This window comes from Oculina patagonica, chromosome 13, assembly GCF_052425735.1.
Source record: "Oculina patagonica isolate OP01 chromosome 13, crgOcupat, whole genome shotgun sequence".
Lineage (NCBI taxonomy): Eukaryota > Metazoa > Cnidaria > Anthozoa > Scleractinia > Oculinidae > Oculina > Oculina patagonica.
The window spans coordinates 14,907,777-15,025,634 of NC_135770.1; the positions used below are offsets into that span (position 1 = coordinate 14,907,777).

Genomic DNA, 117,858 nt, shown 5'->3' on the forward strand with positions numbered 1-117,858 from the left:
GTGGGAATTAATAAAAATGGAAATTAGGAATGCGACTATCTCGTATACGAAATACATACTAGTTATGCAACGCTTTCGAGTGGTATACTATGGAATATCCCACGAGTCACTTGTATTTTCTCGGTATACACACGAGCCTTTAGGCGAGTGTGTATACGAAGAAAATACAAGTGACAAGTGGGATATTCCATAGTATACCACGAGAAAGTGTTGTGTAACTATTTTATACCATGCCATAGAAAATACGCTTACTAAATTTCATCGAGAATAAGATCGCAGCGCACGATGGGAAGGTTGGGTTGAATACCGTCGAATATACAACGGCTTTCCTGTATTCTGATTGGCTGTATTTTCTATGGCATGGTATAAAAAGCAATAGTATTCAGAGATCGGGCAGAGGAAATTAGATACCAGCTCGAAGAGCTAGATGACACCATCTGTAATAACTTTTTCTCGCCGGACACTAATCAACTTCTGCTGCACTATGACAAACTTAAATCCGAACTTCAGTCTCTGTATGAAACGAAAGGGAAGCAAGCGATGTTCAGAGCGAAATGTCGTTGGGTGGAACAGGGTGAACGCCCAACAAAATACTTTTTCAACCTAGAAAAAAGAAACTATAATAAAAAGACCATTAGGGAACTACGCCTAGACGATGAATCAACAACAATCAATGATAAACAGATTCTCGACCAAATCGAAGCTCATTTTAGAGACCTGTATACATCAGTAAAAACTTTCTCTCATGATGAATACAACGAATTTACACAACATCTACAAATCCCAAAACTTTCAGATGAAGATCGGGATAGCTTGGAAGGTCCTCTGAGCTATGAAGAGTGTAAAAATGTACTAGAATCTTTTCAAAATGATAAGTCGCCAGGTGAAGACGGATTCACCGTAGAATTCTATAAATTTTTCTACGACCTATTAGGCGAAAATCTACTGGCATGTTAAAATGAGGCCTATGAGGTAAACGAACTTACCATCTCGCAAAGAAGGGGCATTATTACTTTATTACCAAAGGAAGACGGCTCTTTACTCGACCTGCACAACTGGAGGCCGATAACCCTACTAAATGTTGATTTCAAAATCGCTGCGAAAGCAATAGCTAAAAGATTAGAAAAGTTTTTGCCGAATCTAATACATCCAGATCACAGAGATCAGACAGGTTTTGTAAAAGGACGCTACATCGGGGAAAACATTAGACTTATCAGCGATGTTCTAGACTACACAAAAGAGAAAAAAAATTCCCGGCATTCTTTTGGCCCTCGACTTTCGCAAAGCTTTCGACTCTCTCGAATGGCCCTTTTTTCTCAGAATCTTAGATCGATGCCTTTAACTTTGGTAGCAGCATAAAAAGATGGATTATTACGTTCTACACGAATGTGGAGAGCGCAGTATTGAATAATGGGTATGCGACGAATTGGTTTAAACCGTCGAAAGGTGTGAGGCAAGAGTGTCCTCTCTCACCGTATTTGTTCATCCTCTCAGCTGAATTAATGTCTATAAAATTACGCCACGACCCGGGGGTCAAAGGCATTAATTTGTATGGCAACGAGCTCAAACTGTCGCAATTTGCGGATGACACAAATCTCTTTTGTGCAGATTTAATTTCAGTGGAAAAAGCTTTAAATATAGTCAATGACTTCGGTAGGATAGCTGGTCTACAGCTAAACATGAAAAAACAAAAGCGATTTGGCTTGGAAAATGGGCCAACAATAAAACCAACCCCTTGGACATGAAGTGGATGCATACTCCTGTGAAGATCCTAGGAATTCATTTCTCGTAGGACAAGAAAGGCAATGATGACCTTAACTTTAGCTTGAAATTAAGAAAGCTACAAACAAAACTGGATATGTGGAGTGCTAGAAGTCTCACGCTAATTGGGAGAGTATTAATAACCAAAATGCTGGGTATCTCACAGATCATTTATTCCGCGTCAATTATTGAAGTCCCAGATACAATTGCAGGGACGCTAAAAAAGAAATTGTTCAATTTTATATGGAGAAAAAAGAAGGATAAAATAAAACGAACCGTTCTCTACCAAAATTTAGAGAAAGGTGGGCTACGTATTACAGATGTAGATCTTATGTTTAAAGCCTTGAGACTAGCATGGATCCCCAGACTCTTGAACGCTGGAAATCAAACTGGTGTTCTGTGCCAAACCACTATCTCAGAAAACAAGGGGGCTTATACTTTCTTTAAAATGCAACTATGACACAAAGTACTTTCCTCAATTGCCAGCCTTTTACAAGAACATTCTCAATTTCTTTCAAGAATTAAAAACGCTTTACGGTTACGACCAAGCAAGTGATTTAGTATTATACAATAATAAAGAAATTCAAGTAGATCAGAAAACAATCTTTCTCAGCAACTGGATGGAGAAAGGAATTGTTTCTATAAAAGATGGTAGATACCTTTCATTCCAAGAATTTAAAGAAAAATTTTCATGCAACACAAACTTTCTTCAATATTTTCAGGTTATTAGTGCCATACCTGACCGGTTACGGTTGAAAGCGAGACAACTAGAGTCATTTAATAAACAGTTCTTCACAAGTAATGACCATCTCACAAATTTCACATTCAACCTTGATTAAGCCAAATCAAGAGACTTGTACAATCTCTTCATTGATAAAATTCACACCGGAGGTCCGACCGGTCCCAAAAGATGGAGTGAAACACTTTCTTTAAATGATGAACATTGGGCAAAGATATTTAAATTAACACGAAAACTTTGCAAGGAAACAAAACTAAAAGAATTTCAATTTAAATTGATTCATAGAATCGTAGTGACAAAGAAAGAACTATTCAAATACGGTATTAAAACAGACGATAGATGCTGCTTTTGTGGGAAAAAGGACTCAATAAACCACACTTTTATTCACTGCTCTTTTACGAAATCATTCATACAAAAAGTCATTCTGTGGTTTAATACAACGTACAATTCACAGATCTCTCCAACTATAGAGCAACTTTTATTCGGAATTACCTCTAAATTATATGAGAAAAGTATCACCAACAAATTCAACTACTTCACACTATTCATGCGCTATTATATCTATAATTGTAAATTAAATAATAAGGCTATTGTCCTCCATGACTTTATGAATGCTGCACAACAAAGAGAACTAATTGAAAACATTGTTGATAACTCAGAAACCAATAGAGGGTGAAATATCTCAACTCTCCTTAACGTGTAAGGAGTTATATTGTAAGTAACAAAAAAAGAGGAAGAAGATTGTCGCCGTAGCTGACTAAGTAACTAAGTAACTGTACATAGAGTAGTTAAGAAAAGTAGGGTAATTTGTAGTTTGTGTTTAAGTCTGCGTAGTATTGTAAGTAATTGCATTGTTGTGTGTTATTAATAAAAATTTAAAAAAAAAAACGGATGACGTAACAGTCACGCGAAACAAAAACGTGCTGCGAAACGAGCTGAAATGTTTATTAAATCACGTCACATGGCAAGCGAAACTTGATGTATCTCATACCTGATATCAGTAAGTTGCAATCTTACTTCAATTGCCCGTTTGAATGTTTTTTCTACATGGGAGTTGCGTGAGTGGGTCATTGATGGCTTGTGCTCTCAGGCTTCGTAAAGCCATTTTTTTACCACCAGAATAAAGTGTAATAACCCTTGTTCCTCTTTCGCATCTAAGAAATTTCTTTTGTAAATAATCAACCTCTTTGCCTGGAAGAGAGAGACGCTGGAAATGGGGTGGGTGAATAATTTGTCTTTGAAAGATATGTGCTGAATGGCACTTTAAAGAATCTTTTTGTCCACACGTTTATCGATAAATGCATAAATTAATTGCGGTTTAATATCAGAATCGAGCGAGTGAGTGAGTGAGTGTTCGAGTGAGTGAAACACGGCGTGACTTTGAGAATGATCACTACTACCTCATTACCATGAGGTAAAAATGGTATCACACATGTGTGAATAAAGATGATATCCACACTTAGTATAATTTCCAGAGGTAAATTCAATTCTGATTGGTCGAGAAGCTCGGACTATTTAAATCGTGCAATTTGATTGGCTGTTTAAGCTGATGGCTGATAAGCCATAATAAGTAAGAAAATTTGTTTTGATGGCGAACTTGCGGCAAAATTTATCAAATGTCAGGAAGTTGTTTTCGTAGAAAAGTCTTTGATTCTGGTTGGAATTTTTTCCAACCAGAATTTGATTCTGGTTGGAAAATATTTTCAAGAGATGGTTTTCAAGGCATTAGAATTGATCGTAAACATGGTGGTTTTGGAGATCGCACGCGGCCATGTACTCAGTCAGATCGACTGGCAAAACACTATTTAGTTCTCTTCTCACCGGAGCTAGTAATTTCGAGAGGGATTCACACAATTGCTCAGAAGTCACTAACGATGAAACAAAGGTACCATTCTCGTCCCCAGAGGCCGCGATCCTTCTGGTCAGCACTGGGGATAGGATCGCGGCCTCTGGGGACGAGAATGACAAACGTACCAGTTACCTATCTTTTTCGTAGTGTTTGGTTCCGTTTTATTGCTAAGACTTGAGTGTAAATTACGATTTCAATCGGTGAATTAAACTGGTTTACACGTATGCAAGCGAGCACTTGTGTCTGTTGTTCTCGTGTTTTCTATTGTTATTTTGCAGTTCTTGATATTCACCTCTGAAAATAATACTTAAACAATTATACGCCTCAGGCTCTGTGATTATTGTTGAATAATCTTCGTCTCGGGGATTATTCAACAATAATCACTTCGCTTTCGGCGAATAATTGTTAAATGTGTGATATCATTGTTAACCAATAAGCTCGATATTAAGTCGAAACATCTTCGGATTTTCCTTAACAATCTTCGGAAATTTTCGGAAAAATATTTTCGGAAAAGTTCTAAAAATGTTCGGAAACATTCGTACGACCTTCCGACAACATTTTGAAAATCTTCGGAAATCTTAATTAGTAGGTTTATTGTAATAAACATGTCTCGTGTTCAAATCGATATCTCACTCGTTCGCTGCGCTCACTCGTGACATATCGATTTGAACACTCGAAGATAAATTTCAGACCATTTCATATCTCCAAGCAACCATGTATTAGAGACCTTACGGAACCACGACGGCGAAACTGACGACAACGTCGACTAAAAAAATGAATTTATGGTACTTTAAAATCTCGCAACTACGCTAATTTATTTAGCGCATTCGTGGTGTCAGAACTAATCTCTAGCTGATTATGTAAGCGCGTCATAAAATTCAAACTAGAGACATGAACAATTTGCCGTCGTTGTTCACGTTCACTGGACTACGCAGAATTTGGTCATTTCACGTCGTTGTTTTGCAGAGGACGACTAAGAAATCGTCGCAATATCCTTTATACCATAACCGAGAGAATTCTTGCGCGCTGATTGGTCCAAAGTTATGGTCGATTAGAGTTTATATAATAACCTGAATTCTACGTGCATTTTGATTGGTTCTTACTTATGATCTATTAGAGTACAGACACATAGATGACGTCACGCGGTGGTGTGACTCGCGCGCGTGATCAGAGTTCATAGTCCAAATCAGAGTTGTCGGCAAAGTTTTACAAACTTGCGGGGCCACAACAAAGCAAAGAAGTTCAGCTTAATTAAAAATCTTCAGTGAGAAACAATACGCCAAGCTTCGTTCACCTTTCAAAGCATTTAACTGGGCGAAACAAGCTTGAAGAAGACAGTGAATTATTCGAGAAATTATCCGAAATCTGTATGAAAGTTTGACCGATGTTGTACAGTTGGACGACGCCACGGGAAACAAACGAATTGCGGTTGAATGCTTCGGTTAATGCTTTCAGATTTGAACAACTTTCCAAATCGAAATAAAGGTTAGTTTTTTCATTGACTTTCAATTGACCATTTTTCTGTTTATTCAATCAGATTAACAGTGCTTCGTGTTAACGAAAACTTAACAGTGAAATCAAAACAACTTTGCTCATCGGCACGGCGGCATTGCTCACACTGAAGTGTGCTGAAGTCTTGTGTTATTATATAAAACAAATAGATTCCATTTTGCCGTGGGTCTGTTCAGTTATAGATCACAGAAGACGTCAAAATGTGGTATGAACATCAGTGACCTACTCGGCTAGCGCCTCGTGGGCCACTTCTTTTGTTCATACCACATTTTGACGTCATCTGTGATCTATAACTGAACAGACGCACGGCAAAATGGAATCTATTTGTTAAATAGACCATGAAAGTGACATCAGATCACGCCACGCACACGCGCGGGCTAAAATAAATAATAATAATAATAAATAAATAACTTTTATTGCGCAATTATTAATTTAAAAAAAAATTAAATTTAAATTCACAAGCTAAAAAAGTTTAAAATGTATATAACTATAAAAAGAAATGTACAATTAAAAAGCTTTTGAAAATAAAAAGGTCTTGATGGCTTTCTTGAAACTTTGAACCGATGACATGTTTCTTATTTCACTTGGAAGCTCGTTCCATAATTTAGGGGCGGCCACATGAAAAGAGCGATCCCCAAGCGTAGCGAGCGATTTACATTGGAACGCAGGTAATGTCTTCCAGCAGTTTCTCTAACGGAAATAAGTTCACTTATGTAGGCTGGAGCAAGACCATGTACGGCTTTAAAATTAATCAACACAATTTTAAAAACTATACGATATCTAACAGGCAGCCAGTGCAATGACTTGAGCAGAGGTGTGATGTGGCAATATCTGCTCTCCTGGAGAATCAATCGCGCTGTTGCATTCTGAACCCTTTGCAATTTTTGAAGATGGCGTTCAGGCACTTCAAAAAGGAGACTGTTACAATAGTCAAGCCGGCTTGATAATGTGTAAAAAAAGAGAGAAAGAGATGTGTTCAGGGGGAAGAAGAAGAAGAAGGCAGCATTGCCGAAACGTCGGGAATAGTTTTTTGACTACAGCGTAATATTTACATTTTTTGTCATTTATACTAAAAGATGTGGAAGTTTGGTCTCCATGAATGAAAGCGAATTTCATCGTGTTTTGTTTGAATCAAGTACGCATTTGTTTTCGGAATTCAGGATTGGACTTCTACTTAGGTGATATGTCGAAAGAAAATTTACCGGGCTTTTGAATTTTTGGTCTAACTGGGAAGAACGGTGCTAGCGAACCGGTAGCGGACTGTCGATGTTCAGTGAACGAGAGCTAACAAGATCTTCAGAAAAAAAAAATAATCTTGCTCGCTTCAAGCGATAGGCCCCCAGTCAACGAGAGAGGAAAAGGTAATTCTTGTTCATCTTCTTTTTTATTATTGTCGTTTTTACGTGTCGGATCGGAATCTTTACGTCCCACCGGCAAAGTTTCTTCACTTTGATAAATACTTGTTCGAGTTTGTTATGGTAAAAAAACTAATCGACCACATTTTTCCATGGTATACACTTTTATAGACCATAGAAATGACGCCATAAAATATCCAAAACTTTGCAGTGAAACCACTCGCCTAACGGCTCGTGGTTCCACTTGAGTTTTGAACATTTTCTGACGTCATTTTTATGGTCTATTTAACAAATAGATTCCATTTTGCCGTGCGTCTGTTCAGTTATAGATCACAGATGACGTCAAAATGTGGTATGAACAAAAGAAGTGGCCCACGAGGCGCTAGCCGAGTAGGTCACTGATGTTCATACCACATTTTGACGTCTTCTGTGATCTATAACTGAACAGACCCACGGCAAAATGGAATCTATTTGTTTTATATAATAACACAAGACTTCAGCACACTTCAGTGTGAGCAATGCCGCCGTGCCGATGAGCAAAGTTGTTTTGATTTCACTGTTAAGTTTTCGTTAACACGAAGCACTGTTAATCTGATTGAATAAACAGAAAAATGGTCAATTGAAAGTCAATGAAAAAACTAACCTTTATTCCGATTTGGAAAGTTGTTCAAATCTGAAAGCATTAACCGAAGCATTCAACCGCAATTCGTTTGTTTCCCGTGGCGTCGTCCAACTGTACAACATCGGTCAAACTTTCATACAGATTTCGGATAATTTCTCGAATAATTCACTGTCTTCTTCAAGCTTGTTTCGCCCAGTTAAATGCTTGAAAGGTGAACGATGCTTGGCGTATTGTTTCTCACTGAAGATTTGTAATTAAGCTGAACTTTTTTGCTTTGTTGTGGCCCCGCAAGTTTGTAAAACTTTGCCGACAACTCTGATTTGGACTATGAACTCTGATCACGCGCGCGAGTCACACCACCGCGTGACGTCATCTATGTGTCTGTACTTTAATAGATCATAAGTAAGAACCGATCAAAATGCTCGTAGAATTCAGGTTATTATATAAAAGAGTGTAGACCAGGAAAAAATGTGGTCGATTTGTTAACTACCGGTATATCATGACTGTACGAGATAGCCCACAGGGCTCTTTGATTTCTTTTCCCTTTGGTACCCATACTAGTAACAGAGGACCTTTTATAGGACCAATCACACGAGCCAATCAATAAAAGGTGCCACCCCATACTGCACCAGTCACTCACACCAGGCACAACAATCGTGAACATCTTGCTGTTGCAGAAGAGAGAAGTTTTTCCTGTTGTACACAGTTGGTTATACTCCTAGTTCTCTACAGCAAGCAGCTTTTCTTTTACAAAACGATTAAACTAGAAGGTACGTAGTTATACGCTCGTTTCCTATTCTTGCATCCCTAACTTTATATAAGCTTAAGACTTGAATTTTTCACGCTACAAACGCTACATTGTGAATAAAGAAATTATAAATAGCTGGTAATTTTAACTCTGGCCAGAGTTTACATCCTATGTAAACAGCGGCAAAAGTAACAAAAGCTCTCGAGTTTTTATAACCGTACCCATTCAATCGGGACTGTAAGCATAAGTACTAGGTAAGTAAAGCTTAAAAGTTAAAAGTTTTTTTAATATTTAAGGGTGTACACAATCAGACATTTTTATCTTTAAGAATCTTTTAATGACTTCGCATTTAAATCCATGGGAAACCAGAAGCTCAAAAAGCTTGTGCTACGAGTTTAACAATCTTCTTCCAGGCCGAGGAAAGGTAGCCAAGCATATAAAAAACTGTAAATGTGAGGGGTGTCATGTAAATGAATTTTTCTGATTTATTTATCATTTTTCATTAAATCACCTCATAGATGTAAATTACACAAACGTAAGTAATAATGAGACTAAGTAAGCTTATACTTGTAAATGAAATGAGCATTACATGTTTTTATATTTTGTCATTCATGTTACATTTCAAATATTTCAGGAGGCTCAGTGTAATCTTTTTTTGGCCTCTGGGTGGTAGTTTTGAAAATGAAAATTCGCTCGGAAGCCAATCTTTGATACACCATAATCAGGTTTATGATTATCACCATAATCACCATAGGGTTAGCCTGCGAACAGGCTTTCTGGAGCACTCGGACAGCAGGGAAAAAATGAAAGGGAAAAGCCTGCACGCATCTCGGAGAGTCGCGAATTCTGCAATTAGCTTGTCAACTGTCACATCTTGCGATTCACGAGAATGAAGATGCACTTCTGAATATTGACGATATTATCGACCCTGATCTGCAATCAACCTGAGTGAAAATTCTGATCTTGTGGCCCAGTGAAAGAACAAGTGTTTGAACGCCAGATGCACGGGAGAATATCCTTTGCCTCGAAAAATTGGCAAGCAGTCCCTTATGCCGTTCTCAGTTGAAACCGGAAATACTTTGTTTTTACCGGAAATGAAAAACTGTGACTACGTCACGAATAATTAAAATCCACCAATCAGCACATTGCATCCAAAATTTTGACGTGAACACTTGATATTCTAAAGATGCGTGCAGGCTTTCCTTCTCAGTGCTTCGCACCTCGTTGCCGGCACTTTGCACCAAGGTCTTTACGCTTGCAAGGAGAGATGTATTTTGCGACCTTTTTTCGTGCTTCCGGCTTCTTTGCGGCTTTCACCTGAAGCAGTCATAGTCGCTTCACCCCAATGGAGAAATCTCTCGCCGGGGACGTCACAGGTTGCATTAGTCTGATGCTGGATAGCATCCATTACTGATGTAGTATCTAGCAATTATTTTTATGGGAAAGGGTTGCTGGTCCTCTGCCCAACCTGATTTTCCAGATCAGGAAACTGTTTGGACTGCTTTTGTCAGGACTCTCACCCAAGACCTCTCTGACATGGTTGGACCTGCCAGGGGTATGCGCCCCAGTCAGTACAGCCCTTGAGGTCATTGAGCCACGCAAGCTTCTACACCCCAACAAGAACCAACCCAAGGTAGAAGACAAGCCCCAGGCTAGCCAACACTAACTTCTTTGCATGCTGATAGTGATCACATATGACCATTGTTGTCGTGTCTTTGGTACATGCACGTGGGTGCTTTTGAAGTAAAATATCAAGAATTAAAATTATTTTGAGTGGAAAAAATAAACTATTTAATATTGACACTAAGTTCAGACAAATAATTAGTTTCTGAAATACTTTTATTTTCAACCAGACATGTAAAATGACCAATAAACTTAAAGAGCTTATCAGCCTTGACAAACCAATAAAAAGCCAAGAAAAATTAGTCCGGGCTGGCTAGCTCCCTAAAGACACCAGTTGTAGTGTGCCGTAACTCACCAGTAGAATGTATCTGAAGGATATAATTTCAAAGTATTGTTTACTAGCAAAAAGACACAAACTGATTCTGTCCCCAAAATTAAAACACTTTATTTTCTTTTTGTCTTTATACTCATGGAATACTCATTAAAATACTCCTGTTATTAGCTCAAAACAGCCTTGTTAACCTAATATGGCAAACTTATTGCACTCTCTCTATCAAAACATGTACTTAAGTGAACTTACTTTTAGGCCCCATCCACACTGACCCGGGTAAATTTGAAAACGCATCTTTTTTTCTCCGGTTAGGCCAACCGTCCACACTGAATCGGCGTTTTCGGTCACTGAAAACGGAGCTTTTAAAAAACGCTCACCAATGAGCGTTTGGACTTGGAGCGTAAAATACCGTAGTGTTTTTTTATATTTTATTGTAAATAATTTTAGAGGGCCACTGGTTTGTTAGTACATTTTTTATGTTATTTTAGTGCTACCCTCGTTAAAAAGAGACTTTACTTTTACTTAGTAATGAAGCATATCGTTTTCAAATTTACCCGGGTTAATGTGGACGGAAAACATTTTACGCGGCATTTTCAAATTTCTCCGTTTTCAAACTTACCAGGGTCAGTGTGGACGGGGCCTTAGTATAAAATAAAATTGACAAAGCATTATAGAAAACATTGAACCTGTGTCAGACCAAAGACATTTACACCCTCTAACATGAGCTCTCTGTGGCTGTCGATAACACATAAATCGTCTTTGTAGACCCCTCAGTAAACAGAAGTTGTTGTTGGGTTGTAATTGGCTGATTTTGGTCCTTTTTGTAAAAAAAAACTTTATTTAGCACAATAATATTATTTACAATGTCTTTCACCTCCCACAATTAGCCAAGCTAATTGAGGTGGGAGGTGAAGGAGAGAATGAAGAAGAAAATAAAATATATTATATAATTTACATTTTTTTTTTGTTATAAGGAGAATGATTGTGCTTGTTGTATTCTTACACTGGTTGTTCCCTTGTGGTAAGTAACTGTTAATATATATTCACAGTTTGTGCTTTAATTTTACATTCCTTCATGCATGTACCTGTAGATGCATCAGATCTATTAAAAATATTTTTTTTTGTTAATGCTTTTGCTATAAAATTTTTGATAGTCTTGTCCAAGAGCTCAGAAGGTGATCTCCGCCTAGTAGGTTCTCCAAGTAACTTCAGTGCTGAAGGTCGTGTAGAAATATACCATTTTAAAGAATGGGGAACAATCTGTGATGATTACTGGGGTGTGGAGGAGGCCAATGTTGTATGTTATCAGTTGGGATACACAAAAGGTGCTCAGTATTGGTACCGCAATGCCAAGTTTGGACAAGGTGATGGCAAGATCTGGATGGATGATGTGGCTTGTTATGGAAACGAAACTACTTTGACTCAGTGTCATAACATTGGTTGGAATGGACACAACTGTCGTCATTATGAAGATGTTGGCGTTGTTTGTCAACCTAAGGGTAAGTTACTCTGCATATGATTAGCAACCTTATTAGCCCTTTTACTCCCATGGAAAATACCACATTTTGTAAAAGGGTAACTATTGGACCACAAGACCACATACAATAATTATATTTATTAAAAAAAGGTATTGATGTCATAAAAAAGAAAAGAAAACATTGCAAAATATCCTTTTTCCTCTTATATCCCTAAGCTATAGCTTGTTTTGCAGCTCTTCATGTGTGGTTGTTGCCAAATTTGATCTCAACCTTAAGGTGGCTCGTAATAGTCTAGTCAGAATTAGATATGCCTGTCTTTGGTGTTCTATTGCAGCTATACTACGTAATAACGTTTAGGACAATATTTCAGTACAAACTTGTGCAAGTTTTACAAATAATTACAAATTGAGGTCATTGTGATGTCAAAATTAGTTGCCATGGTAACATCATTTGAGGTCAAACATGCCCTATTTTGGACCGTTTGAGGCTAATAACTCAAAAACTATTAGGAGAATTGGCATTGTTTGAGTGGTCATACCATTCAAAGACCAAGAGTCAGCAAATTATATCAGGGACAACTCAAGTAATCAAGTCTAAAGGTGCAGACAACTGTCCAAGCCATGTTCGTTATCCGTAAAATTGACCAAGATCCTAAAGTTCAAGAACCGATGCCACCGATCTTCGACCAACAACGCGTTGTGTATTGTTTTAAATGTGACTCTTGTGATGCGGGTTATGTAGGCTATATGAGTGGACACTTACACACACGTGTGGAAGGACATTAACAACAGTCATCTTCCAAATATAAACACTATCAAGACAAACATGGCAAGGTCCTTGAAGACCTACTGAGGTGTTTAAATGTTCTTTTAAAAAAAGAAAATGCAGAACTAAATTTGATTGCTTAGTGCACAAAATGTTATTCATCAGAGTACTCAAACTAACTCTCAACGTGCAATCAAATTCAATACGCGCAAAAGTGTTTCTGTAATAAATATTTGCCTTGCATGCCTTATTATGTAACTTGAGCTAACAACTTTTTCAACTTGCAGAATTTGTAATCTCTAATTCCTTGATGAGAACTTTGTGATCCATCATGTCGAACCCTTTAGAGAAATCCGCCATAAATAGCCTTGTGCCACTGTTCCTAGTGTCTGCCTTCCAGTAAATTCTGTTTCCTCCTCCTCCTTATACAGTCATGTTGTTTGTTTTAGTTTTGTGTCTATCCTATATAAAGAGAGAAAAGTTGTGGAACTGTTCTTGTTTCTCAACATGTAGGTGATGTTTCAGACCAAGGCAACTGTGACTTTGAAAAAGAGCATGGAATGTGTGGTTATGTAAATGACCAGGAAGATGATTTTGATTGGTTGTTTGGAAGCCGAAATATTCAGAGCTACAGCCAAGGACCAAGAACTGATCACACAACAGCTAATACAACTGGAGAAGGTAGTTAATTAAATAACACAATTAATCCATTTTTAATAAGTTTACCTAAGTGCCAAGTTTTTTAAATGAACTCTTTGTCTTAGTCTGGAGGATGTGTTGTTGTTGTAGCTTTACATTGACTCAATATATTGCCATTAATGTTGTAAACTAAATAAAGGAGTTTACCCTGTCTAAAAAGGTTTCTGTAAACTTGTAGTTGCATGTTTGTGTCACTTTTACAGTTCTCAAGTTTTTTAAAGGATAAATCATGTGATAATTATATAAAAACTCAGAGACTCAAAGGACAGTGCAGAATGCAATATGACCAATCAATTGACTGTCAGCATGATAATAATTTTCCAGGGTAATTTTGCTTGAGAATAAGTCAAATAAGTTCGACTTTTAGTCTAAAACGCTGTTTCATGTGTACAGGTACACGTAAGATGTTGAAAGACCAAACGTGACAACTTAATCACGCGACAACCTTCATCCGGGAGAAAGATTTTCCTTATTGAAAAGAAAGGAGTTTTAAATCATATGAACCATTGTGTTTCATGTTACCTTTTGTTAAGTTGAGACTTTTTAAGCAGCAGACGTGAAACGTTTACTTTTCGTGCAAACTTATGTAACATGATTCTTTTGTTTTTCTACTGAGTCTAATTTAATTAAGTAGCAAGAGTACAAGAATCCTACCGCATTAAAAATCATATGGCGTTAGGCTTAGATAACATTTAACTTTTGTTGGTTTGGTTTTCAGTTAGGTATGGGTCGCACTTGGGAAAAGTTTTCATCTTTGCCGGCTAAAAACAGAAAAAATTCTCAAACTTGATACTTTCCCCTTCTGTGTAAACAAATGTAACATGATACTTTTGTTTTTCTCCTTAACTTATGTAATGCAACACTTTTTATTTGTCAAAAACATATGTAAATTGTTACATTTCTTTTGCAAACAGAGCAACATCAATGGAAGTTGTTTTGCTTTAAGGTTACACAATACCTTCGCGGGTGCCCTTCGGAAAAAAATTTGTATGCGCGTTGTATTTAAGTAACCTACCACAATCTATATATCAATAGAAAGGTAAAGAGCTATTAAGAATTCGAAAAAAAATATTCGATGTTTGGCAGCGCCATTTTGGGGAAGAAATAAGCCGATAAAGTGAAAAACACCAAGTGTCATTCCGCCGAATTAATTGGGTATCAAACACAACTATTACTGCAAAAGAACTGCACAGTGTTAATCAGCAAGCACCAATCTCTCAAAGTGTGTCAGGCTTTTTCTTAATCCTTATTGGTTATCTTTTTATAGACCCGTAAAGTTTAAGTATCGAATAATTTGCTGACCCTGTTGCGTCCGCGGCTGTCACAAGAGAAATACCCCCAGGGGGGTACTCTGGGATCCAAGTGACGGGGATGTGCGAAGGATTTTTTTGGGGTGGAGAATTTGGCAGGTATTTTTTTGGGTGACTTGATTTAAATAGGGGATTTTTTTTGGGTATTAAAATCAAATTTAAGTGCCTTGGCGCGGCCTTGGCAATTTAGGGGTAATTTGACTAGGGATTTTTTTGGGCGTTTTTTTTGGTCCAGGGATTTTTTTGGGTAATGTCGGGAGACTTAGGGATTTTTTGGGTCCTGAGTTTTGCCTCCATTCGATCATCCCCGTCACTTTGATCCCGGAGTACCCCCCCTGGGGAAATACCCCGACACACTTTTGTTCTTCGATGCTTTGCGAATGTTCTGGCCAAATTTCGTTAGAATCCGCCAACTACATACCCTATTCATTCATGCAAAGAGACAGTATTCTCGCGAAAAGCGATTGCGAGTTTTCGCAATTTGAAGATTTGTAGACATGTTAAGCTCTTATGTCAACAGGATATGCCACCCACCAATGAAATGATGGCACCCCTACCGTTCACAGCAAGTGAAACGATCTTCGTGGGAATCTAAAGGCAATAATAGTGTGACAGTCACGTTTATTCTCCTTGTTGTGCTTTAGCGTGCGAGAGAAATGGAAAAAAAAAAAAAACAAGAAAAATATGCGGGGGAAGAGTACAGAAAATGAAGTAGCAACGGGAAGTTCGATATGTTCGAAGGATCTCCCGCCCTCGCACATCGACCAACATTCCGCTTTTGTCTTCTAGGGTTTTGGCTTCGATATTTTCACTATCTGGACAGGGAGTTATCTCTTTAAATGTCAACTTTTTCCACGACCTCAATAAAGTCAATAACGAGAAACGAAGAGGATGAACCAAATAGCGATATCTAGAATGTGAGAGAGGGAAAATAGCATGAAAACAAAAAATGCTAATGAGGTTCTCGTAATAAGAGCTCCGGGATGAGGCTCTTTCGCGCAAAAACATCGCCGGGATGTCAACGCTCTGAGGAGAACTTGTTATTAACTTTTATTTTAAAAACCTATTTTTCAAAATAACTCGCGTGCATTTTAAGATTTTACTGACATTTTTGGGGAAATGTTAGATTTATAGTAAATCTTGAGTTAAGTCCAAAAATTTTTTTTCGACAAAAGTAGCCCTCTGAAGGTATTGTGTAACCTTAAGTAATAAAACCAATTATAACACAGATATTATCGATAAATCCAAGAAATAGTTTTCAGATTGGGAGATATAAGGTCACCTTTTAAAGACTAGTAGGTGTGTTTTGGAGTTAAAATCGAATGAATGACGATCAATAGCGGCAACAGAATAAGAACGTGCCATTTCGTGACAATTTGATAATTAAATTAGTTTGTTTTTTAATTGAATGAACTGATTTTTGTTGTAGTTAACGAAACAAAATCTTTGTTGTAACAGTTCTGACCAAGGAAATGCACATTAAAATTATTTTGTTTTTGCTCTGAGCAAATGTTATGAGATATTTTTTGTTTATTTGCAAACAAAAGTTACTTGAGATATGTTTTTCACGTAGGAGTGTAGTTTCAATTAGAACTGTTTCTGCGAGAATAAACAAACAAGAAGCGAATTTAGTGGCATTCTCAGATATTTCAACTAAAATGTTCGGATACTTTTAACTTGTGTTCTTTCCCGGGAGTTCCTTACTAGTTCGAATCGGATCGGATTGGATCGCAGATTTTTTTATTTTTATTTTTATTTTTTTATTCATTTCAATAGAAAAAAAATGCACATATATAACATATAAATATACAAAGAAAATATACAATATACCGGTACATATAGAAGAAAAAAAAATTACAAGTATAATATAGTTATTACTAGATCGAAAATTACAATACATCTTTGGAATAATGACGCTATTACTCATCTTTCAGCACACTCTTATTTCACTATTCGCTTTTAACTACATTTAAATTTTTCGAAGATGTATTTGAATTTTACATTGGCTAAGAATTCATTTATGACAGCTTTCCATTCAATAATTTCTGATTGTATACATAATATTTTGCATATAAAAAGGTGAAGTTTAACTTTCTAATGATATCTATTTCTTTGTTTGTGTTATCCTTGTCCTTACCAAAAATTAATTTAGTTGGAGAGAGGGTGAGAGAGGCGGCATTTTCTTTATTAAACCGGATCGGATCGGATCACGGATCGGATCACGAAAAATAAAAAAAAATTGAAAATTAAAAAAAAATAAAAAAAAATAAAAAATAAATAAAATAAAACAAAATTAATAAACAAATAAATGGTTGTTACGGTAGTAATCGGTGGAACGCGGAACAACGTCATGGCGTAACGAGAATCGGCATATCCCATTTTGATTCATAAAAGTGTAAAGAAACATTAAACTCAGAAAATGGCTTTTAAAAGGTAATTCCAAGGTTATGATTAGTGGGTTAGTAGACAGGGGGATTTTCGTCCTTCGCTTTTCGTTAAGGATGTTCGCGCCAAAATTTTCTACTCAATACATTTCTTTAATTTTTTTGCTGTGGTCAGATAATGAGTTACTTGTGTCAGAAATGCAAAAAAATGTCAGGGTCACCAACTTCATTTCAGAGAAAAAAGGGTTTGGAAAACTACCCTGATTTTGAAAAATTGGCACACGTAATTCAGCATGGTTTACAGGGTTTATAGTTAAAAATATCAAACATTAGTAAACGGAGGCTAACAATCTAAGTCACATTTTGTAGAATGTGACTAAGATTCCTAAAATTTTCAAATTGCCAAATTGAATCGGAGTTAAGTCTCTGATTCTTTGCAGTAATATTCTGCTAGTTGTGTTTCACAATGTGAACTTAACACTTTGGTTACCGTGGCAACATGCTAGGTTGCAGATCCCCCTGAAGCTAAAGGCTTTTTTGGCCAACTCTGGTGTTATTTTTTGATATTTGATAATAATATTATGCTTTACATGTGTGATCTACCAAGCATGTGAATGGGTTAGACAGATGTCTTGTCTGGTTTTTATATTCCAAACTAAAAAAAAATATTTAAATTTTAAAACTAATTTTAAGTAACATAATTTTATTATAACTGTAGGTGTGTCACCTATAGAACTATAAGTCTGCTAAGTTTCATTGGTCTCTATAAAAAAAATAAACGAGGTAACTCATCTTTCCCTAATTTGCATATTTTGTGATTTTTTTGAAAGTTTTGCAAAAATAAACTGTAAAACACAGTTAATGGATCATAATGTACTACGTACATGTTACGGTCAGTCAAGGTCAACAATGCATGCATGCTGGCAATGTAATTCTACTGTGTTGCAACACTGTCTCAGTTTTATTTCTTTCGCTTAATGCGGTTGGCTAAGGCCTTCAATGTTTCACAACGTTATATTGTGATGCCTAGCTGCTTTACGGTACGTAGATTACTATTGGTTGTCCATTGTACCTCATGTGTCTGTTAAAGATTATTTGATGTAACACTTCATTCTCCTCGTGGTAGCATTGTAATAGTATCACAGTTATTTGGTTCCAATCGTTGTAAGTTTTTTTTACGTTCATCTAAATGCAATTTCTCCTGATGGCCCGTCCTAGAAAAGCTAATAGTTCTGCAAACCAACAACGCAAGGACAACCTTTCGTCCTTGTCAACGGAGGTCCTGAAAATTCGTTTACAAGCGCTTCACTTACCGGTTATGGGTCCGCGAGCAACCTTGATCACCGCCCTTTGAGTGGCCCAATCTGGCGGATCTGCCCGCTCAGCTCCAAAGAAGATAGCTGCAGGTCGCGTTTTAAACGCTCGACTACAGGACCTCGTTCTGTGTCGAATCGGTCCGTGTCTGGAGACAAAAATCGGTCTTCGCAGACCGGTCAGGCAGATATTGATGACGACATAGATGATCTCTCTTTACCGTCAGACCACGAGGATGCATTGTTGGGCGAGGACTCTGATCCTGACATACTCATCCAGCCACAGGGACCGTCAAAAAGCCTTCAACATGTTCAAAGCGGTTTCAGCGCGAACCAATGGCTGTAATCCGCAACACTGTCCAAGTTTCTGTACAAGCGGCCCTGGCCAACCAAAACGGAGCTCTGAGTCTCCCTACGCTGAGATTAACCACTAAGCGAGTCTTCCTACGCCTGGTTTGGCAACACCATTGGGCCTCAATCATCCTTTGGACAGAACACTAGAAGATCGGAGGGGTGAGTACATTGATTTTTCTGCTTCGCTCCCCGACTCGAGCCATCAGGCCCAGCTCCCCGACATTCAGTTTTGGTTGGCCGACTTGTCCCCAGGGCCCCAGGGGGGGTTCCCCTATCACCATGGTACGTAAACGAAAGCCTGTGATTGATAGCTTTCAAAGATGGATAGACGCCTTCACAACGTACATGGTTGTCATTGTGGCTGCGTACCCTCAGAGATCCCTCGAGTTGCTAAAATACCAGCAGATTATCAGCTTGGGTGCCACCAAATAAAAGGGTTTCGCTTGGCTGTCGTATGACGAACATTTCCGTCGCCGGGCAGCTCACCATTTGACACTGAGTTGGAATAAGATCGATTTGGACAGTGTTCTCCTTATCAGGCGGTAACCGGTAAAATTTACCGCTTGTAACACGACTCTTTACCGCCTAGAATCGCTAAGATATCTTGTAAATTCAACAGGTAAATAACAAAGTAACACCACTTGTTTCACCTTCGTAGTCATGATCGAAAATATAAAATAACAGATTGAAAATAAACAGCGACAAATGCAATATTCATTTACGAATTTGTGCCAGTATTCAATATTCTTTATTTCCCTTCGCTTTCCGAATCTCTGAGGGCTGGTATCGAACAAAGAGCAAGTTTTGCTGGTGTTTCTCACTTCGCGGCAAGTGCACATCTGTTGATGCACAGTTTCCACGATCAATTCCACATTGAAGCGGCAGCAATCCTTGCTGTCCTTTCACTTTGTCCATTGAAAATAAAAACAATCACAAAGGCAAAGAGGTAAAAATAATTTCAGAAGTGAGAAATATTACTTACATATAATAGTTCAGTTTTCAAAAACATGCAAAATGCAGATAATAGTTGATTGCTTAGTTGACCGTAGCTGACGCGTGGTGAAGGCAAAGGCAGCTTTCGATGTCAAATTCTTCTCATAAGTTCGTAAGTATTTAAAACAAAACCCAGACGACAGGTTAAAAGAAGCACTCAGAATACAACTTTGTAACAACGCCGTCATGAATGCTGAGTATTCGAAGCAAAGAAAAAAAAGAACTGCAGCAATTCGTAGTAAAGAGGAAACAGTACCGCCGATTTTTCAAGTAGTACGTCATGTAAGCGACAGTAAATGTATCTCCATACAACAACAGAAGATTTTATGCAATTTTTCTTAGGCTGTATAGCAGGCGAAAGAGGTCTGCAAGGCCATAATAAAGTTGTCATGAAATAAAATTCGACCAGCATTTGGACAACATTCTGTTCCATTTAGGTAAACTAGAAAACGGCTGGGATTTACCGAAATTTCTTTACCGGTTTAAAAAGTTTTCTTACCTGCTGTGCTGAAAACTAGGGAGAACACTGTTTGGAACTGTGGGCGATTACAGTTCTGGCCTGGCCAGGCCTCACTGCTCCCACTGCTCCAGTCCTCACCACCTCCAGGGAGACTGCCCTTTAGCTGACGCATCCCGTCGCCACTGCTATGACTTCAACAGGTCTTCAGGATGCTCACGCCGCTCCTGCCCATTCCGACACATCTGCAGCCGGTGCAGTTCCACCAGCCATTCCCTCTCCACCTGCACACAGAAGTCTGGAAGCAATGGAGCAAGGACCAGCCACAGCAAGCGGCCCAAGAAGTAACAGGCCTGCTGTATCCTCTCCTTGACATTGACCGCCTACAACATGAACTTTTATCTCATTTTAATCTTAATTTTGTTACATCTTTAATTCATAATTTACGGTTTGGGGCTCGAATTGGGTACACTGGCCCTCGTAAACCCCGGGTCTCCCGTAATTTGATTTCCGCTTCCCAACACCCTGAAGTGGTTTCATCTAATTTAGCTAAAGAGATTAAGATGGGCAGGGTAGCAGGCCCTTTTCTTTCGTCCCCTCTTACTGACATTCAATGTCACCCGGTGGGTGTGTTTCCTAAGAAACACTCCTCTGAATGGCGTACCATTTACCATCTTTCATACCCTCAAGGGTATAGCATCAATGACCACATACCAAAGAATCTCTATTCCCTCCAGTATGTCCGGGTGAACGATGCCATCCGCCTTCTCCAAACTCTGGGTCAGGGTTCCTTCATGGCTAAGACTGACCTAAAGTCAGCCTTTCGTCTGATCCCCATTCACCCAGATGACTGGAACCTCCTGGGTATTTATTGGCAATCAAAATTCTATGTGGACCTCTATCTCCCCTTTGGACTCCGCAGTGCTCCATACATCTTTAATCAACTGTCTGACGCCCTAGAATGGATCCTGAAGCACAATTGAAGGGCTCGGTGCAAAAAGGGCGGTAGTGATTTTCTCTTGAAATGAACATTATCGAAACAGCTCCAAATTTCGCATGCAAATTTGTTTACGTGTGCTTAACACTGTCCTGTGTTTCATTTCGTTGTTCTTTCCTTCGTTTTCGAAAAATAACGTATGCAAAAAGAAAAAGATTTTTAACTTACATTGTCCACAGTAATCCAGCACTAGACATTTTTCCACGCATCGCGTGTGCAAATCTTGCCTCGAGGCACTTTATTACAGTCGTCCGGGATGTAAAAACAGCTTTTCAGAAACCAACTTTGCTGACCGCCATGTTTTCTCATATTTAATTTGCTCCCAGGCGGTGGCAGCGAGAGACTGGGACTCGCTATTCTATTGTGACGTCTTAACTCACATGTTAGTGGCTCAAGAACAGAGAACAAAAATGGCACCTTTCTTGGGGAAATAAACTACTGGTTCGTTCGAGCGAGTGCGTCCGCTTGGCGGTTGAAGGACATCATTAAGTCTGAAAACCCGTAAGTCCCACAGCATTTCTCGAAGAAATGAGAGATGTTCGGCCTTTGTTTTGTACAATAGTGCTCTTTAGCGCTCGAGAGAGAAAGTTGTTTGACAAAGGCCGGCGGAGCCAAGCGGTAAGAAAGTCTAAAACACAGATCTCTTGTCGGGAACTATGTCAGCGTGAGTTTTGCAGTGTCCCCTTGGGTGCTGCCGCGACAAAGTTGCCGAGAAGTGACCTGGTTTTAGACTTTAAAAAATTCTTTATATGTTCCCCAGGGCACCTTCCCTTCGCAAAATATTTTCTGTGTCTCATTAAATATTCATCAATCAATCTATCGATTCGTGCGAACGAAAACCTCATAAGTTTATCTTGTTTTCGCGGGATTATGTAGATGTGTGATGATGTAAGGAGTGGAGATAGAAGTGAGAGCAAGCCGGCGGCACTCAACTGAAAGCAAAACTAGTATAATGTGACAACACGAGCAAGCGTATTCAATCAACAATCAGTCTTTATTTCACTTTCACCTCGGCAAATTGCAGCTAACGGTAACAGAGTAAAATAGTCTTGCCCGAAACAACAAAAACTAGATAAGTGCAAACAGACTGCAGAAAAAGCTAGCTGCAAGCAAACTGGCGTGAAAGCTTACTGCATTAAAAGCGCGATCTATAAAAGGTTGAGGCTGACTCTGATCCTTAACTTAACTTGAAACGGCTTAACTCCCTAATCCCTTGGGGTTAGTGTTAAACTTGTTTTTTTTTGTGTGTGTGTGTGTTAGGGCTAGGCTTTTGCGTTAGGGCTAAGTCTGTAACCCTAATCTGAAACTCTAATCCCGACCCTACGGCCTTGGGGTTACCTTTTGCGTTAGGGCTAGGACTGTAACCCTAAAAATTTAGCTGACTTCATCGTCTTGAGAAACAAAAGGTTTGTAAAAGAAAAGTCAAAAGACGCCGCGCAAGCAAAAACCTTGTCTTTTTGCATGTGTTATTTTTCGAAAACGAAGGAAAGACCAGCGAAATGAAATGCAGGACAATGTTTAGCACAGGTAAACAAACTCACATGTGAAATTTGGAGTCGTTTTGTCCATGTTCGTTTTCGGCCAAAATCACTACCGCCCTTTTTGCAGCGAGCCCTTCATATGATTGATATATGATTAATATGATTAATATTATGATTGATATATGATTAATATGATTAATAATTATTATGATTGATATATGATTAATATGATTAATAATTTTTATTACGGGGTTCACAACATTCTCCACATATTAGATGATTTTTTCATAGCTGAACCCTCAAAACTACACTGTCTACAGAGTTTCACTACCCTACTGAAGGTGTTCATGGCAGTCAAAGCCCCAGTTGTTGCCGCAAAGACCTTGGGCCCCTCCCAAGTCCTGGAATTTATGGGTATTGTTTTGGATAGCGTTCGTGAGGAAGCCCGCCTCCCAGATGACAAACTCTTCAGAATAAAGGACATGCTTCAGTCTTTTACTCAACGCCGCTCTGCACGGCTGGTGGAGCTTCAGTCCCTTATAGGCACTTTACAGTTTGCCTGTAAGGTAGTAGTCCCAGGGCCCGGGAGAACCTTTCTACAGCGGGTCATTGATCTCACCCGGGGTGTCTCTAGTCGTTTCCACCATGTCCGTCTCAACAAAGAATTTTTTAAAGACCTTGAAATGTGGAAAACATTCCTCTCCACCTGGAAAGGGCGCTCCTTTTTTCCTAGACACCGCTGTAACACCCTCCCCTGACCTGGAACTGTATACCGATGCTGTGGGTACAGTGGGGTTTGGGGGTTACTTCCAGGGCAAGTGGTTCCAAGGGAAATGGCCTCCTCATCTCCAGATAAATAAGGCTCAGGGCCGGGTTGTTCGAAAGACGATTAACGCTAACCCAGGATTAAAAGATGATCAAGATTTTAATTTCTCTTGTTTTAAAGGGTTTCCCAAAGCTAATATTTTGTTAAGTTTGAGATTGGTCCATGTCAAAACTGTGGGACAGAAAATATTAACAGAAAACCTCAGCGAAATTATATAAAATTAAAATCAAATTTCACGCTAATCCTGGATTAGCTTAATCATACTTTAAACAACCAGGCCCAGGGCATTAGCATAGAATGGCAGGAACTATTCCCAATTGTGGTTGCTTGTGCCATTTGGCATCTGTTTTTTACAGGCAAACGCCTACAGTTGTGGTGTGACAATGAATCAGTTGTAGCTATCATTAACTCTGGTCATTCAAGAGCCCTTCATATAATGGAGTTGGTTCGGATTTTAGTCCTTCTCTCCATGAAACACAATTTCTTTGTACGGGCAAAACATGTCCCTGGGGTTTGTAATGGCATTGCTGACTCCCTCTCCCGCTTTCAGGTCCAGCATTTCAGGGAATTGGCCCCCATGCCGACCCCCAGCCCTGTACCATCCTGCCTTACCTTCTGGCTCTCTGAGGGATGAAGTTCTAACTTATGATGCCAACTGGGGACTTGCGCCGAACACCAACCGCTCCTACAGCTCAAACGAAAAAAGGTTTATTCAGTTCTGTTTTATGAACTGCATAGTATCAGATCGGGGTGACATTCTACCTGCCTCAGAAGAGACACTTATATATTTTGCTTCATATTTAGCTAGGACAGTCCATCATGGTACAATTAAGCTGTACCTGGTTGCTGTGCACAACCTTCATATTTCCTGTGGGCATGGTGACCCTCTGTAGGGTAAATTACTTCTAAAAAAGATTTTACCTCTGCCTTGTTGTGCGCTGTTACTACCATGCAAAAGTTTTTTCCTGGCGGTCCAGCCACCACCTGGACCTCTTTTCTCCTTCCTGTCAGGACGGCTCCTGACCAGGTCCTCGATCTCAGCCCTTCTCCCGGATGCTGCCCGGCATGCAGGCCTCCCCTACAAAAGTTTTAAGGGTCATAGTTTTCGCATTGGTGCCGCGTCGGCAGCGGCTGCTGCTGGTTTGCCAGACTGGCTGATTAAAGTCTTAGGGAGGTGGTCTTCTGACTGCTATCAACTGTATATTCGTACACCTCCCTCAATACTACTGTCTGCAGCTCCCAGGATGGCATGTTCTCCTGGCTCAGCTAGTCTAGGTTAGCTTTCATTTTCAAAGTGCCTTTTTTATTTTTCCCTTTGCTTGGGGGGATACATGCCCTGCATGTATCTGTGGCGGTTAAGTCTTGGTAGCGACTTCCCCCAAGCCTTTTGGCTTTGTTTTTGCCTGCCAATACTCTTGTCCGATCCAGTACTAGGTTATGGTGCTGGGGAGATAAGTGAGGCTTTTGAAGGGCACACGATATGTATCGACCTGCCAATACTCTTGTTCTGCCTGTCAGAGTAGTCCTGGGGAGACAATTAAGTGAGGCTTTAAAAGGTCACGCAATTTTAGTCGCTTGTCACCCCAACTGTAGGGTATGTGTCCCCCATTACACCAAACTTTGTGTTGTGTGTTTTGATTTATTACATAAGATATTTTGATGCGGAACAGAGACATTAAAAGCTTGAATATCTCCAGAACTAAAGTAGATATTTGAAAACGTAAAACGCCATTTTGAATCTTTATGAAATGCCAAAAAAGCAATGCTAGGGGGGAAATTTGATCATAGTAGCAAATTGTTTGCAAAAAAATGAAGATGCTGTGGATGTGGATGTTTAAACACCGTAGTTTCAATTGATCAGCGCCTAACCATGAGTGCCTTTGCTCTTCTTTGAGTCTCTGAGTTTTGTAGTTGAATAAGGGAATAAAATGACTTTTTGAGAGAATTGTTTATTTGCCCCTGCATTGTGTCACTACAAGGGAGCAAATAAACAATATTCCCGAAAAAAAAGTCATTAATTTTTATTATCATTATTATCAATGTACAAGGCCAGATAACATAGAGATAGTCAACACATTTAATGATCATAATATTTTCAATAACACAAGTTCTTCGTCGCAATGAAAATTTTACATGATACTACTAAGGCCTTTGTCTTATTGTGTAGTTGTAGTGTGAAAGAGCTAGCTGCAGTTTCTCTGAAAATAATAATTAAGCAATGGGTTGATTCATGGATAACAAGAACTTCAAGCAGTTTGTAACCGTGCGGTTAATGTTTGATCACCTCTTTCAGTTCTTTGGCTAAAAAGGCACGGCGCTGAACAGTGAAAAATCTTTAGAAAAGCAGTCACTTGAGAAACACACAAGTCATGTTTGCGTGAGTCACGGAGTGTGCGTGACATGAATTTCCTTCACCGCGTCATCTCTTGCTTTAAACGACATGCCTGGCCGGATGAATTCCTGCTTACGCATGCAAATATTTATTTTGTTCCGAATGTTCAATAAAATAAACCCAAACCAGTTCATGAATGGCATTAAAAAGAAGTCCATTTCACGCCAAAATAAAGAGTAGACTAAGTCCATCCCGTCGTATTTCTCCGTTTAGCGTCGTCCGACGATCTTTTGCAAGTATAAATAGAGCAAACCTGACTGCGTGATTCAGAAGGTAATTCCCCTGGCGCGATTACGTGTATTCCGTGCCTTGACACATTCTTGCTAAGCTTGCAATTTTCGTTTCGATTCCCACTGAAAATAAACTCAAAACAAAAATTGGAATATTTTCCAATATTCAACATGTTCCGGGTAAATTGTACGACTTGTACTCGCTCCGAGCCAAACGTCTGAATAACACAAAAATAAATATTTGACACAAACAGAGCGCAGAGTATTCGTAAATATTTTTAAAATAGGTGAATGTTTATTTATAGCTACAGGCGAGCGATCGCGTGGCATAGGTCTGACGTAGTGCTAGTTTTAAATAGCTTGGACATGTCCAAGCGGTCTTTGGTTTCGCTATGTGATTATTCAGTCCTCTCTTCTGGTAGAACACTCGAATGACACAAAAACATACATTTCCGTCTAAATAGCAGAGTGTTCATGTTAAACGAGTGATCGCTAGTAAACATCAAACCTTGCGTGACCGTTATCAAGGTGCCGGCTGGGCCGCGGGGCTCTGGAACGATTTACCGACAAAAAAATAAAAACGAAAAAAAACGAAAAAAAAACGCCGGCCAGATTATGAACCGGCTTCGCACGGTTAATAATACTTTACAAAGGTACATTTTCCGATTGAACTTCGGCGTAAAATTCCTGCAACTGCTTTAGCTAAATTAGCTCGACCAGAGATACACAATTCAAGTGAACTAGAAAGATGTTTCGTTTCTCGCAAGACAACAAGAAGTTGCTCTCTTTGTCTCTTCGCCTTTACAACAAAAAGGCTTCGCTTCACGAGAAACTGTTCAAGGCTGCATTAACTTCAAAGCTTGCTGTATATGCGTACGCACCTGAATGGTTTCCCCCTGTCAGCGACGCTGATTGGTTAAAATTAATTGGATGATGAACCTAGAACCAATCAGCTGCAGGGCTGTTAATGCATTAACAGCCCACAAGAAGTCATTTGCGGCTCACAAAGCGCATGTCTTCAATAGGCCAGTTTTCAATTTGGCCACATATATTGATAATATAATAATAATTTACTAGCAGCAAAGTTAAAAAAAGCACATTAAGGTGACTCGATCAAAATAAATGACGTGCTGTATGCCTTTCAAAAATGTCTTATAACTTCACCATTTCTGACTCGATTTCCTTCAAACTTTCGCATTTTACTCAAAATGTATCGAAGAATAATACACACGTCAATATGTCGATGTAATTATCGTGAGTTTTGTGCGATGCTACTTTTATTGAACACACCTATTTGGATCAAACTGCTATTTACAGAAAACTGAGTGCTAGGATTTCGTTTAAACTAGAAATCGTCGGAACAGAAACCTTGATACAATTTGATCATCAAAATATTAATCTCGGGCAAACTTCAAGGCTTGGAACGCTCCAGCTCTTCCACATTTTGCCCAAAAGTACCATAACAGAAGACAAAGAAAGTTCAATGCATCAGTTTTGTTAGCTCCAAATCACATTCGGCTATTTACAACGATGAAAAAGTTTGAGCAATTATTATAAACTCACCAGTTGCGTCAAAATGTAGGAAGGTTGCCAAATTTACGTTTTTCTAAATTGCATGAAAACTAACCGTACAAATTGCTTAAAACAACCGGACCATTAATTTGAACATCTTACACAAACTTTGCACTGCTTTACGTTGCTGGAGCTGCCTTGATTTGGATGAAATAATGTTTTAAAGTGAAGCACTACTCCAACCCTATTGAGAACACGGCCATGTTCAGTTGTTTGAATTCTGCAGCTAACTCTATGCAAATTTCCTTGGAATTTACGAGAATTTGAAAAAATTTTGCACATGGATAAGGGGGGTGCATTGACAGTGTTCAGTTACTTCATGTTCTGATGTAAGAGGTGTCCTTAATTTATGCCACATGAAATTTGAAAAGGGTTGGTACTTAAGTTGAAATTAACACATTGTAGTCTGTTTATTGTTATTCAAATAACCGCTGTCTTATGGGGTAAAACGCACCCCCCTTATCCATGTGTAAATTCTTCAAATTCTAATCAAATCCAAGGAAATTTGCATAGCGTCAGCTGTAGAATTCAAACGACAACATGGCCGTGTTCAATTGAGAGTTGGAGTAGTGCTTCACTTTAAAAAAATAATTCATCCATATCAAGGCAGCTCCAGAAATGTAGAGTAGCACAAAGTTTGTGTAAGATGTTCAATTTAATGTTCCGGTTGTTTTAAGGAATTCGTACAGATAGTTTTCATGCAATTTAGAAAAACGTTAATTTGGCGACCTTCCTACATTTTGATGCAAATGGTGAGTTTATAGTATTTGCTCAAACTTTTTCATCGTTGCAAATAGCCGAATGTGATTTGAAGCTAACAAAACTGATGCATTGAACTTTCTTTGTCTTCGGTTATGGTACTTTTGGGCGAAATGTGGAAGAGCTGGAGCGTTCCTAGTCGCGAGGTTTGCCCGAGATTAACTTTTTGATGATCAAATTGTATCGAGGTTTCTGTTCCGACGATTTCTCGGAAACTTAGGGAGTCAAAATAAGATTTTAAAAAGAGCTAATTGCAGTAGTTTAAACGAAATCCTAGCGCTCAGTTTTCTGTAAATAGCAGTTTGATCCAAATAGGTGTGTTCAATAAAAGTAGCATCGCACAAAACTCGCAATCATTACATCGACATATTGGCGTGTGTATTAATCTTCGATAAATTTCGAGTAAAATGCGAAAGTCTGAGGGAAATCGAGTCAGTAATGGTGAAGTAATTAGTCATTTTTGACAGTCACCTAAAACATGACATGAACATCTTAATCAATTTTAGGCACTAAGGATTTACAATACCATCGAGTAAAAGTAATTCACTATTCTAATTCAGCACTTGCAAACTCTTTCTTGGTCAGCCAGAACCAAAATGGTGGAAAACCTGAGAGAAGTAAAAATTAATGTTATTTTGTCTGCCCATTAGTTGTCACAACAAACATGCTTGCTTTACTTGTCGTAAGTTCTTGTCCAAATGTACCATCATTATTTCCTGCATATAGGCCGGAGAAGTAAACCAACTGCTGCTCATTCTTCAAAATTGTGAAGGCTATATACCAATAATAATACCATTGCATTCACCTGATGCAAAACAGTAATATACCAATAATAATACCATTGCATTCACCTGATGCAAAACAGTAATATACCTACACCAGCAAAACATGTTAGTTAAGCCAGGTTTAACAAAATGAAACTCAGCAACAGAAAATTAAAAAAGTGAATTTTACATAGGGCTCAAGCAAACTTTAATTTGTGCTTCCATTGTGCTAAATTTAAAATCGAGAAACATCAGTTTGCTGCAACTTCTGTGAAAAAAATAAGATTAATTTTTAACTGTGCTTATCAAAAATCTTGTTTTAGCTTATAGTTGTGAATGTGGTTATAGTCTCAGTATTAAGTAACTTTTGTTTTAATGTCTTGGTCTTGACTATAATTTTTTCTCTGTCTTCATTTTTCCACAGGTTTCTATATGAATATTCCCTTTAAATTTATTGATATCACCCAAGGAGAAAAGGCACGTTTACTCAGTCCTGTTATTTCATCTGGATCTGCCCGTTGTCTTCAGTTTTACTATTTCATGGGTGGAACTTTTGTTGGAGAACTGATTGTTTACACGCAGAAAAATGGCAAACCTATATGGCAGCTGATTGGCGACCAAGGATCTGGTTGGAAGAAAGGAGTTATTCCTCTTCACATTAAAGAAAAAACGTTTCAGGTAAACCTCAAAAGTACGAATCTTTCTTTGTCTGAGATAACTTGATTGTCTAAAAAATGCTGTTTTTGTATTAAAGGTCAAAATATGAACCAAAATACTTACTTACGTACTTTTATATATAATGCAAGCGGGATTTTTATTCAATGAAATGAATAATGCAAGTAGTTGTGATATAAACTTGTCTAAATCTACATTTGTGGCTTTTCAGCTTTTATATGATTTGTGATACTTATTTCGTTGCGTGATTGTGTAAATTCAGCTAAATTAACTTTGGTTCTTCACCATTTGGGACATAAAGAATATCAAAAATATTACAAACGATTCTGTTTGTAGTCGCTTTTGTTATAGCTGGTCGTTTTTGGAGTTAAATTTGCTTTCAATGCCTGTTGTTGTTTTGCTTTTGGCTTCGATGGCATCCTGCAGTGCGTGAGACCGGAAAGGCGTGTACACGCAAAATTTCAAAATGGCGGCTCAAAATGGCGCCCGTAACAACGAACTTTAGCTTCGATCTCTCCTAAAAGAGAGGACAGCAAGCCCCTAATCTGTGAATATTGACATAACGACACATACCGGTAAACTTCAAAATAAGCAAGGCTGCGAGATAAAATTTTTTTTAGCTTCACTCGTACATAATACCTTAAAAAGATGGGCATCTCTAGCAACAACCAACAATCAACTGAATAACAACTGTATAAAGAATGAAATAACCACTTGAAATGTCAGTAAACACATTTATTTAAATTCTAAAGTGCAGTCTGGGAAAACAGTCTGCGATCTATTTTAAAACACCAATTATGATGTTTTTATTCCCGACAATTTTCGGACAAATTTTTCCAAGCACTCTACGATTATGAGCATTTTTCAACTGGCAATATCTCTGTGATGCAATGTCTGATTACTTTGAAACTTTGGGATATGTTTATTTGACTCTTAACTCTTAATAAACAGTACATGGGCAAAAAATAGAAATTTCGGTTTATCTGTGTGCTTGAGCCTTGCAGTTTCCACAGCATTAAGCAACTAGGAGTTTTTCTCCTTCCCCCAGCATGGCTTGAAAAAAGTGCCAGGGTAAGTAAGTGTAGATTTTCCCGTGGGCAAGTAAAATTTCAATCTCACTAACCTGCTGGCCTATGTAAGTCATCTGCAGTCATAATTGTAAAAAGGTAAACTACGGCAAGCTCGCATGTACACAGGGCAAGCAAAATTTGAGAGCTGGTTGTCCAAAGGGCAAGCTGGAATTCAATTTTTGTTTAGTCCTGCCCCTGGATGGGATGCTAGCCGATCACAGGGTTATCAATCGAAAAATAATATGATTTGATTGCAGATCATATTCGAAGGCATTGCCGGGACAGGATATCTTGGCAGTGATGTGTCTATCGATGATATATCTGTCACAAATGATGCAGGGTGTGTGTTCTCTCCAGAAACAGCTAAACCATCAGCTCCAACCACACCTACAAAAAGTAAGTTGAGTTTGAAATCAACCACTTATATATAATTATGTACTTATGTACTAACATATACTTTTTCCTTTTCTCCCTCCCTCCCTCTCTCCCAGTCCCTTCCTTCTTTCCTCCCTCCCTCCCTTCCTTCTTTCCTTCCTTCCTTCCTTTGTTTCTTCCTTCCTTCCTTTTTTTTCCTTCCTTCCTTCCTTCCTTCCTTCCTTCCTTCCTTCCTTCCTTCCTTCCTTCCTTCCTTCCTTCCTTCCTTCCTTCCTTCCTTCCTTCCTTCCTTCCTTCCTTCCTTCCTTCCTTCCTTCTTTCCTTCCATGCTTGCTTCCTACATACCTTTGCTTACTTGCTGTAAGTACATAATTTATACAACTGTTTATTGAAGAGTACAAAAAATGTTGACATTAATTGTATTTTTCCCAAAGCAATTAGATTGCGTGGATCAAATTTAAAGTCAGCAGGTCGTGTTGAAGTGTTCCATGGCACAGGAAGCCAAGGCAAGTGGGGAACTGTCTGTGAAGACCAATTTGACATAAAGGCTGCCCATGTAGTGTGCAAAGAACTGGGCTATGAGGGAGCAGAAATGGTTTTGCAATGTTGTGGAGTGTTTGGTAAAGGATCAGGACGCATCTGGATGGACAATGTGAAGTGCCTAGGGACAGAGCCATCCATCACCATGTGTCCTCACAGTGGCTGGGGAAAAACACACTGCAGTCATGAGGCAGACGTATCTGTTATCTGTAAAACAAAAGACACAGACAAAACTGGTATGGCCTCACAAGGAGTTTATTGTTATTTTTAAGTAAACGAGTGTCTGATTAAAGGTATTCCTTTGGGAGATTGGGGCAGTTGAAACAAATCTGCCCCTTCATTTATTTTCTAGGTCACTAAATTAAGAGGCTGTCTGTCTAAGAACCGAAAAGTCAATTTGGCTCAAGACACGGATTTCTTATAATTTATAAGTAAGTAACAAATATGAAATCAGGTTGGAGAAGGCCATTGGCGTGATCTTGAAATATAATAAAGTTAATCCTTTTGCTTGACTTATGAAAATGTGTCAGTTACATTGTTAAATTACTGATATTCCTAAACTGAAAGTCATGGTCTTTAAAAGTGAATGAACCACATTGAACAACTGATTATCAAGAAAGAGACAAGGATTCAAGGTTATTTTGAACATTTATCACCCCTCAACTCTATGTAGATGAAAACCAAAAGTGACTCGTACCCACAAATTACCCGTAAACTGCATATCAACAGAAAGCTCCATCCTTCTGTTCTCTGAATATGTAAAAACATTTGGCCACTTAAAATTCCACTTCTTGGTTTATTGACGAGGGACGAAACAAGTGCTACTTGACGAGTTTGGCCATGTCGTTATTGTAAATACTCTGAACCAATTTAAGAGAATTTTGTTAGGTCACTGGTAGATTTAACTCATCGTGAAAAAAGAAATCACTAAGCAATCTGATATAAACTGAAGGCAATAGAGTGTTTTCACCAAGTCAAGATCATTTTGCTTGCATCAAAAACATCAACAAACTCAGAGATTATGGAGTAGGTGGAAAGGAATATATTCCTCATATTCCTCACTGCAGCCAAGTTACTGGAATTAAAAATTCAGAAAATTACAGAGTGTTGTATGAGTCCACTATATTGGTGTTCCTCTTTGGTACACTTAAATACGGCGGCCAAAACTGTCTGCAAGAAAGAAAGAAGTTTTTGCTACCAAAGTCATGCGTTGCACTAAGGAATGCTTTGATTATCATTTTTCACTTATAAGCATATATGAAAAGCATTTTAAAAGTGCGGAAATACATTGTTTTCTGTAACATTTGAGACCAGGTTGAGTAAGGCTGTCTCAAATTTCAAAACGTTTTATCTCCAAAACAAAGCAGTCTCTTCTAGTACAAAAATTCCCCATGCAGTTAGTGTCACTGATGTCTAAAACATACTAAAAGAAAAACTTTGTAGGTTCAATAGTAATGAGTGAAAACGCTCCATTTGTCGAGTCATTAGAATGTCCTTTTAGCAGCTACAAATCAGTCTTCTACAGGAGACAACCACCTACCAGTTTAGTCGTCTGCTTATCATTTTACAGTCAACTCTCGCCTTGCGGACACCCCGCTATTGCGGACACTCGCTATTACGGACAAAATTCAGATCCCCGGCAAAAGAGGTTTGACTGGAAATGACTCCCGCTATTACGGATTCTCGCTATAACGGACACTAAACAACGCTCCGAGCGTGTCCGCTATAACGAGAGTTGACTGTATTGAACTTGTTGGAATCTTACTGACATTTATATTTCTAATGTTGCGGACCTGTCTCAATCCTTTATTTTTATTGTTAACTCTGTTTTTGGACAAATAAAGAGCACAACTAATCACTTCATGTTAAGGTGACCGCACAAATCCGTAGCTTCTGCAAGAAACATGCATAATAATTCCCCCACGGCCACGGCCACGGAATAAAATTTATTTATTGCCAGTTCACTTTCGTGATCGCTCGCGAGAAAGGTTGTTGGAAACCCCTTCAAACTTTGATTGATAGAAATCTTGGAAATGTTTCTTGCGGGTGTTTTGATTTCTGAAGTCGCGTATCAATGCAAACGGTGGTAAGCGAAAGAATAAAGGTCAATAAAGCTTCCAAAATGAATAAAACTCCTGGAGCGATCTGTGTTCATAGCTAAAACATAAAACGCTTAAAACGAATCTAAAAGGTCCTCTCGTCTAAATTCACTCAATATAATCCACCCGTGCGCAACAGTACAAAACAAAAACCATAAACACAACTTATTTGCTATTGTGTGCTCACTGGAGGCCGCACAGTTTATTATTGACTGCAGAAGTACAAGGAGTCAAATATCTTAAGAACCTACAAAAACAAACTAGGAAAGTACCAACGAGCGTCCATAGGATGAAAAAACCTCACCGCGCCCGTAGCGGTAACGCAGAGGAAAAACCCCAGCCCTATGGATGGTACTCTCCGACCTGCTGGGCTCGGTCTTTAAATACTTAATGATTTCGAACTGAGATCAAAGATTCAAAATTATCTTTAACGTATCCATCTTTAGCATTTTCACATTGCTAACGACCGTGTCTCTTAAAGAGTCTATCAAAAATCCCTGCATTGGCGGCAGTAGTGGCTCCTCCGGTCCTAAGACTGTGAAGACTTATGCAGGAAACGTCAGTGATGTCCTTAAAAGCGTCCTTAATGATCTCCCTGGCTCTAGTGTAGCTTAAGGACCTTAAGCCTTGGTGCCGAACTCGAAGTGGACGAGGAGGGAGGGCCTGAACAAGGGTAATCTTCACAAAGATCATTTGCGGCAGCGATTATTTCTCTAAGGCCTTCACAGGACAAGTTTTTCCGGTCTGATCTCGCGATTGTAATCCTAGCCCCTTCACGGAATTCGTCTGTCTTGGACGATTCTAGAAATATGGACACAAAAGTACGTGTCACAAGCTCAGGCGTAAAGCTCACTGAAACGAAAAAATTCAGCATAACCTATAAGACTTAGAGCTCCTGTTCTCAGATCCCACAAAGAAGGACACTTATCTGAAATCTTGGAATTAACAAGCGCCTTTATCATTTCCGGAGCGATGGGTTCCTTCTTCGTTTTCGGTTTCCCCAGGACTTTGGGAAGCGCTGACCAAAGAAGCAACTAGGGGATGTACGAGACGTCCGGCAAACTGGCCAACTGTAAACTGTATGAGAACTGGCGAAGGAGAATCGCATCGAGGATAAGGCATTGAAGGTAGACTGCAACATGGAAAGAGTTGGCTGGCATGTGGATAAAACTATTGACGAAGCCCAACGTTTCATGTTTGAAACCGGCCAGTAACGGGGCAGATAGTAAGTACCATCTGCTTCAGACGCCAGAGGACTGGACGCGGCTAGCCAACGGCTGCAGGTAATCAGGAATGAGAAATAGAATTCACGCCACATCTTCGACTTGAACACATCTAAAATGATAAAAGACTAACAACCAACCAAAAAAGAAACTAAAAAATGATCAAACACCACGCAAAAAGTAACCAGAATAACAACAAACTACGTTACAAAAGAACAAAAAACATAAACAGGCAAAATAACCCAACTTTCTGGGCGCAAAAAATATCATGCACAGATGGTCCAAAACTCATCAGACGCAAATATAACTTACGTCCCGGACGGAAAGAAGGTCCTATACCTCTGACCTCTTGGGCGCTAGAGGCCTCTTACCTTCAGGAAACATGATCATGGTCTTGAACTTCTTAGGCCCACCCTGTCGGGCACAGAAGGCCCCATTCTCCTCTGGGCAGAAAAAATGGCGCCATTTTTCTAAACATGAACAAAGATAGTCCCAAAATCCACGGGCGCACAAAAAACACCTAAAATATTTGGGCAAAGATGGTCTCATTCTTCACGGGCGCAAAAAGGCCCTGAAAGATTGGCACAGATGGTTCCATAATCCTCGGGCGCACAAAAAAGCCCCTGCAATATTTGGGCACAGAGGTCCCATTCATCTCGGGCGCAAAAAAGGCCCTAAATTTTGGGCACAGATGGTCCCATTCTTCTCGGGCACAAAAAAGCCCCTAACATATCGGGCACAGATGGTCCCACACTTCGCGGGCGCACAAAAAGGCCCCTAAATGGGCACAGGGTCCCATTCTTTACGGGCGCAAAAATGCCCCGAAAATAAATAAATTTGTCACAGACGAACAAACCTCCTAAAAAACCAAAAAACAAAGGCACACGTCAATCATAACGCACTGAAAAGGAAAGAAAAATTTAATCATAAGAAGATAAAAATAAAATTCAGTCGCCCCAGAGAAGAACACCAGAAATGCTACCTACTCCTTTATCTCTACCACCTAGACCGACGTTCAAAAACGCGGAAAATGCCTCCTCACAATAATCCACCCGGCGCAAAGTACAAAACAAAAAACCAACCTTTGCTATGTGTGCTCACTGGAGGCCGCACGGCCCAAGAGTACAAAGAAAGAAATGGATGGCAAAAAACCTGCCAAAAAAACAAAACAAAATACTAAATGAAAAGAACCTAGCAGGCAAATGATTCTCAAAGCAAGCATCTGAATTCAAATTCTCATAACCAACATACAATACATCTACCAGGAATCAAGGCTTCTTTATCGATTCTTAGCAGTTGGAAGGTCCATCCAGTCAACAACAAAATAGAAAATTCCCCACCGGCACTTCACGGCCAGAGGAGGGAGCCACAAAGGAAAAAGTGTCCCAGACGTGGCAGACGAAAGAGCACACTCGCGGAAAGAAATAGGGGGACACGAGTGTTCTCCCCGCCGAGATCAAAATGGATCTACCCTGAACCCAAAACTAGATAAAACAAAAGGGGGGCCCCAATAAGTAATTAATTCCGAAAAAACCCCAGTCACGGATAACAAATCAGCCAGAGACTTGGATCCACCATTGCACGCGAGAACAGCACATAAAATAGAACCGGAGCATGACCCTGCTGCCAGATCCTAGGCTATTCGTGAACCATTTTACAGTCAAGCCCGACAACTGTCGATAATGACCGCAGAGTAGCCACCACCAGTGACACGCACAGAACACGCCAACAGCGCTAGACTTAGTGCTACGCTTTCCATTAATAAAGTAATATTTTTTGCCAAAATAAAAGTTATGCGTCTCAGGGGACGTACAGTTGATCCCAGGAGGTTCTTGCTAATGGCGGCATAACATCTGTCACAATCTCGTATCTTACCAACAGCACACGACACGAAGAACTTGCCCTGTTATAGAAGCAAGACCTCTGGGATATAAGCACACATGGAAGATTATTTTGTATTCGCTCTTCAGGAATAAGAATCAAACCCGTTTTTTACCCGACAGTAACGGCCCCACATCAATAGTGTAAAACAGGATATTTTGCATGAAAAACATTTCCCCGATGCCATCGAGCAAGGCGCCCCCCATGTGAAAAAAAAAGCCAAAGGCAACCCCTCGAAGAACCCAAAAGAGACAGGAAAATTTTTTGACTTAAAAAAAATGAAGAATAAATAAGACGCACTTCCAGATAGAAACAAAAGATAACCGACTTCTTTATACAACCACGTTCAGAAGTTTGAAATGCTTCTCAACAAAGGTGTCCCGACGAAGGATATCTTTTCAAGAAGAAATTTAGAACAAATCAGAAGCCTGACTTCACGCCGAAATTGCCTTGTAAGGGATTTCACCGGATCTCGACGCCCTGATTGACTGCCATAAAGATGTAAGAGATTATTACACACTACCACGTTTACCGCAGAAACAAAAAAGTTAAGGAGTGAGAGACGAAAATAGAAGGAAGGAAAAGAGCCAGACACCGCCAATCTGGGAGCGCTAAAATTGAAGGCGAGTAAGGAATTGGGCGATTTTCTCTTTTTTTCAATGATTTAATCCTAACACCAGTCTTTTTCCTTTTTGGGCGGGCCTCGCCGTCAGCCAAATCATCCGTCGTTGACATGTTCTTGACTGTCGCCCAACCGAATTCAGGTTTATCCGCCATTTTTTCTTCTTCTATTACATGTTTAATCAAAGAAATACCTCTATTCAGCTCTTCCTTGGTATTAGGAACATTTCCACTTTCAAGGGCTTTCAAGGCTGAATTGCTTGTCTTGACAACTTTCCCTTTCTTCTTAAAGACGTAGTTGTCCGGTTGCAGATCCGACGCAACTGGGCCGCTAAATTGATGTGTTTAAGCAAATGTTGAAGACTTTGATTTGAGTGTTGACTGCCGTTAATATCGCATTTCCTGTGCATCTAAAATGGCACTTAGTTCCGGCGAAATAGAGGCACTAGCTCCTTCTTGTTCTCCCATACGATCAACGAAGACTAAAACTAACTACCAACGCGAATAAAATTCAGTCGCCTCCAGAGAAGAACACCAAGATGAAGAAATTAGCATACAACTACTCCTTTAATACTCTACCAAATCCCTAGATAGTTCATACCGACGGAGATATTTTTCCGCTAATTTTTCAAAAACGCGGAAAAATTCGATACTTCACAGTAAAACGATGACTTCCCAAGAGTTACAGAGTTCAAATATGCTGAAACGTTATGATTGTTTTGTTGCCTCCCTGGGGGCAACGAGCAATAATGTAATTACTTTTGTAGGTGAACATCAACAGTCCTTGTAGCTGTTAAATGGACGTCCTTCTTCTATTTTGTTCATGTTTCTAGACTAGTTGTAAAAACGTTAAAATACAAATATAAAAACTTGCTACAAATTTAAAAATCTGCATGTATATAATGTGTGAAAGTATACTTATCATGAAGAACTGTTATTTACTTTGCAGACTATGAGGTGAGATTAGCTAATGATGAAGGAGCAGATTTCAAAGGTCGTGTAGAAGTAAAGATTGGTGGCTTATGGGGCACTGTGTCTGACCTAGGCTGGGATATATATGATGCCAATGTAGTGTGCAAACAGAAACACTTTGGAGGTGCTGTTGGAGCTTATTCTGGAAGTAGCTATGGAAAAGGAAAGGGTCCTGTTTGGGTGTCTAATTTCAAGTGCAAAGGAAATGAGTCTTCGTTGGCCAAGTGTGCTCACAATACGACAGAGGTTCATCACAATTATGATCATTTCTGGGATGCCAGTGTAGAATGTTATGGTGAGTTTAGTTGTTAAGCTGTTATATTAAAAAGCTTTGCATAAAAATCTAATGAAACTCATCTGCAGCTGTAAAATATATTATCAATTAGACTACGAGCCCGAGTTTTTATGGAAATAGTCACGGGCGCGGTTTTTTTTGAATTTGGGGCGGGCGGTTTTTTTTAAAAGGGTTTTTTTTTTTTTTAAATTTTTAAAAAAAAAAATTTTCCCCGGTTTTTTATGAAATAAAAAATAACAGCAATTAAGCACTGCTTGAACAGTACATCTGTGGTCTGAATTTTAAGCTTCACAGAGACTACAGGGAATATTGACTTACCTGGATGACCTGGAACATACATCTTAACATGTTCTAGCATATGCAATGCAAAATTTTAATTTTCCTTATACAATAACATTGTTTTTTTCTCTGAGCCAAGGATTAAATAGATTTACCTGACTATCAACAACTTGTCTGGAGACACAGACAAACATGCTTGATAGTGATGAACAAAACTATGGTGGATGCCTGGTCTTAGAAAAACTGTATTTAACTCATGAAGTGCGTGAAAGAAAGTGGATGTCGTTTACTGTGTAATCTGAATGAATAAATACTTCTTACAAGTAACAAATATTCCTTGCTCGATCCTTGTTATGACAAATGATCTCGGTAAAGGGGACGATCGGAAATCATGCCAGAGCTGAACATAACATTCTTTTGTGTCATGTCAAACGGAGAGAAAATGTAATTTATTTGTCTACCAGCCTAGTGCATGATCAAGACTAAAAAATTAAATTGAGTTGAAGTTGAACAGTTCAGAACCAACCAAATTCACCAAAATGTAGGGCATAAGAAGCTGTCTATAACTACAGTGATTGATCGAGGGAGAAAGATTGATCTTAAAGATCATTTCACTGATGGTGTGGGTGGATTATACTATAACGAAGATTTTTTTTTCTTCCTGAATGAAATTGTCGTATTTCCGGACGGATCTTCTCATATATTGTTAATGCTGCTTTAATCTGGAATGAAAACGCTGGTTTGGCCTTGTTTCTGAGAAACATTTTTATTCGCAGAATTCCTTAAAATTCACCTTTGCATACAAAAAATTCATAGTAACTGTATAGACCTTTTAAATATATAACAAATGGTGACATGAGTACTATTTATTTTTAGCCATAAATCACTGATTTCAACCGCATCATTTTCATCCCTACCGTCACTAACCATAGCTATGTTTTATTTAATTTTTCACGGCCCGCCGGCAGTGACCTCTCGAGACGAGAGGAGGGGACCGGCGCACGTCGCGTGTGTGTGTGGTGGGCGGAGCGTGGGGCCCGGAGGGAGGGGAAAAGGAAAGGAGAGAGAGGAAGGGGGGGCGACCCGACACAGGGCGGGAGGGTGATGAGTTCCGTCGTCTCGTCTTCCCACTCGCCGGGGGGTGACTCATATCGAGCTGGGCTACCTGTGATTTTTACTGAGTTCACTGCTTTGTCTTCAGATTTACGGCTGGTTGGTGGTCAGTCCAAAATGAGTGGTCGAGTGGAAGTTCGTTATGAGGGTTTTTGGGGAACAGTGTGTGACCATGGCTGGGACATACATGCTGCTAATGTAGTTTGTCGCCAGCTTGGCTACAGACGAGCTGAGTCTGAAAGTTGCTGTGCTGGATTTGGTCCTGGGTCTGGCCAGATTTTCTTGGATAAAGTGCAGTGTAATGGAGATGAACCTTCCTTGTCGTTCTGTCGCCACTTGGGCTGGACAGCTCACAACTGTACCCACCAAAATGATGCAGGGGTCTTTTGCACCAATGGTAGGAATTCCCATTAAAACCTAGCTTGTTACTGTCAGGTATAAATGAATAGCCAACGGTTAGAATCACTTTGATTTTCAAACTTATGACTCAAGTAATCAGGATTATAACTATTTAAGGATTTCTAGACCATGAAAGCTTTTTTAATATTCTGCTACTAACAAAGGACCCCATTAGATTATTGGGAGAAGTATCGCAACCTATAATGAAGGTTAACACCCGGGCTGTGTGGTTTTGGAGCATTTGTAGTTTCGCCACAATTTTCCTTAACCTATAATGTGACACTACAATAATCAAATGCGGTTGTACTTAATACATAATTTGTTTTTTTGTTTATTTGTTTAGATAGTTAATTGATATTTTTACATGACAGTCTAAAACTGAATTGCATAAAAAATTTACAGAGATAAATTACTAAGAAAAATACATAGTACATAACATTGCCGTAGTTCTTTAATTGTTGTTTGCTGCGTGCGGGCGGGTGTATTAAGTATTTTTTATTTGGTGATTTGAAGCCATCTGCAGTAAATCCCGCCCGTGTACGAATGGTGGTACATGTGATGATTCATCAGGAACCTGCAAATGTCAAGCATCTTATGTTGGTGAAACCTGTGACATTCCTGTTGGTAAGCAACTAATACAGTTATTTTTGCATCTTTTCCTTGCATTCCTGTTCCACATCACCAAACACAGACTGTCTGGTAATAATAATTGTCAGCATTATCAAAAAGCTAAATAAGGTATTGTGATGGTGAACTACTAAAACTGAACGTAAAATATTGTGTTAACGGATTTGTATCTGTGTTGCATGCAAACTGGCTTTGTAAGCTGCCCAGCCTGGAGTGACAACATTTATTGTCAGTGATCGTCTGATAGTAATTTTCTGTGCCAATTTTATTGCAGCAAATAAAACTGTAGAAGTTGTATTTGATGGAAAACTGGAACAGGTATAAAGTAAATAGTTACATTTATGATATTTTGCATCTCAACGTCACTGTTACTATGATTCCATTCCACTACAAATTTTTACTTTCAGAGGACAATTTTGGGGATTTCTGTTGCTTAAAGTTTCTAAATATAGAGGAAACAAGGCGCTGTTACAAAATGTACTCGAGACTCACTTTGAAAATGCATAGAGCCTCTTAAAAGTGATTTATTTCAGCTCAGTAACAATCGGCAAAATACCAGTAATCAAACATCTGGGATCAAGAGCGTTCTGTATTGCTATTAAAATTTCTCAAACAGCAGAGAAATAACATGCAGCCTCCTCACATTTAACGAGATTAATTTCGGACTCGAGGAGGCGGCGGAAATCGAGCCTAAATATGATTTTGCCACCCAAAAATGTATCTGTTGCAAATCACCACCAAATATTGATGTCACCTATCGCATTAAAAGAAGTTATATACGAAGGACATACTTTATTCTCCTCATCGCTAAAATACGCTAAATTTGCTAATGACCATATGTTGAACGCCATGCAGCTTCCACGCGATCCACCAGTCCACGCAAATGTTTAACGGACTGACGTCAATGTTTTAAGAATCGCCTGGTGCTATAGTGTGGTACTCACAGGACACCTCATAGTCAAATGTGCAAGAATCGCGTTCCGATGTGTGTGCTTGATAAATCACTATACAGTGGACTGCGTGGTTTTTGATGAACACTTTTACGTTGGATAGCGATTCTATTAGATAGAGTTATCCACGGTTTCTTCCTTTATGTTTTTATTGGTCGCCGCTGCTCAGTGTTTTAGGGTTACCCAGTTGTTTTCTAGACAGAGTGGGGTTGGTATACTGGCTGGAAGGTTTTGATTGGTGGCTTTATCGTGAACACAGTAGTGTTTAGTCAATTTGTCACTCGATAAAACTATGTGGGAGAGACAAAGAATGCTTTGGAAGCGAAAAAAAGAGTAAGGGTCTTATAAATTTGGTTTAAGTTGGACTGTATTACCCACCATTTTTGTTGTAAGGAAATGCGACGACAACTTCCTGTCCACTCCAAAACGTTTATAATAAACACAGTAAGGGACCAAGAAACCTTTGGGCACCGCAGTACGAAATACATTACAAAACTTTATTTAAGTCCCAATGGCCTGCTAGAGTTTTGTGTTTATCAGTCCTCTATTCTGAAATGATCTAAGCAAAAACAGTTACTCTAAACAAAAAAGAATTTGGATCACCTCAGAAAACAAAAGGATGCGATGGTCTTATATTGTTACTTGATATTTTACATAATTTTAAATATTTTTTTATTGTCTTTTAGAATGTATTCATTTCGTGTCCCCAAATTAGTATGAGTTTTCCCGAGCTAAGTGATTATTTGACACGTTAATAAAGTTTCTATTCTATTCTGTGAGAGGCTCGCTCGGTATTATTACAACAAAAAGTGGTCTTTTCTTTCTTCTTAGAAGATGATGGAAGAGTACTAAAACTTTGCTCATTTTCAGAAAATCTCGAGAAAAGATGACCAACCTTGCCAAAATGTACTGTAATGTCTGTGTTGTAGTCGGTTCTACGTTCTCTACAGTAAGGGTCGAAACAAGAAGACAAAATATGAATAATTAAATGTTTCCAAACTATAATACTCTTCGATGATGGTACTACAAGACGATCTCGACACATATCTGGGACTCCAAGACATAGATATTCTGTGCTTTGTTTCTTTGGTGCAACACTGACTGCCAACCAAAAGTGAGCGATAAAAACGTTAAAATACTCTAACCGAGCAACAACAAAAGCAACTGAAGGAAGAATTGAAGCCTGTCAATTTCAGTCGCTTGCCACTTGTCGAGTAAAAAAATCGTCTGGCTTCCAATGTAAACTTTGAAGAACTGTCAGTGGATGTGGCGATTCCCCTCGTTCAATGACCCAAAATATCGTCGCCAGAATCATGGGAAACAGTTGACGAAACAAAAGGAGGGGATATTAAGCCAAAAGATATCAATGCAAACTGCATTCTTGACGGTTTCAAAAAACGCATATGGTTGGTTTCTAGTCATAAATAAAAAGTGTTCTAAATAACATTACTTTAGTTCACAGTGACACAGTTGACACTTCTGTGAAGCGAATCGAAGCACCAATCCTGAGTATCCATTCAACTTAGTCTTCCTTTCGTCTGCCTCCTGATTCCCGAACCGCACGTCACATAGTGAACAACCAAATTGAAATTTTAAGGGAAGCCCTCAGAATTTCCCGTTTCCTATGTTTATTTTGTACGTTCACGGTCTTAGAAAATTGTTAGTTAAAATAATAATTTTAAGCATTTTATTTGAAGAAGTAGCTTACTGTCACAGTTAGTATTTTTTCATAGCAAACTTAGTTACTTATATCTTTTGTATGATATGTGGTAATCTCTTAAACATCATTTTTAGTGGAATGAGACACTTTTCAAGCAGCGAATGGCGAAAGATCTTAATATGTACTGTGCAAAAGTAAACTGCTCTGCTGAATTAAGGTAAGTGGTGAGGTTAAGCAGCTCTATATCGAGCTTTAATTTAAACAAATATTGTTTAGCAGAGAACAGTTATACAAGGCTCAATTAGCTTTTGTTATTTGCAGCTAGTAGTGTTAGTAAGATATTGTATCTATTGAACCAAGCGTGATGGTCCCGAGCAAGCTTGGTTAATAAAAGAAGAACCCCAGAGTCTCTTCATTCCTTGCACTACTTGACATCTTGTTCTCTGGTGCAGCTGGTGTTGGTTTCTGTGACATGCTTCTTTTTACAGGGTAGGGTTGCTAACCCCACGCCCAACCCTCCTCCTTTCTTGCCTGGGCTTGGGACCAGCCATGGTGGAGTTGAGTGCTATCTTGAGGAGGGCCTAGTCACTACTTTTCAGAAATAAGCGATTAATGTTTCTATTGATATGTTCATCATCCTAACAGCAAAGGAAGCGATTAATGTTTCTATTGTTATGATATGTTCCTTTACTTTATCATCCTAACAGCAAAGGAAGAAAGACCAAGGTCACTTTTCAAGTGGAAGACGTGATCATTACAGAGCCTGCAAAGCAGCAAGATAATGGTGTCTTTGTGGGAATTGCTCTGTTGTTCACTGGTGAGACCACAGAGGTGTTTCCAAAAAAGTTTTTGCATGATTTTATACATACGAGTGAAGACAAGCTTGCTGGCTATAAGGTTATCATGGTTGATGGTATAGACGAAGGGGCTCCCGCCGGCCACCACTCAACTCAGGCCAAACACGATTCAAAAAACAAGTACATCTATATCGGAGTTGGTGTTGCAGTGGGTCTTATCGCTTTGCTGGTGTTGGTTTTCATAGTCAAAAGGTATGTTTCCTATTTTTACTTTCCTTTCAAAAAATGAATTTTAATTATATTCACTTATTAAGTGAGTAATAAGGTACAATAAATTGATAGCAGCATTTTCTATCGAAAAGTGTGCGCTCATTGCTTTTGGCTTGTAAGAGCATTTCATTGCCTAGATCCCTAAAACGTTTCATGGAATTGCGAGCATTTCTGTGCAAAAAAGGTTTTAATTTGATTTTGTGCTTGATTTCTTATTCATTAGCCACATCAACCCCATACTGACCTTGCCATAGTCACATCTCACATATTTTCTCTGGCATTTCATGTGGCTAAGTGACACAAGGCAATGTTACGTTTTTGGAAAACACAAAGATAAGAGCTCCGTTACATAAAATGGCTTAACGGACCTTTGATTTTGTCAGGTACGGAAGAGTACTAAGTGTTCGATCTAGTGGACGGATTCCCGGCGGCTACAGTGATCAGAGTTACGTGGCATTGAATACTGAAGCATATGACGACCCCCCTGATGACGCTGCTTTGCTTAGGCCAGAGCCTGGTGACGACAGAGACCTGATGTCTTAATCGCCTGTCGGTTTGTTTTGCTTGTATAACAAATGATGCAAACTCTCACAGGCTAGGCATTCTACCTTTTCATTATCTATCTTAATAGTATTAGTCGATAATTATGTAAATGCAATAATGTTTTGTAGTTTTCACTTTTGCCTGCTGTAAGCAGACATAAATGAAACGATAAATAATAGTACTGAGTCAAGGCTGTGAAAATGTTCCACAAAGTGGGCACAGCAAACTGTGCGGTTGTTGTTGTTTTTGTTTTCGTTGTTGTAGTTGGTGTCTGCACATTTTTTAATAAAAGTGACTTCTGCAATTATTGTCCTCGGACGGAATTACCCACTCACCGTACAAGTTCTCGTAGCCCCGTTTATAAAATGTTCCCCTCTAAAACTGTCACCTTTTATAACCCATTTTTCCACAGAAAGCACCCCCGCCCTTTTCTACTCTTGATGGATGCTCAGATCAATTTATAACTAAGAAATCATTTTTTTAGTTAACTGACGCTTTTTTTTTGCTTTCTTTTTTTTTGGGGGGGGAGGGGTGGGTGGAGGGGATATATCCAGTTCTTGTGAAAAAGATTGCTAAGGTGTCATTCTTGAAGTGTTGACGTGAGATTTTTCTAAATGCCCTCGGAAGAGGTAGTATAGGCTAAAACTCTCAATTCCTTGCAATATCAGCTTACAAAGACGTGTTCATTATTTTGAGTATTCAGTCAATGTTTTGGGAGGAACTTGAACTTGTCATAGCATGCCGTGTCTCGAGACCACAGTCGCATTTTCACGAGTACTGGGAAAGTTCACTATTGACCTTCCATTTTTTTCGTTTTTTTTTTTGCTATTTACTTTTTCTAACATGGAAGTTGGTCAGTATTCATTCTATAGAAAGGGTAATTCCTGGAGGTAAAATTGAGAAAAAATTAATAAGCAACCGTGCTTTACTAGGAAACGATCATTTATATCTCTGGTGAACTTAGCTGTAAGGAAAACCGCCGATGTTTTGTTCGTTTGTGCTTGTGTATAAGGGCACACTAAGTGCATTATGTAATCATGTTCGGTAAGGGATACGTATTGCAATACTTAGGAATCACTAAAGTAAATAAGCATTTAACTGTATTTACTTTATAAACACGGCCGGATTTATTTCCTGAGATATTTTACCATGATTTTGTAACCCTCTCCACTCTTGAAGAGAAGGGCTCCCGTGGCTTCTAGAGCTTTTACAGTGATATTTTTCTGCCACAAATCTAAGGAACATGGACGTGCGCCTTACAGGAGCTATTTGCTGATGAGTACAGTGGCAAAAGATGCAAATTTGCATTAGGGAGATTCCTAAACAGCAATGTCTAAGGTAAATTCTAATATGAATGATAAATTGAGGCCCCGTCCACACTGACCCGAGTAAATTTGAAAACGCGTAAAATGTTTTCCGTCCACATTAACCCGAGTAAATTTGAAAACGATACCCATTTTCGGTGACCAAAAACGCCGTTTCAGTGTGGACGGTTGGCCTATCCGGGTAAAAAAAGATGTGTTTTCAAATTTACCCGGGTCATTGTGGACGGGGCCTGAGTCATTTCTATGACTACATGTATTCTGCCTTTTTTTAGCAAGAGAAGTGTGACTACTTTCAACTAATTCACATTCCTTCGTGTTGTCAATATCCAATCAGAAGCCGAGGACAGCTTCCAGTTGACTTCTGGTTGGATTTAATCTACACTAAAGAATGTAAATAAATTAAAAGTGGTCACACTTTTGGGCTTCTTTCTGTAAAAGCCAACAGTAACTTTGTTACATAAACAATTTATGATATCCAGTAAGTTTTGTTCAAGCCTTAAGTTTTCGGAACACTATTTCTGCCAAGGTTAATTGATATCTAATAAGAACACTTTCATAGAAATTATAAACACTTTTCAAAGTTAAGGTCGTAGGGGAGACTTTGCCCTGTATAAATTCATAAGGTCAAATTTTGTTTGTCCCCAGTATGTCTTTTAAAACGCTTATGTGCCGGCTGTTTTAACTGAGATGTGACTAAGCTCAAATGTTACAGACATAAAGGAATGATGGATGTTTACAGATGTCTTATTTTGTTTAGTAGGTTGTGCTTTAGGGCGATGCTAGAACCCCAAAAGTGTTAAATTGAAGAACATGCTTTTGTTTCCTAGTTTGCGGATGGAAAAGAAGAGAGCAGTCTGTGATTTTTATAAAAAAATGATCAGTTAAAACCTCTAGTGTGTCAGACGCGGCTTTATTTGTTTTAAGTTTGCAATTGTTGTAATCGTTTTAATGTGCAAAATTTGTCATTCCTGAATTAAACGACTTCCTTCTTTTTCTAAAAGCGCTCTTTAAGAATTCTGCTTTTGTCATGATTGACACACTAAAGTATTCATTGTTTACCTCTCTACCGTGCTAGCCCATGAAGTTCTATATCTGCGCTGTATTCTTGGACACAAAATTGTCAAAATGTCCAAATTTTGAGATTTCTTTGAGGTGTATCGACTAAAACACAAGTGCCAAGAGAGGGTTATTACATTCCACGCTTTAATGTTGAGTTCGGAAAAAACAATGCTTGTTTTTTAAAAGAATGTTTACGAATTTTAATGCTTTTTACTGTTGTACGAAATAATTTACTTTACATTTTTGTTATAAGCCATTAAAAAAATGGGTATGAGAAAATCTCTTACTCAAAGAAAAAAGAATGAAGTTCAAATTTTTAAAGAGTTCCAACGTTCTTCTTTCTTTAATATATCACAAAAACAGGGATATCCATCTTTCAGAGCCCATTTATCACGTTACTCATAAGTAATCATTTTGTTCGCAGTGTCCGTGCTACGCGTGAACACTTAAAGTCACGTATACTTTTTATCCAGTCATGAATATCTCGCAAACTTGTCGATGCATAATGGTGTCCCCCACGACCTTAACTGTTAAACGTGTTACAAATACTTCCGAAAACGTAATTGCTGTATTGAAAGTGTGTACAGTATTGTGAAAACCAATTTTCAGTGCGTAAAGAAGCCTTAAGTTGCGGAAGGATGAATCGTTCGTAATACATAGTAACATTTTCTCATCTTGGGCCCTGTTTACAAGCAGGAGGGTGACCCTAGTGCTTGGGTTACCCTAGCAGGGGTTCGAACCCAGGTTTAAAGGCAAAGTGACAGGTATAGTTACCATGCAACCCGGGCTAGCATCGCAAACAGCACTCAAAGGATCTGGAAACTAGTAAAAACGTTGTTCGGGTGGGCGAGTTGTGCCTAGCGGAGCGTTTTAAGGCTAACCTGTCCCTAGCGGAGCGTTTTAAGGCTAACTCTAGCTGCCTTGCAAGTGCGGGTTACCCTTCCTGCTTGTAAACAGGACCCTAATTAGGTTTTTAAACGTTTTTTAAATATCAAACAAGAATAACACTGTCTTGAAGGCTTTGTTTGCATTTTCGCATGTAGCAGTTTTTTTTTAATTAAGGCTTGTTTAAATAGTGTTGGTCAGCGAAATTGTATGGTTCATTGGTAACAACTGAATTACTGTATTGGACCCAAGTACTGTCCCCTCAGTTGGCATGCTTCTAAGAGCTATGCAGTAGAGAGTTACGACCTTTCAGTTCATTCCTGCCAGTTTTCCCAGACTGTCGTACAAATGGGGGTCAAACATTCCCTTCTTGCTTTGAATCTAGTTTTGCTGAACATGGTGTGATCACTACCCCGAGAGGTACTCCCTATACTGGCCTATACGGGGAGGCTCCGACAGAAAGGGGTACCTTTTTCAGGCTTCAGGGATTTCACAAGAAGTTTAGGTACGGTCAACTCTCTCTAAACGGTCACCTTCGGGACCGGCGGCAGCTGTCCGTCTTAGAGAGGTGTCCGTCATGTAGAGAGTCGAGGTAACATGACACCAGTAATTTTGAGATAATAAAGCTAAACCTTTGCACAATGCAACAAACCTTTGCTAACTGCAACAAGACTAAAATAATAAAAGGACCGTATTTGCTTGTTAAAGAAAAGATTGCGAGCTTCTACAAACTAAAATACTATAAGTAGAAAACGACCTCTTTAGTGTCCATACATGAAAGCAGAGAAGTAATCCGTTAAAGCGTCAATTTTTTTTTATAAGTAAGCTTGGTAAACACGTATCCTTAAGGCGCAGAAAGTACTTTTACTAATAAATATGATAATAAAAAAAAACTAAAAAAACACTTCTCAAGTGTCCGTTCATGATTTCAAAGTGTACGTTGTCCGTCTTAGAGAGGTGTCCGTCTTATAGGGAGTTTGGTTACAGTAAAATGACTGAAAAACGGCAGGGACCATCACCATGTGTCCCCGTCTTATGGAGTTGTCCGTCTAATAGAGATTAAGAGAGAGTTGACTGTATAAGAAAGGGTATGGAAATCTGTCATTTAGATTTTTAAAAGGGCCTTTAATTAAAATATTTCGAACAGATGCAATTTCTGGCTGTATTATTTTAATTTGTTAAGCGCTACATGAAAATGACAAGAAAATATCGTGTTCTAAAATCGATGCCATGTCTTTCAGGTATTTCATAGGGGAATGATTATCTAACAAACTACATGTAGTAAAATACAGTCATCTTTTTAATGGATGGGAAATATTTTCTAGAGACATATTTCTGCTAAGGCAGAAACCCCTTTTTTTACTTCCGTTGAACTTTTTCTATTTGCAAGTTTGGTTCAAGGGCTTGTAAGTTATCACCAGATCTCTTTACTCTTCGCACTGTTTTAATGGCATGAGACTGGGAGAATACTTCACTTGCATAAGTCTGACTGAACTCATTGCAAGTGAAAGACCCATATGCCCCCCCGCTTTTGCCTACATTTTCCAAAAAACGAAGCACATTTGTAGTCTTATGTCCGCAGCACGTTTGCTAGGCGGCAGTCTTATGCACCAGTCAAAGTAAACCCCGACCCCCCCCCACCCCGGGATATGTGGGGCTTTGGTGGGGATTTATTACCTTATTGGCAGCTCTTTGAGTCCCAAGTAGGTGGGGGATTCGCGCGTTTTGTGGTTCCTGTCCGCAGGAATGTGGGGCATTGGTAGGGGATTCGTTTGAATCGTGCACACGTAAATCCAAGATGGCGGCCATTCTTCCTGCAAAGATCTCCGGGCAATCCAAGATGGCGGCCATTGTTCTTGCAAAGATCTCTGGGTATATTACTGCATGTGCAATCCAAGATGGCTGCGGAAAGCACGTGGTACGTATGGCGAAGGTGAACATGGGTTGATGATATCCTGTGATGGAGAAAATTGTCCAATTTTTTGGTTCCATGTCAATTGTGTTGGTCTATCTGAAGAAAGTGTTCCCGATGGTTCTTGGTACTGCCAACAATGCAAACATTAGGTATTGGTATAGCAGAAGAAAGCAGTTTTATACATTGTATGTGAAATGAACTGTGCCTGCCCTAGGCTATCATAACTGTAACAATATTATTGTGAATAGTGCTCTCAAGCTCACAGCAAACTGGCATATTAAATTGTGAATTCTGCTGCTTTGTGAAATTTTGCAAAGGAAAATTTATATAAAGCAAAATCTTTAGTTGCCCCAGGGGGTGGGGCATCTACTGCTATTTTCCACAAAATGTTTCTCCACATGGTGGGGCATTTGTCACTTTTTGTACGCTATTCAGAACCAATCCCCACCTATATCCTGGGGTGGGGGGGGTCGGGGTTTACTTTGACTGGTGCATTACGACTCTATTCAACTTAAAACTCCTCCTTATAATACAGCTGACAGCGTATAGTGTCCTTTCTAAACAAGTGAGAAGCAAAAGTAAATTGGCCGACCAAATCCGATACAGAACGGCAAATGTACAAATCGAAATGTCACGAACAAAGTATTCTGTGTTGGCCTGTCACCTGCTTTTTCTATGCTAAAAATGTCATCTCTTTTCAGCCCGTTTCAGGTATTCCCCTTATCCTGCGTCAGTTCTATCGTTCCTTATCCGCACCGCCATGTTGTTTAACTACTCCTTCCCAATGCATCATGGGCTATGGCACTCCTGGGCCGTGGCATTTTTTTAGGCGAGGACGTAGTCTCGAGCCTTATGCTAGGGCACGATCAAGGATTCTTGTGATAATGTGAAAATTACTCCATTAACAATCTCGTTCCCAGAGTCCGGCGATGTGATGATTCGAACCGAAGGGGATTGGTAACTAAAAACGATTTGTTGCGTCCGCCATCTTGGTTTTACAGTCGTGGATGTGAGAATTTTTCGCAGCCAGAAGCCTTGACTCGAGGAAGATTAGTAGCTGATATTTTTTGCGCTCACTTACAAACATATTGAGATATCATAGTACACAAAAACCTTATCGACGACCTTGTCGAGGGACAGTCCAGTCTGGAAAACATGTATGTTACGCCGAAGATCTTCGGCGTGGAGCTCGATAATTTACGCCAACTTCTGGCGTATTTCATAGGGATTTGGCGTAAAACTTCGGCGTACGACGTTTTGTACTTCATTGAATACCTTATTGATGAATAACATAAGCTTAATAGTCAAAGTGTTTATGGAATCGAAATAACAATTTTAAAAGATTAAATATCTGCTAGATGTTGTTATATAGATTTGCTGGAATTTATAGATCACTAAGCATTGAGAGAGCTTCATTCGCGATCCCTTCTATCAACAGAACGTTTTCATATAATACTAGGTGATTTTAACATTGATTTTAAAAATGGTGTACAAAGCAGCAGTAAATATAAACAAATGATTGTAAAATATGGATACAAACAAACGTATTTCAGGCATAACCACTGATAATCTGAGTGATAACAGAACTACAATTGATCACATTTATACAAATCTAAATAAATCAAGAGTCTAAACTGACCTTGTTGAAGGCACAAGTGTAATAACTGGTCACAAATGTAATAAAGTCACAAGTGTAATAACATTCGGTCACAAATGTAATAAAGTCACAAGTGTAATAAGGTTTGGTCACAAATGTAATAAATATTTTACACTTAGGCTCAAATGTGAACAGCACCTGTCGCTGAAATTATGTTGTCAATAACTATTACTTTGCATGTACACAACATTTATATTGGAGAGCTTGTCTAAATGGACATATTAATCATTGGTTCGGTTGAACCACGTCAGATAAAGCACTGCTCTCAACCAGTAACATATCAAATGGAATTGCATTCAACCATAAAGTAATTAGGCAATAAAATCCCCTAGATGGCACCAAGCCTAGACATATTGAAGTATGGTCGATTTGCCATAGCTGGGATTTATTCAAGAAATGGCCAGACAGCATAGACTGGCTTTCATTTAACCATGGCTAGAGTTTAGTTCGAGTATATCGTAAATACATCAACAGACGAAATGAATATCACTATACTGGCCAAGATTTGCTATCACGATATTAAAGTTAGTAAAGTCGCATTGTAACTTCTGCTGTTGAAGTTGGGTTTCATACTAAAATGACTGTCACTAGGTAAATAGACTTCTTAAAATTCCTCGAGATCGTTAAATGGTGATGAAGTATTTTTATTGGCAACTGTTCTTCTTATGAAACCACAGGCAAACCACCCTAAGTGTTCGTAGGCTATAACAATTGTTGACATAAGACGAACAAAAGAAATATATCAAAATATATGAGGCTTATGAATAAAGCACTAAAAATTACATATCTAAACGCATCTATGTGTGAATATCTCAATAAAGTAAAATGATATGTTAATTGATTCATATGTGGTGTTTTTTGGCATTCCTGGAACATTTGAAGCATCGTATTGTAAAAACGACCTTATAAATGACTAATTTGTCCATTTAGACAAGCTCTCCAATATAAGTGCTGTGTAAATGTAAAGCGACGGTGACTGGCAACATAAGTTTTAATGATATTTGCTGTTCACATTTGTGGCTGTGTGTGAAATATTTATTACATTTGTGACCAAATGTTATTACACTTGTGACTTTATTACATTTGTGACCAGTTATTACACTTGTGCCTTCAACAACCTTTATAAAGCTGTGTGGTTAGCAACCAACTAAGTAGGCTATAATAAGTAGTAAATGATTTAAGAAGCATAATGTACATGAAGAAAGATGTGTTTCAGAAAAAAGAAAAATTTAAGTGAATTCAGTAACTACTTATGTTGCATTAAGTTGTTGTAGTTAATCAGTCTTGGTGTCTAAACAAATATGTGTAAAACAATTATTAAATTTGTAACTATTGATTCTTTCTTTTATTATGTTTACAGAACAGAAACAAAAAACAACAGAAAACATCCAAAATACAGTTTTCAAAGAATCCACTGACTGCTGTGTTTTGTCCTAATTGCCTCAATATGTTTAATCTGCACTTTGTCAAGAAGCAGCATGAATGTGTGAATGTGGCTATTGCATTGGAACTGGTTATTGACCTCTATTCTGCCTCTATGCAATATGTACATAAAAAAGCCCAATCCTCACTATAAATGTCAGATATATTTAGACAAAACACAACGAAAACCATGTAGCAATAACACCAAAGTTAAAAAAAAAACTGTGTAAATCATCTCTGGATTTGCTACAGAAAGACCCTTCAATTCAAATTCATCACTGGCAAACCACTATACTAGCTACCACTGTATCAACTCTACGTCCTAGACTCCACATGTACTGTATCAAGGTTTTGGACTTAATGGACTTACTTGCATCACAAATTGTACAGATAGTGCAAACAACTTTCAGCCCCATTTAAATTTAACAAGAGTAAATCAAGATACTATATCAACTTCCTGGAAACTTGTACTTCCTTGCACTGCGTGTTTTACCTCTAAATGATATTAAGTTTTTGGACTTACTGGACAAAGCTTACGTTACAGATTGTACAGTCAGTGTTTCATAAACGTTTTTCATATATTTGATTCTAGCCGATAGTGGTAAATCACGAACAACCCTTTTACCAGCGATGGCCAGTTTTCTGGCCAAGCAGAAAATGTCCCATTCCATCACCAATGGCCAGAAAACCGGCCAAACAAAACAAACTATCTTTCTTTTGGAAAAACTGGGCAATTCTTGGAAAAGCACATGCTTTGAAAACAAAATGGTGGTCTGTTTCACGAACTGAAGGGTAATGAAAGCGTTGTGAAACAAAGAAGACATTTTAGGGTCTTTTTGCAAACCATGCGTTGTCCATGTTATGTTTGTTGCCACTATTTATGTTTTTTCTTGTTAAATAATTTTCCATGCCGAAACAAAGTGTAACCCTCCTCCTCCTGTTAAAAAAACAGGTTTGGCCCTCCCCAATTTGTAAAACATTTACTGATGACCCTCCCCTAACAAAAACGTACCTTCCCTTATAATTTGCTTTTTATTAATTAAAGAAACATTGGTTAGAAACTAACCTTACCTTGAAATCCACAACTAAAAACACCACCGGAAAACCATGTACTGTATTTTAGAATTGTATTTACCTAACAAACCCATTTTTCCCCCTGGATAGCAAATGACTCAGTGTCTCAAATTTTGACTTACATTGAGGAGTCCCAAAGGGTGACCACTTTAAATGTATTTACATTCTTCCTTGCAGATTTTATCCAATCAGGCTTTTCACAGCTTTTGATTTGAAAACGACTGCATGAAAGAATGTGTAAAAGTGGTTTCACATTTGGGCTCCTTGGTGTAAATTACACTGAAATCGACGATATCAATTTTGGTGTTCAATTACTTGGACTCACATTTTCGCTCAATTGACATTTTTGGCTTTGTCAGTGTAAATTGCCCATTTCAAAATCACATAATGTTCCCCAGAGAACTTGTTTTTAACTATCTGAATACCAAGAGAATTTTTCTGAATTTGAAAGAAGTGATTCTCAAGAGTGATGTCACAGTCTGAAATAGGACAACAAACAAACAAAGCCCCATAGGTCTATTCTTAGTTCTTTGTCTGGAATTTTTAACATACTGACTTGCTTTACTGCAACGTCCTCGCCTTAGTATGCATTGCATACCGGTTATTTTTTTTTGCTATGGCATGGCATGCACTGCTGGGCCACAGCCGTTTTTTATTTTTATTTTTATTTTTTTTAAATTAAATAAAATAAAATGAATAAAAATTAAATGAAAAAAGATAAGTAAAGTAAAATAAAATATTAAAATAAAAACAAAAATAAAAATAAAATAAATAAAATAAAAAAGAATAAAAAAATAGAAAAAATAAAAAATAAGTATAAAACAATAAAAAATATATATAAAAAAGGAAAAAAAATGTTAAAATACAGCGTAAAATACTATGGCACTAATGGGCCACCATACAGATTGTTACTTCAATGCCATCAAACAAAGCACCAGGATTAGATAAAGTTTCTGTACACGTCATTAAAGACTGCCTTCCAACGATTCTACCGTCGATCACTCACATCATTAACAGCTCTCTTGGTAACGGCATTTTCCCGAGCGTCTGGAAAAAAGCCGTGGTGACACCCATTCCAAAAGAAGGTGATCATGAGCAAGCTAATAACAACAGGCCTATTTCTTTGTTACCGATACTATCAAAAGTATGTGAAAGAGCAGCCTTGAATCAGATAATGACATATCTAGTAGAAAATGACCGACTTTCAACAAAACAAAATGGAAACAAATAACTATTCAAAGTGGCTATGAGCCACTAAACTCGGAAAATTTATTATGAAACAAGAATCGAAAACAACAAACTGACAAACAGAGATTTGCTAAAACAAATGATGTTAAACTTTCCACAATTCAGTTCACTTCACTTAGTTTCATTGTCATCTAGCTGCTCATCGAGAGCAGGCCGAAAGGGCAAGTGATAGAGTTCCCATCGGTTGCAAATTGTTTTCTTCCTTTTTATTTTTTCCTTTTTGTTTTTTGAAGGTTAGGCAAAATAATCATATCATTAGAAAAATTAAGTTTTGGTCTATTTCAGGAAAACTGACATTAAAACAATATTTCGGCTGGTAGTTAAGCATGCATGTACCGTATTTATTCGGCTATAAGCCGAGACCCTGGACTTTTAGTTTTTGGAACCAGTTAGACTCTGACAAAAAATAAACCTAAATCACTCGGTTATAAGCCGAGACCCAATTTTTCCTTCAAACTATAAAACAATCCACGTGCGGCGAATCAACATATTCGTTAAATCACAACTATGTAATTGAAAAACAACAAATCACTGATAAAGAATGAATTTATAGAACCGTACACAAGCGTGACAAAACTTTCACCTGAGTTCAGAATCCCATCTCAAACATTCACGATCACGCATTCTTCTGAAGAATCACAGGCAGCCCAGGCTCTCTCGTTAATTATTTGCAACGGTCGTTGTCGGTTCGACTCAAGCGATTGATATGCTTCATAAATTGACGAATTTGAGATTTTTCGTTCCTAAATTACAATAAACTGTAAGCCATATAAATAAAGATCACTTACCTATTGTTGATTGTCTGCTTTTGTGTGATTTTGAGGGGTTTTGGGACGTTTATTCCTCACTTGCCGCTGACGCCCCCTACTAATACCAAAGACATTCCCATGCGGACTCCCATGTGGGTCAAGTTTAGTTTAAAAACAATGTAATGGTAATTGTAAAAAAGTGTAGTAATGAAAGCATTAAAATTGAAATAAAAGTTCTTCATAATGATGGTATAAGCTTTTGTCGTTCCTCTTCTGGGAATGTCTTCAGTTTTACTATTTCACACAAAAGAAGACAATCAACAATAGGTAACTGATCTTTATTTATATGGCTTACAGTTTATTGTAATTTAGGAACGAAAGATCTCAAATTCGTCAATTTATGAAGCATATTTTTCGATCGCTTGAGTCGAACCGACAATGACCGTTGCAAATAATTAACGAGAGAGCCTGGGCCGCCTGTGGAAGAATTAAGCAGTTATCGATCATCATGCCAAAAGCTACTGGTTTTCAAACAACTAAACCTTCAAATTGAAAGTTGTTGCCGAGGTAGAGACAGTTCAGAACAACTGCAAAATCGCCAGAGAATACGGGATGATTCCTGATGATTCAGTGAATCTTCAGTTCGTCGCCGAATTCGCCAAGTTGCTAACGAAAAGATCAGGTGGGTGTCAAAACGAAACATAGACATAGACATAGACATAATTTATTTATACACGAAGAGCTTAGGAGCCGTAGCTCGTTAAAACGCTCTCGTGAAATGAAAAAGGTTTAAAAATTACAAATAAAAGACCTCGGACCTCTTATGGCCTCTTATGGCCAATACTTTCATGTGCGGCATCGAAGAGCAATTAGAAATCCAAAACAAGATGCCTGCATTTTACAAGCGTTACGTCGACGATACTCTCAGCAAAATGCCTGATGTTACAGCTGCCTCTGAATTCTTATCAACACTAAACGAAATCCATCCCTCTGTCAGTTTCACAATGGAACTGGAAGACAACAACAAACTACCGTTTCTAGGAATGGAGATTATCAAAAATGGATCCCAGCTGGACACGAAGGTCTACAAGAAACCGACAGATACTGGGCTTTTATTACACTACCAAAGCCATGTTGATGTAAAGTACAAGCACTCACTACTCAAAACAATGCTGAATCGCGCATTCAAGCTTTCCTCGAACTGGCAACTTTTCCATCAAGAATGCGAACGTCTTAAGGAGACCTTTGCCAATTTACAGTATCCAGAATCCCTCGTAGAAACCACCATCCGACAATTCGTCGAGGCGAAAGTTGTAACGGGAAATGCGTGTCCTCAACAACAGCAGGTCCCTAGTCAAGGAGAAGTTCCTATTAGAATCGTTTTGCCGTACAAGGATCAAAAAGCAGCAAACTCAGTACGCAGACTGACAACTGAGCGATCTCAGCCGAAAGATAAACACCGAGATCCGTCCAGTTTACACCAGCCGTAAGATCAAAGACACAATTAAAGTGAAGGAACAGAAACCGCCCATCGTAAACCAACAAAGCGCTGTTTATTATTATAAGTGTGATCTGTGTGATGCAGATTACGTCGGCTATTCTTGTCGACACTTGCACCAGCGCATCGAAGAACACAAAGGATCGTCTATCGGACATCACGTGAAAGAGCAACATGGAAAGGAGCCACACAACATCGAGAAGAATTTTAAGATTTTAAGGAAGTGCCAAAGCAAGCTTGACTGTTTGATTTTTGAAATGCTTTTTATTAGACTTCTGAAACCGAAACTTAACAAACAGAGTGACTCGCTCCGCGCGAAATTATTTGTTTAGATATTTTTAGGTATTTTAATGTTCTTATTCTCGTCGTCTTATTCGCTTGCTTTACGTTTTTAATTATATCTTTTACAACTATGCATGCCATTCGCACAAAGTTATTTTTTAGCCATTTTTAGCCTTTTTATTCTTATTGTCTATTGTTTGTATGTACATATTTTAGCGCTTTTACTATATTTACACATGTAATTTTATTCTAACACCTAACTTGAAAATGACCGTCGAACGGTCGAAACGTCGTTCCAATTTTTTAGCGTTTAATTTCATTATACAATCAACTTCCAAAAACTTGTTGATTCGAATAAAAAGTTCATTAAAAAATTACAATTTTAATTAAAAATGAAGCTAAAATTACAATTAAAAAGGTCTTTAAAAATTACAGTCAACAGAAAGAGCAACTGCAGCTTTCTTCTATAGGTAATTTGGATTCGGACAGTAATTTCTTAAAAGAGGCGAGATCTTCGGCCTGGCGGACTTCAATAGGTAAACCATTCCAAATGCGTCTAATCGAATTGCTAAATGAATGTTCAAGCCATGCTGTTGAGACGCTTTGTTGTTCCATTTTTGTGCCGTAGCCACGCAAGTTGTACTTAACACATGTCCGTATTTTAGAAAACGATTGCAGATATAAAGGGACGTTGTTTTTTAGGCATCTAAATAATAAAACTAGAGATAAAAAGATTCTACGATATTTCAAAGATTTCAAACCAACTACTTTTAAGGCATCGTCATAGCAAAACGTTTTCGGCAAGCTGTTACCAGTATTTGTCGAGTACAAGTATCGTCAATCCAATCAAACTCTTCTGAAGTGGTTTCTTTTAGCAGGGAAGTCGTCGTATTTTAAGTTTTCGCTTTTGAACAAAAATATTACATGCAGCCGATTTCTGTCAGATCGTGTTGAGTTTGTTCGTAGCGGGAGTCAAGTTCGAGCCCGAGTCAAGTTCGAGTCACGAGTCAAGTTCGAGTCAAAGACTTTTTTTCAACAATATCGTTTGACTATAATAAATATCAGCACTTAGGTTTGATATACGACGCAGTTTTCTTTATAATTACTGCACGGACGCGACCGGAAAGATTGCATATTGCATTTTGAAACAACATAAGCTTTAAACTACTGGTATTCCTCGCTCCGTCATTCAACTCTTTCTTTTTATAACTTTTTAATACGCTTTTCGACTTTCAATACACTTTTACAAGCAGTTTCTTAGCTTAATGGCTTGTCTGGGGAAACTGAGGAATATATATATTTTCCCTTCGCGTAAGATTTTAATCGCGTTCTTTTTTCGAATCGTCGATTCGAGAAGCGGAGAACGACTCGATTTTAATAATTGATTCATTTTGTCATTATATTTTTCGGCTCAAAATTATTTTCAACCGCTTAAGAATAACTTCGGGCAGATTTGAATTCAAAATCAGTCCTGACTTGAGAGAAATAGAGAATGTGCATTACCGTCGCCGTATGTCCCGCAGTCCCAGAAGGCGGGAAAACAACTTTATCAGTGAACTTGTTTTGTCTTGACTCCTTGACCCGTGTCACGATTGGTATCGGCGGCCGCTTGTGTTCGCTCTTGCAAGCGACGTTCAAGTTTCCTTGATAAGCGTTTTTAAATATGATTTTTGTGTCCTTGAGATGGAACCTCTACCTCAGTTGTGTGTAATTAATATAGGCATATATGTATAAGGAAAATAAATGGATGTCAAGGAATATTTTTTCTTTGAAAAACCGCAGCTGCGAACCAATGCAGGAATTAACTCTCACAATCGGCAGTAATAAGGAGTAAATCAAATCTTGCTGTTCTTCAGACTTGTGCCACTGATACATCATTTTCTCCAGCAATTAAAACCAAAAGACTAAAAGAAAAAAGAGAAAATAAACTTGACTCGAACTTGACTCGTGACTCAAACTTGACTCGGGCTCGAACTTGACTCGTGCTACGAACAAACTCGTTCAGCACAAAATTCCGTGTGCTTGGGTCTACGCCTGGAAGAATCCATACCACAAGGAGAACATTGGGTTTTCAGAAACAAATATATAGCCTTTGTGTACTTCAAATATAGTAACACAGATAAAGCTCGCATTTTAGCCAACCCCCTACCCGCTTCACAAGAGTAATTGATTAATTCAATTTGATATTAATTAATTATCCAATTAAAATGTCTAACAGGAAACGAGTGAAGGAGTGAAATTGGCCTCTTCACCAAAACTCGGAATTTTCCGAGTTAAAAATGGCACTCAACAGAAACGGCATTAATCCACTCTACCGATGCAATCTTGACTAGCATTGATAGAAAGGAATTGTCAGCCATGGTTCTGTTTGATAGAGCAGTTTTCAATTGAGTGTCGTAAAACCAAAACCAAAGTAATTACTCCGGCCAATCACAAAGGACACAGACAAACCAGTGAACCAATCAAAACTCCAAGCAAATACATGTAGCCGCACGAAGTGCGGGAAAACGTGCGCGAGCGAGTCACGATTGGTTTTGGTTTTAGTTCTGATTGGCTGAGAAAGTGGCGCGAGATTTTTAAGCCAATCACTAAGCGTAGCAATGCAAAACCAAAGCAAACGCAATTAACTTTCGACACTCAAGTGAAAACCGCTCTATGAGTAAGGCTTTTGACTGTTTAAATCATAACATCCTCCTCTTAAAACTACAAGATGTTGGCATCTCAAATTCGTCCCTCGCGTGGTTCCATAGCTATCTAGACAACAGATACCAGGTGGTACGCGTCCATTCAACTTTGTCAAATGCATTGCCACTAACTAGTGATGTCCCTCAAGGCAGTATACTGGGGCCGCTTCCTTTTAGTGTCTACGTCAACGACTTACCATCCGTCCCAAGAAAATGCACAACAGAATGTTACGTCGATGATACTAAATTACAGATCTCTTTTAAACTTCAGGATTGGTCCAATGCCGTTATTGACTTAAATGATGACCTTTTACTGATACGCAACTGGTGTTTCGATAACCTTCTTCTTCTTAATCCAGACAAAACAAAACTGATGGTTTTTGGAAGCAGACAGCTCACTTCCAAACTCCCTGACTTCAGAATAACTCTACTGGGGAAAGAACTTGTCCCTGTATCTTCTGCCAAGGACCTTGGCGTTATACTTGACCCGAATATTACTTTCGACGACCATATTTCGAAAACAGTTTCATCGTGTACGTCTAGTTTAGCTCATATTAGTCGTGTAAAACATGTGTTTAAGCGTGATATGCTTGTAACAATAATTAATGCGTTATTTTTTAGTAAACTATTCTATTGCTCATCCGTGTGGTCCAACAGCTCGGGAAAAAACATCTGCAAGTTGCAATTGGTCCAGAACTTTGTCGCCCGCATCATCACAGGTACGAGGAAATTCCACCACATCACGCCAGCATTGAAAGATCTACGCTGGCTTCCTATTAAACAACACCTCTACCTTCGTGACGCTGTGTTAGCCTTTAAATGTATGACTGGATGCGCGCCTCGCTATCTTAGTGATCAGTTCAACACCCGCAACAAAATCACCAAACGAGCGACCCGGAACTGCCAGCTTTTAAATATTCCCCTTTTTAAATCTGCCTCTGGTCAAAGAACATTTCATTATAGAACAGTGAACATTTGGAATAATCTCACATCGAACTTAAAAACTCTTAAAACTATTTCATCTTTTAAATTTCATTTAAAATCAAAATTAATGGGGAGTTTTTAACATAGATTAATTAGGAGTAATTCATTTTATCCAAATTTTTATCATTGTAATTTTTTATCATTGTAATTTTTATAATTTTTAAATTGTTATTTCTATTGTAATTTATTGTCAGTGAAAAGCCCCGTAAGGGGAGTGTCAAATTAGAGTATTGTATTGTATTGTATTGTTCGACGCACAGAAATGCGAACACCGATCCCAGCAAATAAAATCACCTGAGTGCTTTTCATTGAAGCAAAAGCGAAAACAATGTAAATACTCGACGACAGTCTTGCAGCCATACCCTGTCTAGGACAGGTTCAGGCCCTCTTTAGGACAGAGGAGCTTGAATTATATACCCTATTCAGGGCCGGAGGAGTCAAAAACCATACCCTATCCAGCGGCACCTCCCCGTATAGGCCATATAGGGGAGTGCCTCCCCGGGCGTTCGACCAACCCAACTTTTCGCTTCTTTTTTTTTCCAAAAAAAGTTGTGATATTAGAAATAGCAATGAATCGCTATTCGAGCGGTCGCTGGAAAGTCGTGGATGCTCGCAGATCGCAAGTGAGTGTTGGTGGTTCATCTATTTTCGCTTTTAATTCTCGGCTGAGTTTAACCACTACATCGATCTTTTATTTCTCCGTTGCCGCCATGTTGATTTTGTGACCACGTTTCGTTCTTTCCATCCTCGTTCCCAGGGTTTCTCTCTTCCCGCCCCCCGCCTGCAAAGCAGGCGTATTTAGCGAGAGTATTCAAACGAATTTTTGATCGGGCGAGCACCATCTTGGATTCTTAATCGGGAGAGGATAGGCCTTATTACGGTTTACGAGGTTGGGGGCGAGGAGAGAGAGACCCTGGGTGTTTGTATGGGAATCCGACGGCAAATATCTTTTACAAAAATTGAATCCTGGACAACTTATGAATTGTAAAGTTAAGATACTAGGCAATAGTTTTTATTTACCGAGTTTGAAGGATGTAGCTGGGCAAGAAAGCATTCAGTTACGTTTTTAATATCATAGGTGACAAATTACTCCTTAATTTTGGCGCGAAATTTTAGCGTTAATTTATAATTTCACATGTGAAATTATAAAATTGCCATGGCAACGTTGTTAGCGGCAAGATGGCGTCCGTAAAAAAAGATGTTTTAAAGCTTAAACTTTGTCATCTTAGCCAGCTAGCCTTGGCCATGTAATAAAACTTTTGATGATATTTTATATTTCAAAACGTCCAAACGACTTCTAGATTTAAAGTGCCTATAAAATGAAAACCAAGTTGAACTCATATGAAAGGCCTTTCAAAATAAAGAAAGATGGTGTTTTCCTTTTTCTGATATCTTTTCTCGTTCCAGAGATTTTGTATTATGCAAATTAGATAACTGGTGACGTCATAAGTTTGACAGTAATTGGTGTAAAAACACAAAATCAGTAGTATCTCTGTAAATACTAAAGCAAAGTAATTGAAACTTGGCACCAGTATTGTACCCTAAGAAATACACCACATGTTGCATATTTTGGTGTTGCTATGGCAACACTCTCGGTTCCAGATCTCTTTCATGCGGATATGGCAAACCCGAGTTTTGATCCATTGCAAACCTCATCTCCCACCTTTAGGGTAATTTGGGTATCTAGCCCAATGAGCACATTAGGTATGTTTGGAATGACACCACTTACTTCTCCCGTAAAGCCATAAATCGTGATATTTGATTCATAGAAGAAAAAGACTGGAACCAAAAGTGTTGCCATAGCAACATAAACATATGTACCATGTGGTGTCTTTCTTAGGGTACAATACTGGTGCCAAGTTTTAATTACTTTGCTTTAGTATTCACAGAGATATTACTGATTTTGTGTTTTTTCACCAATTACTGTCAAACTTATGACGTCATCAGTTATCTAATTTGCATAATACAAAATCGTTAATATCTCTGGAACGAGAAAAGGTATCAGGAAAAGGAAAACACCATCTTTCTTCATTTTGAAAGGCCTTCCATATGAGTTCAACTTGGTTTTCATTTCATAGGCACTTTAAGCCAATTACATAAATGGCATCGAGCGGATTTTTGAGCGTTTATACACGGGCACCGTTTTCAGTTCATTCAAGACGAACTGTTGTTCGTCCTTCGTATTCGAAGATGACCATAAGACATCTACATTCTTTGGTGAGTCCGCAGATGGCTGATAAGGCCAATCTGGGCAAGGAAGCCTCTCCCACATGTGGAGCAGAAGTGGATCGGGGCTGTGCTGTTTGTGCTGACGGCTCTTCCCTTGCGTGCTGCTCGCTTCTCCTCGGCTTGACGGGACCTGCGTTTCTCTGCTGCCTGGGCTCCTTTGGTGATGCATTGGCGCCAGGAGGGTCTGTCGGAGGCAAGAGACTCCCAGGACTCAGTGCTGATGTTAAAGTCTTTTAGGGAGACTTTCAGACTGTCCTTGTAGCGCTTTCGTTGCCCTCCAACTGTGCTGCTTTGGAATGCGATCGTCTGGCATGCGAGAGACGTGGCCTGCCCATCTCAGCTGGGCCTTGCGCATGATGGTTATGGCGCTGGGAAGGTCTGCCTGCTTCAGTACTTCCGTGTCCGGGACTTTATCCTGCCAGCGAATGTGGAGAATGTTTCGGAGGCACCTCAGATGGAAGTGGTTGATCAGCTTCTCATGCCGTCTGTACGCAGTCCAGGTTTCGCAACCGTACAGTAGGGTGGTGAGGACCACAGCACGGTAGACTTTAAGCTTGGTATTGAGGCTGATTCCTCTTCTCTCCCAGACTTTCTCCCGCAGTCTCCCAAACGCGCTGCATGCCTTGGAGATTCTGTTGTTGATCTCAGCGTCAATGTTTGCATTGCGAGAGAGTGTGCTGCCTAGGTATGTGAAAGACTCAACTGCCTGTAGTGTCTGACCATTCACCGTTATCTGCGGCTCGTGGTACTGCTTGTTCGGGGCTGGCTGGTACATTACTTCTGTCTTCTTGGTGCTGATTGTGAGGCCGAAGTTGTTGCAGGCTGTGGAAAAACTGTCCATCTCCGCTTGCATTTCTTGCTCGTTGCTGGCATTGAGGGCACAGTCGTCAGCAAAGAGAAAGTCTCTGAGAACAGTCTCCTTCACCTTCGTGACGGCCTGCAACCTCCTGGGGTTGAACAGTTTTCCGTCGTACCGGTACCTGATGTCAAGGCCAGGATCGCAGTCCCTGAAGGCGTCAGACAGCATTGCCGAGAACATCAAGCTGAACAGCGTCGGGGCCAGAACACAACCCTGTTTGACTCCGTTGGTCACTGGGAAGGCTTCGGATGGTTCACCATCGTCGAGAACTCTGGCCATCATGCCGTCATGGAATTGGCGGACGATTGTGATGAATGTGCTTGGGCAGCCGAATTTCTCCATGATCTTCCAGAGGCCTTCCCGGCTGACTGTATCAAAGGCCTTAGTTAGGTCAACGAAGGTCGTGTAGAGGTCGCGATGCTGCTCCATGCACTTCTCTTGGAGCTGACGGGCAGCAAAGATCATGTCAGTGGTCCCTCGACCCGCACGGAAGCCGCATTGGCTCTCAGGAAGGAGGCCTTGCTCCAGGTGTTCCAGCAGACGATTGAGCAGTACACGGGCCAGGATCTTGCCTGCTATGGACAGGAGGGATATTCCTCTGTGGTTATCGCAGGACTGGCGATTACCCTTCCGTTTATAGATGTGCACGATTGTGGCATCCCTGAATTCTTGTGGCAGGTGTATTTGGTACCAAATAGACTGGAACAGGCTTGTCAGCTGACTGCGAATGGTTTCACCACCTGTCTTGTATACCTCAGCAGGGATAGCGTCGGGGCCTGGAGCTTTCCCAGTGGTCATCTGCTTGATGGCTTTGTTGACCTCTTCGTATGTAGGTGGGGTGTCCAGCTCTGTGTTAATTGCCAATTGAGGAAGGCGTGCAATCGCTTGGTCATTGATCGCTGCAGGGCGGTTAAGCACACTGTTGAAGTGCTCATCTGTCTAGGATCTGCTTCTTTTCGGTCAGCAGGGTTAAGCCGTCTGCACTAAGTAGGGGAGAGGATCCAGAGGACTGTGGTCCATAGACAGCTTTCAGTGCATCAAAAAACCTCTTTGTGTCGTGCCTGTCGGCATATCCTTGGATCTCGTCGGCCTTGGCGCTGAGCCAAGAGTCCTGCATAGAGCGGAGCTTAGCTTGGACTGTACTGCGCATGTTGGCGAAGGTAGCTTTTTTTGCCATGCTGGTTGGGTCATTCTGGTGGGCACGCAGCATACGATGTTTTTCTTCAAGAAGAGAGTGTATCTCACTGTCGTTCTCGTCGAACCAGTCCTGGTGGTGTCTGGTAGCAGGGCCAAGAGTTTCCAGGGCAGCGGAGTGAACTGCATCCCTGAAGGATGCCCATTTCTCTGCAACACTTTCAAGATTTGGTTGGAGGTTCTCGAGTTTGTTGTCCAGGTTAAGCTGGAGTTTTTGGACAGTGTAAGGGCATTTGAGTTTGTTTACATTAAGTCTCCTGGGGACTTTCTTCCCCTGGGGCCTTCTCTTCGGCTGGATGGAAAAATTCAATTTTGAAATAATCAGGCGATGGTCCGTCCAGCAGTCGGCACCACACATGGCTTTGGTCACTCGTACGTCCCGCCTATCCTTGGCCCTGGTGATGACATAGTCAATGAGATGCCAGTGCCGTGAACGAGGATGCATCCACGTTGTCTTGTTGCGGGTTGGCAGGCGGAACATCGTGTTGGTGATAACCAGGTCGTGTGAGGCACATAGTCTAAGCAGGAGGAGACCATTGCTGTTGCATTTTCCAACTCCATGTTTTCCGCAGAAAGAGGGATCCCCGCCAGTTGCGGTATACTGGCCAGGGCAAGGTGAGGCAGGCTATGTTTAGGGCACCTTTTCTAGCCCCGTCCTCATGCTACGGAGGCGAGCAGAGCGATCCTAAAGAGGGCTGCTCGGTCACTCAGGAGGCTGCCGGACTCAACTGCTGCCTCGGTCCAGTGAAGGGCGACCACTTGTCCTGAGCCGCCTGTGTGCAGGTTCAAGACTACAGCTCCCAGTGTATCCTCACCTGCTGCTTCGCCGATCCCCCATCGCCACAGGACTTGAATAATAGGTGGTGGTGATTTCATGACTTGCGCGTGACTTGGATTAAAGTGAGGGAGACTTGCGCAGGATCAGCCTCACTCTCTCGTCCTGATGCGCCGTATCCAGTGGCAAGACAAGGTCGAGACGACTGGGAACGGACCAGGATGCAGGAGTTGCCGGAAGGTGACAAGTATGCCATGCAACCGCCTCACGGGACTCCACTCCGGTTTTTTCTTTCAGGGCTTACTCCCATAGCCTTTGGCTATCCCTAGCCACCACAAGGCAGTGGAACCGTAACCCTGGTCAAGGGAGGCTAAGGGTGTACTGACACTTGCCCAAGACGTCCACCCAGGCTAGTGGAGGGAAGGAGGCGCCTTACTGCTCCATTCTAGACCGGCTCCAAGCATACGAACTACGGTCATAATGTAAGAAATAAATGACAGTTGATTCATCTTTGAAACTTTTTGTCAAGAGCAAAAAGGAATCTTTAAAAGGTTTTCCTCAAAGACTAAAAAACTTGCGAACTTGAGCAAAATGTATGCTTTCAACTTTTCAAAGCTCAGAGTTTGCGATGCAATATACCAGTCAAAAACCTACGATTGCAAGCGTAATTTGTCACCTATGATATTAAAATGTAATTAAATGGTATACCCGTGAAATTAGGAAATAATTTCACTTGCATTTTGTCAAAATGCTAATAATTTCCCTCGCCTAAAGGCTCGGGAAATTACAAGCATTTTGACAAAACGCGCGTGAAATTATTGCCTAATTTCACTCGTCGCCATTTGATTACTAATACCAATTTTCCCATACATTTGTCTGTAATTTTTTCTGCATGATTATAAACGCTGTTTGCGGGAAATTACTATATTGGGGACATAATAGTTCCCTATACATAACGTACTTACCCACAACCTCGTCTCCAGGGTCTTCTCGGAGACGAGTTTTCAAAATGGCGGTCTCGTCAACGATGACTTCGGGCGAGAAAGTAGAGAAACGTTTGATCAGAGATGAGTTTGATTACGATGCTGTTTTACTTGATATCGAAGGGACAACAACTCCGATTTCTTTCGTCAAGGTACATAAGATTATATAGTTGTGGTCACCTGCCCAATATAAAATCAAGGGTATCCGGTCACTTTGTTCCATGTCAGGTTGTTCCACAAAATAGTCAGTTCGTTTCACACAATATAGTCAGATCATGTCAGAAAAAAATATTTAGTTAGAAATAGTTAGAGAAAAATGTCAAACTAGCGAGAATGCTCCACTTTACCTCGTTATTTTCCGTGCTGGAAATTTGTGCGCACGTTTCGTAGTGTGAAGTTTGTTTATGTTCGCGTTCGGTGAATTAGGTTTGACCCATCTACATCCGCAATTAAATGCTTCTATCTTCATCGATCAAAACAGAAAAACAAAAAAAATCAGACGTCTTTTCTTAAGTAAGGAAACATTTACGCTGGAACACTTTCAAACTTAGGTGAACTAAGTCATCAGCACAGGTAATTTGCCTGATGAATCAATCGATGTATTCCACAATTGATTCTACAGTTGTTTCAATATCCACTGTTGAATCAAACGCGTATGATTTCACAGAAATCAGCTGAAGAATCAAGCGCTTGAATGCGGCATATTCGAAGAATCAAATGTTCATTTGTGGAATTATTATTTTGTTCATGCGAGGAATCAAACGTTTTTGAGAAACAATGTGAAGAATCATGTGCGGAAAACATGAAATCTCGTGTAGAATCATACGGTGAATTCGAAGAACCAAATAGCCATTATTATTGAATCAAAACCCGAAATTTTGGAGAATATTGCATAAGTTTATGTTTATTTTAAAAAAAACACTTCGTGGCTTTTTTTGCTGAGTTATCAGTCACAAAGTAGGTAAGTATGTTATGTAAAAAGTTACCCCTGCTTTGAGCGAGCCACTGTTCCGCATAAGCTGCAGCAGTGGGCATAGGTCTCCTGAGTAGTGTACTCGTCTGGAACATCCATTAATCTTCGATGGTTAACAGTGAAGTTCCGGTGAGTTATAAGGACTACAAACCTGCAACACTTGTGGTACCATCTATGCTGTCCATGTCATCACTGAGCATGCGTGCATATAAACAAATCAGATATTTCCTCTGAGCATTAATAGGTGCGTAAAGGTACCCTTCTATCAGTTGCGTGAATGATATTGCGTACACAATTTGGCTGAATCAAATCCAAACAATTCTACGCATGGTTGTAAACTTAGGAAATAAATTGTGTGATTCCGCAAAGGATTGCCTCGAAGAATAATTGTATTAAATAGAGATATTTTAGCCTGTTGTTTGATTCTACATACCTGTGTAATAAGTCACTGATTTAGTTGAAGCCATCGCATTTTAATATTTCCCGGTCTCGGAGGCACGAATGAAAATTACCGCATTTTACGGATTACTGCAGTGCTGGCTCCATTTCCTGATGTAAGTATTGTGGACACGAAGTGCAGGTAGACAGTGAAGGTAACAGACTAAGGACCGGCGAAGGAGTTCTGATTATTTTATTGATATATGGGGGTAAAGTGCGACTAGTAATAAGAGGAGCTTTCCACTGCTGACTTTCGTCGCGCAAACGCTGCCGACAAGCAGCATTGGGCGGATTGTCTTCCTTTAATAGAATCAAACATTTATCTGTCGAATCGAGCATTGGAATAAATATTCATTTGACAAACCACCTGAAGAATCAGGCATATAATTCATTGGAAAGTCAAATGCATGCGGTAGGTTGAAAAAAATTAGAATGTATAGGCATGCAGCAGCTTTCGCTCTGTTTCGCGAAGTATTCCACACTTTATTTACATTACTGTTTGCATGTTTAGTAGCTACTGTAGTTTATATAAAGACTCAAACAACTGTGTAGCCGCACAGTCAAGTGGTAAGTGCCTCGCTTCTGTAGCCATGCGTTCTTGGGTAACATCTTTTAATTGTTTTGATGGCGAAATATATTCTCTGTAAAACTGCAGCTGGTCGATTTTGTCATCCCGCTTGATTCTACAGACAATTCAAGCCTTCAGAGGAAATCGAGAAGGTTGGAATTACCGGTATACGGAAGATAAAGTTATCGATGGTTAAACGTAGTAGGAAAATGACCTGGAGGGGAATTGAAAAGATTCGAGATAGCGGAAGGTTCGAATTATTGGGATACAACTGGATTTATTTTAACTATTTTACAGGATACACAATTATTATTTTCCGAATACAATGGCGATGTATTCTTCTTTTGCGGAGAATGATAAGTAATAATACGTGTGATTCCCGCTTGATTCCACAGACCTGTGAAATACACTAGATCGTTAGTGTTTGATTCTACACACAACAAAATTATTTCCGAATACAATGACATATTCTACTATTGTGGAGAATCATAAAGAATAATTCGTATGATTCTACAACTGTGCCGAACCAAACGCAAGAATTAAATGTGTGATTCGTCAGGCAAATTACCTGTGCAGCCGACGCATTTCAAGCCCCACCGTACACATTACAGAAAAAAAAAAAAACGAGCAGGGAGTTCTTCTTTACGTTTTCATCGAGCAAAAAGATTTTCTTATCATTTTCGTCATTTTAAAAGTAAAGCAATCTTACAATTCTTTGAAACATTTTGATGTGGAACGAAGTGACCGTAAATATCTGATCGATGGAAATGGACGATCAGAAAGCTAATCGATTAGTATTTGTCGATTAATTAGTTGATTAAGAGCCATACATCTTTCTCTTGAACTAAAAGTGGTGAAAACGGGAACGTCAAAACTTACAGCTTACATTCGAATCGACTTTGAAGACCAAAAGCCGCGTACCAGTGTGTGCGTTGTATCTTCAGCTATTTCAAACAGGGACGGCGGAGCAATTTTCCAAGTGGGGGGGGGGGGGGGTGACTAGTGACTTGAAGTGGGTGGGGGGGCTTAAAAGACTTTTCTCTTAGTAAGTCTTTATTTTTTCGGAAATTCTGAGGGGCTAAAGCCCCCCAGCCCCCGGCTCCGCCGTGCCTGTCAAAGACTAACCAGTTACCTCTACGAAGGTCTACAGGCAGCATTTTAACAAATTTGAATTCAGGACAAGTCCCTCGCTGTACATTGATTATTGGCAAGCGACGTACGACACAACAAAAACATATTTACATTCAAGAATCAAAGAAGTATCTGAGATATCTTATGTCCTAAGTCAGTGCTTAAATTCAACATGACAGAAAGCTGCTGAAATTGACAAAGTGTTGTTTTTGAACGAGAAAATTCTTTGGGGGAACTTGATAAGGTGCATTCATGGGAAAGCAGGGGTGACGCAGCTTAACACCAAGTGCTTATCTATATTTTTATATTTCAATAACCGTCGATCAACTTGATAGCCATTTACAAAAGTTGATCAAAATCGATAATAAAAAAAACCCGATCGATCAATTTCTATCAATTTCCGATATTAATCGTATCTATAACAAAATTCTCGATTTTGATTGGTTCTGCGCGCGCCTATTTGTGCGTAATTGGCGTGCGATCACGTGGGTGTCCAATTTGAGGTATCCAATTTGAGCAACTTAAATTGGATACCTGTAATTGGACACCTACGCCATCCGCGCGTCAATCATATGCATTTGAATGGGTTTTTTCTTCCTGTTTTCTTACTTTTTGTGCAGCCAACTGAATTTACCTTTGACTTTTCCTCACAGAAAAGGTTCCTAAAGACTTCCTAACCTCGAATTTTGTTATTGACACGATTAATTAGTAATTGGACCTCGTGTCGTACAATTCAGAGAGTAATCGTGCTCGTAATTTCAAATCGGCCGAGCGCGCAGCGCGAGGCCGATTTCGAAATGACTCACCCGATTACTCCCTGAATTGTACTCCACTCAGTCCAATTACTATTACTAATCTATTTGATTGGTATCTATTACGATCCATTTTTATGGAATATTGAAAATATCGATTAGATATGTCCTGATAAAATGCACAGATTTTGAGCTACAGTGGAACCCCGATATAACGATCTTCGATATAACGACATTCCCAATATAACAATGAGAATTAGGAACAATGTAAAATCCTCCCGATATAATGTTTGGTTAGCGAGGAGGCGGTTTTTTTTTTTTTTTTTTTTTTTTTTTTTTTTTTTGGAGGGCGGGGGCCCCCTTGGGGGGGGGGGGTTTTTTTTTTTTTTTTTTTTAAAAAATAAAAAAAAAAAAAAAAAAAAAAAAAAAAAAAAAAAAAAAAAAAAAAAAAAAAAAAAAAAAAAAGATAAAGTAGGTAAAATAAACTATAAAGTAACTAGGTCTCGAATCTTCTGTTTGTCTATCCCGAGCTTGTTTTTCAAAAACTTAAGAAAGGCAGTGAAACAGAAAGGGTCTTCATTTTTCGCGGCAAAATAGATGTACTGTCTGGCCACAAGCAAACAAAAATTAATACCCCAAAAAGACTGCTTTTCAGGATGAAGAGCAAATAGAATATCGCGTTGTTGGAGGTGAATCTGCGGATTATTTTTCGAATTCCACCAAGAAGTAAACTTAGTCCAAAAAACTTTACTTGAATCACATTCAACAAAGAGATGCGTCAGTGTTTGTCTGCCATTGCAAAGGTAACATTTGTCGTTTTCTGCTAACTTGTCTCTAAAAAGTCTACTTTTTTGTGTACAGAATGTTATGGTTGATCTTAAATTGAAAAACTGACATTCTGACGTCGAGAGTTAGCTTAAATGGAAGTTCATAAATATGTGCAATTTGCTCAGCAGAAAAACCTGCATTATCAAGCTTGCCCCGTGAGGTGGGTTTCTCAAAAACTTTTTTTGTTAGTATTTGTCTTAGCGTCTTGTTTGAAATACTTTGTATATTAGTAATCTTATCTTTGCAGTCGTTATTTTCGGTTTCCCCGTAGGTACCCTTGAGCAACTCTTTCCAGCTCAAGGGGATAGCATTTAAAAGCCCTAAATACTGCAAGAAGTGTGTTTTTATACCGAATATACACTTGAACTCGTTAAACGTCAATAAATTTCCGTTCTCAGAAATCAAATCTTTTATGTATTTAACTCCGGCTTCATACCACGGCCTAAAAAATACAGATTTTCCCGCAATTGTAATAAATCGGTTGTTCCAAATAACCTCATTTTCCACATCGTTTTTGCTTAAGGGAGTATGAGCCACAATCCTCTGCCATGCATCGAGTACGTCTTTGTAAAATAATGGTAAACAAGAAAGATGGCCTCGATTTTATGCAAAACAAGATGGCGTTGATGGCGTCCCAAGTGGAGCTTAGAAACATTATTATGTTGGAAAAAAAGGGTTAAAAATGTGTTTCCAAAATTGTAATTTTGCCCAAAAAGGCCATGGAGAACATTAGAAAGTTATCATCCAAGGTAGCAGAGTTGTCTTTAGCCACCGCACGTCATAAAAAGAGTGGAAATCGAGTAAGTCAATGCGTAGTTTCGTACGGAGTTCGTTCGCAGGTAAACCAGCGTATTTTCCTGCAATTATGTTGCACAAAACTACAAATTGTTAGAATTAAATGCACTGAGAGTGGGTATAAGACGGATCGAAATTGTTTTATCACTTCTTTGAATTTGTGATATACCGTTATTCCTAGAAACACTAGACGTTTTGACGAGGAAATCGTTGTGTGAATGTAATATGCGTGTAGTGGATTACTGTGTGAATTGTCTGTATTTTTAAGTACTTTGTGGAATTTTAAATCGAAGTAAAACTATTTCCAGAAGTTTGTAGAAGTTTAAATCTCGTTAGTGCCAAACAATAACAGGTCAAGTGAAATAAATAATTTTTTTTGCGTAAATAATATTTCGTTCATTCTATGTTCTTTTGGCTCGTCACACAGTCTTTCCACACTTATCCTCCTCGCGTTAAGTGAGGTATAAGCATGGAAACTAACTTTGACATAAGGCATACTACTTGTAGGCCGACCATGTCGGTTTTTTTGCCACTGCCTGATTACCTTGGGTCTATTTCACCTATAGGTCGAACGCACTCCCCTAATCTCTGATTACTACTAGTATTATTAGTACACCGTCACATTTTATATTTGCAAAACATCGAATTTAATGCAATAACATTACAGTAATCGAGTCATCTCTTATGTTTCTAAAAACAACTCTGTACATTGATATACGAAAATGATACTGTGTTCTAAGCCTTCTTATCAAAATTATTCTCTTTATCCTCCTCTTATATGCAGTAAAAAGTACTTGTTAGGTTTACCCTGATATAACGATATTTTCGTTTATTTTGCGGCCATATAGTTAAATATCCGGAGTTTCGATATAACGATTCTTCGATATAACGATATTATTTTACTGCTCCCTTGGCATATCGTTATATCGGGGTTCCACTGTATATGTATTTTTAAAACAGGCAAAATATCGCATTTTCCTATTTTGCGAAAAACCTGTCTTACTGACTCACAATTCTGAAATTTTTTAAGGTCATACAGGCAGATTAATTTTGTGATAAACGTCATTGAAACTACTAGTGCCCAGTCCCCCTTATCCTTTCGGTCATTCATCTTGACTATTTATTAGCATTGGTATATGATGGCTGCAAGCTGTAACATACAGTAATAAGAGAAAGAGAAAACATTTCCAGAGATTTTATGCAAGAAAGTCATAAAAAGTTGGGCTCATTTTATAGAAATATTCCATTTAAATAGAATTCCATTGTGTTATTACTCTCAAATTTTTCTAGCCATTACTTCAAAGCCGAAATAGTTAGAACCCAAAAATTGTCACGAACAAGTGTAGCTGGAATAACTGCAGAGTCATCTTAAATTTAGCTTGGACTGTTTACTATTTACTGCTAGCTAAATTGATTTGAATGGCAGTTGTCAACTCCAAAGTTAATTTTTTCTTAGGATGTACTATTTCCATATGCCAAGGACAATGTACAGGGATTTTTGGAAAGAACCTGGGAGACTGTTCAGTGTAAAGAGGATGTAATGGCTTTAAAAAGACAGGTACAATAGTAAGTAATGTATAATTGTGGATCCCAAATGACGGCTTTGTTCAGGAGACTTAATTGTGAACAGCTGAGAGATAACTACTGAGAATTTTTTATTAAATGATTTTTTTTTTAAAAAATTAAACTGAATTTTTTGAACATGTATTATTTCTCGCCTTTCATTTCTCATTACTGACCTTATTGAGGTTGCAAGGCTGTGCTCTAAGGAAATTTTCTGGGAGCCCTTCAGGCTCCCAACCCTGCCAGGTAGGGTGCCCAGCCCTTCAGGTTGGTCGCCCAAACTAATTAATTATTCAAATTATTAATTATTCAATTAATAATTAGTTTATTAATATTATCATGGTTTAATAAGTTAATAACTAATTAACCAATGAATTTAAATCATAAAACCAATTAAGATTTCTTGTTGATTATATTTAACAGCACACACTATTAAATATATATTTGTTGCTTCTTGTCAATGAACAACTTTGACTTTGTCAGTAACACAACATTACATCAATGTTAATACAGAGAGTTTGTAAGAGAAGGTTGTTTTAAAGCCACAATAAGTTTTATTTCCAACGATCACATTATGGTATAACCTTAAACAAGTGACAGGTTAATGCATTACTGCCCTCTTATCTTGCTTAGTCTCTCTTGCAAAAAAATAAACACAACATTTCGGATTCATAGAATAATTATTCCACTCAGCAAATATAGCAGCTTTGTGAGTCGAAAAAGTGCGAATTCCTGTATGCTGTCATACGGACACCCATTGAAAATTTTCGCACCAAAATGGGAAAATTTCGTCCTTTTCGCCAAAATTCCTTACTTTATCTACTTTCATAAAAGGACGCCAGAGAAGTTAAGGCTTAAACAATTAATTGCAAGCTTTTCTTGTTTCAGCGGTTAATTTGTCGAGAGCTCAAAAAAAGTTAAGAACGTCACAAGAATTTAAGAAAGAACATTTAATTAGGTTGAGTTTCTATTCTTTCGACGGTCAGGCTGAGAGAACCACCGTTTGAATGATAATCTATACTAATCCATTCGATTTGATTAAGAAACGGATTGATTTAAACTTGCAGAAATTCATGAAACTGCAAACAATCTTATATTTATTTATTTTTTGCAATTCACCAAAGGTAATAATTTCACACACGGCAGAGTTGTTTGTTACTATTTTTAACGGCCACTGCATTTTGACAAACTTGTGATACATCAAGAAAATCCTTTAAAAGTAACGTAAATATCTCCTAAATCCTAACGTCGTTAAGAATTATCGTTTGAGATTACCAGAACGAGTCTAAAAACAAATAAATTCGATTTAAGCTAAATGATAATTACATTTTATCAAGATTTAGAGTGCAACAAGTTGTCGCTATTCCTATGTATGTAAACATCTGCAGACGAAGCCGAAGAGGCAGAAATTTGCATATACGAAGAATTTCATTTTATGTTAACACCAACGCACTGCACTAACGAAAACTATTAATATACCAAAATAAATGAAAACTAAATCATCTCAAGGAAAAAACTCAAGATTTCAACACATATTTTTTTAATGTTCGTGCATTTTGTCACGTGCAAAGTCAAGCTTGTGTTAAATCATGTGGAACGAACTTGACAGCGCTGGCAAGCGTAAATTTGACTTTGTAATGTGCGGAAGCCTATTTTCCCACAAATAACATTATCAATCAGCCAAAAACATAATTTTACAATCAATCTCCTGCTATACTACAGTGTGGAACGGCGAACAAGAGGGCCGGGTGCCCGGCCGGGCGAGCAGTTTTATTTTTCGGTCGCCAGAGACCAAATGTTAGGGCCTGTTTACAAGCAGGCGGGTAACCCTAGCACATAGGGTTACCCTAGCGCTCCCACATTTCTTCTTTTTTTCATCGACGTGTTTACAAGGCGCTAGGGTTACCCTAGCTGAGTGCTACTTGGGTTACCCTAGCTGCTAGGGATCAACCCTCCAAGTGCCTTGTGAACGCTCTGGGACTAAAATTTTGGAGCTGGCGACTAAATTGGAAACAAAGTCGCCAGCCTGGCGACTAAAATTGAGAAGAAGGTTTAATTTTTTTTGGGAATAATTTTTTTTTGCCGCCCCATAGGGGGGGGGCAAAACGCCAAAAAAAAAAAAAAATAATGGGGGGAGGATAACTCACCTACCTGGGACAACTTTATTTTGGCTCCAAAAAGCTAAATATGTTTAAAAAATACCGACAAAAACAGCGAATTGTGACCAAGAAACATCGTGTTCATTCACAATTTGTCGTATTTTTGCACTGAAACGGAATCATTTTCGAGTAACAGTTTCTAACAACAAAATTTTACAAGGTTAACTGAAGCGTAATCGGTGTAAGTTGACCCGGGTAAGTAGGGTTACCCTACCTGCGAATTTTGCTTGTAAACCCGGGCTATCTTCTAACCCTCTTGCTAGGGTAACCCTAGCACCTAGGGACCCTACCTGCTTGTAAACAGGCCCTAGTCGCCTGGCAACCGGGCATCGCTAGAGCACAGCCTTGGGTTGTGAAACAAGTTACAAATATAGTACAAAGTCCGTGGACAGCAAAAAAAACCGAAGCCAGGACCTAAGAAGAAAACAAAGCTGAATGTTGGCCGACAGTGACAAGGGATCTTTCGAACAAATGAACCTACCCATTGCCACTAAATTTTCTGTACCCTTCCCCTGCATATTTGACTTGGTTTTACCATTTCTCTCGCACACTGAAACTAGAAAAGGGGAACGAACTTGACTGTCACACTCTTTTTTGCCTTTGAATTCCTGCAAAGATCATTTTGCTTGCTGTAAACGGTAGGGGTGCCGTCATTTCATTGGCTGGCGTCATATGATGTTTGACAAAAGAGCGTAACATGTTTACAAATCTTCAAAAAGTGAAAAACTTGTTATTGTTTCTCGCAAGAATACCATATCTTTGAATGAATTAATAGGGTATGTAGAGTTGGCGGATTGTAACGAAATTTGGCCAGAAGAGTCGCTAAGTATTAAAGAGCAAACCTTTGTCAGGGATTTCGAATTCCAATATTTTGAATATTTCTCTTGTGACAGCTGCGGACGGAACAGGGTCAAAAAATTATTCAATACTTAATGCTTAATGCAGGGCCCCACTGAAAACCACTAATTGTGATGTGGGCTCCCTGTCCCTTAATTGTTGTTATTATCTACTTATAATTTTTTTCTTGTCAAGCTTTTCCCCCTCCACTTGCTACTTTTAGAAAAAAAACATTTCAATGTTTTTGTATTTTTGTTTAGAACCTTTTCACCCAAATTGTAACTGGTCTTGATGACAGCTATTCTGGATGGCAAAATCAAGACTGTCGTCAATACTTCAGTAGTTCCCAGTCCATGTGAGACACAACCATATAATAATATATTATAATAAATATAGTCTGGAGTCTGTTTGCAGATGGCTTAAGGAATGCCAATGTTAATTTAAAATGTATGTTATGTAATGTCAATTAAACAAAAAATAACAAAGAAATAGTTTGGATTCTGCAAATAATTTGTTTGGCTTAAAAAGCTTTGTGTTATTAAAGTATAAAACATAGAAAACTGTGTTTTTTGTTTCATGTACATTGAGTTCATAAAGCTGATGATATATAATGAAGAGGTGAAAGCCAATCACTATTACTGCCTGGTATATTTATATGTCTAAGGACACTTGTACAAAACACTCCCTTGTGGTTGCAGGTGTGTTGCAAAAATGTTATGTGTTCTCAAAATTTGCAGTCATATTCTATGACTGTAAAATACAAACTGGCTTTGACATTTTTTTTATTCCTGTTAAAGGCAAATGAGGATAAAGATATGGAAGGTGTTGTATTGATTCCTGAAGAAGATAGTTTATCTCAAAACAATACTGAAGCCAGGTAGTTAAGTATACATTATATCGCCAGCTGAATTCAGTAGGGAACAAATAACTGACTGTAGAAAATAGTGGGCCCACATTGACTACAGTAAAACCCATGAGTAAGAATCTGATTTTTAAGAACCTGTTAGGCTAAAATTTGCCTGTAAGACACCCTCTTATAAGAACCTCTTAGCCTTTAGCCTAAACTTTAATTTGAAAATGCAGGTTCTTACTCGCAGGTTTTACTGTAAGTGCCCATTCTCAAGGTCAAAAAATTTAATAAGCACCCAGGGTGCTTAATCAAATAACTGCAAAATAACGACAGAAAACACACCAAGTGCTCACTTGCATATGTGTAAACCAGTTTATAGCAAATATTATTGTGAATCAGAATTTACACTTGTCTTTTTTTAACTTAGGCAATATAATGAACGGAAATTTCATTTAGCAAATGCTGCCATGTTTGCTTGCCTGCATGACCAAGTATTGAATGTCATAATCACCTCTTGTGGGGTGATTATAGTGTCATAAGCTGAGTCTCTCAACCAATCACAATACCTGATTGTTATATTCACCTCTGAAAATTATATCAGTGTTGGTGAATGTGGTAGATATTTTAAATATCCCCTACTATTCACCTCTACTTTGGTGAATAATTGTTTTTTAGTCTCAATCCTCTTTGTGCCCTGTGGTGCATAAGGCAAGGCTTTATTGAAGTAGCATAAGTTGACCAGAAGAATATCTTCTCCCACAGTTCCACCAGGGGTTCCCCTAACAGTTTACTTGCACCTGTTGTAATTGTATAAGTTGAATAAGTCCAGGCCAGGGCTTATACCTGGGATATTGTGGTTAGATATATATTATGTCAATTCTAGTTTTAGTCACTTAAGGTGTAAGAAACTGTAGTTTAGCACCACCGTTAAACGGTTAATGACCTGGCTCCTCTGATCCAGGCAAAATGAAAACATTTAGCTGTACAGTATTGTAAGATATTGGGGTGGTGTAGCTCACACAAAAAAATATATATTAACATTTGTTTTCTTTTTTAGTAAAGAGATTATCATTAATGCTGTTGTTGAAAATGTCATCTGGCAAATGAGCTCTGATCGTAAAACAACTGCCTTGAAACAACTTCAGGGTCACATTTGGAAAGAGGCATTTTGTGATGGAAAGATAAAGGGAGAGTAAGTAGTATACAGTAGAACCCGTTAACTCAAACTTGGATAACTCAACCCCCCCCCCCCTCCTCCTCTCTAACTCACACTCAGTCCCATTTCTCTTGGAATTAACCCCACTTTGACCCCACCTCAGTCATTTTTACTCAGTTAAATCATACTTGGATAACTCAAATTTCCAACTAACTCGAACTAATTTTGTTTCCCCTGATCAAAAATTTACCCCGATAACTCCACTTTTACTCTTGGAACTCAGGGCTCAAAATAACGGCCGGTCAACGGACAGTGTCCAGCCAAAATGACGATTTGTCCGGACAAAATTTTGGTTCGGCGGTCATTTTGACCGGTCACATACACGGCTTTCAAATAAATAACACAAAAAAAAATTCATTCGCAGTATTGCTAGAAATTTTACAGTAAAATCATGAAATATCATAGCAGCTTGCAGTCACAAATTTTAAAAGAGGGCATCTTATAGGAAGCTCGATGAACAACGAGTCTGTTACTTTGCAGTGACTCAAATCCAAATAGCACAAGCACCCAATCTTCAAAGTTTGAGTGAAGTCTGAAACGATTTCTTTCTTATAAAATGACACTTTTAGCGATCAAAACATTTAAGCTTAAGCCTTGTACTCTTTAACAGCGAGTGTTTTACCTTATGAGGTGAAAAGCCGAAATTTTTGGCAGAATAGGCTATTGCTTCAAAGTCAATACTCAATATTTTGACCGGTCAAAAACGAGACATGACCGAGAAAAAATTGATTTGGCCGGTCAACATGACCGGTTAGTATCCAAAAATTATTTTGAGCCCCGGGAACTCAACATAGATGCCTGGGGGGTACTCCCATATTAAAGGGATGGAGATGCTCTACGGAAATTTTGAAAAGAACCCCTAAAAGAGACCAATCTGGGCGAGGCTCAAGCTATTTTAGACCCTAAAAAGATACCAAAAATCTGAATGGAGAATTTATATAATTTTGTATATTTCTTCATGTGCAACCCTAGACGAGAACCTGACTGCTAAAAATATTGCCATTTTGCCCAGAACACCCTAAGCGAGACCCAAAGTCCGAAATTTATACCCCTAAGCGAGATGGCGAGCATCCCTGTCCCTTTCATATGGGAGTCCCCTTCCCCCCCCCGGGCATAGATGCCCATATTGGAATATCCCTTTGGGTCTTTTTGTTGTGTTCATGTACCACAGCAATTTGATTTTAATCCTGGTGTGATAACAATCAATGCCAATTAGAAATCAATGACCAATCAATGACACAAAAAATTAATTTGATGATCGATTTTCATCAATTGTTCTTTATTAAGTTTTGACTCTGTATTGTTTTATTACATCAACTTAGCAACTCTTAAAAGAGGTCAGTACCTTATTTATTCACTTGTGCTATAATGTAATGATTACACTGGCATACAAGACATTTAACAAATACAACCATAAAAGTTCTGAAAAATTACTTAACAACAATAAAAGAATTGTTTGGGAATGAGTGAATGTTACATTTCTTTTCTTCAGCCCGGTATTCAAACATCCTGAAAAACCACATGTGTACCTGTTGACTAAAAGCTGTAAATGGAAGTACCCTGCTCGCATAATTGTTTTTTTAGGATTGTGCAAGTATATAGGTCCTCCCCAAAATAATAAGCCCATCATGGTTCAAAGAGAATTAAGACCACACATGTGATCCACATACAGTGTATTGTTGTAACTCCATTTCTAACCAGAAGTAGGGTCCCTGGGGGGTTCCAAGCCACCCCTCCACCCAAGCCACCCCTCAAACACCCTTTCTAAGAGATCATAAATTAGTGTTATCATAGTGTCCTCTTTGTTCCCCTGGAACATAGGGCCTTGTGCCTTGCATTTCTACAGCAGCATGCAGCTATATAACTTGTTAAAAAATCTAACACTTATTTACCACACATCGCAGGGTGTTTGATGACATACTCCCAGCTTTGAAACAATGGGCTTCGGAAAAAATTAAAGTCTACATTTATTCATCTGGAAGTGTAGATGCTCAAAAGCTTCTGTTTGGTAATTCAACATTTGGAGATTTATTACAGGTTGGTTTAATCAAATTTAACTCTGTTGCTTCCCGTTCGAACTATGTGCAGTGAAAGTGTTTCAAGAAAATATTACAATTTGGACTTGGGAGTTAAGAAGAAGAATTATTTATTTATTTGTAAAAGAAACATGCCCAGAAGCATACATCTGGACTTACAATTTCTTATATTAACTTATTGCTATAAAAACTAATTCAATTTATTACAAAAATTATGGAAAACAATAACTAAAAATAAAATTGAAAAGGCATCTGTTCCCAAAACAGCATTTATGACATTCAGTTCTGACATGTGGCAGAATGTAAGGATGTCCCCTTTTCCTAAGGCTCCTTGATCTCTTGGGGTTAAAGCAGTGCAGTTCGTGAATGAGATGAGTACTATCAGTAGTTACCTTATCCCATAAAAGCTCATCTACTTCAGTTATGGGTGTATATTTTCTGGTACAGTCGAAGCTCTCTTAACGGACACTCTCATAAGCGGACAGCTCTACTTACGGCCACCTTGTTGGAAACCCCGTTTTTACTCCCATACAAACTCTGTATTTTTACATTCTCGTAAGCGGACATTCCCGTAAGCGGCCGCGGACACTACGAGATTACGACGTAGACTTTTTCTTTATTTTTAAGCTCCCGTAAGTGGACACCGCAAATAAAATCATATAAAAAACCTCTGTATCTTGTATTAATCAATCAACTTCACATCGCCGTTCGTCACAATGATTTTACTGTAATTACAGTACCATATTTCAGTGTTTGTTTTGTCGTCATCCACGTCCGGTTACATTTCGAAACACCACTAAGTTGCATACCATTATGTTAGCTGGGCAAGCTCCCGTAAGCGGCCATCTATCCCCTACACCTCTAGTGGCCGCTTACAAGAACCATTCTCGTAAGCGGCCAGCTCCAGTTGCGGACACTTTTTTCCCGTCCCGAGGGTGTCCGCTTATGAGAGCTTCGACTGTATAACCATAACATAGAGCCTGCTTGCAAAACCTATCGATTTGGGAGAGATATTTACCATATTAGGCACAAGCCCACACCTCAATCACATAGGTGAAAAGTGACATTATAAGGCTGTCAAACAGCAGTGTAAGCTCTTGTTGTGAGTAGCTGTAGTATTTACAAACTCTAAGGATGTACAGTCTGGAACTCGCTTTGCTTAGCATATTCTCAAATTGGGTGTCCCAATTACATGGATCTTCATTGACTGTAACTCCTAACAGCTTTAGTTCGCTCTTCCTAGCTATTCCATCCATGGGATCTGGGAGAGGCTTCATGGTTTTACCTTTAACAACCAAAAAAATATCACAAGCAGAACTGTAGAAGAACTAGATATGGTTGCTAATAGCTTTTTCTAGTCCCCTCTAACTTCACTGACCAGTGTTGCTACCGTAATGATTCGATTTAGCGCTTGGAGCGCTTATTTACCTTTAGCACCTCAAGGGAGGGCGCTTATTTACTTTTGGCACCTCAAGGGAGGGCGCTTATTTACTTTTGGAACCTCAAGGGAGGGCGCTTATTTACTTTTGGCACCTCAAGGGAGGGCGCTTATTTGAGACAGGGCGCTTATTCGGGACAGGGCGCTTATTTAATTTTTTGCGAAACAACCAAATGTTCAAAACAAAACTTTAATAAATATTAAAATAACTAACAATAACAAAAACTGTAACAGTAACAAATTGTTAAATGTTCAGTTACTTTTAAAGAATTGTTCATTTTAGCAGTAAATATATTCATGTAAGGTAAAGTGAATGTTCATGAGTTTATCTACGGTAACTAACAATAAGAGAACCTTATAACAATGGGGAGGCTTATTGGAATGGGGGCGCTTATTGGAATAGGGGCGCTTATCGACAAAAACACATTCAAAGGGGGCGCTTATTGGAAGAAGGACGCAAAATCGAATCATTACGGTAGTTTTCTGTATATAGAGAGACAAACTGTTTTTTGCTGACCTTAGAGAATAATGTTTCTCTAGAAACATAAACACCTCCATCCAATCAAAGCACATTATTTTGTTCTTTTTTGAGAATAAACACAGTTTGCACTTAGTAATAAAAAGACAGCTAAATGCAGACACCAATAAACATGATACCACTCCTGACATGTGCTGTGTTACAAAAAAAGTTATTGTTTCAAGTGTAATAACAAAATAATTGGGGTTTCCACTATTATTACAGAATGACAACACTCAGCCGTGGAGACACCAAAGGATAAAAACTCACTGAAACCCGGCCTGAAAAGTTACGGGCAAACATTAGAATTTATACGCAAACAAAACCATGAGGTGCCCATACAGATCATTTGAAATTGAATGATTTTAGCGGAGTAGTTATAATAAACAAGAGTGGTGTCCTCTTATACCCTCTCACATTGGGTAGCTAGACTGCAAATTTCTGGAAGTTAACTTTACCGTAAAAATTAATCAATCAGTCCTTTATTTAGGGTGGTCAGTGCTTTTAGCTTACGAGCTAGTTTCCAGCCGGGTTCGCCATGAAATAATAAAAATAAATTCTTATAAATTTGTGATAAGCTGCAATAATTAATGTCGATTACTAATTTAAATAGTTATTTAACTTAGCGTATTTACAAGTTGTATATTTATCCAAATGTAATATATAAAAAAATACAAAAATTGTCGCACAGCATTCATATAATCCCGTGAGATTGACTGTCTTTAAAAACATTTTTTAACTCTATTTTTAGTATATAAATGGACATTTTGACACCACAGTTGGAGCTAAAACTGAATCAGGAAGTTACAAGAAAATTGCAGAGGCTGTTGACGTGAAATCATCAAGAATTCTTTTTGTTACTGACGTCATTAGTGGTACGTCTCAAATGTGTCCCAAAATTGGATACGATATTTTGGTGGAGTTTTTTCTGCCTCGACTAACTCGACCGGCCAATCAAAGCCTATATAAAAGGGATATAGGAATACTAGTCTACAGAGAGAATTATAAGAATCTATTACCACCACTCATCTCCGCTACAATCTTCTTCGCTACATTCTTTACTTCACTACTCTACTCTATTCTACTCTTCTCTACTTTATACTGCTGTAGTCTACACCACTCTACTCTACTTCACCTCTACTCTACTCGACTCGATTCGACTCTACTCGACTCGACTCTACTCTATACAACTGTACACTACACCACTCTACTCCACCTCGACTCGACTCGACTCGACTCAACTACTACTATACTCCACCTCGACTCGACTCGACTCGACACAACTCGACTCCTCCTCCACTGGGCTGGGCTGGACTCGACTCTACTCTACTCCACTCTACGTTACACTACTGTACTCTACACCACTCTACTCTACTTCACCTCTACTCTACTCGACTCGATTCGACTCTACTCGACTCTACTCTACTCTATACAACTGTACACTACACCACTCTACTCCACCTCGACTCGACTCGACTCAACTACTACTCTACTCCACCTCGACTCGACTCGACTCGACTCTACTCGACCCTACTATACGCTACTCTTCTCGACTCTACTCTACTCGACACTACTCTATACTTCTGTACTCTACACCACTCTACTCTACTCCATCTCGACTCGACTCGACACGACTCGTAGGGCCGTAAAAGCGTAAAGTTTAGCAGGAAAACCGGCGTAGGGCCGTAGAAGTGTAAAGTGTAAAGTTAAGACTTAAAACGTAGGGCCATAGAAGTGTAGAGTTAAGAATGAAATGCACTAAAGTTTAGAATGAAAACGTAAAGCCGTAGAAGTGTAAAGTTTAGAATGAAAACGTAGAGCCGTAGAAGTGTAAAGTTTAGAATGAAAACGTAGGGCCGTAAAAGTGTAAAGTTTAGAACGAAAACGTAGAGCCGTAAAAAGTGTAAAGTTTAGAATGAAAACGTAGGGCCGCGGAAGTGTAAAGTTTAGAATGAAAACGTAGAGCCGTAGAAGTGTTAAGTCTAGAATAAAAACGTAGAGCCGTAAATGCGTATAGTTTAGAATGAAAACTTAGGGCTTTAAAAGTGTCAAGTCTAGAATGAAGACGTAGGGCCGTAGAAGTGTTAAGTTTAGAATGAAAACTTAGGGCCGTAGAGGTATAAAGTTTAGAATGAAAACGTAGAGCCGTAGAAGTGTTAAGTCTAGAATGAAGACGTAGGGCTTTAGAAGTGTCAAGTCTAGAATGAAGACGTAGGGCCGTAGAAGTGTAAAGTTAAGAATGAAAACGTAGGGCCGTAAAAGTGTAAAGTTTAGAATGAAAACGTAGAGCCGTAAAAGTGTAAAGTTTAGAATGAAAAAGTAGAGCCGTAGAAGTGTAAAGTTAAGAATGAAAACGTAGGGCCATAAATGCGTAAAGTTTAGATTGAAAACTTAGGGCTTTAGAAGTGTCAAGTTTAGAATGAAAACGTAGCGCCGTAGAAGTGTAAAGTTTAGAATGAAAACGCGTAGGGCCGTAAATGCGTAAAGTTTAGAATGAAAACTTAGGCCTTTAGAAGTGTCAAGTCTAGAATGAAGACGTAGGGCCGTAGAAGTGTAAAGTTTAGAATGATTGAAAACGTAGAGCCGTAGAAGTGTAAAGTCAAGAATGAAAACGTAGGGCCGTAGAAGTGTAAAGTTAAGAATGAAAAGGTAGAGCCGTAAAAGCGTAAAGTTTGGAATGAAAACGTAGGGCCCTAGAAGTGTACAGTTAAGAATTAAAACGTAGTGCTGTAAATCGTAAAGTTTAGAATGAAAACGTAGGGCCGTAGTTGAGTCGAGTCGAGTAGAGTACAGTCGAGAAGAGTAGAGTTAAGTCAAGTGGAGTAGAGTCGACTGAGTCGAGTCGAGTAGAGTATAGAGTAGAGTATAGAGTAGAGTAGAGTCGAGTAGAGGTGATTCAAGTCAGTCAAGTCCAGTAGAGTCGAGTCGAGTTTAGTTGAGTCGAGTAGCCTACAGTAGAGTAAACTCGAATCAAATATAGCAGAGTGGAGTTGAGTCGAGTAGAGCAGCGTCCAGAAGAGTAGACTCGAATAAAGTATATTATACTAGAGTAGATTAGAGTGGAGTAGAGTAGCGTAATAGTATAGTAGACTCGAATCAAGTATAGTAGAGTAGAGCAAAGTAGAGTACAGTACAGTAGAGTACAGTTGAGTCCAGTGGAATAGAGACGAGAACAGTCACATAAGCTTATATAAACGTACAGTAGCGTGGCGGAGACGAATAAAGAAGTGTTGAGAGTAGAGACCAGTCCAATCGACAATCGTAAAGTAGAGACGACTAGATTATTGTTAGTAGAGTAGAGTTGAACAGAGTGTAATCTAGTAGAGATGAGTTCAGTCAAGTAGCGTACATGTACGTAGATGCGGGAGTAGAGTACATAATAGTAAAGTAGATTCAAGTGGTGTCCAGCTGAGTAGGATACAACAGTTGGGTATTCACGTATTGCGTCGAGTTGAAAAAAGTTGTAATGGTGTAGTAGAGTTGAGTCGAGTTGAGAAAAGTTGTTATGTGGTATATTTGACTTGAGAGATAAGAGTAGAAAGTTTACTCGAGATGATAAGAGTAAAGATGTGATGTTAGTAGTTGCGTAGAGTTGAGAAAACCTTTTATCATGTGGTAGGGTTCAATCAAGATAATGAGAAGAGTTTTGATGGTCTAATAGACTTTATTGTGGTTGAGAGTGAATCGAGTATAGTTGAGTACTTACAGATCAACTGGAATGTTACTAAAAGAGGACTAATAACGTACAGAATAACTTAATGTAAAGGAAGTCGAGCTAGTCGAGATACAGAAAAAACTCCACCAAAATTTTCTATCCAATTTCGTGCCAGGTATAGTACGTCTTGTTACTTAGTCCAGTCCCTGAACTCTCTTTCCACGCGCCCTTTATAGGGGTTGAACCCAGGCGCGCGAAGAGAGAAACTCTCTCTTCGCGCGCCTGGGTTCAGCTCCTATAAAGGGCGCGTGGAAAGAGAGTTCAGGGACTGGACTACCTGTTACTACACTATGCAACATACTCTCATATCTAATGTCCGTCTTGGCGCATTGCACAGCTCAGGCAGCCTGTGGTCATTCATTCTTGACCCCAGAGCCACTTGTCCCTCTTAGCCGGCGAAGCCTGTGCACGAGAAACAAGTGGCTCCGGGGACACACGATTTGATTGGCTAGATTTTAAAAAAGGAGTTTTAAATCAAGCCAATCAAATCCACCGTTTTAAACTCTCGTTTGATATCTAGCCAATCAAATCATGTGCCCCCTAGTCTCCCTTGCAGCCGTTTTTAGTGTCGCCACGCAACGCTCCGACAGTAAAAGCGGCTGCGAGGGACACTGTCCCAAGAACCACTTGTTTCTCGTGCACAGGCTTCGTCGGCTAAGAGGGACAAGCGGTTCTGGGGAAGAGAATGGTGGTAATTTCGTTATGTTATTGGGCAAGACAATTCCCTCTCACAGTGCTTCTTTTCATCCAGGAGTATAAATGCATACCGGCGAACGTAAAAGTAAGCTGGCAAAATACTTGGAGTACCATGTCGTTTTAGGAGGGATCTTGGGGAGGAGTGCAAAAGGATCGCCCCTGAAGACGACTGCGCGTGAGGCTACCTATCTACCTAACCAGGCCCCGGCTGCACGTATCCGTTTTTGTTTCAAAATGATTTTCCCTCTGTTTCCAAAAAAACTCGCGTCCACACGTGGCGTCTTCGAATCGTTTTCGCCCGCCTACACGAAAAAAAAAAAAAACTAAAACAATTAGAAAATGCAAATACTGACCGCTGACAAAGCATGTGCATATACCAGAAAAGACCGCAAGTAGCGACATCGTTTTCGAGAAGTTCCGTTTTTACCGTCCACACGAAAAAGGACGTTTTCAAAAATCTCCCCTATAAAGAGTTTTTTTTTTCGCCGGACACGAGTGGACCAACCAACTTATCAGCAAAGAAAAAGTTCCGTTACGAAACAAAAACGGGTAGATGTGCAAGGGTCGTTAATAACTTATTGCCACTGAACTCATTTTGTTGGCTCCAATTGACTCCTTTCAACGACACAACAAGGCGAGTTAGTATATAGCGACAAACTAGAAACGACCGTTACAATGTTTTGACTGTCGGTATTTTTAGATGTTAACGCTCTGATTGGTTTGTTTTACACAGAAGCAAGAGCTGCATTTGAAGCAGGATATACAACTGCTGTTAGTGTACGACCTGGCAACGCAGCGCTAACAGATATGGATAAAAAGGACTTTACAACTATATCCACATTCAATGAGTTGTTTGAGGAAACTGAAGAGCGGCCTCATCGGACAAAGAAATCAAAAGAAGATGACTGTTAATATTATATCAACTGACGGTGATATCGGTCAAGAAACGTCGGCAAAAATCCCACTTTTGCCGGCTTTTATTTGTACATGTACATGTAGATTCACGTTCGTTCCGTTTTTCTGTGAATTTGGTTAATACTCGAAAAAAAGGGAACAGTATCACAGCAAGCTGAAGTTTACTGTTTGCCGGAAAATAATAGCGCTCAAAATAACAACGATACAACGACGAACGAACGGAACCTTTTAAATTCGTGACAAATGTGGAAAGCACAGTTTGTAGACGGTTGTTTTTGTTTTTTGTTTTTGTTCTTTCTAAATCTGGACTCGATTACCTGCCGCCAGGCCGCTGTTCGGGTTTGGTGTTTAACATTTATCGGCAAAGGCGCTGTTACCTCAAGATAACGAATCTTTTAAACAATGGTTTAATTGTTACACTGTACTGTCTTCATGGTCAAGTCTTGGAGTACATTAATATCAATTTTCAGTTTCTTAAAAAAAAAGGATTTAATGTTTCTTGCCGTACTTGATCAAAAACTACTGAATATGCATTCTATTAAATAACTCCTGACACTACATTTTTATGAGTAGGTTTAGTAAGGAGTTTTGAGGTCACGGATCAGATCTGCTAGTCGGTCAGAAGCTTGTACTGTCACCTTGTGTTTCGCTCCTAACTGAGATCTGTAAGCTGGAAAATAAAAACAAAAATCGTAAGCAACAAGTTCAATAGAAAAGCGGCAGAGTACCTCAAATGTCGCGCTTTCATTTAAATAATGGTTTGGCCTGATTATTTTCTGTAAGTTTTATCTTAAATAATTTCATTAGGTTTTTTCATACCTTGGGCTGTTCTTAGTATAATGGGATACGCTTCTTCCTGTATACTGACCAACAACGACCTTGGAAGCTAAAACGGGCAGAATGTACCAGTCAGTAAAGCTCACAACATGTAAAGTGTTGATCAGCGGTTCAGTTGTGCCAAAAATGTAAGCTTACAGCAAGCACTACACTAAGAATTTTACTAAAAGTGTGAACGTATATACCGTATCAGAAGCTTCTGACCGTATTTACTCGAATAAGCGCCGCGGCGCTTATTAAATTTCAGTTTTGCGCCTCAAGTGCGGCGCTTATTCAAGGGCGGCGCTTATTTAAAATTTGGACGCCACAAATAATTTTATCTTTTACAGTAATTGAAAATAGCATCTCTTGATTGTCATTATTCGTCTCATGCTGAAGAGCGAAGTAGCGCTAGCTGACCTGGAAAATTCACGGGCTCCACAACATTTAAAGAACTACGTATTGTAAGAATGTTGGACAGAAAAACTGATATGCAAGCGGGAAAACAATTACTTTGAACTGCAAAACATCGCTTTTAATAAAAAAAGAATTTCCAAGTCTGTTTAAGTGTTGCTTTGTAGTGCCTTATTTTAGTTTAACGGAATTCCTCGATTCCCTGCAGTCCAGATGCGGCGCTTATTAACTTTTTTGTCCCAAATGCGGCGCTTATTCGAGTAAATACGGTATAGAAACACTGCGCTCTTATACCTCAGTCTTGACTCGGTCAGCAGTTCTATCCATAAATTCCTGATGTTTAGCATCCTAGAATGTAAAACAATCTATGTAATGCAATCTTTGGATAATTTAGTAGCTGTAGTCGTGTGAGTGGATGGGCTGGTGGGTTTTATGAAGTAAGCGCTAGACCCCGAATATATACCGGAAGTAATATATCAAACACGAGTGTTTGGATAGCCGATGAAACACTATCGCTCTTGTTTGATTCTCAATCGAAACAAAAACTACGGAGTATAAAAATGGAAAAATAAAATCGTAAAAATCTGTGCTAATGTAACCTGCGATCAGGCGTTCTTTTTTCTTTTTACGAAAGCGAGAGGAAAAAAGAACGCCTGATACATTTATTTAACCGGCCGCCAGCCGCCCCCTAATTTAAATAAACTAGAAGTTGGCGGCAAATTCGAGACTCGGATTTCCACAAGGCGCGAAAAACGTCCGGAGAAAAATTGTACATATGTACAGCCTGTGTTTAAACTTCGCCGTGTTGAGATAAAAATGCTTTAAGTAGCAAGGTGAGATGGCGCTTGCGAACATATATTTATCAGTTGTACTGGATGCCGTCCCTTTATTTCAGCTTACACACACAAAAAAAGGAATTCACCGACAAGAGCTGTTTTACGGCAGATAGGATCGGTCGCTTTTGTAAACATTCCAACACCTCTGGAATATTGTTTTCGAAGAACAACAAAAACATCTTCATAGAACCAAAATTATTACGCATTGTCGCTCACTCTATTTGTTCTGCCTTCAGACAGTTACACTTGAAATCTGTTAGGGCTTCAGCTAACGTAGAAAAGAACTCGTCCTCGCAGTAAACGTGACTCTTCTTTGCCATTACCAGCTTCTGACCGGAAGTCTCGTTGAAATACGACAACCAATCAGTCCACACCGCTTTATTGAGTATTGTTTCTCGACCAATCAGACAAAAAACCAGAATCTGTTTTTTTTACATGACTTTCGACAAGCAAATGTATCATGCATGCCCTCCTTCCCCCGCAGCAGTAGTAGGGAGGGAGGGTATGATTTCAGGTTAGTGCTAATGAAGCCCGGGTATCCAAACCTCCTTCACGGTTATGATTTTCTTTGTTTTAACTTAGTAAATTATTAATGAGTTTGAGAAATCGATTTTAATACGCAACCACAAGCAAATAACAAACGCATAGTACTACAGTAGATTAAGAACTTTATAAAGGAGCAAAGACCGCATTAGTTCGGTAACTGGACAATTGGGAGGCCAAAAACCAAAATCTGCTGGCTCCTTTGTAACAAAGGCCATGGGTGAAAATTAAAGATTTACAATTCAAAATGATTTTATATTCGATGATATGGCATGTGAAGCACCACAAGGTAGGGTGCGCATGTGAAGCACCACAAGGTAGGGTGCGCATGTGAAGCACCACAAGGTAGGGTGCGCATGTGAAGCACCACAAGGTAGGGTGCGCATCCTCCCTCCTTACTGCCCATTAATTAACATACGATCAGCGTTCTTTTATGAACTAAAACTCAGTGAAATCGCGCTAAAGCGCTCCAAAAACCACATAGGAGACAAGTTAAATGATAGAGAAGTTCAGGTATGGGTTTTTTTTATTGAAAACTCATTCGCATTTTTGAACTAAAGTGAGAATCGTTTTTTCCATACAAATCCTTATAATTTCGACGTAACGCAAAGGTCGCCATGACGCTCAAATTACAACACGCACAAAGCTGAACAAAGCTCACGCGGTCTATTTCTCCCATAATAGAATGTCTATTTCTCCCATAGAGAAAACAACGATGAGTAGCCTGACTAATTTAGTAGACACTAAAGGATTGCAGTATGACATCTACATGTTTTCCCTTTTTACCGAATGGTAATGAGGTATTAAAAATGACGATTTATTTCACTCATGGACTCACTCACTCACTCCATTCCGATATAAAACCGCAATTAATTCATGCATTAAACGAGAAACGTGCTGACAGAAGGGTCCTTTAAACGCATTCAGCACATGTCAATCAGAAACAAATTATTCTTCAACCTCGTTCCAGGGTCTCTCTCTTTCAGGGAACTAAATTGAATTTCACAAAACAAATCGAAAGAGGATCACTTACACTTATCCTCTGGTGATAAAAGAGAATAGAATTCGCTCAACGAAGCCTCAGAGCATAGGCTATCAATGACCCATTCACGTAAGAAAACATTCAAAGAAGCGTTTTAGGGTGCGTTTCTTTGGGAAAAATCCAAATCCGGATTCTTGATCCAAAAACGGATTTTGCGTTTCTTTACCTATATCCGAAAATGGATTAATCTTGGATCAATGATCTGAAGAATCCACACTTCGAGTGGATACATCAGATCATATCTGAATCCGGATTTTTAGGATTCATGATCCGTGCGTTTCTTTGGGAAAGGATTCGAAAAAAGTACCTTGGCCCAGCGGTCTATGCTGTGAAAATACAGGTTCGCTCTTTGTAAACACTGCCATACAGAAAGTTTTAGGCGGTTATTTCGATCAAAATACAAAAATATTTCACGATAAAAGGAAACGGTAGCTTCAGATAGGTATGTAGTATCATTTTAAACGGGATACAGATTTTCTAGAACAGCCACTGTGTGCCTACGGAAGTTGTATCCTTTTGAAATTGTCACTAGTGAAATTTGCACTGATCATTTCGCAATCATTTTCGCTCTCAGATGCTTTCTCTCGCCACATTGTGCTTAACGCTCAAGAGATCTACTTCGACGTGTGGTTTTTGTAAAGATTTTGTATGCTTAAATTATTTTAGCTAGGATACATTCGACGAAAAATAAATTTGTGCTGATATTTTATGTTCTGTGCGAAATGTGTTTACGGGGTTGTCATGGCAAAAAATCCGTTTTCGGATTCTTCGTTTCTTTGGGAGCAAAGTATCCGTGTGATCTGAGATCAATGATCCAATTTTGGATTTTCCCAAAGAAACGCACCCTTAGTGAACACAACATTCATGCACGTTTTTGTTTCGCGTCACATCATCTTCGTGTCACGTCATCCGTTCTTGATCTATTTAAGTCGTGCAGAAACGCGCATCTTTCTCTCAAATTTTATTCGCTGCTAAAAAAAGTAAACATATTCACAAAACAAATTTACTTAATGCTAAAAAGATTCAAAGGTTACACTTAAATATTTTTGTGATAAAATACGGAATTGGCGCTATGAACTACATATAGTTACGCTTAAACTGTTATAAAAAATTATTACGCTCGCCTTGTGACGTGTTTTAGTCAACACAACATCCACGGCACGTTTTTGTTTCGCGTCACGTCACCTCGTGTCACGTCATCCGTTTTTTCGACTTTTTTGCTTGTTTACAAGCGAAAGTAGGAGAATAACAGTTATGTTAGGGAAAATTTCACATTCTTGTAAACTCTCAAAGGATTTTTTTAATTTCTCAAGGGACTGTTTTAATTTCTCAAGGGATTACTTTCAGCTGTTGGTGATCACTTGCGATCTCGTGGAAAAAAAACGTGACTTGTCACATTTACAAACGTTATATAACAATTTAAAAAGTGACATGTCAGCTTTTTATCTCAACGCACGTGTGTCTGAAAGGCGATTTATAAAAAGCGTCGCACAAACAATGGATTGCGTAACTAAAACACGAATAAATAATCACTAGCACTTACATCGTTTAAAAAGTTACAAACGTCAAAAATAAACCATACCAAAAAAACTCACTCTTTTCAAAGATATTTTTTAAGTTAAAACAAATGCAAGAGATGGGGGCTTCTTTTAGCTTAGGAGCGGTTAAAAATTAGGCCAAATTTGGTCGCTACAAGCGCCATTATATTTCGTCATCAGCCTAGGTCGTTAGGGGCGTGACCTCTCGTTGACAGCAATGTTGCATGAATCGGCTTTACAACATGCGATCGTATCGACGCAGTTCGAGTGGAATTTCAGTCAAAGGCAGCAAAATTTTTTCGTATTTCATCTTCAAATATAATTCGAAAGCATTCACTGTATATATGGCTTTTGTTTAATCCTTCTTAAGCCCACGAAGAAGCTGTCTTGATATCCGACCCTCGCAGAGCCTAGACAAAACGCAGCTTGAGTGTATCGATTTGTTTACGCCGCAATAATATGCGCAATGTTTTCTCCGACAGTAGTCGGAAATATCTGTATTTTTTTCGTGCTTTTTCGTCGCAAAAACAAAGCTTCGAACGCATATTTTGTTGTTTCATTTGCTAATTTCGCTGCCGTAATCGACTGCCTCGAAAGGTCCTTGCAATGTTTAAGTATAGAATTGTCAGATCTCGGTGAAATTTGCACTGTTTATTTGTGTAATGTTGAGGAATATGTGTATAAATACCCGGCGAGGACGAGCCATTTTTGACAAAATTATATGGCTGCATTTCCTCCGCGAAAATAGGAAATTGTTAAACTAAACTACAAAGCAACTGTAATGATAAGTTCGAAGAACGATGCACAGGATAAACCTTCGACTCATACTTCATGCAAAAAAGTCGGTATCTCGAAGAGACTTTGATTCATCTTTTTGAGTCGAGCAGATACACGAAGTGTTCGGGCGTATCTTTTCTCTCAATTTTTTTCCGCTGCTCAAAAATAACGCTATACGTGCTGACAGAAAAGTAAACATATTCACAAAACAAATTTACTTAATGCTTAAAAGGATCAAAAGTGAATAGCGCTACGACCCCTGCGAGCACGAGCCATCAATGACGCAACTCACGTGGAAAAATAAAGCAAAGTGAGATTGCTTTACCTTACTGGACACTTATTTGGAAAAAATGCGGAGGTCGGCACTTCATTCATCGAATTACCATGAGGTTGCTCGAAGAGCCTTTGATTTAAAGGATCAACGTGCGCCCTACTGTGGCTATCAGTGAATGGAGAACCAATCTTATAAATTCCGGTTATAAGCCCCCCCGGTTATAGGCCCATCAACCTGGAAACAAAAAAAATAAGCCCAGGGTATAGGCTACGGTATAGGCTGGTAATTTGTTGATTTAAAGTTAGCATAGCTAGGCTTTGGAAATTTTTATCAAAGTCATAGTCCCTGGACCAGCTGAACCGATAGTCCAACGATGATTACTTTACCTTAGCAATGGTCTCCTTAGCTTTTTTGGCTGCTCTTAAAGTATTAATTTTCCACTTAACAAGAGAAGAAGCCAAGGTACCAAATCCAATTGAACCTTTTTTACCATCACTCTGCACTGAATCTCGTCTCGATCGCGTTGCATTACTGGAACCCAACGCTGAAGCTGTTATTGAGGACCTTCTTCGCGAGTCTCGTCTCGCTGTTGCTGCAGGGATGTCAGAACTTCCCATAGAGGGTGAGGTCTCAGATTGTCCTGAGGTGCCAGGAGTAGGGAAGTTTGACACTCGCCTGGAGCCGGAAGTAACAAGCTCTCCTGGAGGGAACGGGCTGGTGAACTTTGGTAAAGTCGCTGTGGAAGAACTACGTCGCCTGTGGGTTTCAGACTGTCTGATTGAAAACGCTTCAAGAGGCTCTATTGTATCAGCGCGCTCCTGAAAGAAAAAATATATGTACGGCTCCAGTTAGCAACAAAAACAACAACAACAACAAACTTTTTTTTACTCTAAATATTTACAAAAGGAATATATATATATATATATATATATATATATATATATAACCAACAAATGGAGTGAAATTCTCATCTGCTACAAAGTGCTCAATAGCTGAACTAGAGCGGTGAATAACAGTAAAATCTCAAGAGTTAGTTTATATGGTCATTTATTCGCTACTCTGAGTTTCATGCCTCGTGCGAGGCAATCATCAGGCGACTGCCAGAAAAAACGGTTACATTCAAAGATATTTGAAAATTCAGAACAATACAATACATTGCGTGTCATATGTCACGTCACGCGAGGACTTTATCACTAGTTAAAAAACGTTTTTCAGTAAGAATTTCCTAGAGTGTCTGCAACACGATACAAGCTCGTTTCTGCTGTTCAGAGTTGACATTTCCGGTTTACATAAAATGAAAAATTTCTCCCACAAACACAAATTACATCTCTTGGTTACATTCGAATAAGACCTAGCCTGTTTAACTTTGCGCCACTTGATGTCATACTTTACTTTCTGATCTTTCAGGCTCCAGATATACTTACTTAGTTCAGTGGCGTGTTTATACCGCTCATTTCGAAAAGAACATACATGATTACGGTATCTTAATTTAAACGTAGTGTCACATAGCCCGATGTATGTTTCCTTCGTGGTTGGTGTGGTGACTTCGGCCTGGTAAATAATGCTTTCAATGTTACAATTTCCATCCATAGGACACGTGCTAGATTTCCGGCAATTGCAATTTTTCGTTTGGTCATTAGTACTGGTGGATTTGTTAATTTCAGCTTTGTGCTGAAATTAACAAATCCACCAGTACTAATGACCAAACGAAAAATTGCAATTGCCGGAAATCTAGCACGTGTCCTATGGATGGAAATTGTAACATTGAAAGCATTATTTACCAGGCCGAAGTCACCACACCAACCACGAAGGAAACATACATCGGGCTATGTGACACTACGTTTAAATTAAGATACCGTAATCATGTATGTTCTTTTCGAAATGAGCGGTATAAACACGCCACTGAACTAAGTAAGTATATCTGGAGCCTGAAAGATCAGAAAGTAAAGTATGACATCAAGTGGCGCAAAGTTAAACAGGCTAGGTCTTATTCGAATGTAACCAAGAGATGTAATTTGTGTTTGTGGGAGAAATTTTTCATTTTATGTAAACCGGAAATGTCAACTCTGAACAGCAGAAACGAGCTTGTATCGTGTTGCAGACACTCTAGGAAATTCTTACTGAAAAACGTTTTTTAACTAGTGATAAAGTCCTCGCGTGACGTGACATATGACACGCAATGTATTGTATTGTTCTGAATTTTCAAATATCTTTGAATGTAACCGTTTTTTCTGGCAGTCGCCTGATGATTGCCTCGCACGAGGCATGAAACTCAGAGTAGCGAATAAATGACCATATAAACTAACTCTTGAGATTTTACTGTTATTCACCGCTCTAGTTCAGCTATTGAGCACTTTGTAGCAGATGAGAATTTCACTCCATTTGTTGGTTATATATATATATATATATATATATATATATATATGACTTCAGGTGGGTTTCACACTGATAAATCCAGAATAGTGCTCAACAATGAAGGAGCGGTAATAACAGTGATTTTCTACTCAGTATCGTTTCATATGGGCTTTAATACAGGTCTGTTTCGTAGACCAACAAAGAGTTGATCCACTCATCAGTTAAATTCCATATACACTGTCGCATCGCTAGGGTTTATATACATCAATGGTGTGATCGTTACAAAATTCAAACTTAAAAAACAATAGTAATATACATTTGTAAGCTTATGATTGGTCCTTGAGGACGCGATTGAATTTAAGAAGAAATTTTCGCTTGTGCCTGCAAGTTGATACAAGCTCATTACGTTTGTTAAGAGTTGCCATGTCCGGTTTATATAAAATGTAGAATTTCTCGGTATTACATAGATTACATCGTTTGGAAAGATTAGAGTAAGATTTGGCCTTGGCTAGAATTTTCCACGTGATTTTAAAGTCTTTCTTTTGATCTTTCAGTTGCCATAGATGTTTGCTTAGTTCAGTGTCATTCTTTTTGTTTTCATGTTTAAATGACATTTGGTGATTTCGCCATCTCGTTTTGAACTCCGTGGCGGTGAGGCCTACGTACGTCTCAGTGCTTTCAGCTGTGGTGATTGTGGCTTGGTATACTACCTCCTTGACCAAGCATTCTCCTTCCAAAGGGCACTTTTCTGGCTGGCGGCAGTTACATGTTTTGGGTTGTGTTGTTTCCTCAGGAGGCGTGTTCTGTCTTAAAACGGTTTTGTTGTGTCCATCGATGATTTGTTTTACATTTGGTGAACAACTGTAACTCAGCTTAACATTATTTTTGTTGAAAAGTTTTCTTAATTTGTGGTTGGGTGGGAAGCAGTTCTCAATCAAATTTAGGAATTCTCTACCTATGTTAGTTTGTACATTTTTACTATATGGTGGGTTGAACCATATTGAAACAACACAACCCAAAACATGTAACTGCCGCCAGCCAGAAAAGTGCCCTTTGGAAGGAGAATGCTTGGTCAAGGAGGTAGTATACCAAGCCACAATCACCACAGCTGAAAGCACTGAGACGTACGTAGGCCTCACCGCCACGGAGTTCAAAACGAGATGGCGAAATCACCAAATGTCATTTAAACATGAAAACAAAAAGAATGACACTGAACTAAGCAAACATCTATGGCAACTGAAAGATCAAAAGAAAGACTTTAAAATCACGTGGAAAATTCTAGCCAAGGCCAAATCTTACTCTAATCTTTCCAAACGATGTAATCTATGTAATACCGAGAAATTCTACATTTTATATAAACCGGACATGGCAACTCTTAACAAACGTAATGAGCTTGTATCAACTTGCAGGCACAAGCGAAAATTTCTTCTTAAATTCAATCGCGTCCTCAAGGACCAATCATAAGCTTACAAATGTATATTACTATTGTTTTTTAAGTTTGAATTTTGTAACGATCACACCATTGATGTATATAAACCCTAGCGATGCGACAGTGTATATGGAATTTAACTGATGAGTGGATCAACTCTTTGTTGGTCTACGAAACAGACCTGTATTAAAGCCCATATGAAACGATACTGAGTAGAAAATCACTGTTATATATATATATATAGTATAAATAAATAATTAAGGGTCTGGCTACCTGAAATAACTGAAGAGTTAAAAAGGGCAGGCAGCCAGTGTTACAATTATGAAAATACAAATTAAGGTCGGTAAAACACACAACAACATGCACAGAACATTACAGTGAGCAAAATGAAAAAAGAGAAAAATATATATTAGAATATTGAAGATAAATAAAATAAGAGAAATATAAATAAGAGAACTTATCAATTACTGTTACTAAAAGGAGAAAACAATTGGAAAGTTAGCTTGCAGTAGAGGCTTACGCGGAGAATATTTTCAAATTCAAATCCCAAGCTCTCTTTAATTACATCTCCCTGCATTATTAGCCACCATTGCAAGGTAGTTCCAGTCCAATACCGAGAATGCGAATATAAAATATTGGACCTTATTCATGATTGGAGTTAGTCCAGTCCCTGAACTCTCCCTACCCCGCCCTACATAGAAGCTGAATCCAGGCGGGAGAAGAGAGAGTCCTTGTATGCGCATTCTCGAGACAAACCAATAAAAAATGATGAAGAATATGCGCTTAGGTTCAAACTGCGTATTCAAGGCTGGAACGTTATCCTGGACTCTCTATTCTCGCCTGGGTTCAACTCCTATATATACAGCACACGGAAGGGAAAGTCAAGGGACTGACTGACTGAACCTGAAGTTCGTAAGATAAACTTCTGTATACAATCAATTCTATTGCTGTTGTCAAACGTAAGATTGACCTTTCCATACCCTAGTATCTGCTTGGTTTGTGAGACCCTCCTGTGTTGTCTCTTTGTCAGTTTGAAGTTTGGTTCCTTTGCTCGTTATGTCATTGTTCTCGTCGTAGCTTGTCGGCTTTATTCCATCTCCTTCCATATTATTGTGCTTTGAATTGGTTTCCGCTGTAGTTTGGTGACTGTTGAGTGCCGTACTCTTTGTACCCTCTGTTCGTTGATAGCTTTTTTGAGTTGAAATAGCAAATGTTAGCAACCAGGTCGTGGTAACACTGTACAGCTTGGGCTTATTTGGAATTTTTTATCTTGTGTAACATAAGGAATCTTGTCCTCGGTGGGTAATTTTTTTCATACAACCCTAAGCATTAAAACGCTGCCGGATTGAGGCGAATAGTCAACTCAGAGAAAAAAGGTTCTCTCAATCAGGCTATAGGACCTAAAGTCAATCTGCATTCGTATTTCAGGTATTTAGCTCAGCCCAGTCTATTTCCAACTCTCCTCTGATTTTCTGTAATCCTTCCACTCGGTTTCGCGGGGTAAACGCGACCCCCGAAATGGATCTGGGACTAGTGGGGGTTTCTGAAATATAGGGAGAATGAAAAAGCAGGAACAGCAGCGCTGCTTTACAAACCTGGGTACTTTGAAAAAGAGGAGTGAATTTGGTTTCTCCGTGAAAGCGTGATAAGGTCTTTCTTTTCCAGGTGTCCTTGTCTTAAAGAGTAAGTTTTCCCCCGTAAAAACCACCTGAGATTGGTTACCGTCTTTGTTAATGGGACTGGTGATGGTTGCGGCATTCTTGCTGTTATCGTCCTTAATGGAAAACGCACTCAATAAGCAAAGACAAGAACAAATATATTGCCCTGTTTATTTTAGAGTAGAGGGTTATCATGGGTAGGGTAACCCAGGGCTATGTTTTGCCCTTGTAAACACTCCACAGACAAGAGAGGCAACTCCAAGAAAAGAAACATGATCAAAAATACTATCCTGAAATTTTTAGGATAAAGTTACGAATAGTCAGCTCGAAACATACTGATGTAGGTCTGAAATGATGTGAACTGACCAAAATATCGGACCGGAAGTAAAATCTTTGAAATAAATGAAATGAGGACAGCATGTCCTAGTGATTTCAAGGAGGCAGTGTAGCCTAGTGATTAACCTAGTGATTAGGGTGCTGGACTTGTAACCCTGCGGTCTCAGCTTTGAATTTTCCTTCCTGCCACTAGATGGATCTGTATTTGGTGGTCCGAATTCAGTTCCTTTACGACGTTACATAGCCAACTGGCCAGCTTCCTGCCAGTTTCTGTCTGATTATTTTACTTTACCCAAGATAAATTTATGCGAACGGACCAAGATCCGTGGAAAGCGACCACGTCCCGTAACCGGCCGTCCGCAGCAAGATTTTAAAACAATTAATGTTTGGGGTGGTCGCTTAGCGGGAACTTCGACTGTGCTGTCTTGTGCGACCTATGCGGGTAAATATACATCATATTCTACAACCTGGGGGAGGGGGTGGGGAGGGTGGGTGGGGGAAGGAGTGGATTGAAAGCCAATGATGGTATTTTGTACCTTTTTCTCACAGGTCGATGACGTCGTGTCAGTCGCATCCGTCACGTTGGTCACGTGGTCAGTAATACTGGGACTGGTCAGGAGACGGGCGGATTCGTCCTTGCTAAAGAAAGGAAGCAAGCAAGCAAACAACGATGGAGGGATGGATGGAAGGAAGGAAGGAACAAATAGTTGGTTTGTTAGCGAGCTAGTTGATAACCTGTATTCGTTGATACCAAAACATTTCTGATAAACAAGCTAAAATCTACGCTGTTAATCCTGTTATGGTATTCTGTTCATGTATTATACCAAGAGAAGATTTTATGTTGATTATATACAATTTTGGTATCCATCTGGGGCTTTATTTCGACCCTGAAAAAACAAAGAGAAAGATAAGGAGGTGTATGTGTTTAAAATGGGTTTAAATAAATTTTTTTTTTTTCACAAAAACAAAGCTCACAATTGACAGCCTCGTTCCCACGGTTTCTCTCTCTCCGCCCCCATGAGCGCTCTTGAGCGGCGGAGAGAGAGAGACCCTGGGAACGAGGTTGCACAATTTTCTGTAAAAATGGCAAGCGAATACAGATCAAGAAACTAACATAGAAATTTGGAGTAATTTGATATCTTTGTAGAGTTATCTGCCCGGCCACCACATAATAAGAAAAAAAAGTCGTTGGCATTTTCAATGAGCTAGTTGAGCGGGACAATTTTGGGAGTTTTTTTTTGACTCCTTCACAAATTCAGCTACCTTTGTTCATTACCACTTGTGTCGTTGACACGCAAACGAGGAGAATCTTCAAAAGCAGCTTTGGTTTCTGTGTGCAGGCTCAAGGTGAGGGGCGTGACACGGTAAGACCCACCATCGGCGCTGGAACTACGAGGTGTATCTTGAGCTGGATTCTGCATTAAGATTCTCACTGAAAGATTCTTGCTTCGGAGATCACCATCACTTCCCACAACTTTCAATGCAGGTGGAACGGCTTGTTTAAGAGTTTGTTCAGTGCTTTCCACTTCACCGCCAGAGGTTAAAATTTCACGGTCCGTTGCCATTGAAGAAAACTTGCACCTTATTATCCTAAAACAGACGACATTTTTGGGGGAAGCACATTTTGTGATAAAAATGTTTGTTACTGTTAACATTCGTACCACAGGAAAATATTCAGAATTATATGTACATGATGACGCATAAATGGTGATGCAGCGCGCGCGTCCGTGTTAGTTTTGTGTATTTTACTGGTTCAAGAATGCGTAACCAGGTAACGACGATACCTGGTATAAATAGAAACAAGAAATTCCGAGAGTGACAGCAATTATTTCGTTTACCAGTCTGCGCTATTAGACGGACGTACACCTGGCTATTTTTCAGTTATTTTACTGTATTAAACTTAACTCCCTATAAAACGAGCACCTCTGAAAGACGGACAGTTAGAGCCGGGTGTCTGTTAAAGAGAGTGTTGAGTGTAGCTAACATTATACACAATTGTTACACCTGTTTTACTTTTAAAATACATATTTTGGGGATCTAGGGAGATGGCTAGCCACCAATCAACCCCCCCCCCCCCCCTGTATCCCCCTCTGGCTACTCTCGGAATGTTATGTTATTGTACTGTATGCCTTTCGAGGACGAGCACTGCGGGGCTGCTTTACAGAGTCAAAGGATCCAGACGTAACTTTATCTTCTTCCTGTGACATTTTTGCCGCCACGCACGCGAACTTTCTGCATCGTGTTGCATCCACCAACAAAAACTGAACTGAGGATTAACCGTTTTAAATGACGGATACTGCTGGTTTTTGAAGCAATTTTCAGTCATTTTCTCCATGTCTTTTCTATGTACTAGCTCTGAATTCTGCGCCCTTTCATAGGATATACAAAGAAACTGGGTAAAAGTCAAAATTTATTACGGGTGTCATTGCAGGTCTCCCAGGAAGTGCTTCATTGAAGAAATGAAAACTGAAAATGAATTTTTTTTATTTACAGAACCTCAGAAATGCTATTGTCTTTCAGAATCTATTCATTTCGTGTCCCAAAATTAGTATGAGTTTTCCCGAGCTAAGTTAAGTGGTTATTTGACACGTTAATAAAGTTTCTTTTCTATTCTATTCTGAAGGACTAAGGTAAGGTTATTCTGTTGCACGAATTTTTTCAGGCACAACCACTTGCAGGATTTTTTTCTATAAGTTTCCCTTGCAGGATTTTTTTGGGTGAAAATTACCCTCCCCCCCCCCCCCCCGCCCTTCGGTTAATTCTAATGGTCCGTCCCTAAATACTGTAACATCCAACTGAACAAGTTCCAGCTGGTAAACTGCTGGAGTGTCAGGAATTGTGAAAAGACAATTTGAAAGAACTTAACATCATCATGACCGATCGTACCTTCAGGTTAAAAATATCCCCGTGGTGGAACTGTGCAAATCACGAGTTTTTACGCATTCCAATCAATTCACTTCCTTTCTTAGAAATTGCGCAGGGACACAAATGAGACATACGATATGACGGATAATTATGCAAAGTGGATTTTGTTGAGGAATGAAAAGAATTTTACACCTTCGAAAATCCACAGAAAATGTAGTCCCCAACAAACGAATGATTTGATATTTGCTTGCAATGTTTTAAGCAAATCGCATTTGCCCTGACTCTCAAAATGAACCTTGTTTGTCCTACGTGAAAATTACACTTAACAGCCGTAAATTGCACGAGCCTGTTTTTTACTTGTCACAAGACTGTCATGGAATTCCCGCCAAGACTGTCCAAGTTATATTTAGCTTGGGCAAAATAATATATTACTGGGAGGAGGTGGGAAAGATTTACTTTCTCTTGGAAAATTTTTTTATTATCAACACAAAACTAAAACTAAAACGAAGTGGAAACCATTGGAAAACATCCCCCGCACTAATTTCCCGAGATTTCTCTTTAATTTGCATTACTGCTTGTTCTAAAATGTTGTTTCGGCGATCGCAATACTGACCGTACCCCACAGAGAAAATCTGTTTGCTATGACGTAATGGCGTCGGTAAATGGTTGTTTTGGTACAAAGGTCGGTATAGTTACGCTTGAAAAGCAGACACAATTCAATAGCGCTTTCAGTTGGAGGCGGCATTTTGTCAAGCGGAAGGCGATGGCTCTTATTGCGAGATTGCTAGTTGTTTTTCTCTTCATTATTGGGGGCTGTTTTCCGATTGTGATCCGGAAAAAGAGGATGAAGTGCCAGAGGAAAGGAAAGTCGTGTTCGTGTACAGATTCTCAAACGTCCAGTCAAGAATCGATCGATTCAATCGACAGTATGTCCGTCGTAGAGCCGACCACATGGCAGATGCCTCCTAAAGGGAGAAAGCGAACTCGCACGATTTCTGGAGCTTCAAACTTCTCTGGTACATCCACGATGTCAACCCTGAGTGAGAAAGATAGAATGTGGCTACAAGCTTTTCGCTATGCTGGAAGATGAGAATCGGGACTTGACAGATTCCCGATGGAAACGCGGCATTGTTTACATCGCGCGCTTTGTGAAACGAAAGGAAACATTTGCGACAGTGAAACGATTTACCGGACTACTTTGACTTCGCTGGCGAACACAACACAAGAATCAGACTTGACCGTGATATTTCAAGAATTTTTAAAGCGTACGTTACATAGGAAGTTATAGTTTATGTATACATTTTGAAAATATATCGTTCGTTGTAAAATGGTCGAAAATGTGTAAATGTTGTAAACACGTTTTTACTTTATGAATTAATGAATATGGCCGCTCTTTTTCGGAGCGATTGTTTTGTTATTTAAAAAAGTTATTTTTTGGTGCATGTAAAGAAAAATCGATGATTTTGAACAATTTTAGAACACAGATATACAGAGCAAGGATATGAGTTCTTTCGTTGGAGAGACTTTGTTGTAGGTGGTGCCCACCATATTGTTAAATATTAATGATATAGCCGGTTAATCCATAGTAGCAAGTGTCACCTATCGAAGTAGCAAAATTCCTTGTAAGTATTTTAGGTGGTTGAATGCTGTTGTAAAAAATGTAAATGATATGTGTACATTAATGCCTTTGAGATATTCATTTTATTTGATGTGGAGTATTAAATGAAATTATTATAATTTAACTATTGTTATCACAATGTCAATACGCCAATACGCCGGGAATACGTATCTACATTGTACTTTAGTTTTGTAGTCGTACAACAGGACACCGATCAGCAGAAGGCTAATTGTGAACACCCCTTTGTTTATTTACAGACCATATTTAAAATTCCTTTCGTTTACTGGCAAGCAGCCGGAAAAATTATCCTTTCGAATTCCAGTTTCTGTTTGTATTTATACCGGTTACGCTATGATGATCCCGTGAGTATCATGTGACAAACAACATCATCATTTATTCATCAATGGAAAGTTTCCCGCGTTTCGATTTCATTTTCGTGTTCAGTCAAAAAAATACATTAAATATTCCATCAAATGTGTTCCATTTGGATGGGGAGCCTGGAACCAACTTTGACCAAAAGAAAACATGGCGACGAGTACTTGCTTTGCAGGAGACGTAAATCAAGTCAGAACCATGCTTTGTCGTGTCGCAAGTAGTGAAGCTGTTGTAAAAAGCCAACAAAGGAGTGAACCTAAACTGACTGTAGATAAAAAAGTCGATATTTTGCAAGAGATGTTCGAGAAAAAACCGACCTCTTTTCTTATGCGATTTGGAAGATATCTTGCTAGGGAGGACCTTCAAAATTTCGAACATGTACGGGGAGATTATGAGATAGACTTCCGCCTAAATGAAGTAAAGAATATAATCGATAGTAAAAAGACGAAAACTGGAATCCGAAACAGACGTTACGAGTGTCTACAGAGATTAATGAAAGACTCTGATTATTTTAGCGAGGAGAACATGCGAAAAAGATCTCCTTTACTTTATGAGGAGTATATAGGTCAGTATTTAACTGAGGAAGAGAAGCTTGACAGAGACAGGGCTGAAATGGGAGCTGATCCATGTCTATCAGAACTGATTATGAACAGGCAGGAGAAAGAAATGAACGACTGGCTACTTGATTATCAAAGAGATCAAGAGGCCTGTGTTCAGGAGGAGGAAGACGACTCAGACATGGAGAGTGACACCAACCAAGGTGATTTATACTTTGTTTTTGGTAAAATTGCAACCTTTGGTGAATTGTATATTAAGCTTTTTAATTCTCTCACAGCAAATTACTTTATTCTTTGTAAATATTATTGTATGCTCTATTTATTTATTAATTGCTGGGGAGCGTTAGCAAGACAACACACTATTCTTTTTAGTAGGGCAAAAAATCCAAAATTTTCTCGATGTAAGACTCGAAGCCTGTGCAGTAGAGTATTATCCGGGACAACTGAAACAACAATCACACGCACATCACATGGCTGTCATATCATCCGGGATCTACGCTTGAAATCACTTTGCACGCGAGAAATCCACGCATGCTGTCAGACGCTTTCGATTTTTTAAGTATTTTTTAGCTAAATATCTTCATTTGCTTATGAAATTATTCATCAAGGTCACAAACTGCTGAATGTTGATGAAGAAAAGAGGTCAATCAATTTGTGTTTGGTTGCTTTACTGTGTGATCAAGTTTTGCCGATTCAAGAACAGAGGTGCCAAGATATCGATCAAGGTCCACAGACATTTTGTTTTCTTACCTGTGCATCCAGCAGTACTAAATACCAGGCCAAAATAGTATTTTAAGAAAATTGCCGACTACAGCTTGCTGGTTTCGGGAAAAATGGGGAAAGATGTGAGCAATTGCTTGCTATAAGCAAATCAAAATGTCCATCGCTTGTTGAAGTGAACCATTCAATTTTGAAATTAAACGACTCGTTGCACTTTCACATGAATTCTTTGCCCGTGGAGGCAAAATATAATTCAAAATCAGTGCCATTTGGGCTACCTAATCCGATCGTTAAGTCATGTTCATTGTCCGTTGAGGCAAAAAAAAAATTTGAAAAAGTATTGATTGCTTGTAGAAGAGAACTATTCAATTGTGAAATCAGATGACTGTTTCACTATACCAAGAGTCCAGCTTCCAGTTTCTGTTTGTTCATTAATGACGAACAATTTCTGCTTTCTGAAAAATATCCGCCTGATTGTGAAATTAACAGGATAAGTTACAAAGAGCAGTTGGAAACATGCAAGGAAATATCTGATGGAATTTTGCAGAACTTCTCTCGCCACAGAAGCAAATTACAAACTTGATTTTTTTTAAATTTTTTTTTTATTTATTTAGATAATTGACGCCTTACTTACAATAATAAGTACACTTACAATAACAGCTAGCACAATACTTACAATACTTAAACACTAATAAAGACAACACTAATACACAAAAAAAAAAAAACTGGATTTTTTTTTTTTACAATACTTGTAATAATACGACGGAAGAAGAAGAAAAAAAAAGTACACTAGAAGCGCAAAAGAAAGGTATACAACTACACACACACAAAATATAGCTAGCAGCTGGCTTTGGATAACAACAAAAGAGATTATGTGTTTTCACTGCTACAAAGGGTGGTCCACTTGTTCCTATGTTTATTATAATTACCATTTCTGATAGCAATCTCTCTTTCTGATTGAATTTTACTTTAAGCAAACAAAAAAAGACCTCAAACATTGGATTTTCAGACTTGATTTTGGAAAGGTAAATGTGATATTTGCCTATTAAAAAGAAGTGGTTTAGCGCATAAAAACTAGAAGATCCTGGTTTATAGCCATAAAGAATTTCAATAGGTTTTGGATTTATGTTTTCAAAGCGTTTTATGTTCCACCATTCGATTGCCATAATCCAAAACTGTTTCACATTAGGACACTCGCAAAACATGTGTTCTAGTGTTTCATTTACATAATTACACAACTCACATACTGGTGAGGCTTTTATCTTCATTTTATATAGTCTTTGGTTTGTGGGGAGAATGTTATGGATTAATTTGTACTGAAAGCTTCTTAGTTTATTTTCTATTGTGATTTTGAAAGGTAGTTCATAGATGGCTTCCAAGTCCGTAACATTTTGATTCTGTAGGCGGTGTTCTACAGTGGGTGGGCGAAAGGACTTTCCGACGAGCAGAGAGTGAGCTTTTTTGGCAGAAACATTATCTGCTGTTACGACGTTTTGCGTTCTTTGATTACCTGAAGGAGTATCGAGGATTGCGGTTTTCCAGGCTTTTGGGATTGCGGCGATCACGCCTGCGTAGTCCAAAAAAGTTGTACGGACACCGAACTTGGCCTTAAAATGTTCGAAAGATAGAAAGTTTCCCTGCTCGGTTAGAAGGTCACGAACCTTTACGATTCCATTTTTATGCCACAATTTGAAATAAAATGATTTACCGCAAATCCTTATGAAACGATTGTTCCATAAGATCTCTTCTTTAAAATCTGTGGAATTAACTGGGTCGTTTGAGTGAATTTCTTGTCAAACTTGATGTTGATGCATTAATTCATATCTATTTTCAAGCTCTTCTCAAAATCTACCTACACTCTACCGGTATCTTACATCCATTCAGATTTCAAAACAATTATTTATTGTGTGTGTCGCTCCAGAATTTTGTGTATCTGGTGTCAAGGGTAACATAGTTACATAATGTGTGCCCAGTCCCTGACAGAATGTGGTAATTGTTATTGTCAGGAAACATTAACAAGTAGAATTTAGGAAGTGATTGCTGCAAGCCCCTGAATATCAAATTACGGTATATCCTGTTACTGTTATTTCTATCAACTTCTAACTTGTGTTAGTTTCAAACTGATTTAAACAGACCATATTTTTGTTGGACTTTTACCCAAACTGGGTATCTAGCTTAGTTATTCTCAGTAATCATCTGTCTGTGTTTTTTTTATTAGTAGTAGAGTCTGGAAGCACCATTAAAGGTTGCCCTACTGAACAAGAAAAACACTTGCTCCACGAGGAATTTTTAAGTGTTATGCAAGACAGATTCATGCGAGGAGAGGAAGAAGAGTTTGACTACAGTGCTGTTGACACAAATGATGAGTATGATGACCTTACAATACGAGAAAGAGATGAAGAGGAAAATTACTTTGACAGCGAAGAAGTATCTAGTGCCTATTAGTATTTAAATCTTTAAACTGTTCATAGGAAAATTGACATCTACACTGTATCCTCACAAGTAAAAAGGAGTTTTCTTGCCACAGGTGTTGTTTTAAATAAAATAAAACCCTTGAGTCTTGTTGTCAGACTGATAATTTTATTTTGATTGTTTTCAGCTTAAAATTGAGTCATTGCTTTTGTGGACCCAACTCATTTTTGCTTTGTTTTTTGTCCTCATTAAAATAAAAATAATGAAGTAAACTGTCATGTTTTGCAGTATTTAGGCGTTTAGCAATTCCAACGGTAAAGTTTGTTTGTTTCTCAAATTTTGTCATAATTTTGATTAATTGGTAACAGAACTTTGTGTCGTCCAATTCAGTATGTAATCATACTCGTGATTAAACAAATCGGACTCCCACTACGCGGTCGTCCGATTATGATTACAGACCGAATTGGACTCCACTTAGTACCAGTAATCACATGATTTCGAGTGCAATTTAGAATAAATAAGCACGAGTAAATTTTTCAAAGGCTAACAAAATTGCACGAGCCCGCAGGGCAAGTGCAATTTGTAGCCTTTGAAAAATTTACAAGTGCTTATTTATTCCAAATTGCACGAGAAAAATCATGTGATTACTTGTTAATAATATACAAGCGACAATTTCGGTCACGCTTTGATAATTTTCGTGACAACTTCAGAGTAGCGCCTGGCTAAAAATTTTGACGTATGAATTCATGCGTAAATATTCATTCACTCTCTGGAAGTGCTGCATGAAAAGTTTTCAGAACAGTCTTTTGACTCTTTTCGCCGTTGAATTTGAAGAATGTGAATGACAAAGCAAGGAAAAAATTCCTAAGGTTCTGCTGCTGTTCTTGGCTGAGAGGTATTTTTTTGGTACGTTTTATCCGTGCTGTGTTTGTGTTCGCCCGAACAGAAATCAACCTCAGTTCAACACATGTTGCTCTAGCTGACAAATTAGTCAAACTAGAATACCGAACTGAAATACTGAACTATAAAAATCTACCGAACGGATTTTCTAAGTACAGATGAGCACTCTGCTACAACTCCGCATTGCTACCTGATTTCACTGGACGTTTTACAGGTTAGATTTGCCTCTTACAGTTGTAAAACTATCTTTTGTGCCTTTTGTTGTTGAGCGAGCTTTTAAATAAACAAGCTTCGGCTATTATTAAACAATCATGAAATGAAATGCTTGCTCCTGTGTTCAAAACTAGGTAACCGGTTCCTTAGAAGTCTGGTCTTCGCGTTTCGCTTCAGAGAAGTGAAGCAATGTTTCGGCGAGAATTTTAATTTACTATCGGCCGTCGGCCGTGAGCTTATTTCGAGTTTAGTTTATGTCTTGTCCTCTTTGCCTTTTTGATAATTCTACGTCTTTTACAGTAAGTAATGTTTGTTGTTCTTCTGTACTTTGCGTCGTTTTCAAGTCTTTTAATTAAAATTGCGTTATTAAGTTTAAATTTTGTCTCACTTTCGTCCGCCATTTTGTTTGTTCAAAGATGTATTTTTCATGAGGCTGTTGTCAACTACACCGTTTTGCACTGCCAATTACACTTTTTGCACTGCCAATTACACGTTTTGCACTGCCAATTACACTTTTTGCACTGGTTTGGGATAAATTGACGTGTTCTTAGCCAATCAGAATGGAGAAATTGCTGCTTGTATATTATTAGTCCTATTACCATTAGGCATGAATAGATTGTGCTTGTAAATTGCTTCACAATATACCCAAAAGTTGCTCTAAATTTGCTCAAATATCAAAAAGTTGCCACCAAAATTTAGAAAAGTTGCTTGCTCTCTAGAGTGAATTTTGCGTTTTCTAGAAATTAAAGCGCTTGCAGGTTTACTAAGAGTTGCCCAAGCGTCTATGGCAATTAACCTCAATGGGGTCAATGTCTGAATTATTTCCATTTTCCTCGTCTGAAATTTAGATAGATAAATAGATAGATAGATAGCCGCTGTCCAGATTTCGTGGGCGTAAAGCAAGTGTTATTTTCTTGTCATTTTATTGTATATCCTTATTTTTAATAAAATCAGTTTTGATAAAAACCAGTTTCAATAAAATCCTTCTAAATGAAACGACCTTTTATGGTTTGGATCGGTTTTTATATCAATTTGTTGCTCAAAAGTTGCCAAAGAAGGCAAAAGTTGCCCTAGGTTGCTGGTACGTGTACAACAAAAAGTTGCTCAAAACGCTTAAAGTTGCTCAAAAGTTGCCGAGCAGAATCTATTTATGCCTAATTACCATTATGAATAACAACCACGTACCTTATTACATGAAATTTTTGCGACACTTATTTCGCGAATTTCGCGATTTTCAAAAAATCGCGAAATTAAAGTGACGCGAATAATAAGTGTCGCGAACATAACATGACGCGAATATTGAGTGACTCGCATATGTCATTAATCAATGTAAATGGATCATATAGACTTTGGTTTTAGGCCATCGTAACTTGATTAAAAATACAACACAAACAGCGGTGATAAACATTATGAAAAATCGCATTTTTATAAACTTGACGTTTCGTATGCTAAGCTACATACATTTTCAAAAGTATGACACTTTAAGGCCCTCACTGAATGCGACCATCCATCAGCTGTTGCTGATCACATAAAAACCACAGGCTATCCATCAAATGGGATCATTTTAAAATCCTTGCGTCAGGCAAAACTGACCTCCACTGCAAGATTAAATCAAAGATCTCTTCGAGATATCGACTTTTTTTGCATGAGGTTAGTATTAGTAGAAGGTTTATCCTGGGCATTGTTGTTCGAACACATCATGGAAGAATTCAAACGTCTTTCAGTTCAAGCATTTTTTATTTTCGCGGAGTAAATGCTGTATTTGTCAGTCGCGAAGACTGGGTGCTTTGCGACTCATATACTTTGGCTTGGTTAAAAAAGGTAAACTTTGACGTTTGCCTTTAACATGTTTAATCGAAATAGTTGTTTCCTTTCGAGTTAGAAAGATTTCTACTCGGCTTAATGCAGAAAAATAACGCCTGATCGCAGGTTAGGTTACGCACGACAGAGTTACCTTTTGTCTCGTCACGCAATCTTAACCCCACATTGAGAAGTAAATTTTCGTTTGGATATTACCAAAAGCCGCTTCTCCTCGCGTTATTCTTTACCTTACGGCTACACATGCCATTTCTAACGACTACATTTCCAGCAAAACAGTTGCTGTTATTTTTCTAATGGCGATCGATGCATTTACTTCTGAACAGAAGAAACGTTTAACGTTTACTGCTTCCACCGGAAGTAATTTCACAACAGGCTACAAAAACACTTACAAATATCACTTAACACATTTAATGATGTTGCAATTAGCGAAGCGCACTAATGACGTCACAGAATTTGACCCCCGGTGTGAGTCAAAATTCGGACAAACAAACCGCTCTCTGTAAGAGCAATGTATGGTTGTCGGGCACTTTGGAGGCATATTTAGCTATTGTTTCACAAAACCATGGCCAGATTGGCTCGGAATTCGAGAGAAAGCCTTACCTGTGCAACGTAGAAAGCTCAAACCGTGGTTTGAAACAAAAGGTTTGTCAAACAGAGCGATTATTCAATAAATGTGTAAAATGTTTTACTCTCAGTTATTGAATGGATTATAAAGGCCCGATTTGCTGCCGGGATTTGCTGAACTGGGAAAACATTTATTTTTATGAGAAATGCAAAACGTTTACACTGTTCTTAGTGGCACATTTTCCAACACAACAGAGCTAACCTCAGATTTATGCCACCACAAAATTACGCAAAGAAACGCTCGTCCGATCGGTCCCCTTGCCTGACCCGAATATTTTAAGAAGTCAATTTCGTTACACAATTGTCGCGGCAAATACTATTTAATATACACTGATCGAGCTCGGCAGCTGTAGCTGCAGTCTGTAATAGTAATGGGGATAAATAACAGCTTTATTAAAATCAAACCTGCCGTCAATTCCATTAGAAAGGCGTTTGAATAGCATAATATTTTCGCCCTCTATCTATCATGTGTCGAAACAGATCGGATGACCGACCATCAGTGCCGTCAAATTCGGGAAGAATTCTGAATTTCTTGAAACCGACGATCTTTCCGGTGCCTAAATGAAGCAAACATACAAGTGCTATCCTTCGCAATTATATAATTCGATAGTAATTCGCTATCCGCCGCTTAAATTTCTCGGCAGCCTGAATAATTTTGCAGTGGGAATCAAGGTGTTATTGCCGGATCTTCGACTAATAAATTCAATTTTGGGCCATTTTTTGGATACCTTCAATCTGTTTTCACTTACTAAAGCAAAAATGTTTGGAATCTATCATTTTTCGAGCCTTTCGAGAACCTCGGCCTCACATTGTGCCTTTCTCGCCCCTTTTTTCTTGTCAAGAATGCGTCCCCTCCATACAAAGCCTTTGCCCAAACTAAAATTGTTGTCCGACTCACGCGGGGGGGGGGGGGGGGGTATCATGTGGCGAAATCTATTTTTAGTAATAGTGCGCTTCGCTAGATGATGTTGCAATTCTAAATTGTGCAACTCAGCAGAAATAATCAATTGTCACGAAATGAGTTCCCTTTGGTTAACTATTAGCAACGTTTTAGTGTGTGAAAGACTAGTACAAATTTGCGTTGTTAATCGTTTTAGGTTAAATTAATATTAGCGCCTAAAGACTTTTACTAGTAAAAATTGCGTTCTTAATCGTTTTAAACTTCACTGCCTTCGAGCGCTGAACCGCTTACATTCTTAATTGGTTATGTGACGTAAGATTTGGGCTACTCACGTTTTTGATTCTTATTGCGGGCCCAAGAGAGGCCCGCAACCCTAATCTTGACAGTGACCAGCGGATTGCGTTTTACGCGTGTGCGCCACGTTTATAAACCGAATAGAGAAGCGGAAGTTGAAAATTTTTGTTCTTCCACTAAGCACGATCGGAATGCGAAAATGTGGCAATCACGACAGTTTGTCGTAACACCGGAAGAGAAAAATCTGTTCTCTCAACAGCTTGTCACATAAGATCTAAACCTTCTGTCACATGGAAGGCGTTATGTGTTGCTTATTGTCGAGAAATTCGTTATAACACTGACAACATAGCGAGTTTACCGACTGAGAAAAATTCACATCCCGATCAGTTCACACTGCTTGCTCGATTACAATTCCCAAATCGACAATCAAAAGATAATTTTGATCGGTTCGCGGCAATAAGCAAAATTATAAACATGCATTCCTGTTACTCGGAATAATTGTCTTTTGTCCATTTTATCATTTATTTATCGACACAGATAAATTACGGGAAAGCGAATGATTCCAACAACGGTTATTGTCGAGAAATTCGTTATAACACTTACAACATCGCGAGTTTACCGACTGAGAAAAATCACATCTCAATTCACACTGCACCGCAAAAATCCTTGCGTGACGCGTTACTCAGAATGATTGTCTTTTGTCCATTTTATCATTTCAGTTATTAATTTAACGGCACTGCCTACCAGTACCTTGTCTATGTGCGTCAAGGCCCGCACTTTTTAACCTGTGGTTAACACTAGTATAATGTTTGTAAATTTGACAAGTCACGTTTTTTCTACAAGAATGGAAGTGCTGAAGCACAACTATAGAGTGACACTTTACAAGTCACGCGCTTTGATCACCCACAGCGGAAAGTATTCCCTTGAGAGTTAACAAGAATGCGATCCCTTTCGGTTCAGATTTGAGTCCACGTAAACGCTATTCTCCTACTTTTTTGCTTGTAAACAAGCAAAAAAAGTCGAAAAAAGAGACCTTATACTGCTGTAGATCAATTGTCTCAGTCTCGGTTCCAGACCCCTTTCATACAATATACAAATAGTTGCCAAAAATTTTAACGGTCATACTTTTGAAAATGTACGAAACGTCAAGTTTATAAAAATGCGATTTTTCATAATGTTTATCACCGCTGTTTGTGTTATATTTTTAATCAATGTAAATGGATGTTGTCGTCAATTGACTCACTTGTAGACATTCTGAGAACTGCTCTATTGAGATTAAGTCCCCTCCTGCGTTTTTGTTAATTTTGACCTTATTGTTCCTTCGATGAAGTCGTTTTATATAATTCAAAGGCATGTCAAAATATATTGCTAAGAAAATGTAAATTGTGTCTCACTCAAAAACGCGAAATAAAAGTGATTCAAAATACAAAATTTTCGCAAAATCGCGAAATTTAAGTGTCGCGAAATATGTGCACCTCAAAATCGCGAAATTAACATGTCGCGAAAATTTCATGTAATATTAAGGTCGCGGGGACACCTTCGGCTCATCATTATGCATTTATGTAAAGCGTATGCACGAAGTACAACGACTGACATCGACAACTTTACGAGATATTTATGACTGGACAAAAATATGGGCGCGTGCGCGTGATTTGTAAAAAATCCCTGTTTCTTTGATATTTTAACCAATTTAAAACAACACTTAGCGATATACGTTCATATAAAACATAAAACGTGAAACTGCAAGGCTGATCGAACTGCGTAGAAAACTTAATGCGGCAGAGACATGATAGTACACTAGCAGCATTTTGTTCGCGGCCCAGTGCAGTTTGTTCGTTAACGTTCATATAGATTGTAGGAAGTCTTTGAGCTTATTTTCATTTAACTTTGAATATTTCTGCAACTCAGAGTAATCACAACAATATTCGGCATAAACAATCTTGTCCTTTTTAAAAACGCATTGTTCTCACGATAAAAGCGTGGAATATAATTACCATAATTACATCTCTCCTTGGCAAAATGATCGTATTTAGGTCGGGACACCTTCGGAAATGTCAAAGTTTGGACTTTTCCGACAATTTTGTGGCAGAGAATATAGCACGGATACAGAACTTCATGACTTGTCACTACAGATAGGTAAACTATGAATACTGTAGTGTGTCATAACAGAAGCGGAATTTTAAAAGAGCGCTTTTAGAAAGAGGTAGAAGACATTTAATTCGAATTTGCGCACTTAAACCGCCATAACTTGCTGGCAAACTTTAAATTAAAAAATCCGCTTCTGTTATGACACTCTAGAGGTATTGACTGATTAGTTTTTGACAAGATCACAGTGTGCTGTCTCCTACTCGTTCCGCAAACTCTGCCACAAAATCATGTTTTTCCCAATTTGGCACTAACGAGGCTATAACATCGCCGTTAAATGCAATATCTCAAATAAAAGATAACATTCACAATCGTTCATCATTTCTTTATGTCTGTAAAATTTGAGCTTAATTGCACCCATAACAGCTGAGAAATAAGCGTTTTAAAAGATGCAGGTCAAGCAAAATTTCCCTTCATGAATTTATTAATTCATGCTGTTGGTA

General features: G+C 38.9%; 5 protein-coding genes and 1 pseudogene across 6 annotated transcripts; 4 read left to right on the forward strand and 2 right to left on the reverse strand.

Annotated features, from left to right (window-relative positions):
- Positions 1-8,467: 8,467 nt before the first annotated feature.
- On the forward strand, positions 8,468-46,007 carry LOC144637239 (scavenger receptor cysteine-rich domain-containing group B protein-like). The gene is made up of 14 exons (XM_078496370.1): positions 8,468-8,608; positions 11,515-11,561; positions 11,695-12,039; positions 13,297-13,464; positions 29,739-29,992; positions 31,317-31,455; positions 31,869-32,210; positions 38,748-39,065; positions 40,546-40,854; positions 41,370-41,480; positions 41,758-41,801; positions 44,228-44,310; positions 44,801-45,142; positions 45,544-46,007. The coding sequence occupies exons 2-14, from the start codon at positions 11,519-11,521 to the stop codon at positions 45,701-45,703; spliced, it is 2,658 nt and encodes an 885-aa protein (XP_078352496.1). The 5' UTR covers positions 8,468-8,608; positions 11,515-11,518; the 3' UTR covers positions 45,704-46,007.
- Positions 23,182-24,877, forward strand: LOC144637245 (uncharacterized; annotated as a pseudogene).
- Positions 46,008-66,504: 20,497 nt separating the features above from the next.
- LOC144636958 (uncharacterized) lies at positions 66,505-67,330 on the reverse strand. The gene has a single exon (XM_078496151.1). It carries the CDS (start codon positions 67,246-67,248, stop codon positions 66,505-66,507), a length of 744 nt encoding a protein of 247 aa, XP_078352277.1. The 5' UTR covers positions 67,249-67,330.
- A 1,190-nt stretch (positions 67,331-68,520) lies between these two features.
- LOC144637249 (enolase-phosphatase E1-like) lies at positions 68,521-91,335 on the forward strand. Its single transcript, XM_078496380.1, has 7 exons — positions 68,521-68,677; positions 75,467-75,568; positions 79,367-79,446; positions 80,477-80,611; positions 82,540-82,672; positions 85,378-85,501; positions 89,771-91,335. Exons 1-7 carry the CDS (start codon positions 68,552-68,554, stop codon positions 89,947-89,949), a joined length of 879 nt encoding a protein of 292 aa, XP_078352506.1. The 5' UTR covers positions 68,521-68,551; the 3' UTR covers positions 89,950-91,335.
- Positions 90,483-103,672, reverse strand: LOC144637242 (uncharacterized). The gene is made up of 8 exons (XM_078496372.1): positions 103,234-103,672; positions 102,507-102,609; positions 101,572-101,750; positions 100,957-101,164; positions 96,579-97,010; positions 91,477-91,530; positions 90,772-90,838; positions 90,483-90,622 (listed from the first exon to the last, which is right to left on the reverse strand). Exons 1-8 carry the CDS (start codon positions 103,623-103,625, stop codon positions 90,528-90,530), a joined length of 1,530 nt encoding a protein of 509 aa, XP_078352498.1. The 5' UTR covers positions 103,626-103,672; the 3' UTR covers positions 90,483-90,527.
- A 3,167-nt stretch (positions 103,673-106,839) lies between these two features.
- Positions 106,840-110,674, forward strand: LOC144637261 (coiled-coil domain-containing protein 97-like). Of its 2 annotated transcripts, none has more exons than XM_078496387.1 (2): positions 106,840-107,588; positions 110,327-110,674. In XM_078496387.1, exons 1-2 carry the CDS (start codon positions 106,979-106,981, stop codon positions 110,548-110,550), a joined length of 834 nt encoding a protein of 277 aa, XP_078352513.1. In that variant the 5' UTR covers positions 106,840-106,978; the 3' UTR covers positions 110,551-110,674. The 2 variants fall into 2 exon arrangements, with proteins under 2 accessions (XP_078352513.1, XP_078352512.1); XM_078496386.1 differs by having other exon boundaries at positions 106,845-107,588; positions 110,324-110,674.
- Positions 110,675-117,858: the final 7,184 nt, after the last annotated feature.

Bases quoted from the DNA above. Each gene is read 5' to 3' on its own strand.
- LOC144637239 (XM_078496370.1), top strand. From the start codon at position 11,519: ATGATTGTGCTTGTTGTATTCTTACACTGGTTGTTCCCTTGTG. The intron at 31,456-31,868 runs GTAAGTTGAGTT...TTTTTCCCAAAG, and splicing joins TCCAACCACACCTACAAAAA to CAATTAGATTGCGTGGATCA. The intron at 41,802-44,227 runs GTATAAAGTAAA...CATCATTTTTAG, and splicing joins TTGATGGAAAACTGGAACAG to TGGAATGAGACACTTTTCAA.
- LOC144636958 (XM_078496151.1), bottom strand. From the start codon at position 67,248: ATGTTCCGCCTGCCAACCCGCAACAAGACAACGTGGATGCATCCTCGT.
- LOC144637249 (XM_078496380.1), top strand. From the start codon at position 68,552: ATGGCGGTCTCGTCAACGATGACTTCGGGCGAGAAAGTAGAGAAACGT. The intron at 79,447-80,476 runs GTAGTTAAGTAT...TTTCTTTTTTAG, and splicing joins CAAAACAATACTGAAGCCAG to TAAAGAGATTATCATTAATG. The intron at 80,612-82,539 runs GTAAGTAGTATA...CACACATCGCAG, and splicing joins GATGGAAAGATAAAGGGAGA to GGTGTTTGATGACATACTCC.
- LOC144637242 (XM_078496372.1), bottom strand. From the start codon at position 103,625: ATGTTAACAGTAACAAACATTTTTATCACAAAATGTGCTTCCCCCAAA. The intron at 101,751-102,506 runs GTACAAAATACC...TTTTCCATTAAG, and splicing joins CATCGACCTGTGAGAAAAAG to GACGATAACAGCAAGAATGC. The intron at 97,011-100,956 runs GTATGGAAAGGT...TTTTTCTTTCAG, and splicing joins CAAACCAAGCAGATACTAGG to GAGCGCGCTGATACAATAGA.
- LOC144637261 (XM_078496386.1), top strand. From the start codon at position 106,979: ATGGCGACGAGTACTTGCTTTGCAGGAGACGTAAATCAAGTCAGAACC. The intron at 107,589-110,323 runs GTGATTTATACT...TTTTTTTATTAG, and splicing joins GGAGAGTGACACCAACCAAG to TAGTAGAGTCTGGAAGCACC.